General features: G+C 54.3%; 9 protein-coding genes across 11 annotated transcripts in view; 4 read left to right on the top strand and 5 right to left on the bottom strand.

Annotated features, from left to right (window-relative positions):
* The window catches only part of LOC144931246 (pancreatic lipase-related protein 2-like), a 9,519-nt gene extending 6,904 nt beyond the window's left edge, over window positions 1-2,615 (top strand). Inside the window, exons 10-12 of the mRNA XM_078855050.1 lie at window positions 51-162; window positions 1,681-1,854; window positions 2,482-2,615. Of these exons, the coding sequence (XP_078711176.1) occupies window positions 51-162; window positions 1,681-1,854; window positions 2,482-2,551 (356 nt within the window). The 3' untranslated portion in view covers window positions 2,552-2,615. The remainder of the gene's footprint in view (window positions 1-50; window positions 163-1,680; window positions 1,855-2,481) is intronic.
* A 10,998-nt stretch (window positions 2,616-13,613) lies between these two features.
* On the top strand, window positions 13,614-24,289 carry LOC144931372 (pancreatic triacylglycerol lipase-like). Its single transcript, XM_078855176.1, has 13 exons — window positions 13,614-13,635; window positions 15,271-15,324; window positions 15,769-15,920; window positions 16,677-16,802; window positions 17,119-17,253; window positions 18,159-18,267; window positions 18,753-18,872; window positions 20,355-20,474; window positions 21,291-21,409; window positions 22,039-22,168; window positions 22,797-22,908; window positions 23,139-23,312; window positions 24,220-24,289. The coding sequence occupies exons 1-13, from the start codon at window positions 13,614-13,616 to the stop codon at window positions 24,287-24,289; spliced, it is 1,443 nt and encodes a 480-aa protein (XP_078711302.1).
* Window positions 24,290-26,428: 2,139 nt separating this feature from the next.
* Window positions 26,429-35,912, bottom strand: LOC144931459 (uncharacterized). Its single transcript, XM_078855296.1, has 8 exons — window positions 35,865-35,912; window positions 31,903-32,006; window positions 30,946-31,031; window positions 29,656-29,772; window positions 28,664-28,823; window positions 27,393-27,494; window positions 26,908-27,010; window positions 26,429-26,586 (listed from the first exon to the last, which is right to left on the bottom strand). Exons 2-8 carry the CDS (start codon window positions 31,982-31,984, stop codon window positions 26,451-26,453), a joined length of 786 nt encoding a protein of 261 aa, XP_078711422.1. The 5' UTR covers window positions 31,985-32,006; window positions 35,865-35,912; the 3' UTR covers window positions 26,429-26,450.
* Window positions 35,273-37,736, bottom strand: LOC144931458 (nanos homolog 2-like). Its single transcript, XM_078855295.1, has 2 exons — window positions 36,876-37,736; window positions 35,273-36,471 (listed from the first exon to the last, which is right to left on the bottom strand). Exons 1-2 carry the CDS (start codon window positions 37,074-37,076, stop codon window positions 35,953-35,955), a joined length of 720 nt encoding a protein of 239 aa, XP_078711421.1. The 5' UTR covers window positions 37,077-37,736; the 3' UTR covers window positions 35,273-35,952.
* A 34-nt stretch (window positions 37,737-37,770) lies between these two features.
* Window positions 37,771-55,386, bottom strand: HECTD2 (HECT domain E3 ubiquitin protein ligase 2). Of its 2 annotated transcripts, XR_013636570.1 has the most exons (22): window positions 54,016-55,386; window positions 53,352-53,448; window positions 52,770-52,851; window positions 52,121-52,223; window positions 51,783-51,863; window positions 51,464-51,528; window positions 50,864-50,909; window positions 50,231-50,340; window positions 49,401-49,549; window positions 48,930-49,053; window positions 47,603-47,699; window positions 47,189-47,296; window positions 46,476-46,608; window positions 45,626-45,714; window positions 44,853-45,011; window positions 44,446-44,520; window positions 44,243-44,330; window positions 43,514-43,620; window positions 43,004-43,119; window positions 42,550-42,693; window positions 42,031-42,209; window positions 37,771-39,948 (listed from the first exon to the last, which is right to left on the bottom strand). XR_013636570.1 is itself a non-coding variant. In XM_078855294.1 (21 exons), exons 1-21 carry the CDS (start codon window positions 54,394-54,396, stop codon window positions 42,089-42,091), a joined length of 2,475 nt encoding a protein of 824 aa, XP_078711420.1. In that variant the 5' UTR covers window positions 54,397-55,386; the 3' UTR covers window positions 41,177-42,088. The 2 variants fall into 2 exon arrangements, 1 of the variants encoding a protein (XP_078711420.1); XM_078855294.1 differs by lacking the exon at window positions 37,771-39,948 and having other exon boundaries at window positions 41,177-42,209.
* Window positions 55,387-57,099: 1,713 nt separating this feature from the next.
* LOC144931456 (glutamate receptor ionotropic, kainate 2-like) lies at window positions 57,100-70,474 on the bottom strand. The gene is made up of 14 exons (XM_078855293.1): window positions 70,094-70,474; window positions 69,243-69,362; window positions 68,351-68,593; window positions 67,365-67,489; window positions 66,714-66,770; window positions 66,397-66,450; window positions 65,015-65,230; window positions 62,967-63,071; window positions 62,321-62,437; window positions 61,557-61,757; window positions 61,206-61,367; window positions 59,909-60,013; window positions 59,175-59,651; window positions 57,100-58,702 (listed from the first exon to the last, which is right to left on the bottom strand). Exons 1-14 carry the CDS (start codon window positions 70,236-70,238, stop codon window positions 58,355-58,357), a joined length of 2,475 nt encoding a protein of 824 aa, XP_078711419.1. The 5' UTR covers window positions 70,239-70,474; the 3' UTR covers window positions 57,100-58,354.
* Window positions 70,475-75,852: 5,378 nt separating this feature from the next.
* On the top strand, window positions 75,853-88,460 carry LOC144931455 (glycerol-3-phosphate acyltransferase 3-like). The gene is made up of 13 exons (XM_078855292.1): window positions 75,853-75,948; window positions 77,480-77,656; window positions 78,789-78,858; window positions 79,988-80,372; window positions 82,893-82,967; window positions 83,784-83,873; window positions 84,360-84,453; window positions 84,776-84,891; window positions 85,120-85,175; window positions 85,471-85,556; window positions 86,382-86,510; window positions 86,764-86,843; window positions 87,158-88,460. The coding sequence occupies exons 2-13, from the start codon at window positions 77,489-77,491 to the stop codon at window positions 87,363-87,365; spliced, it is 1,557 nt and encodes a 518-aa protein (XP_078711418.1). The 5' UTR covers window positions 75,853-75,948; window positions 77,480-77,488; the 3' UTR covers window positions 87,366-88,460.
* A 1,769-nt stretch (window positions 88,461-90,229) lies between these two features.
* INPP5A (inositol polyphosphate-5-phosphatase A) lies at window positions 90,230-126,895 on the top strand. 2 transcript variants are annotated; one of them, XM_078855290.1, is made up of 16 exons: window positions 90,230-90,534; window positions 95,618-95,659; window positions 101,323-101,423; window positions 101,773-101,860; window positions 113,547-113,610; window positions 114,318-114,421; window positions 114,747-114,799; window positions 116,198-116,317; window positions 116,659-116,743; window positions 119,857-119,952; window positions 121,413-121,487; window positions 122,212-122,285; window positions 123,131-123,242; window positions 123,924-123,992; window positions 124,307-124,343; window positions 126,585-126,895. In XM_078855290.1, the coding sequence occupies exons 1-16, from the start codon at window positions 90,445-90,447 to the stop codon at window positions 126,638-126,640; spliced, it is 1,266 nt and encodes a 421-aa protein (XP_078711416.1). In that variant the 5' UTR covers window positions 90,230-90,444; the 3' UTR covers window positions 126,641-126,895. The 2 variants fall into 2 exon arrangements, with proteins under 2 accessions (XP_078711416.1, XP_078711417.1); XM_078855291.1 differs by having other exon boundaries at window positions 124,307-124,406.
* An 8,927-nt stretch (window positions 126,896-135,822) lies between these two features.
* Window positions 135,823-140,523, bottom strand: part of LOC144931371 (homeobox protein Nkx-6.2-like) — a 10,437-nt gene continuing 5,736 nt past the window's right edge. The window contains exons 2-3 of the mRNA XM_078855175.1: window positions 137,484-137,665; window positions 135,823-135,993 (exon numbers count right to left, since the gene is read on the bottom strand). Coding sequence (XP_078711301.1) covers window positions 135,823-135,993; window positions 137,484-137,665 — 353 coding nt within the window. The remainder of the gene's footprint in view (window positions 135,994-137,483; window positions 137,666-140,523) is intronic.

Below are 140,523 nucleotides of genomic sequence, written 5' to 3'. Positions count from 1 at the left end.
GTTTGACCGCGAGGCGCGAACGTCACTGCGACGTTTTGTGCCGTGTCTAGGCTGGCGCTACGAGGCGACTCTGACGCTGTCTGGCACCAAATCGGTCCGAGGGATCTTTAAGATCGCTCTGTACGGGCCCAACGGGAACACTCACCAGCACCAGCTGACACCGTGAGTAGCCGGCGTCAGTCAAGGCAACAGTGTGGGTTGCCTCTCAAACGCACGCTAACACACGAACAAAACACACTTGATATAATGGCTCTTGGTGCTGGAAAGGTAAAGCAATCATGTGCAACCAAGGTGAATTGCAATAGGGGCCCACCAGGCAAGCGTGTGATGCTGTCCACAAGGCACAAGGCCGCAGTGTTCACCAGTCAGTCAGCAGCAGCACTCTCCGAGGTTTGCCCACAGTTCCAGAGTTGCCACGGATTCTCCAGGCAAGGCCCCTGGGTTCTCCTGGCAGCTCTGAGATTCTAGGTCACTCTTTTTACAGGTGAAGCTGGGGAAGCACACTTGGACCACCCCTCGCGGGCACCCTTGCCGGTCATGGGGATTGTTTGACCATACTTCACCACGATGGTCGGGCAGAGAGGGTGGACCAGGACAAGTTCAGTTATCACTTGTCACTGATGTTAGCCATAGCCAGGAATAGAACACAGGTTGCTGGGAGTCATAGCATAGCGAGCCAATCGTGGTGCACGATCGGAACGTAGCGTGGGATGAAACGATGCGGTTGCAGGTCAAGGCGTGCGAGGGGTCTGTGCAAAGCCGCGTGATAATCTCAAACAATTGCCTACCGTGCAATCGGTAGCATAGCATCGTTGGCATGGGCCTTGACACAAGGAATTAAATGCCCCCTGCCACCACCACCCACCGCTTATCCAACGTCCCCCCCCCCCCCCAATCATCTTCAAGGCCAGCACCGAGGACCCTGTGGCCCATGGGTCTCAGGTTCATCTGCACTGTCTCCACCACTTGATAGCGACGCGACTGCCTACAACGTCGAACCCTCGTGATTCTAAGTCCACACGTGCCGCTACCCACAGGCCAGCGCTGTGTTCAACTCTGCTTCTTAAAATTCCGTTGGCGCCTCCGCACTATGGAGTCAAGATTGACCGGTGATTTTGATGATGATAAAGATAACACGGCTAACTTGCAAACCCTTAACCTCTGACGTGATGGTTAACAGGGCACTTGCACATTGCCGATGCTTCTAGCACGTCATGGGATCTTCTTTGCCAGTACCAAAATGTAACTGTGTTTCTCCCATTTTTTTGGGCAAAAAGGAGATCCCAATGATGAAGATGCTCAGCCCGAGCTCTCATTACTCTGATAGCGCATTGTCTTTGGGCTGTACGCCTTTTGGCGTCCTCTGGTCTAACATCGTTTGAGACGAGGCTCAAAAGAAAGCTGTCTCTGGTGTGGACCAATCAGTTTCAAAGACAATGCATATATTATCAGTGTGTTTTATGTTTTTTTTGTTGCATTCTGACCACAAGCAGTGGTTAATGCAGACATGATTCCTTGTAAAAGGTTTGAGTTTGGTGTTTTAACATCTTAACACCTATTTTGTTGCCAGAAAAAAAGGGGAAAAACCTATTATCAGCTTCTAGCACTATTTTGCACTTCTTAAATGACTATCGCCACGATAGAACCCCAGCCACCAACTCGGTTGCCGATCTCCCACAGCTCGGCGACGTCGCTGGAGCCCGGCAAGACGTACAGGTACCCCCTGGACAGCGAGGCCATGGTGGGCGAGGTCACCAATGTGAAGTTCCTGTGGGATGACAACATCATCGACCTCTTCCGCCCCAAGCTGGGGGTGACACGCCTCGAGCTCAAGTCGCCGTTCGATCGTCAAACGTGAGCAGCACTTTGAACAACCCACCACCAAAGTCAAGTTGCCTCCACATCCTGCGTGTAAAACTTGCAATTCTTAAGCAGGTACAGCCTTTAAAAAGGGGATGACTTTTGTTTTACTCTGCCCTTAAAAGGGACCTGTGCACTTTTACTCTGCCCTTAAAGGGACGTGACCCTTTGTCCATGACATCGCTTTGGGTCCCCGCCACCTTTCTCGCAGAGCGAGGCGGGACACATTTTTCCCTTTACAGCCAAAGTCTCTCAAAAAGACTGGTGCGGCACACGGCAATTAAGTTCCACACGTGCCGGTTCCCAGATCTCGGGCACAAAGAGGCAACTCCTGCAAACCCAAAACACAAGATGCCAATTCAAGGCTGTACCCGGTCACACACAGGCCCAGGTGGTAACCCTACCAGCGGGAGATGGGGGCCTTCTCCATGCCGTGAGGTTGTCTGACCACACGCCACTGCCACCACTTTGGTCTGGCCACAGTGGGGAGAGTAGATGCTGGAGCAGAGAAGTACGGTACAGCAATGGACGTTGCCCCATCGCGTCTGTTGCCAACAGCGCGGTCGTGTGTTGAGTGTCAATGACGGTGATTCGATGTCGCCTTGCCCCCTGTGCGTGTAGATACAATTTCTGTGCGAGCTCAAATGAGATGGTGTACGAGGAGGTGCTGCTGACGATCAACCCCTGCTAGAGACACTCGCCACCACCACCGTCGAGAGTCCCCGACTGTCATTCACCACAGATGGAGAGCGGCCTATTCGCAATGTAAATCTGTAATAAAGTGCTTTAAATGATAATAAAAATCACACGCACGTCGCACCGTCTGTCAAAAATAATTTATCCCGAGGCGAAACCTTCCGACCCATGAACCATGGCAACCGTTGCTGGCAACTCGTATATTGCACCAATCGTGGTGGCCAACACATTGCACCAAACTTTGTTCCATTTTAGTCCATCTCCACAATCCACCAGAAAGCTATAACCACGTTTCCTGGATTTAAGCCTGTAATGTCCAAGCATATACATATTTTTAATGCTACTATAGTTATGTAACTACCCCTCAGGGATCATGCAATATGACTAATACTGGACATTACCCATGAATCCCCACCAATATTAATTGATCGCTTCATTTGTGTGTCGCTGTTAAAACACTTAGCTTTACCCAGCATCACCGTCGCTTACACCGACGGATAAATTTGCATCAGCAATTGCCACGTGAACTTAAGCTATTCGAACATAAAGCAAAACGACGTCAATCACGAGCTTCACCGCAGGTCTCCACCACACGCAGAACTGGACCCCTGCCTCAGGCTCGAACACGTGCGCAGCCGCCTAGGCCCGACTCAACCACGTGGGCGATTATCGTGGGCCGCAAATGTCCATCCACAACAATGATCGTGAACGTTACACGAGCAACGCAGAGTTGGTGCATGCACGCTGTGTACCTATCTATGTCCCTGGAACGCAACTCGGCAAAGGTAATTTTAGAATGTCGATTCAAAGCGGATCCCGGTACATTCTCTGCATGGACTGCGTTGAGCGGGGCAGGGTCGAGAGAGTAGCCTGGAGGCGTCTCGGAGGCAGGGTATCCAGGCAAGGGCGGGCTGAAAACGTGGCGGCCAGGCCACAGCACTGCACAATGATTTCCTGGGACGCTCGCCTAAACCGCCCAGCCTTCTTATGTGAAGATTCCGCTCCCCCGTGATATGTTATTGTTTTATCCAATCCAACCATTCACAGAAGAGTCGTATTTTTAATGTTTGTCTTTCACCAAAATATTTCGAGAGCCGTAATATCACACGCGGAGCTACTTGAAGGCCAACACAACAGCAGTTAAACTGCAGCCAAAACGCCGCTAGGGGGCAGCCAAAGAGCCGCAGGCAGCCGACCCCTGGGACTCTCTGGAGGCATCTGCCACGAGACCCACGAGAGACCACGTGACTCTCCGGGGAGAGCGCTGCTGCCAAAACCCAAGCCCCGCCCCGAGTCTCCCCTCTCCCCCACTTCTCCTTCCCCTCCCCTACTCCTCCTCCCCACTCCCCGACTCTCCACTCCTCCTTCCCCTCCCCTCTCTCCAACTCCCCCCTACTCCCCACTCCCCTACTCTCCACTCCTCCTTCCCCTCCCCTCTCTCCAACTCCCTCCTACTCCCCACTCCGAACGTCATTTATTAAAATTGAACGAGGTAAAACTGGTAAGAAAACAGCAGATACAGCATGTTAATACCCAGAAACACCAATATAATGAATAAACACCACAGCATCATAACATTGTCTTAAGAATGAGACATTTTGTTATTGCAAGTTTGAATCCACTTACTTGATTACAGGTAACAGTCACAACAAGGCAAGCTGCAGGCTTTATTGTCAACTAGGCCCCGCATTCATCGTAACAATTTAACAGCATTATAAAGGTCCTAACATTATAACAGTATAATAAAGGTCCTTCTAACATTATAGCAACATTGCCAATATTATAAGAACACAAACGAACTTACAATGCTTCCCAAAGTCCCACAACGGACAACTGCGGCTGGCTTCACGGGGCCGCAATGTGTGCCGCCATCTTGAATTATGTCTGTAATGGCCGACGCCCGCGTGGTTCAGCGGAAATTGAAAATCGCAACTTCCTGGTCACGTGATCACCCCCTGGTTCAAAAACAGGAAATTCCTTTGTAGACACGCCCCACATTGCGTGAGGCAGAACACACCAGGTACTCATCTGAGGCAGAGTCGACCTAGGGGAGGTCCAGGACGGCTCCAGATAATCGCCACTGGTGTTGGCTGTGAGCGAGAATCGAACTCGGGTCGCCGGGTTCGTAGCGCAGCGTAGCGCTAACAGCTGCCCCCCCCCCATCACGCTCTGCAAGCCGTTCCCCTGCGTGACTGTGGCCCGATTGAGAACTTGGACTGCACCCAATTTAATCGCGGGCAGCTGACACCTGGATTTCATCTCAAGATCTCAACAGGGCTGGCGCTGTGTTTCTGACACGGCCGTTACGAAGACCCACCCACCTCTTCAGCCAACCGGCTACCTAAGACCGAAACAACAATAACACTGGTCAACAAAAAATAATTCTGCAGCTGTTTTAGACTAATTGCAGGGTGCTGATTCCAAATCTGATCTCAGATTTGCTCTATCACATCTCATTTTTATGCTATCGGCATACCCCATTTTTATTGATTTTACCCGAAATGAACTATGTCACTTATGATTGCAAGTTGTTGCGAGTCAGTGACTGCTTTAGTGTTAAAATTTGGTGCTGTATTTTTAGGATAGTGTGTTTATAATATAATTTTATGTAGATATCCACATTTATTTAATATTTTTCTTCTGCAGGGCGTGATCTCACAATGGCTACAACATCCGAAAGAAGGAAATGCAGTAATGACCCAGATATATTCTGCTACATCTGTGGCAGCTTCACTTTGCAGGATCAAAGGCGCAACATCAATACCTTTGTCAAGGTTTATCTTGCCTACTTTAAAGTACGACTTGGAGACCAAGACAAAAATTGGGCTCCTCACAAAGTGTGTAAAACCTGTGTTGAAACTTTGCGATCATGGTCTAAAGGAAAGAATGCTAAGCTGAAGTTTGGTGTGCCAATGGTTTGGAGAGAACCTACAAACCATTTGGATAACTGCTAATTCTGCCTTGTCAATGTAAAATGTTTCAATAAGAAAAGCAAACAACACTTACAAACCCAGTTATCCCATCTGCCAGATGACCAGTTGATCACTGTGAGGAAATACCTGTGCCTGTATTTACTGAGCTACCAGATATTGATGTTGAATCCCTCAGTTTACCTGCTTCTACAGATATGATGATGATGCTCAGATCGAATATACGCCATCTGATGCAGATTGTGATAAAATGTCTCTGTTTAGTCAGCCTGAATTGAATGATCTTGTAAGAGATTTGTATTTGCCAAAGCAGTCTGCTGAATTGTTGGCTTCCAGGCTGCAAAAGAAAGGACTACTCAGACCTGGCACTAGTGTCTCCTTTTATCGTAACAGAGAAGCAGCACTGCGAAAGTACTTCCATTCAGATGGTCAACTTGTTTATTGTAATGATGTTGAAGGGCTTCTTCTCAATATGGGACTGCCTGCATATGATTCAAGTGAATGGAGACTTTTTATTGACAGTAGTAAAAGGAGTTTGAAATGTGTGTTACTTCACAACAGAAATATATATGGTTCAATCCCAATAGGACACTCTGTAAAAATGAATGAAGAGTATGCCAACATCAAGATTGTTCTGGATATATTGGAATACCATGTTCATGGATGGCTAATTTGTGTTGATTTGAAAATGGTTAATTTTCTGCTGGGTCAGCAAGGAGGTCACACCAAATACCCTTATTTCCTGTGCTACTGGGACAGGAGGGCTACATTAGAACACTGGGTTAAAAAGAACTGGCCACCAATAATCAGTTTGACGCCTGGTGACAAGAACATCAAGAATGAGCCTCTGGTTGATAGGAATAAAATTGTATTTCCCCCACTGCACATAAAACTTGGGTAAATGAAGCAATTCGTCAAAGCTCTTGATCACACTGGAGACTGCTTCAGCTATATATGTTCAACCTTTTCAAATCTCAGTGCCGAGAAGAAAAAGGCAGGAATATTTGATGGACCTCAAATAAGAACACTCATCAGGGATCCACACTTTGTTACAACAATTACTGCGGCAGAGGCTAGAGCTTGGAATGCATTATCTGATGTGGTGCAGAATTTCCTTGGGGACAGGAAAGCGGACAACTATCGAGAGATTGTGGAGGAGCTGCTCTTGAGTTTCCAAGTACTTGGATGTAGAATGAGCATCAAGGTTCACTACTTACATAGTCACTTGGCCCAGTTTCCAGAGAACATGGGTCACGTGAGCAAAGAGCAAGGTGAACGCTTTCATCAAGACATTAAAGTTATGGAAGAACGTTACCAAGGCCGATGGGACTCAAACATGATGGCAGATTACTGCTGGTCCTTGATGAGAGACATTCCACAAGCTGTACATCGGAGATCGTCAAATAAGAGGTCGTTTATGCAGATGTAACATCACTTGTGAATGACCTTTTTGTACATATTTTTCTTATCTTCACAATTCAATTCTTACATGGTAATATGCATTCACTCACATTGATATGCTCTCACAACTTTGTGCTACAGCTCATTAAATGTTTGTTTCATTATTATTGTATATTGTATCTTAACTTATTCTTGTATGGATGTCTGTTTAGCTATTCGTATATGAGCATAAATTTGCTGTTTTTATTGAAAATGCAATATTTGATATCTCAAAAACCGAAATTGATTGCCAAAAACTGATGCTAGATTTGGAATCAGCACCCCAAAATTACCTGAAAACCGTTGGAATACCTTATGCCAGAAAAAGTGTGTTGACCAGTGTAACAATACAAATATGTTACATCAACCCAGCCTTGAAAGTACGTTTTTATGCACAACACAAACGCGAGACAATCGGCGTCTGGAACAAGGGTTGCCACCTCTGAGCTACCAAAAATCGGGGACATTTCATGATGGCGAGAAGAAAAATTAAAAACATCATCACGCGAGATCACAGGAGGGCAGAACGACAGGACGCACGGACCGAAGTCGGCGTTCCTCACGACGGTTCAGAGGCATGGTCACTTTCGCCGATAAGACATCGTCGGTGTGTGAGTGCCGCCACACATTTGAAACCATTGGGGGTTTGGCAGCAGCACGATGATGATGGGGAGTGTTTCCACTCTGTGCGTATTGTTGGGGGACCTCACGTCAGGGGCCGCACTAAAGGCCACCAGGAGCCTGCCAGTGGCCCGCTGGCCTAAGTGGGGTATTACGAGTGATATCACGCGACTAACAACAACTGGGACTTTTAATGTCCTGGGAAAACTGCTAGATTTCCCAGGACAAGTGGCAACCCAACCTGGCAATGGTAAGTACCAGGTTGCCCTCTCCAAGGTTGCCTCCACAGCCACTGTTAACAACCCCAGCAACAACACAGAGTGGTAGGGAGAGAGAGGGGGGGAGCTATTTGACATGCCTGCCCCCGCACCATGTAATTCCTTGTGCCAGGACAAATGGCCAATCTCGCTACCCCATTGAGGGAGAGGCATGGGAGAGCGCGAGTGAGTTTTGAGCTTCCAGCTGCCACGACCACCGTAACGTGACTCCAGTGGATGTTTGCCACAACTGCTCGATAAAGAAAACCAATAAAACGCAGGTTTATACATTTCGGCTGGAGCAATTCTACAATCAAATATTGATTCATCCCACAAATAATGGCGTCTCGTATTTTTCATGCAGAATTCTCAGGCCGGGCGGTGGAGGCTCTGGACGCGGCTTGTAATCCAGATATCGCGAAACTCCCTTTCCGCAAGTGTCAAAGTGCCATACCGTGGCTTGCCAGGAGACGGCAGTAGCGCAAGTAGACAAATCGACATCTGTTTTCCATCTGTACGGGGGTAGAGTGTTACCTCCTCGCGCGAGGTGTGGGCTTTCTCCGGGTGCTCCGGTTTCCTCCCACGTGTGGAGCAAACGCGACTCGTCGTTAATTGGCTGAAATAATCTTCAAATAACACCCACAATGCAGGAGCCACCTGAACAAGATTCCTATAACTCAGTGTGCCTCTCCTGGAACATGAGTAAACAAATATAATTGTTTTGAGTGAGATGCACTTATTCCTCTGATTTTTAAGTAAAAATTTGGTGCGTCTTATGATTCGGTACAGACACTGATTTATCCATTGGAGCCTCGTGACAAGCCTGACCCTGCTGATGAGGCCCAGCATGTCAAACCCGATCCAGGTTTGCATTTTTTTGCTTTGAATGGGGCCCCATCGTTCAGATATATTGCTGTTGCCAATAACATCTGTTAATCCGGCAGCAATTGTTCGCAAGCCTGACTATACTGATGAGACCCAGAAGGCCGAAACCAGTCCAGAGTTTTCTTGCTGAGAGACACATTGGTCTAGAAAGTCAATCGGATGGACTAAAACATACTATCCATATGCGGAGCTACAGAACAGAGTTCTGCTTATATTCCATTACAATCCGGTAGCCGTGTGGGCGAGAGACAAGATCCGTTTCATTTTATGAACACTAGGAAAACGCTTGGGGTGTGCCACGCTCCCTGGAGCGTCTTACAATTCGGAGACGGCGGCACCGTTCGGGTTTGCAAGTTGGCTGCTGCGGCCATCCACTAGAGGCCGCTACATGCGCCACTATTTGGTGGTGCTGCGTTGACGGTGGTGCCACAAGCACAATCTACGAAATAACTCGTCACATTCGTCCATAAGACCTCATGCGTGTGCTATGAAGAAAAGGCAATTGTCCTAAATGTCGCATATATGCTTAAGGAAGTGTTATTGACGAATGTGTGCAGTTTTTTGTAACTATATAACCAAAAATATCGACACTTGCATCGCATTTCTGATTCGTGACGATTATAGGAAGAACGAGGGGTGTAGGGAGTTGGGGCGGGGGGCATCAGAATCAGAACCGTTCTTTATCCTGGAGAAATCCAAAGAGCTATGAAGCTCTTTTTCACAGATGTCCAGGATGGGGCGGATGAGAAAGTTACAACAACAAACAGCACGACAACACGATAGGAGTGCAAAGTATCGGGAAGGTAAGCAAGTCACTAAAAGATGGACACGTAAAATAAAGTATATAAGTTCTGATTGCATAAGTGCACCAATTCGCAAGCTTGGGCAAGGCAGCAAAACAACAGCAAGAACAGACCCAGATCACACCTAGAAAACAACAACAACGCAGTCCATTGCACATGCCGGGTCTATAATCGCTGCCGTAAGCATTGGCACCCACGAGCTGTTGGCGAAACCCGATGTGGGCCTTTTTTGATCTACCAATCTAATGTAAACAACCTGTAACGTTTTATTCGATGATTCGTGAGATACAACCAGATTGTGGGATTTTATATCAGTCGCGTAACCTTGACAGGCACATCCGTTCCCACGAGACCATTCCAAATATACGCACTCAGCATGTAGTTACGAAATAAATAGAGTTATAAACTAAATACTGGTTGGTGCGACATCATCATAAAAGATGAAAACTCAACACATTCTGGCAATGTCACTGTGTGGCCTTAAAATAAAAAATTAAGCATCTATAATAAGCATCATTTCGGGAAAGGGCCCTCTTCACAGCACAAAGGGCCACTGCCCGAAACGTCGCCTATTATATTTTGGTCACATCAACGAGCGAGCAAGGGCAGTACTCATCGCTAGAAGCGACCGTGGCCGCCGAACAAGAGTAACGATGGGGGGAGTGGCAGCTAAGGGATGGAAGACGTTCGGGAGGACGTCTTGGAAACGTCGAGGTGACTGCCGATGAAACGACGTGGGCGTCAGGTAGGGCACCGCGTGGCTAGAAGGGGGCGATGGCCGATGGTCGAGCGAAACGAGGGAATGCAACGCGTGGGCTTCACGACCAATGTCACCCACAATGAATGACGGAGTGGCTGCCAAAGGAGGGATTACACCCGAGAGGGCGACCACCGTCCAGGTGGCCCCGACATGCAGAAAACTCCATCCAGCTGTGGATAGACAATGTCCGACGTCCCTCTGCCATCCATCCGCTCATTGTTACGTTTGTAACGTGCGCAAATTTAAACATCAAAAGGACATTCAGACGCACGGGGAGAAGAAACGAAGGAAAGGGGGGAGGAGTATCTCGAGGTTCTGAGAAAAGGCGCACAGCGACGCCGTTTAGGCACAGTGAGAGACTCGGGAGTGCATCCCAGACGACCGGAGCTGCGATGTTCCCCCACGTCTGGGTTCCAGAGACTCGGGCCTTGACGAGAAGGAGGCCACTCGAAACAGATCAGAGGTTGCGCGATGGAGCCTACAATGAGACGACGGAAGATAAACATGTCGGTCGACCCAGGGCTTTATAAATTAAACTATTAACTAAACTATTGTTTTTGCAGGTGTAAGGGCAGTACGGGGTGAGGTAGGGACAGTACGGCTCCCCGTGACCATGGTTACTAATTAACGTAAAGGGAACAGACAGGGTCACGTTGGGGTAATGTGGGACCTAAGTAGTTGCTAATAATGATTGATGGGACAAGCGTTGACAGGGTCGCGTGAGGGGAAGCACGTGACCTAACGGTCGTAAATTGTAATAAGGGCAGAGACAGACAGGGCCAGGTGCGGTGAGAGAGGGTTTGGGAATAGGGGCATGGCCGGGTCGTGAGGGGGATAAAAGCCGGCACGAACCGGGGCTCTGGGCTGCTGTAGTGGGGGCATTGCCGTCGCTATCGTCACCTGGGAGCGGGTCGTCTTCATTGTCCTAGAGTGGGCATGTTGTCGTCTTGGAAGGCTAGAGTTACGTTGTCTCAGAATAGAGTTATCTAAGTTACCCAAGTGAAAATAGTCACTCACGGTTACTCGTTAAGTTATCAGTGAGTCGGCGGACTTTATTCATAATAAATATACATATAACTGAACAAGATGGTGTCTCTGAGAGCTACATTACACAGGTAAGGCCCACTGAGCTATATAGCTCCTTTCCAGATGCGACCTGGCCACAAATAATAGCTCAACCAAGTGGCTTATCATGTGGAAATGTTTCGCAGCCAAACACTCTAAACGCGTGTTGATTTTAAATGTGCAGGGGGGGAAACCGGAGGACCCGGAGAAAGTTTCACGCGAACACAGGGAGACAGACACGCAAACTCCAAATATACAGCAGGCGTCAGGGTCGGGATCGAACCCATGACCTCCTGTATACCAGGCGAGGGAGTTAACATCTCGCCACCGTGGCATCCCTGGGGGAATCCGATGAGCTATGAAGTTCTTTTTCACAGATGTCCAGTCGGAGCGGGTCTTCAACAAACAATACAAAAACACGATATGGGTGCATAAGAGAGAAGGATGAAAGCAAGTTACGATAAACAAAGACAGAGGTTCTCTGCAAGCCATCTGGCTACCATGAGAGATTGGTTCATGAAGCGATCCACATATACAAACACAGAGACAATTTTAACCGAGAAGATGGATTCTGGCTCAGCAATCATTGGAAGGACGTGATAAAGCAGTTCGGGTCTTAACTGATTGTGTTCACGTTTACGGTGACTTTCAGACCGCAGTGCACTCGCTGGCATTGACTATATATCTTTTGTATTCACCTCAGGGAATGGAGTCTTTGCTCCGCTGCAAGTCTCCTATCACCACTCTTCCATTGACATATTTCGTTGCTTCCTCTTAGTACCTTTCACGCGACGGTCAATGGTATAGTGTATAGCATATTGTATAATAATAAATAGTATAAAAGTGTAATGTTTAATATAATGTATAAGGTAACATATAGTATCGTATTTGTATGGTGAATATACAGCAGTGTGGTATACAGTAGGGTGTGCAGAATAATACATAGTGTAATATTACAATGTATAGTCTAAGGTGGTGTATAGTAACGCAGTGTATAATTTAATGTTGGGTTTGTCTATGGCAGTGTATAGTACGGGGTATATCCGTGTAATGTAAGAAAAAAGTTTAGCTGGAGGCATATTATCTTTTTTGCGACATAGAAGTGTAATGTATGACTTACTGTTAATAGCTCAGCTTATTGGAGAGTATATTGAGTATATTCATGATATTGATGCAGTTTATATTTTAGTTTTTAATGTGGTGGTTTGGCTGCTGCAGCTCCTTACTATAAAAAAAATTCCCTCCCTTTATTACTGCTAATCCTACTGCCTACACACGAGCATAATATGACTTTGAGACCCCCCCCACCACCTACACATTCCACAAGTAGTGACTAATCCCATATCTGCATTTTCCATAAATATGCTAAATTCATCTGTTGATATGTACATTTCTTTGTCAAGGCGCTCTCCTCCTCTAACCCAGCTTAAATATACGCTGCCAACCTTGCTGGTGTTCATTCGGACGCTGTCTTTCCGACAGCCCTGTTCTTCACCTGAGGACGGCTGCTTTCGTTGTGGCCGAAACGTCGTGAGAATTGTATTTTATTATGTTTTATTTTTATTATTTTATTATTTCCCTTCTACGTGACTTTACTGAAAGAACCAAGAAGAGAAATGAATAACGGTCTGTATATGAGTACAAATGGCATCAGTACATACATTCCTGCCGAATTTTCAACACTAAATGCAAGCTTGGGCAAGGCAGCAAAACAACAACAACAACTGTCCCAGACCTCACAGAGACAACAACACACATTCCTCAATAAAATTCCACATTAACAATGAACTATCGTGACACGGGTAAGGATCATAGTTTCAATTCACCGTAAAAAATGTGGCTGTAGCCAGCATCAATCCTCCGCTTCGTGGTATTATCTTTTGAAGGAAGAGTCACGATGTGAAGGGGGAGGAAGCAAAACGTTGGTATCGCTGCAGCGGCAAAAGGCTTTGTCCCCCATTCCTATTCCCGTTCTATGAAAGAAATAGTTAAACGTCACTTTGGGTTTCTTGATTAACAAATATGACGAGACCTGGCCAGATGGTGATTTGGATGCGCGGACAATGGATGCAACGTGATAGTCCACCCTCGAGCTCACAGAGTCGGCCGGGCTATCGGGCAATGTCAGGAGGAGAGTACAGCCGGGATAGCCTCTGTCGACCGCCCACGATCGTGGACTCAGGTTTTGATGGATGCAACAATGGACCGTTTGGCCAGAGTCAACAATGGAGAGAGAGAGAGCAGCCAGGAAGATCGTCAAGAGGGGACGGGGAGCTTGTCTGGGTGTGGGGTGTCCATGAACGTCACCAGCATGGCCGGTGCCGTGATTCTCTATGAGGCGACCACTTGGAGAGACGAAAGTGGCGAAGCGGAGGCGACCGAGGACAGATCCCTGTGGAAAGCCACTGGCAGAGAGGAGGTCTCCAAGAGATGCTGGTAAACACGAGGGAAGCTGGGTAGGGGGCTATGGGAGGGAGGAAGCAGTTGTAGGGCTGAACGATTAATCGATTTAAAATCGAAATCGCAATTTTAAACAATGCGATTAGCAAATCGCAAAGGCTGCGATTTTTTGCTATTTGAAAAGTCCTATTACTTTCTTATTGGAATTGTTATATTTTTTATTATTATAACTTTTTTAAATTTAACTTAACAATTGTTATATGTTTGATTGTTCTATTTCAATTAAAACATTTAATAAATACATTTTGGAAGCAATTCATATATTTTAAGTTCTCATCCTTGAATTAGAAAATATAGTGCAGTTCATATTTTGATGGTATCATGTGGTAATGCTCCATCACATGTTTTAAATTTATTACACAGTGAATATTGAACTGAAGCTTACTTTAAAAAATGTAATCGCAAATCAAATCGCAATCTTTCAGAAAAATCGCAATTGTACATTTTCCCCAAATCGTTCAGCCCTACCTGCAGCTGTCGCCGTCCCAGAAGAGCCGCGAGCCCGCCCCCCCCCCACGGAGTGAATAAAAACATCGCCACCCCCCGGTACCAAACCACTCGCTCCAGACAGCATCACGGTAAGTGTCGACCCAGAGCGCAGTGGCACACCACGTGCACACAGCCAGCAATCACACGTGTACACAAATAACTCACTTTTTTTTAACCAAGTAATGCCCACTGAGCTAAGTAGCAATTTCTTTTTCAGAAGCGACCTGGCCACAAATGATAGCCCAAATGAAGTGGCTTCTCACGTGGACATTTATAACAGCCACATACTCAAAACGCGTGATGTTGATTCTACCTGTGCGAGTTTGAGGGCCTCCCCATTTAACCACGCGTCACTACACTGGCCTGCGTAAATGCACTACAACCTATTTGTATTTTACCACTGAGCTATCCAGCTCTCTTTCAGTAGTGACCTGGCTATCACACATTAAACCTCAACGAAGTGGCTTATCATGTGGAAATGTATAGCGCAGCCAAATACTCTAAATGTAGAGGGGGAAAATCCAGAGGATCCGATCAAAAAAATCCACGCGACCACGGAGAGAGACACGCAAACTCCAAATATACAGCAGGCGTCAGGGTCGGGATCGAACCTTCGACCTCCTGTATACCAGGCAAGGTAGTTAACAGTTCGCTACTTGCACACATCCAGCAAGATATACCATTGGTATAGCCATAATCGTCAGATCGTGACATCTAATATCATATCGTGACATCTAATATCGTATCGTGAAATCTGATATCGTATCGGGAACATGCACACTCCAAAGAGAAATGCACCCGAGTAGGAAATTAAACCCAGGAGCCTATTGCTGCGAGGCGCACGCGCGTTACGACTGGGCCACTCTGCCGTACGTAACGCAAAATAAACGTTAAAAGTTATAGGGCGATGAAATCGCGATAATCATCAAATCTTGAAATCCAATATCATATCGTGAAGCGTCGTGCAGCAGCATCCATGTCGAGTTGTGGTTTTCTTCGTGCAGAGATGTGGGCCGCTGTTCTCCTGGGAGGCCTCTGTGTGGCGACTGTCGTCACAGGTGAGTGTGTTGCGTTCACACACAGGTGAGATCGGAGCGATTGGGTGGGGGGCTTTAACCTTGGAGGGGGGTGGTTGTGGCGGTCACAGGATCGTGTCAACGAAGGTGGGGGGGGGCAGCCACGGGTTGAGTGTTGATAACAACGACAACGAAATCGGCAATGTCGACGATGATGATGATGCCGACGATGATGATGCCGACGATGATGATGATGATGGTGCCGACGATGATGATGATGCCGACGATGATGATGATGGTGCCGACGATGATGATGATGGTGCCGACGATGATGATGGTGCCGACGAGAATGACGCAATATTCAAGATTACGATCGTGGCAATAACCACTCTTAATGACGACGGCTATGTTGACTACGACGATCAGGACGACGATGATTATGGCCCAGGACTCTGGTGACGACGACGATGCTTTTGCTGTGCGCAGCGAGTCAGGTGTGCTACGACCTGGGCTGCTTCACGGACGACTTCCCCTACTCGGGCTACAGAGAGAGGCCCATCAAGAAGCTCCCCGATAGCCCCGAAAATATCAACACTCGCTTCCTCCTCTTCACCAGAGCCAACCTCGACACCTGGCAGGTGAGAACATCACCCGTCACGGTGTCCCATCACCCGTCACGTGTCTCATCACCCGTCACGTGTCCCATCACCCGTCACGATGCGTCCCATCATCGTCCCATAACCCATCATCGTATCCTCCCAATTACTTCACTTTTCCATCACCCATCGTACCCATGCCCCATAATTTTTCCATCATCATTGTGTCCCATCGGCCCCAACTGGTAGACTGGTGCCCGCTGGCAGGTTGGTGCAATGTTCACCTTGCGCCAGCACAGGGGCAGCTGCCACTGGGGAGTCCCCTAGGCTAAATTGCAGTAGGGCAACTGGAATGGTTGAGAGACGACATGTCAGGCACTTGGAAACTGCCGAGGCCAGTAAGCAAGGGCTCTCTACACGCACACCAGGAGATTGAATCCGGCCAGGTGGCTCAGCACCGATTGCGAGGGGGCTCGCAATCGGGAGTCGACTCAACCAATCATTCCTCAGCGGTCGATAAAATTGCACCACTTAGTGAGAAAGTCGCAATTGGTTGTCGCGTGCGCACCCTCTCCCCCCGTCACATCGACGATGAACGTTCACCGTTGGCGAGTTGTGGCGGCACCAACAGCTTCGTCCACGATAACTTCTTGACCTCCATGTACACGCACCGTCCGCTTGTGCTCGTCCAACGGGAACGTTATTTCCACAACTGCTTCTGCGGGGCGCCGATGCCTCGCACGCTTCGCTTGTGCAGAAACTCACCCCCACGTGACCCCATTGGCGCTGCGCCCGCAGGAACTGAAATCCCGCGTTCCGTCCACCATCGGCGCCTCCAACTTCGTCAGCGGCAAGAAGACGGCGTTCGTGGTGCACGGGTTCATCGACCATGGCGAGGAGGATTGGGTGCAGAACATGTGCAAGGTGCGTCAGGCAGTCAGCCACACGCCCACCCTTCTTGTGTGTCCACATCCATCCGAGTGTCCGCTTATCGTTTACGCGCGCGTGGTGGTCCCGTGACGTGCGCGCGAGGCATTGCGGGTGGGAGCCGCGCCTTCCCGCCCATTCGTGAGTTGGTGGTTTAGACAAGGCTGACATCATTGTACATGCTGTAGTGGTCACGTGACGTGCATGCGAGGCATACGGATGGGAGCCGCGCCTTCACGCGTCCTCGTTGCGATCCGTGACGACGAAGATTTCTCGATTGTTCCAGCATGGCTTTGTAATTGTCGCATCGCAGGCCATCCTAGGGGCGGAGGACGTGAACTGCGTGGCCGTGGACTGGAAGGGCGGCTCGCGCACCCTCTACACCAAGGCGGCCAACAACATCCGCGTGGTTGGAGCCGAGATAGCCAAGCTCGTCAAAACCATGGAGGTGAGCGCGTCACGTGGGTCGTCGCGGCCACGCGGGACGTCGGCACGGCGGCTGCTTCAAGTGGCCGGGGGTCAGAGCGCTGAACCGGCTCCGCCGAGACCCTCGATTCAAATCTGGGGTTCAGGTGCCCAACCAAAGCGACTCAGTTGGGTGCTCAACTGTGGCGAGTTGATGTCCGCAGCATGGTTAACAATGACTACGCACAAAACAACCCATCACATTACATGATTCTGCACTTGATTTGGATGAATTCCCACTGAGAATCACGTGATCTGTCGGGTTAGGAACAGTGCTATTGCTAGGCCTCCCATGTTTTATGTTCCGTGTGTGCCGTTTCTGCTTTTTGTTTACTCCTTTAGCCCAAATGCAACAAGAGCGTCCAATTTGCATAAATACAAAATGTGTTTTCTTGCAGTCACGCAGTTTGATTGGGTTGCCATCTGGCCTGCTTTTCCCGATAGTCCCTGAGGCCGCTGCGTGTCCTGCGAATCTGTCAGTCTTGCCGGGACTTCAAAAGTCCCAATTTTTTCCAGTTGTGTAACAATAAAATTGCACCACTCCATAGACAATGCATTCAGGTGTCGTTTTCCCTTGATCTTTGGGAGTTTACACATCGCAATCATCGCCCCCTGCTGGAAAAATAATGCACGTTTGCAGGCCAGGCCTTGAGTCGTGTTGTGCCACACACGGGGCAGCAGCCACTGGGGGTGCCCTTTCAAATGTTTGAGACCACTCCCAGCGTACAGGAGGGTGCTCCACCAATAATAAATTGTCATTCTTCTAGCTGTGGTAAGTCAAGTCTTTATTTTTTGTACCGCAAGAGATATCAACGCTCAGGGATTCTGTGCGTGTCGCGAGCCGCGAGAGTCCCGGTGTTGATGGAGTGATCGTGGTGGTGGCGGCAGGCACAGTACGGGGCACGCCGGGAGGATGTGCACATCATCGGACACAGCCTGGGGGCGCACGCGGCCGCCGAGGCTGGCCAGCGCCTGCCTCGGCTCGGGAGAATCACCGGTACCTGGCACAGAACCTGCATGCCTACCCACCTTGCTACCTACCTAACTAACCTATCTACTAATCTACCTACTTATCTACTTAACTACTCACCGACATGCCAGCCTGCTTACCTGATAAGCTGCCTACCTACCTGCCCGCGTACCGACCTTCTTACCTACTTACGTATTTACCTGCCTTCCTATCCCTCCATGTACCTATCCACCTAACCACCTACTCCCTAACAGCTCACCCACCTGGCTCGTAGTAAGCAGGTGAGTCGAACCTACTTTCCTTCCTGCCTACCTACCGGCTTACCTGCTTGTTCACCTACTTACCTACCCACCCAATCCACCACGTGTGCGTAAACATCAGCGCTGGGGAGGCAAAGGCAGGCGGAGGTCTGGTGCTGCCCATTACCGGCCTTTCGTAGGCGCTCCCCTTGGCAGCACTTGCCCCGACCGTCCGCATGAGCTACACGGGTGATCTTTGTCTTCGTGTCCTAGGCCTGGACCCGGCCGAGTCGTACTTCCAGAACTGTGACCCCGCCATCCGCCTCGACCCCTCCGACGCCATCTTCGTGGACGCCATCCACACGGACGCCGCTCCCATGATCCCCAACTTGGGTGAAGCTCGAACCCCCCCCCCGCCTCTTGCCGATGTGGGGTTTTGCCGGGTTGCCACCTGTACACGTTCTCCCAGTAATCGCCCTCATTATTGTTATTTTCTCCCTTCTTCCATGAGCACACATTCCGTCATCCGTTTCTTTACAGCCTTTCAGGTGCACTTTAGGAACGGTTTCGTTTGCAGCTTCAAAAGCTAATTTTTGCATTAAATTGTTTCAATTTTATCTGCACATCTTGTTATTTTGAAGAACACAACATTTATATTTTTACAGCTTCACTACACTTTTACCGATTGTCTCCTTCGTTGTTTTTCCATGTAAGTGAACCTGAACTTTTGGGCCCCCTTCTGATTCAGTTAACGTCACTAATGTCGCTCGCATCTCCACACAACGCGAGTGTGGTCACTGCCACCGTCCGCTCTAAGGCGTCACTGAAGAATTACGTTCGGAAGCCATCTGTTGTGGGATGGCTATGACTGTAGTCAGAACCACGATCGTCCCATCTCTCAGTACGCTCATGAGGTCGCAACCCCAGGTTACAGCCCTCCGTTGTGTTTTCTGCTGGGACCACGGATATTCCGGCACGATGTCCAACGTTTCACTGGTCGGGCCTTCTTCGGAGAGCTGTACAGCACGGAGAGCATTTGAGGGGTTTTTGTTGGTGACCTTGGCGTGAATGCAGTGGTGGTGGTATTGGCGTTAATGCCGATGTGGTAGTAATATGTTACGGTGATGTTGATGTCAGTACCATTATGATGATGGTGATGTGTGTATGGTGAACTTCTTACGCACCGTACATAGCCGAACGTGCTAATCGGAGGTGCAGGCGAAGGACAACAAACTACATTTTGTTCTATGGTTCTTTTGGTAAAGTCACATATATATAAAATAATAATAAAATAATAATAAAACCGAAAATAAAGTGAATAAAAAAATTACGACGTTTCGAACGCAACACAAGCAATCGACGATTGTTTGTGTTGCGATCGAAACGTCGTGATATTTACATTTTTTATTTTATTCATTTTCTTTTCATCATTTTATTGTTATTATCTTTTTATATCTATGTGACTTTACCGAAAGAACCATAGGACAACGAACTAAACCCAAGAATCCGTTCTAAAGAAATTACTTTCCAATCTAGATGATTTGAAAGTACATAGCTCCGGTGGCTTCCTAATATCGGAAGGAAGAACGTTCCAGACGGCCACAAAAGCGCATCTGAAAGCGCGCGATGCGGTGACTGCCTTTGTTCGATGGTTAGCCAATGCCGCTGCAAGGATGACCGGAGTTTGCGTGATGAATGTCAGTGCTGATCTGATCATCACGAGGGTCACGGTGGTGATGGCTTATGTGATCATGATGATGGAGATGATCTTCATGGTGGTGATGATGATGATGACTCTTGTGATGATGCTGATGGTGTTGATGATGATGATGATGGTGGTGATGATGATGATGGTTATGATGATGGTTGTCTCAGGGATGGGCATGAAGCAGCCTGTTGGGCATCTGGATTTTTATCCCAACGGAGGTGAGGAAATGCCCGGCTGTGACAAGAACATCATCTCCACCATCATCGACATCAACGGCATCTGGGAAGGCAAGTTGAAAACTGTGCGCCAGCGGTAATGGTTACCTTACCCCAGGTAATGGTTACCTTACCATAGGTAATGGTTACCTTACCATGGGTAATGGTTACTTTACCCTGGGTAATCAGCTGCCGGGATACCACCCAAGACCAGATTTTCGCTCCCTGATTATTGTATACAGTCGAGATTTTGGTAACATTTGAAAGATTTTCAGATATTACTTTTATTTTAATTGGTGGTTAGCAGTAAAGCGAGTGGCTCACAATCAGAAGTTTACAAGTTCAAATCCTGGTTGCGGGTTGACTCAGCCCATCATCCCTCCCTCCGGGGTTGCATAAAATTGGTACTACTATCTGAGGAAAGTCAACAGTGGTTTTCCTATGGAGACACTCGCCCACACCATAGGAACGTGGAATTTCCACGACTGGTTCACGACTATAAACGAGCACCAACCTCGATGCTCATTTGAGCAGAAAACGACTTTTGACTTTTTTTTGCAATTCAACTTCATTGCTTTTTATCCCGTTCTTACAAACGAAACTATCCTGGCCACTTTGAGTTCTCACCTGGTTAGACTCGGACTTTATCATTTCAGCTGCTGCTCAGCTACTCTGAGCTAAGCATCTCGACTGCGAGGACAAACCACAGCCCAAGACCCTTGGCAGTGGCAGCAGTTGCGTGACATTGTAGAGGCGGAGGGGGGGATGTGCAAACTAACCAAAGTAAAAACAACCACCACAATATAACTTGTGCCAGCCTAACCCGCACAGAGCGCGTGGCCCGGTTCCCCCGTGACGCCGTTGCTCGCGACGCGTTGCCATCGCCAGGAACCCGAGAATTTGTTGCGTGCAACCACCTCCGCGCGAACAAGTACTTCATGGAGTCGCTGACGAACGAAGACGGCTTCGTCGGATTCCCCTGCGCCGACTACGACGCCTTCGACAAGGTCTCGTGCTAGGGAGGTTTACTTGATGTGGTGTGCTGGGAGAAGGGAATTGTCTTCCAGAGCACCGGCGTCGGTGTGTCCCCTGGTGGCGCACATGCACAGGTGTCGCCAGGGCGAAGTTCCCATTGAATATTGTCCGGGCCATTGGTCGACTGAAGTGGAATGTAACTCCTGTAACAAACACGGCCATGGTGAGGGGTATAGTCCATGTCGCGTGCTGTGTGCAGAAATATTTTTCTCTTTAATAATCCCCATATACTGTTGGATTTAAATAGAATTATATTCATATGCTTGTCCTCTCACACTAACGCTAACCTCATCACCATTTCCATATAATTCTAGATTTGAAGCTTTCGTGACTGCAAGGATTCATACTATTTGGGTTTTTCGGTAAAGTCACGTAGGTAAATCAATAAAATAATTTAGTTGTTTTCATTTATTTTATTTTTTACCTACGTGACTTTACCGGAAAAAAACAAAGAGTATACATTTCCATATACACGACCATCTTTGCTGCCCTCCTACCCGGCTACCTCCTGCCTCCCTGCCCCCCTTCTCCACTGCCACACGGCCCTGCTGCCCTGACGCATCACTGCCCTGCCTGCTCACCATCACCGTCGACACCACAGGGACAGTGCTCCACGTGCCCAAGCGGAGGATGCCCCCGCATGGGTTACTTCGCATCCAAAAGTTCCGTGGCCGCCGGGACCATAAACAACATCTACTACCTCAACACCGGAGCGGAGCAGGGCTTCTCCCGTGAGCCCCGCGCATCACCGCTGCTTGCCACACGTGTACCAAGTCAGAATGATATCACTCGCCGGTGATGATAGCCGTGGCCGTAAACTCATCTCTGGTCACCAGGTTCACAGCGCAGGAGGCTCAGCTGTTGAGCACGTGGCGCATAATCGGAGCGTTGCGAGTCACAATCCTAGTTGGGGATTGACACAGCCTATCAACTCTCCGTGATCGATAAAAGAAGGGACCACTTTGTGGGAAAGACAGCATTGGTTTTCCTATGCAAATAAATACCCCGGCCATATGAATGTGGAATTTCCTACACTGGTTCAGGGATGTAAACATGAGTCGTGTGTGCACCGCCTTGATGTATGTTGAACTTCTTTCGGACAGTACGTAGTCAACCGTGCACACGATACTAAATTTCATAAAACCGTGTAAGAGTGAACGTTGCATACTTTGAATGTTAACACGTTCACGTAAACCCTGCAGCCACTGGTGACCGCTGCTTTCACCAATGTTCACACACATAACCGATCATTGAATGGAATGGCAACCCTGAATGACGGCGAGCGACTCGCCAGTGGGCAGGGTTCAATCGTTTGACCGCGAGACGCGAACGTCGCTGCGACGTTTGTGCCGTGTCTAGGCTGGCGCTACGAGGCGACTCTGACGCTGTCTGGCACCAAATCGGTCCGAGGCATCTTTAAGATCGCTCTGTACGGACCCAACGGGAACACTCACCAGCACCAGCTGACACCGTGAGTAGCCGGCGTGCGTTAGCTCACAAATGCACGCCAACACACGAACAAAACTCACTCACTAGTTAGTTGTCCTTCCCCCCCGCCTGCACGTAGGGTGCAAACGAAGTTCAACATTCATACATATATACGTCACGTGCTTCCGTAGCGCGCCTGCGCGTTTCTCAATTGACCGGGGGTTTACACGAACGAACGAACGAATGAACGACTCGGGTCCCTTTCCCCCACAGCTCGGCGACGTGGCTGGAGCCCGGCAAGACGTACACGTACCCCCTGGACAGCGAGGCCATGGTGGGCGGGGTCACCAAGGTGAAGTTCCTGTGGGATGACAATGTCATCCACCTCGTCCGCCCCAAGCTGGGGGTGACCCGCCTCGAACTCAAGTCGCCGTTCAATCAACAAACGTGAGCAGCACTGACAACAGTCGGTTACCTCCACATTGCGCTCATAAAACGACGCTGAAAGAAAACACGAAGGGATCTCTATTTTTGTTTTCACTCTGCCTTCAATCGACCCATGCACTTTCACTCTGCCTTAAAGGGACCCATGCACTTTCACTCTGCCTTAAAGGGACCTGACCTGCACGGCCCTTTGACCCATTCATTGCTTAGGGTCCCCACGTTTTGCACGGACGTAGTTCTCTATCGGCCACGGTCTCTCGAAACTGTGCAGTATATCCCGCAATAAAGGTCTACACGATGCCAGCACCGAATTGTGGTACAGATCGACACCTGGACTGCATCAGGTGAAACACGGGACAGGTGGCAACCCGAGCAGTGCGAGATGAAGGCGTCCCCAAGTCGTCGGGGGTTAGGTCACCACGCGTCACTCTGCTGGCCAGCGCGTGCTGGCAAAAGCGGGCAGAGTGGATGCAGCAGCAGCAGCAGCAACGGAATACTACAGAACAATGGATGTTGCTGAATCATATCTATGTTGCCCTGCATAAATAAACTACGTATAAATGTTTTTTGTTTGAATGGGTAAAGCCCACAGAGCCATATAGCTGCTTTTTTTACAGAAGCGACCTGGCCACAAATGATAGCTCAACGAAGTGGCTTATCACGTGGAAAGTTAAAGCAGTCAAAATAATCTAAACGCGTGTTTTTTTTAAATGCGGAGGGAAAAATCGGAAGCCCCGGAGAAAAATCCACGCGACCACAGGGAGAGAGACACCGCAAACTCTAAATATACAGCAGCACGCGTCAGGGTCGGGATCAAGCCCACGGCCACCTGTATACCAAGCGAGGTAGTTATCATCTCGCCACCGTGTGATTGTTTATGAAATGCGTTGCCTTGCCCGTGTGTGTGTAGATACAATTTCTGCGGAGGCTCAAACGACTTGGTGTTGAAGGAAGAGCTCCTGACGATCAGACCCTGCTAACCCACCCACGGTTCAGCAACGCAGCACTGAAAGCAGCTCGTTTGCGATGCAGATCTGTAACAAAGCTCTACAATGATAATAAATCGAATGCATGTCACACCGTCTTTGTCGACGAACTTCCTCCATTGTATCTTCGTACCATGAACTAAGAATGGCAACTGTTGCTTGCAATCGACAGCAACTGGTTTGCTGAGAGCCACAATGGGAACTCGGTACGGCAACGTTGTAGTGACCAAGTTCTGTTTGGTCGATGAAAACAGAGGGTTTGTTGGCAAACGAGTCAATGAAAAACGATCGGCCTACACAACACTGCCCGCCCAGCAACGACGGCGCTGACTGACGAGATAGCCGGCTGTCTAGCAGTGGCGACGTCGAGCGATGACAAAGACGGCAGCGACGAGACGACCGCAATTTCCACGGACAGCCCCGAGCCCCTCTCGCCTACTTTTATCTTGCCAACTTTAATCTTAAATTTCGATTTAAAGCTTTCGTGACTGCAGGGATTCATCTTCTTGGTTCTTTCGGTAAAGTCACGTAAAAGGGAAGTAATAAAATAATAAAAATAAAACATAATAAAATGAAATAATTCTCACGAAGTTTCGGCTACAACGCAAGCAGCCGTCTTCAGGTGAAGACGGTTGCTTGCGTTGTAGCCGAAACGTCGTGAGAACTTTAATCTTGCCAGCAGGGCCTGGCCATGCCCCTCTTCTGGAACTATCCAGCTGGTTCGGGGAGTCACGCGTAGTAGCGAGCTCAGCAGAAGAACTCCACGCTTCCCACTGAATCTTCTTTCTAAATTAGATGAATTCCCCTTGTCGCCCCATCCCCCAACATTGTCCCCTCGGCTTGAGCAGCTCGGTTCGAAACCGAGCGCCACGCGCACTGTTCACAATCCAATGACCAAATCGGGAAAGGTCGCCGAGCTAATCAGGTTCACTCAAATGCCACACGGCTGCTGCGCTCGTCCAATCAAGAGCTGGTCCGGCTCGTGGCTGGGCCAATGGGAGGGCTCCCCGCGCCGAATTCAAATCGCCGGCTGAGCCGCTGCACTCGTCCGTCGAGCGTCCGCGTGAATTCATAAACCAAGGATCGCCCTTCGGCAGCCTTTGCACATTTAACCACACGTCACCACACCAGGGCCGGCTCCAGATTCTTTCGGATGGGATGGGGATGGTGGGGGGGGGGCAGTAGAGCTGTGGCACGGGGCCACCAGAACGGTAATTCACTGCTGTGGATAGTGCACCTGGGTGGGGGACAGAGGGTGCAGGGCCCAGCTCCCCCTTGTGAAGGCCCTGCCACCACTTTCTCTACTTCGATTGTCGTTTGTCCTGCTGTAGTGATGACCAGACGTGATCGTGGTTTATAATATAATCAAACATTTAATGGAGACCCACACGCGTGAACGTCACTGCTTGTGTAACACGCTCATTTAGTTAAACGCGTAGGATTTCGCGACCAATATCATCATTTAACACACACAAACGTTGACAGTTCAATAGTGCTGCAACTTAACAATGAGTTAACATTTTAGTAAACCAACATAAATCATGAAACGGTGCTGTGCTGTCGAATGAGCGTTAGACACCTCGCACTGCACACCTGAATGGAGTCGCTCCTTCTCCTCTGCTGCACCCCCAGTCTCGAATTCCCTTTGCCCTGCCGCCCGTGCTAGTAGCTGCCTGCCCCTGTTCATGTCCAGGCTCAAGACCTTCCTTACGTTTCCCCTCTGCCTATGACCGACTGCCTGTCTGAAATATATAAGCCTGCTGTTATTGCGCATCTCGAGTTAATGGTCGCATTCAGGCACGAGATGACAATTTGCAGCAATTCATCAGCATTTATAGAACTATATATATATTTGAAGGATTGAGCCTGGATAGTACTTGGTTGACCGCCAATGTATACCAGGTGTTATAGGTATGGGGCTAAGAGGCAGCCAGGATGTAGTAGTACAGCAATGGCCTCAGTCTACATAAAGACTGCTTATGTGGTCTGTATGGTGGACCTATGTATAGAACTTTGTGATATGGTCGGCTTACTCCGGGTACCCCAGCTTCCTCCCAATGCAGCAGGACTCGACTGAAAATGAGTCTTGAGACCCGGCAAGGCTTTCCTGGGTAAATAATGGGAATTGTCATTATATTAATTATTGCAGCATGGATTAAGTGAACAAGACAACACAAATAAATGCAGCTGCATCGTCAGCAGCGCGGCAGAAGAACTTGAGCAGCCCGAGGAGGCAGGCGATGGAATTACAAGACCCGTGCAGATTCATCCTTGTAGGCCTGCAGCTGCTGCTGTAGCCTGAGTGGAGGGGTCATGGAAACGAGGGACAGACAGCAGCGGTGAGACTCGAGAGGAGGTTTTTACAGTTGGGCATGTAAGACACGAGAGGATTCGGAGACACTACCCCGGTTAAGTTTCCTCCCAAGAACAATCAGGCATCCCGCCTCGTGCTGCTGTGAAGCGGCTCTCGTACCGCGGACCACCTCACGCACGTGGGGAAACATGTCGACGCCTGTACCACGCTCACAGAATTCTCAGCCACCCAACGAGAGACGAGCACACGGACGCCGCCGCCGCCTCCCCCTCCTCCTCGTCGGTCTCCACCTCCTCACCGCACAAACTCGGGGTCGCTCCTGAGTTTCTCTCCGAGCTTCTCCTTCTTCCTGTGCAGGCTCTCCGTCGCCTCACAAGCCTCGCGCCGCTCCGCCTCCAGCTCTGCGCGTGCACAGCGGACGTGAACAATTGCTTCTTCTACAGCCGCAAAGATCGGCTCGTGAAATTATCGATGAATAGATCACTGTTGTCATCGTTATCAACACTCGTCCATACGGTTTAGCCACAGCGTGCAGAAAGGCCACCGCACATGGTTTAGCCACACCACACCCACCGTTTAACCACACCACATAGAATCACACCAAATGGTTTAGCCACACCACACAAAACAGCCACACCATATAGTTTAGCAATCCCACGTGGTTTCTCCACACTCCACAGTTTGGCCACACCACACGGTTTAGCTGCGCTACATAGAACAGACACACCACGTGGTCGAGCCACACCACACAGTGCAGACAGACCCACGTCCTATCAGACGTACTACTTAGGTGCGCGCGTTGGGAAGCGATCTCCTCCCTCAGCGTCTGAATCTGCTGCTGCAGTGGGACCATCTTCACAAGCTCAGCCTCGATATTCTCCAGCTCTATGCCAAGCACACACAAAACATCATCACCAGCAATGGCCACTGCTGGATCAAGGCCTCCCCAGGCTCTCGCCATCTCCCACATTCCCACGACGCAAAAATCCATGTAGCTCCTCTCGTGAGCTGATTTTAGTCTGACCACCGACCATCAACCCTACAACTTTTTATACATCTGCCCGACTTAAAAAGTAAAAGCTTTTTTTTACCCATTCTGCTGATGAGACACTACGTTGAGATCGGTCCAGAGTTTTATTTTATTGAATGAATGTTGCTGAAAGTATGCACTTCCAGAAGGCCATGAGGCCGATGGGATGTGCAAAATTTGCATTATTTTCACACGGAGGAGCAGACATCAAAAGCAGGCATATTATGTGCTTATTTAATTTGTAATGAAATTCTCCACAACACGAATTATGATGTCGTGGTGTATTATTCTTAAAGGTCAATATGATGTCTCTAACGTGCACACGTTCCCTGAAAAATGTGTTCCTCCTTCCCGTTTCTCAGCATAATTGCAAATGCCGTGATCTTAAAAATCAATACTCATCAAAGAATCAATGCATCGTCGGTGCCCCCAATTACTTGACCCTATCGTTACAAGGGCCTGATTAAGTTTAAGGGGTGCCCCGGGGCTGAGATAGTTTTGGGGTCCAATATTTGGATATTCAATCCCTCCCATTACTGTTCTACCACCACCCATGCCTGATGCCAAACACATTTTCCTTTTCACCTTGGAATTTACAGTTTAAGATTTTAAATACAATATATGAATTGTAGAAATAAAATTAAAACAAATCAAAATTATTAAACTTAGGCACATAACTTGTAGTAATACATTGTGGTACTATAGCTTTAATTACCAAAAAGCCTACAGGATGTATCATTGTGCTTCAGACCAGCACATCAGCCATTATAAATCAGTACCATATTCTCCGAATTATAAGATGCACTTTCTCCCCGAATTTTTAAGAAAAAGGTTGGGGACGCGTATTATAATCCAGCATGTTTGTGTGTGACCAGATTTATATAATTTTATAGGGCTAAAGTTTCGGATATTACTTTCCAAAGTGTCTTATAATCCGAAAAATATGCGACATTTTTTGGAGCCCCTCAAAATACAAGGGCCTAGGCTGAAGCCCCAAAAGCCCCAGCGTTAACCCAGCTGTTACCCCCAGTCAGCTGAGAGATGCTCTCCTCCACCGCAGCAAGACGCTCCCTCTCAATGCAGCGTCGCCCCTCACGGCCCCACATGCAGTGGTGCGTCGTGAAGGCGCTCAGCTCCGCCAAGAATCGCTTGTTCTCCTCGCTCGCCCTCTGCTTATGCTCGGCCTGGAGGCCATGCGAGGGAGCAGCACACGCGGCACCATGTGGGGAATTCTGGCCCACGTGGCTCTATCACACACACCGGAGTGCAGTGCTTTTATCGAGTTTGTTTACAGCTAGCGGTGAGGAACCTTTTCGGGAACCGATGGCCAAATATGACTTTCAGATACCTTTGACGGACAACCGCACTTCAACACTCACCTTCTTAGCGTTATCAAATTACAACACGAAAAATTATGATTTACATTTACTGAATGTGTGAAAAGTGTTGTTTCCACATTGAAAAAAAGCCCCTTTAGTACCAGATTAGTGCTGCTAAGATGCTTGTACTGACGGAAAAATATTGTTTCCTGGTCGTTTGGAAGTGGGAGGCCTCGTGTGATTGAGGGCCATGTGAAATGAAGTCACGGGCCATATGAAAACTAAGTTGTGAGTCGTAGGTTCCCCACGCCTGGTTTATAGCGTTTAGAGCGCTATGTTGTAAATAAAAACACCGTCAGTTCGTGTTAATGGGCCACGAACCACCCACAAATAAGCTTGTTAGGGATATCCGTGGACAGCCTTAGTGCGCTGGTCGTCATTTGCTGCGGTGGCATAGCTATTAATTGTGCAGGCGGTGCAATTGCACAGGAACCAATAGGTCAGAGGGCTCTAGGTGCCAGGCTAAAGTAAATTACTTGACATCTGTGAAAAAGAGCTTTATAGCTCATCGGATTCCTCAAGTATAAATAAAGAGAATTCCGAGATAGGGGGCCTCATTCCACTGCTAGCACCAGGGCACATGCCAACCGTGCTATGGGTCAGCTTGCTCACAAGTGGTCTGCGGTTTTGTTCTCACCGTCAGCTGGTTGAGGGTTTTGATCTCCGTCAGGAGGTCTTGCTCAAACGCAGCCAACACCTCCTCTCGCACTCGAATGAACTCTCTTTCCAGGTCCTCCTCCTCAAGTTGCTGGTTCTTTAACACAATAACGACAATGCTGTGTACAGAGGCTGTAATTATATATTAACTAAATAGATTGTACATCATGGGACCTCCTTTGCCAGTACCAAAATATGAGAATAGGTCTTTCCCCTTTTTTCTGGTCTAACACCGTTTGAGACGAGGCTCAAAAGAAAGCTGTCTCTGGTGTGGACCAATCAGTTTGAAAGACAATGCATATATTATCAGAGTATGTTTTTTTGTTTGCATTCTGACCACAGGTATTGTGGTTAATGCAGACATGACTCCTTGTAAAAGGTTTTTTTTTTGTTGCCAGAAAAAAGGGGGAAAAAACTATTCTCATAAATAGATTGTGTACGGAATGAAAATTCAGATCGTAAAAAACACTATGTACATTACATACACATGGACAGAAACATGAACATTGACACAGAAAAGGTAAACAACTTGAAGAAAAAAATGCGTGGACCGCATGATTTTAATTACACCAACAAGGAACATTCACGAAGTGTGTCGCTGCAATTTGAATCTAGTTTTCTACATGAAATGTCACTGATCCTGTTCTATCACCGTGTACTGTCAATGTACACATTTTGGTTGAAATCGGAGCATCACACTCCGCGAGCATTTGCTTTGAGACAGGAAAAACACATTGATTAGAGACCACACGGGAGTTTAAGAAATCGAAATGACTCACGGTTAAATATATTTTGAACCTCTTTCGCATCATACATAGCCAACCGTGCTAATCGGGGGTGCGGGGGAAGGTCAACAAACTAAACACAAAAAGCAGTTCTAAAAAATGAGTGGGCTTGGGCAAGACACATTAATACAATCAATAATGACCGGTGGTCGAGACGAACGCAGAGTGGCAGCCACTGGAGCGAACACTCTCAAGAGAACCACTGTGGACCGTCAAGCATGGCACGATAAAAAGTTGGCACACGTGTAGGTGCTAAATGGATTCTTGCATCGTTAGACCATGAGAGATGGATGGCTTTCACCCAGCTGTAGATATGAGATGGATTGTTGTATCACAAGTGGGGTAAACCGCTTTATGCGGCCTTCATCCAGAAGTATGCAATTCATGCCTGACGATGGCGATTGCCACGTAAAGGCTGCCACGGCTTAGGCCATCACTCTGGCCTCGTGCGGCCACGATGAAATCTGTGGGTGGGGAGATGTCACCTTCTCGAGCAGCTCCTGCTGGACGACCTGGACCTCCTGTCTCACGGAGGCCAGCCTCTCCGTGGTGTTCATTATCTCGGCCTTGACTGCACTCACGCAGACGGGGAAATGGTGGTTGACTGTGTAGTTTGCCCGACACTGCTCATCTACCCACGTCTGTCGGCTAAATCCTAACTTGAAGAGTAGGGAGCCTGGAGAGGGATCTGGATGAGAGACCTGTGGGATTGAGGACCCTGTGGGATTGAGGGCCCTGTGGGATTGAGGGACCTGTGGGATTGAGGGACCTGTGGGATTGAGGGCCCTGTGCGATTGAGGGACCTGTGGGATTGATGGCCCTGTGGGTTTGACATTGAGGGACCTGTGGGATTGAGACCTGTGGGATTGAGGACTATGTGGGATTGAGGGCCCTGTGAGATTGAGAAACCTGTGGGATTGAGAGACCTGTGGGATCGAGATATCTGTGGGATCGAGGACCCTGTAGGATTGAGGGCCCTGTGGGATTGAGACCTGTGGGATTGAGGGCCCTGTGGGATTGAGACCTGTGGGATTGAGGGCCCTGTGGGATTGAGGACCCTGTGGGATTGAGGGGCCTGTGGGATTGAGGGCCCTGTGGGATCGAGATATCTGTGGGATTTATGGCTCTGTGGGATTGAAGGCCCTGTGGGATTGAGAGACCTGTGGGATTTAGAGACCTGTCGGATTGAGGGACCTGTGGGATGTATGGCCCTGTGGGATCGAGATATGTGGGATTGAGGGGCCTGTTGGATTGAGGGCCCTGTGGGATTGAGGGCTCTGTGGGATCGAGATATCTGTGGGATTGAGGGCTCTGTGTGATTGAGGGCCCTGTGGGATTGAGGGCTCTGTGGGATCGAGATATCTGTGGGATTGAGGGCTCTGTGGGATAGAGATATCTGTGTGATTGAGGGCCCTGTGTGATTGAGGGGCCTGCGTGGTCACCTTCTTGCCGCTCCTGTGAGAATTCGAGGCGCTCCGGCTCGAAGGCGACGCTGCTGTCACCCAAAATGGCGGCCACGCTCATGGCCGCTCACTGCCTCGGGCAACTAACACGGGCGGTTAACGATACAACTTGGCAATCGTTGTTAACAACAAACTGCTACTCCTGTGCTAGCAACAAGGCAATGAGTTAACTATTGTTAACAATCAACAACACAAACAACAACAACCACCACCACCTCAGGCCGCGAACCCAGCACCCGGCCTACCTGAATAAACCCGGGAAAAAATCCCTCAAATGTTTTATTTAAAAGCTCGTTATTATATATAATTCCAAGTCAATAACTCTTCATATTATTCGCATTAATTATAATATACTGCAGTTGCGCGTAGTTTTTATTAAAACAATGTTCGTATAATTGTGTACTGTACTCCCTATACTGCCGAACGGATATTAGCCGTTTTTATTCACACATTTTAACATCACGTGGATAAACTGTAAATTATTATTAAACGCTTTGATTCGTTACGATGTATTAAACCAAACAAAGCTGGCTAACGTTGCAATAAAATAAGCGTTTACAGTGTCACCTGTTTTCTCGAACGTTACTATCCGTAGTAGAAAATGTAGCAGGGTGCGCGCAACGCAGCGCATGTCAGTGGTAGCAATTGTAATGCCGTTGCATTTCCGTTAAAGCAAAATTGTGAAATATAGTCTATTTATTTCTATTATTTTTATTATTTATTTTTACCTACGTGACTTTACCGAAAACACCTAAGAGTATGAATCCTTGCAGTCACGAAAACTTCAAGTCTAGAATTATAAAGTCGCCAATCTTAACACCCCGACACAATCGTGAACTCTTAACCCCAGCACTGCGCCGCAGTGTTTGTTATACGACTTGTACTGTGGTACACTTTGGAAGATTTCTCCACAATTCCAGATTTTCGCCCGATTGGTGCCAGTTAATTACTGGCGGGACACGGATTGTGAATGTTGTTGAGTTTCTCTCCAACACAACACCTCTGCCGTGGTTGTTGTGGCTTCGATCGATGGTGCGGCCACGTGGACAAGGAGAAGCCCTCGGCCCTCCTCCACGTGGCGCTGGGACGCCAACTCGACCGCGACACGAATGGCGTTTCACGTCGTCGCCGTTTCAAATGTTTCATGTCTTGGATGTTTCATATCGCACCCGTTTCAGATGTTTCATATCGTAGCCGTTGTTTCAGATGTTTAATATCGCACCCGTTTCAGATGTTTCATATCGTAGCCGTTGTTTCAGATGTTTAATATCGCACCCATTGTTTCAGATGTTTCATATCGCACCCGTTGTTGTAGATGTTTAATATCGTAGCTGTTTCAGATGTTTAATATCGTAGCCGTTTTAGATGTTTAATATCGTAGCCGTTTTAGATGTTTAATATCGTAGCCGTTGTAGATGTTTAATATCGTAACCGTATATGTTTAATATCGTAGCCGTTTTAGATGTTTAATATCGCAGCCGTTTTAGATGTTTAATATCGCAGCCGTTGTTGTAGATGTTTAATATCGTAACTGTTGTAGATGTCTAATATCGTAGCCGTTGTTGTAGATGTTTAATATCGTAACCGTATCAGATGTTTAATATCGTAGCCGTTGTTGTAGATGTTTAATATCGTAACTGTTGTTGTAGATGTTTAATATCGTAACCGTATCAGATGTTTAATATCGTAGCCGTTGTAATGTTTAATATCGTAATCGTATCAGATGTTTAATATCGTAGCCGTTGTTGTAGATGTTTCATATCGTAGCTGTTGTCTTAGATGTTTCATATCGTAGCTGATGTAGATGTTTCATATCGTAACTGTTGTAGATGTTTAATATCGTAACTGTTGTAATGTTTAATATCGTAGCCGTTGTAGATGTTTCATATCGTAGCTGTTGTAGATGTTTCATATCGTAACCGTATCAGATGTTTTATATCGTAGCTGTTGTCGATGTTTCATATCGTAGCTGTTGTAGATGTTTAATATCGTAACTGTTGTAGATGTTTAATATCGTAACTGTTGTAATGTTTAATATCGTAACCGTATCAGATGTTTTATATCGTAGCTGTTGTAGATGTTTCATATCGTAACTGTTGTAGATGTTTAATATCGTAACTGTTGTAATGTTTAATATCGTAGCCGTTGTAGATGTTTCATATCGTAACTGTTATAGATGTTTAATATCGTAACCGTATCAGATGTTTTATATCGTAGCTGTTGTCGATGTTTCATATCGTAGCTGTTGTAGATGTTTAATATCGTAACTGTTGTAGATGTTTAATATCGTAACTGTTGTAGATGTTTAATATCGTAACCGTATCAGATGTTTTATATCGTAGCTGTTGTCGATGTTTCATATCGTAGCTGTTGTAGATGTTTAATATCGTAGCTGTTGTAGATGTTTAATATCGTAACTGTTTCAGATGTTTAATATCGTAGCTGTTGTAGATGTTTCATATCGTAGTCGTTTTAGATGTTTCAGATCGTAGCCGTTATATATGTTTAATATCGTAGCCGTTGTTTCAGACGTTTAATGACTCGTATCTAAATGTAACTGCTTAGAGAGATGACCGTTTCAGCTGCCCTAACATCATCTAAATCCCCCCCTCCCCTCCTAAACCGAATAGCTGCGTTTAAAAAAAAACACGTCTTGATATTCCGGTAAATCACCGAGTAGTGCCTGGTATTTAGAGAGATTCTTGAATGCGTTCAGGAACCAAGGCACTGGAGATGGAGTCAGATGGCGTGCAGCAGGCAATGTGCTCGGTGGTGGGTCGTTCACAACCCTCAGGGAAGAGACGACGGCTCGGACGAGGCCTTCATCCAGCAGTGGATTGACCATGGCTGATGACGCTTTATGCAAAAGTGCAGTCATCGATGTCGTGTTTATATCTATCACCGTGCCCATCACTTTATTAATCAAACCGAGCGGACACGCTGCACGAGTCATCTCCCGGGTCGGTATTTTCACGAACAGGCGGCATTGGTCATTGTGTGGTGAAGTATGGTCAAGAACATGCTGCACCCTGGGGTAGAGTCGGGGTCTAGGGGGGTGGAAACGATGAAGGTTTAAGTTCAAAGTTTAGGGTTTAGGCAAAAGTGAGCCAGGCTTCATGGGGTCAAGAGTTCAATACAGGGGTGAGAACATCTTTTCTGAGATTCGTATCGGATTTGAAGCTTTCGTGACTGCAGGAATCCATACTCTGGTTATTTCGGTAAAGTCACGTATTTAGAAATTAAACAAATCACGACGTTTTGATCGCAACACAAGCGGTCGTCATCAGGCCAAATGACGCTGCTAAAATCTTAACGCAAACTCCCCGTGAGTTAACATGAACATTTTATTACCTTGTCCCAAATCACAATAACGATTCATGCAACGTGTTCTGCTGTGGTGTGTGCTGTCTGCGGTGCCGTCTGCTTTATCCCCACGTGGTATTCGCGAGTCATTTGGCAAAAAGGGAGAAAAACCATGCACACGCATGTGCTTTGTCATCGCATACGAGTGACCGACACTGCGTTTGTCTTCCCAAGCACTGTGCAGCAGCACTCAACACCGCAATGACGAGTGGCTGTCGCAACACAAACGCCTTTAGGAAAAATGCAATTGCAGTACAACGTTTTTTTTACGTTTTCATTTTATATTGTAATTGATTTATTTTAATTTCGATCGGTTGAAATTTGTTATTGCAGTACAAAGTATTTTTTTTCAGTTTTTATTTAAATTGTAATTACATTTCTTAATTTTAATTGGTTGATTTTTTTTTATTGCAGTACAACGTGTTTTGGCTCCCGATTTGGGTCCCCACGTTGAGAGCAGATTAGGTCCCTACGAGCAACATTCGACTTCATAATAATATAACCAAACAAATCGTTAACATTGGATCATGTTTAAACTCGAGTAAAAGTGCCACCACCCTCCCCCACCACCAACCCACCTGACAAACGTAACATGCATGGGACGCGTTCCAACCGTGAAATGTGTCGGGCCCGCGTTGAGTAACCCATAGGACATCACCCCGACCATCACAGGCCCGCTTTTCCCTGGCGAGGCCCGGGGTGCCCCCCAAGGCCCGAGGCGTGACAAGAAGGCCCTCTGCGTGACCCCGGGGGCAGCCGCCGCCTGGGGCCGCACGCGTTGCGCGCCGTGTGCAGCGGGAGGACCTTGCCCTGGGACAGGGGGCAGTACTTGAGGGTGTGGGCCACGTCGCCGCTCTGGCCGCACTGGGGACACGTGTAGGCGCGCAGCACGGGGCACGACACGCGGCCCGCGGTGTCGCGGAGGTCGTGCGAGCCGTACACCCGCTCGGTCGCGCCGTTCGTCAGGCAGAAGGAGCAGAGGGGAGGGGACCCCCCCACGGCTCGCTTGTCGTCGGCCTCTCCCGGCCCCTGACGTCGCAGCTGCGCGGCGGCGGCCGACTCCGAGAAGTGGTCGCGGGGTCCCGCGGGGGTCCGTGGAGTTGTTGGGAGTGCGGCTCCCGCCCCCAGGGCTCCGATGCCCGTGTGTGCATCCTCCTCGTGCCTCTCCTCCTCCACTTGGCCCACCTGCGTGGCGATGGAACGACGCTTCGATGAATGGTCGATCAATATCGACTAAATTAAGCTAACTGATCGAGTGTTTTCCCATGACCGAAATCCTCCCGACTCCCGTTTAGACCTCCGACTCTGCTGCTGTGTTCACCACCGAGCTGGGCAACCACGTGCAGCGCCATTGTTGTTCACGCGCACATCAAACCGCACCGACCAGCAAAGGCGAAGTATGGTCAAATTATCACGGCCCCACCAAACGGACCGATGCACGTACACTATCCTGTTACATGTAAAACGTTCTATGTAAAGTATTCGCTTATCAAAATAAATTCACCTGCAATATTGAACAAAAAAACAATCGGTGGGGAGGGAGGGAAATTTTTGTTTGACAAGATGGCAGCAAATGCCCTGCGTGTTACCTGGACGGAGGAGAGGAGACCACCCAGGCCCAGGTAGTCTCTCCACGAGTCGAAGAGTCGCTCCGTTAAGCAGCTCCGCTCCGACGTGGCCAGAGGCGGGGGGCCCACGTGGGAGCCCCCCACTCCAACATCAAGAGGCGGAACGTCCGGACCCCCACGGAGTGACTGGAATGTGTCCGCACGCGGTCCCTGTCCTGCCATTGTGTATGTATGCCGCAGAGTATCAGGAGTGGACTGTAAGAGTTCTACACAGTATACTTTGCAGCACTTGAGAGTGATCTGTACTTAAAGGAACGATGTACTGAATTTTAGAGTACATTAGACTGTAGAGTGCTATATTGTGTATTTGAACATCATCTGGCACTGGAAATCACTACAGTAGTAGCCTGTCCACTCAGTGGTACTCTATCCTCTGGAGTCCTCTAACACACCGCAGTGCGCTCCCACGCTGATCTCTCCTTGGTTGACCCTCCCACGTGGCGAGCCTCCGGCACGGAACTCTCCTCCACGCGGCAAACCTCCCGGGGGGGGGGGGGGGTCCTGAACGTCACCGAACGCCAGACAACAAACGGAAGCGTCGCTTCCGTTGTCTGATTTGCAGTGAAGTCATCCCAGCGGAAGTGTGGCCGCTGGGTCGCGTGGCAACAACAAAACGGCTGTCGCACCGGATTAGCGAACACCTGTTGTAGACAAGGCGGCAATTTGCCGGATTGTCCTCGTAGCGACATGTGTAGTACTTTCAAGGGCCACGCGCTAAATTATTTCAAGCTATCAATTCCATCTTCTTGGTTCTTTCGGTAAAGTCACGTAGAAGGGAAGTAATAAAATAATTCTCACGACGTTTCGGCCACAACGCAAGCAGCCGTCTGAATGGCACGCTCCAGGCTTGGAGCGACTATTTATGCTGGGATGGAGGGGCGAAGAGCGTCTTGACAAAATAATTTGCATATCAAGAGGAATTTAGCATATTTATGGCAAATGCAGATATGCGATATATCTGCAGCATAAATAGTCGCTCCAAGCCTGGATCGTGCCATTCAGACTCTGTCTACTTGACATACCTGTTATCCACCTGAAGACGGCTGCTTGCGTTGTGGCCGAAACGTCGTGAGAATTATGTTTTATTTTTATTATTTTATTACTTCCCTTCTACGTGACTTTACCGAAAGAACCAAGAAGATGAATCCCTGCAGTCACGAAAGCTTTAAATCGAAATCTATCAATTCCAGTTCAGTGATTCTGCACTTTAGTACTATATACTACCTTCAACTTTTATGAACGACTGGATGTTTAAGGTTAGCGAGTTGTATTGTCTGGCTGTATAGCTAATGAAAATATACAATTACTTTACTGTGCAAGTAAAAAATGTTTTAATGTGTTTTTAGGGCTCCTTTATAACATATGCTACAGGCCCCGCACTCGCGTAATCCGCCACTGTAAGAAGGGAATGCGAATTTGCCTGAACGTGTTGCAAGCCGAGTATTGCTTTCTGCAGCAGGGCGCTGTAGTTTTGTTAACGATTGTTCTGCGTTGCGTTCTGTATAGTTTCACGTCCAACGAGGAGGAACCCCGTTATGTATCGGAGAGGGAAGGGGATCCTGGCCTCTACGACGCTGGTAGTCTCCCACCAGCATTGGTTTACGCCCGACTCGACTGAGACGAGAAACGTGGAATTCGGTAGGGTAGAGAATTTACGCGTAATAAAAACAAAATGTTGGATCAGATCGCGTAAAAATGTCGTTAAACCCACCAACTACCCGACACAGCTAATTAGTAAGGATTGTCCCGTAAACAAAACGCATAAATGAGTTACTGGTAATCGCTGGCCCACAGGAGGCAGGGGGTTGGCGGAGACACGAGAGGGGTGGTGGGGGTTTAGAGCAACTTCTAGAAGGTTCCAGCGTTCGGGAAGGGATGTGGGGGAGCGGCAGTGCAGTGATTAACGCGCAGAGCTACGGACCCGACAACTCCAGCTCATGGCCAACAGCAGTGACGATTATCTGAACCGGTCCTGGTCCTCCCCGAGGTCGACTCGGCCTCAAATGAGAACCTGGTGCGGTGCGGAACCATCGCCACTAGGGAGACAAAGGCGGCCAGGCGTGACACTGGGAACCCACCCCGTCGTAGGCCCTGTCGGCCTTATTAGGTGTTCGCTAACATCACTTACTTAAAGCCTGTAAAGGCCACATGGGATATTTGTCTTTGGTGTTGAATAAAATCCCGACCGAGATGTCCTCACCTTGAACATCGTACACACAGCCATTTTTAGATGAAATAATCGACGCATTCGCTTGCAATGATCGATATAATTGGGTTCCATGCCCGGTGTTGTACACAGTCGTGGTGTGTGGTCTAATTAGCATTAAATGAGCACCCGGTGCCGTGTGTAAACATCAGCCAGCACTGGGGAGACAAAGGCGGCCGGGCGTGGTGCTTGCCACACCACCCATGTGTGCACCGTTTCCGACGTTTAATAGGCGCTCACAAGCAGCACTTTACCCCCCCACGTGTGCACGGCTGTAGCAGTGAGGTATGTGCACGTGTACAGCTCCTGCTTGCCGGGCTTCGGTGCGGGGCCGCGTGTGCGTGAGTTGTGACTCCGTGCGAGACTGCCTGTGTGTGTGACCGTGTGTGACTGCCACTGTGTGTGTGTGGCCGTGCGTCTTCCCCCGTGTTCGTGACTCCTCGTGTGTCGTGACTGTTGGTGACTCGGCGCTGCCCGTGTGTGACTGTGCACGACTGTGTGCGTCTGGTTGTGTCACTCGACATGCTGCTGCTGCTACAAAGTACTTCAACCCTCCCGCCCAGACGCCCATCCATAGAGTCCGCACACCGCAAGGCCAGCCTGGGGACAGACGGCCCCCTGGTGGGCGAGATGGGCTTGAGGGGGGGAGGGAGGGGGGGGGTGCTCGGGCTGCCCTGCCACGGTCACTTGAGGGTCAAGCGCAGCAGCTTCTTGACCATGGAGCCGATGCCGTGGAAGATGAAGTGCGGCTCCGTCTCGCACGTGAAGTCACCAGACGGTTCTAGTCGTCCACATTGAAGTCGTGCGCGTCGAGTCTCACACACACACCTAGCGCAAGACGCACCGGATGCAAAACACAAAGACAAAGATCACCCTGATAGCCTTAACAGACTGTTGGGATAAGTGCTGTTAGCGAGCACATAAATCTCCCCAGTGGCGATATTTACACACTGTACCAGATACTCTTTTGAAGCTGAGTCGATGGGGGGAGGGGGGTGCCCAAGACCGGTTGAGATAATCGTCACTGGTGTTGACCGTGAGCGTGCTAACCGCTGCGCCACCGCTCCCCACACTCACACAGACACCTGGCTCACACAGACACCTGGCTCACACAGACACCCCCGCGGGGTGCCTCGGTCTGGCTCCCAACTTCACGAACCCCACGACGCCGAGCGGCAGACATGAGGCGGGGGTCATGGTGTGGGGTTCGTGCCACGGAGCTCGACCCAGATTCCACGAAGCCTGCACTGGCGGAGTCAGCGGTGGACGTGGGATGGGGTCACTTTGAATTCTCACCGGGGACGCGCACGCGGCTCACGCGTGTGGCCAGCGGTTACCGATAAGCTCCCGAAATGTTGGGGAGTCCCCACGGGGGTCTGCATCTTTGCACGTTCACGGCTTAATTTGCAGGCTCAGCGAGTTTAATGCAACGGATATTTTTTGTAATCTAGCGTGGTTTTTTTCTTGTCATTGCATCAAAGTCGTCAAGGCGAGAACCACCAGTGACTGCCACTCTTCCGTCGGCAATAGGCAGACTTCTCAAAAAGAATTTCGCAGCGTGCCCTGGAAATGACCCGAAAACTCTTGAAATAATCTTTTGACAATTACAGCTGGACATCTAAACCATCCCTATTTGTAACACTCTTTCAGTCTGGCGGAAGCGTCCGCACGATCCGTACAACGTTGCCGTGGCCCGGCGACCCGTACGCGAGGCGCCACAGCTCCCCGGCAGCAGAAGGGCTCCCGTCGCCGTGCCCCGTCGCTAATCTGCATGAGGCCTCGTCTGGCGTGACGAGTTCACACGCGGCGTCCCCACTCGTCGCCACCTAAGCTGCCTCTTCCACTCGAGATCATCCGATCAGTCGCATCCGATAGCAGCATCCAAAGCCTGCGTCAGCCAAAGGCGGCAAGCATCTCGAGGTTGTGTTACCTGTGCCTCGCAGCAGCAGCAGCTGGGGTAATCATCAAGGCAGCAGGTGTGGGTGAACCTTCCCCTTACTCGTGGCCAAGTAGGACTTGTAATGTAAAAAAAAAAGGGTCTACGTGGACACCGACATGACAACCACAAGTTTATTAGAGGTGGCAACAAAGTTCACTTGGCATGCCTCCTGTACTCACGCTTTGCCAGATTACAAGTGAAAAGCACAATGTAACATTCCCAGTGTGAAGAAGAGACGAGCGTGTTTCATCACTGACCTCTGTATCTTCAAAGCGGCAACTATTTATCTTTTATATATATAATTATACGTTAATATATTTGCAAACTGTGTTTCGGAAAATACATTATTTACAGGGCTTTGTCACTCTACGCCTTAGTGTAGCATTTGTGGTTTGATAGCCACACGAATAACCCACGTACTGTCCTTACTGCTGGCTAAAAGGCCTCCCCATGCCACGTCATTCATGGGGATCGTTTGACCATACTTCACCACGCTGGTCAGTGCGGGTTGGCGAAGTGGGGGCCAAGCACCGGTTCGGACATCGCTCGCAACGGACGTTGGTCATGGCCGGGAATTGAACTCTGGTCGCTGGGTAACTAGAGCGGTGCACGAACCACCGCAGCACCGCTCTACCCGAGTAAAACACGGGGGGTAGTGAGGGAGTTTATACAAAATAGCTACGGGACCACTGGGACGGGCAGCGGGGTTTTACTGCAACACAACCAGACACTACTGAACTTCAACACACCATCGCGATGGTGGTCCGCAGCGGCATGAACTGTCGAGTGCTCAGGCCGTGCAACTGTACTGGGGGCCCACGGGCCTTTGCCCACAATGCTGCCCAGTGCGGGCCGGTGGAGGCAGACGGCGTAGACGAGGGAGCGTAAGAAACACGATTCGGCAAAACCGGCGAATGTTTCTGCGCTGCCCATCGCTGCCCATCGCCGCACACAACGTGGCGCCGTAATACCGTCCAGGCGTGGAGGCCGCCCATCCAGGCACTAGCTTCCGAGACGCCTCTTGGTCGGTCACTCGAGGCCGAAGCCCTCCGAGTTGGAGATGGCGATGCACAGCTTGGTCCGCAGGGAGCGGCGAGAGCGGTAGGGGGGCAGGCACAGCTGATTAAAGCACGTGTGCGCCACGGGCAGCCTGCGCTCACACAAAACAAACGCACAGATCCCCCGTGTAGCCCTTCGTTAGGCAACAGCGGCACGTGCTTTCTAGGGAGCATCTATGGAGGGCAGCACGGTGCGTGGAGGAGGTGGTGTGGCCAGCACTATGCCCGTCCGTCTTTTTCTCCACCAAACAGACGTTTACATAAGGCACCGGGGACTAATTTAGGGCCGAGTCAACCTATAGGAGGCCCTGATCCAGTTTTAGATAATCACTAGCCACTGATGTTAGCAGTGGCCCAGAATCAAATTTAGGTTGACGGGTTCATAGCACAGTCAGTGGACACGTGGATGCACTGTGGGGGGGGGGTACCTACCAGTCGGTGGGCACGTGGATGCGCGAAATCTTGAAGTGCAGCTCCTGCACACCACCCACTGGCACCCGGTCGCTTCCCGTCGCAAAGTGCAGGAGGCGTTTCTGCAGGTCGAGGGCGAATTCGTGCACCACCTCCCAGAAATACCTAGATGGCAGGCACAGCCGTAGAGCATCATCACCTTCAGGATCCTCCACGGACTCACCTCTGCCCACCTCTCCCCTCTCACATCGCTCTACTCCACTCACGCTCTCCTACCTTGCCCCTCTCAAGTCAGTGTGTGGGGGCGAGTGCAGGCTGCGACAGTCTGTGGGTGAGTCAATGCGTTTGTGGCTGATGGTGAATCGGTGTGCGGATGAGTCAATGCGATGGCGAGTGATGGTGAGTCGGTGTGTGAGTGAGTGTTCATAATGTGCGGCGAGTCGGTGAGTGTGACGAGTTGGTGAGTGTGACGCACCGCACGGTGGGGTCGCTGGCGGTGTAGCCCTCATATTCGGTGGCCGACTGCAGGGCCCGGAGGTCCAGGGTCGCGGAGCCGCACACGAGCGTCTCCACCTCCTCCGCACGCAACATCTGCAAGCCGACGCACGGGTGTGCACAGCCCCGTGTGTACGTAAAGTGTATGCGGCCCATGTATGTGGATATCCGCGACAGGGCCTCTCTAAAGGAGTACACGGGGCTTCTACAAAGGTCCACAGAAGTCTCCTTCCTCCGATTACTGACCACACAGAGAGGTATGTGCACGCTATGGCGGTTCATACAACACGGAGGTGTGCATGCATGGATGAAAGGTGAGCGTGCGGGTGTGTGAGGGTGAATAATGAACAAGTGAGTTTTAAAGTACGTGGAAACAGGTGGCTGTGCGTGTATACACAGGCGTACGTGCGTGCACACTCGGCATGTACGTATGTGTACACACAGCTTGTGTGTGTGTGTGTGGGTGCGCGCACGCTCGCTGTGTACGCACTGCGAGTGCCGGAGAGGTGCACACGCTGTGGAAGCCGTGGTAGAAGGCAGCGAACCGCTGGCACACCGACGTGTTGAGAAGGTAATCCACGTACATGGCCACAAACTCTGGGGGTTCACACACATTCACAGCACTATTGGGGACACGCGAGCACTGATGGTCCAGAGGCAAATGAAGCATCGTCATGAGTCTCGGGTATTCTGGTAAAGTGTCCAGAAACAATGCTAAGCTGCATTGCCACCGAGGACTTCACACAACTAATACAACTAATTTCCAGCCAACCCGGATTTTATATCGGTGCACGTAACTCTAACCACGAAGCAAATGCTAACAACCCAAGCTAAAGGGTCACCACTGATGAAAAGTTTCTTCCCTTGTCTTGAACTGGTATTCAACGAAATATGAATGTGAGATTCACCGGCACTCAGCATAATCCGCTAATTTATTCATGTAATACCTAATGCAGTCTTAAGAAAATGTCTATGATTGTGCGTACAAGCCCAAGCAGCAACTTTTGAAATCCATTGCCTAGAAAGTCAACTCCACGATTGTCAGCTGACATTGCGTGCCTACAACGACTGCACATAACCACTACTACTTAGCACACGAACAGCTCAACTGCGTATCACGTGGCCCATGACAGACACATATCAACATGTCTATTCCACCACATCAACCCTTCCTAACCTTCAAAGTTACACCACCCAGCCCTGGAACGACTCCACTCACCGTCTCGGTTCAGATTGGTGACAGGGATGGAGGCACCTCCTGGACACAGCTCGTGACTTCTCACAGAACCAAACTCATCGCTTGAAACCTGGCAGTAAGGGTGAGTGCAAGGCAGGTAAGCGGGGTGAGTTGGTGTGGGTGGTGAATTGGTGAATGAGGGTGATTACAGGGTGAGGTGCGGGGAGGAAGGGGAGAAAGATCACCTGGAAGGTAGCACACATGTCTGTTTCCACGTCGCCTTCGTACAGAAGCAGCTCCTGCAGCCCGCGTGCCAGCTCCTGGGAGGCGATGGTACAGGGCAACAGACTTCATCATGGAGGGCGGTGATAGCCAATATAACACCATCACACTCCACACCAACAGGACCATCACCACAATGACACGAGGTACAGCGTCACAAGCCACACCGACATCAGAGTGGATTGAGGCCCAGCACACCATCACATATCACTCCAACATCACACCAAATGCATTCATGTGTTTTAACTTAAGCAACGTGCCAATGCGAGAGACGGGGCACCCATGGTGGAATGTTGCCACACAGCCCCGCAGCGCGAGCGGTTTAACGACGCGCTAGGGACGTGCCGTTTGCGCGTGGGGCGCGCGGTACCGGCATGACGCAGCCCAGGTCGCCGAGCGTGAGCGCGCAGAGCCCCACGGGCACGCCGGGCTCGCTGGGCGCCAGCGGCGGGCTCAGTAGCTTGCGGTAGCAGCACAGCGGGAAGTGAAGGTCCAGGGGTATGCTGTTGTACACAGCGAGCCCCATCAGCTGAGGTAGGAACTTTCGGTTAACGAGGAATAATCAAAGCTGGAACTCTGGCCTTCCACGATAGCTGCGGCTAACAAATTCCTGGGAGGCTCCACCAGGACACGTTGTGAGCTGGCAGCCCCGACGTAAGCCCCGCCGACTTCTACATAGCCACGCCCACTCGATCGCTAGTCCTGCCCACAGTACGTGGCCTTGCTGTTTCTGCCACTGGCCGTGCTTGCTGTTCACAGGCCCCACCTTTTCTGCAGATAACTCCGCCCACTGCTTAGGTAGCCCCACCCCTTTGCAGTGCCATTGTTGGAGCATGAGGCCAGAATATTATAAATCGGTGACAAAATCCCGAACTTTTCAAACGCTTCTGGACAATGGGACAGCCTATTACAAAACCAGCAATGCCCATGCCAAGCCAGGACATTTTTAAGCTTGACCTTTAGCCCCCCAATGCCAAAGGTTTACTCACCCGTGTGTAGAATGAAACACGGTGAACACGGCTACCTAACTCTACGTGCATGCAAGAATGCGCCACAGTTTTGTGAGCTCTCGTATATATATATCATTATATGTTTACAAAATGTAAAAGTGTTTATGTGATCCCTCCCTTTCCGCAAAGATACGGTCCCAATGAGAGAGAACTCCGAGTAGTTGTCGCAGTTGAAGCTGCGGAACCAGTAGCAGCGTGCCTCCCTGTGGTACACGAACATTCCTGCATGCAACCGTCAGGGACACAAAGACAAAGATCCCCCGATGATAGCATTCAGAATCAGAATATTTATTGACACGCGAGGAATCCGATGAGCTATAAAGCTTTAAAAAATATACAAATTTAACTAAATTATTTTTATCTTACCAGTTAAAGCCCACTGAGCTATTAACATCTTTTTCAGAAGTGACCTGGCCACAAATTATAGCTCAACAAAGTGGATCATGATAATTGGTTTGTTACCCTTCTATCTGGCAACAAAACTGACACCTTTTTTTTACGAGGAGTCATGTTTGCATTGATCACAATACCTGTAGTCATAATGCAAACAAAAAACACAACTCTGATAATGTATGCACTGTCCTTGAAGTTGATTGGTCCACACCCGAGACAGCTTTCCTTAGAGCCTAGTCTCACATGGGTTGGACCAGATGACGCCAAAAGGTGCACAACTCAAAGACAATGCACCATCAGAGTATGAGAGCTCGGGGTAAGCATTTACACCATTGGTACCTCATTTGCCAATAAAAAATATGATATTTGGTTTTTAATAATATTTTTTACTGGCAAATGAGGTACCAATGGTGTAAAGTGGATCATCGTTTGAAAATCTATAGCAGCAAATTGATCGAGCCGTTGGGGCCAGTGCCGTTAACGAACACCGACGAGGCGAACACGGCGAACGAGGAGGGGGCGGTGCGGCTGGCAGCACACGCAGCCGCATTCGAGTTGTCAACTTCAGCTGGAGGTCGGCAATCACCCACCGTAGTCAGGGCGCAGGACCTGTCGGATGAGCAGCAGGAACCACTCCTTGGTGAGGCCGCCCATGTCCAGCCCCACCTCGCCCACAAACTCCACGCGCAGCTTCTTCTTCAGCTCGGCACGCTTGCGCGCCAGCTGCAGCAAGGGCGGGCCAGGAGTGTGTTTAGTTTGTTCTCCTTCTCCCCCGCACCTCCTAATTAGCATGGTTGGCTACGTACGGTGCGAAAGAAGTTCAACATACATACGTATACACCCACTAGCTTTGTGACGAATCACCGACCACCCCGACGAAGTACACCCTCTCTCACGTCACAGTGCACGTGCCAGAGTGCCGCAGTCGTGTTGTGCTGGTGCATGCTGGAGGGGATGGTGTGGTAGTGGTGGTGTACTGCTGGCGGTGTGGTGGTAGTGGTGGTGTATTCGTGGGCGTGTGCTAATGTAATTGCTGGCAGTGTTCTGGTGGTGTGCTGGTGTTGTTATACGGTCATATTATGGTGTACGGATGGTATCATGCTGGTGTATTGGTGTCCGTGTGCTGTCGTGTTTGTAGCGGTGTGCGGGTGGTGATGGTATGATTGTGGTGGTGTGCTGCTGGTGGTTCATTGGTGGTTGCGTTGCTGGTGTTGGTATGTCACTAGTGGCAGTGTGCTGCCGTGGTAGTTGGTGTGCTGCCGTGGTAGTTGGTGTGCTGCCGTGGTAGTTGGTGTGCCGGAACCTCGCTGAGTGAGTCGACCACGAGGTGTGCACGTCGCACTCTCAGGGTGAGGAACAGCGAGTCGACGTCGGGCCGCTCCCGGCGAGACACGCGCTCCACCACGCTGCGCTGGTTGCACGACCCCGGCAAATCACCAGCAGCACCAGCGACACACAAGCACAGCGCCGTGATACATTTACAGTTCCGCTACATTTTTAAACGAAGTACTCTAACACGCAGGACAAACGTGATGGACACATTCAAAATGATGACAAGGCCAAAATGGTCGCAACCTTTGCCACTACCACAGAGCATAACAGACTTCTACCGTCATGCAGTGTTGTACACTGCAGTGGAAATGCTCAACATGAAATGCAACTAAGTGATTTTAGGTAAATTAACACGTGAGAGACATGGAAGTGTGTGCCACCACACCCTGGCCATGGTGACCATCTGCTGCTCCGAGTCCTGCTGGATGATGGCCTTCTTGGCGTGGATGGACAGCATCCATGGAAACTGGCAAAATGAGAACCTGCCGGAGCACAGCACCACATTACCCTCACTAAACTGCCCTTAACTTGCACATCATTTCACCAGTCCTCACTAGACTCACTCTACACCACCTGAGCACTCTCATCGATTAGCACCGCACCACTTTCATCATTGCACGACTCTTGCCACCTACACTACCGGTCTCCACCACACCACTCACCATCCTTGCACCACTGTCACAGCACCACAGCACCACTCGCACGACCGTAACGAACACCTTACATGCCGACACCGATCTCATTATCCTCACCCACCACACCACTATCACACCTCACGACTCCACTCTCATTACCCTCACCCACGACACCACTCAACAATTAACGCATCGCATCACATATCTTTGCTTCTTACATCATTATCAACTACCGTGTGTGTGTGTAGTGTGGCGATGCCTGTTCGGCCGGATCGAGGGGGCTAAACGGGTGTGGCACGGGCTAGAGAAGAGATGGAGTGATGTGGTACAGGAGGACGTGGATCTGAGTGGACTTGCCGATGACTGGTACCAGCGGCTTCAAGATCGGCCTCTGTGGAGGAGGCTCGTGAAGGACGCTACTGGGCAGTTGGAGGCAGTCGCCCTCCAACAACAACGGAGGGCGGAGGAGCGACGCTCACAACAACGAGCGGAGCGCCGGGTAGCTAAAGCACAGCAAGTTGGCACAGTAGGGGGCACAGGTGGTGCATCAGCCAGTCATCTCAGTTATCTCAGTCAGTCGACCTGTGGCACCTGGGTCTGCCCCGTGACCTCCTGCCAGCGGGCGTTCGACATTTCACGTGGCCTCAAGGTGCACATGGCCTGGCACAAGCGTCGTGGTGATGTCACCGCTACTTAGTGGCGAATGGCGGTTGTTGTTGTTGATGCCTGTGGGGAGCGGTAGTGCAGCGGTTAGCGCTCCGCTCCGCTATGAACCCGGGAACCCAAGTTCGATTCCCGCTCACGGCCAACACCAGTGACGATTATCTGAACCGGTCCTGGGCCTCCCCTAGGTCAACTCAGCCTCAAATGAGAACCTAGTGCAGTGTGTAAACATTGCCACTAGGGACACAAAGGTGGCTGGGCATGGTGCTGTCCACCCACCCCCTAGTGCTCCGAGCTGGCCTTCATAGGTGCTCGCTAACAGCACTTGCCCCAACAGTCTGTTCAGGCCATATGAGGGATCTTTGTCTTTGATGCCTGTGTGGTGGGCCATGCGGGGGGGGGGGGTAGTGGCACCTTTTGGCACGTGGGTTGCACTGCCAAGCAAGGTACTCCTGGGTCAGGTCCACGTGGTCGAGAGAAGAATTGTAGAACTCGGAGTAGGGCAGCCGAGGGGATGCACCCAGCACATTGGCTGCATCTGACACACACACAATACAAAAACAAAGATCCCCTATATAGCCTTAACAGACTGTTGGGGTAAGTGCCATTAACGAAGACCTATGAAGGTCGGCACGGTAGTGTGGTTGTGCATTGTGGCTGGGTGAAGAGTTGGTCGGTGCAGTGTGGGTCGGGGTAGTGTGGGTCGGGGCAGTTTGGGTCAGGGCAGTGTGGGTCGGGGCAGTGTGGGTCGGGGCAGTGTGGGACAATACAGTGTGGGTATATTCCGGATGGTGCGAGCATGTCCAGTGCTGTGCACTGCGACGGACTGCACGCTGGTGTGTGTGTGGCAGGCTCTAGCTGAGCACGGCGCGTGGAGGAACTGACAGAGCAGGGCCGTGACGCGCACGGCAGCCGGGATCCACCAGCTGCTCTTGGCCGGCGGCGGGAGCTGAGCACCTTCGTCCTGGCTCATGCGCAGCGTCACCAGCGCGTGCAGCTGCCCGAGCAACGCCCGGAACCGCGAGATGTGCAACCTGCCATCGCACGCAACACCGGCACTCGAGGTTGAGACGTCACCGTGGCCAAAGCCGTTGGACCTCACCACACCTCCCTATCAAGGCTTTCTACCCTCTTTTCCAGATCCCGTAGCTGCTGCAACAGCGGTAGGGCTGTTAATGTCACGTTTTTTAGCGTTATCAAAACATTACATGCAGAAATATGAGAATATTCGTTTTTGATTCATCAGCCTTCACCAACCACATACTGACCAGCTTGATGAACTTTAGTCAAACGAGTCCCACAACTGACATGTTGGAGTGAGACCTTAATCCAGCAGCGGAATGACAAAAGGGCTGTATGGGTTTTTTCTACGTGATGGGCAGTCACGTGACCGATCAAATTGGCAACGTTGCACGGATTGAATGTTCTCATGTGCCAATTGGGTCAATTATCACGGAGATTGAACTGGATTCGATTATAGATTTTCGATCGATTTTAAATTTAAAAGATTAATTCTTGCAACTGTGGATAGACTCACAGCTACCAGGGGAATAAGACATTTACACCACTGGCTCCAGGCTGCAAACTGATGAAAAAAAGCTTCACATTGTTAATTTGAGCAAGAAATTAGTTAGCAAGAAAACTATTATTTTCGAGTGGCTGCGCGCGTGTCATGTGGGTTGTGTGGCCTCTGGTTTTGAGATGGGAAAACTCACCGGTGCAGCCACTGCACGAGTGTGCGCTGCTCAGGGAGCAGCAGTGCCGACACCTGGCGCAGCACGTGCGCAAAAATGACACACGTGCTACTCTGTCCAAACTGTGGGTTCTGGGCGCCGTGGGGGGCAAGGCAGAAGCAGAGATAGAGGAGGTGCCGTTAAACATTCAACATGTACCGCATAGGTTTTCGTAGGTGTGGCGGTGCTGTATAGAGGTTGTGCTTTATAGCGGTTGTGCTGTATAGTGGTTGCGCTGAGTAGCTCCCCAATGTGGTACATGCAGCAAAACGTTGGACAACATGCCGAGCGACCCGAAAGCACATCGGAGAGCTGCAATGGCACACGTGCTACCCGTGTCGAAACTGGATTCTGGGCGTTTGGCGGGTGCGGCAGTGAAAGGGAGAGGCAGGTCCCGCATACATCGGTGGATTGGAAAAAGGTGGCCGTATATGGACATGTACAGTTTATTCAAATGAAATTTTGTTTGGAAACTGTACAGAATGGATAGAAATGTATAAACCTTTCCAAAAAACATATCCTACTAGTGAACAGGATGTAAATGTATGGCACTCATAATTTGACCAGATCGACTGAGCCAAGTACCCACAACACAGACAGGGAGGTTGGTCGCACCTGCAACAGGATGAAGTACGCTCGTAAATCATCTTTAGTCCTCGGTCTGAAACGGTGGGTAAAAACAGGTGACAGTGCCATTTCCGTCGTCTTTAAAGCATTGGGATTATAAACGTTGCAGTATATATCATGATTGCCCAAAGCTAACAGGATTGCGTGCAAATGCAGTAACACACAATCCTCCGCAGCAAATCGTGAATCACTGCAGCACACACTGCGCTTGTAAATTCACGATCGTTCAGCGTGCACCTTTTGAAGGGGCCTGCACATCCCCATACCTGTCAACCCCTTATCAATGCCTACCTTATTAGAGACTAATTCAGACCTTATTGGTCACCTTGTGCCCTTATAAATCTCAACGTTCATCCTACAAAGTCCCATCACAAGGGAGAAACACAAATAGACGAAACAAATGTTGCCTGTATTGAAACAGCTGTACGCCGAATAGACCTGAAAACGAAGTTTCCCTGTACATGAATACGGGTAAACTGTATGGGTTGACAGGGGTGCATTCCACAAATTAGCAGCGTAAAAGGTCTCCACTCGCGCACACGCGCAACGTCACGTGCTCAACCCACTCCTATCACACCCCCAACTCACCCCCTCCACTCGCGCAGCAGGCTGTTGATGATTCCCTTCAGCGCGGCCTTCTGCACCTCTGCGGGCTGCGGTGCAGAACAACGCGCGCGGTCAGCTTCACAGCGCAACGTGCACAGCGCGTTATACAGCGTGCGCCCACGCCACGCGCCAACGCTCACAGCCAGTGTCCACAAGGCCAATGATGCAGTCAAACACTGCTCTCATATTGTTCATATCCTGCTGCTGATAAACTTATTAATATGTAAAGGGGCGGTCGTGGGTCGCAGTGTTAGTACAAACTTATGAATGGGTAAAGGTGCGGCACAGTGTCGGTGCTGACCGTGTACAGGATGACATCGTAGACCGCATCGAGTAAAGCAATGTGGACTCCTGCTCCATCCAGTCCCATGTGTAGCTCCTTCTACACACACACACACAAATACAAATATCTCCCATATAGCCTTTAACAAACTGTTTGGGCAAGTGCTCTTAGCAAGCACCTATGAGGGCCGGAACGGCACACGAGAGGGTGGGTGGCCAGAACCCCACCTGACCGATTTTTACACATCGCACCAGCTATTCACTTGAGGCCGAGTTGACGAATACACACATACGATGACCCACGTGGCCACCCCCTGTACAGACACTGCCCGTGTGACGGAGGCATTGTGGTCGTACCTTAAAAGCCGAGTTCACCTCCTGGAAGGAGTCGAAGGTGCGGGCGTAGAACTCCCGCACGAGACTCCAGTCGCCGCTTCCCTGGGCACTCTCCACATCCTCGCTATTGCTCGCACGGACAGCAACACGCATCAGCATCAAAATACATCCCTTAGCTGTGGCAGGGGGCATCAGTGATGCTTTAGAAATCAACTCTCTTCACCTCTTGCAGTCTTTTCAATCTGCAGAACGTCTGCCATCCTAACCCTCCTTGTCCAAAACATCGTGTTTCCCCAAGTGTGCCCTTAAAGTTGTGCGTGTAGATTGTGTTCAACTGCCGTGTACGAACATGCAAGCTGTAACGATCTATACTGCTGCTCCGTGGAAACATGCTGAAGCCGAGGGAAACGTTATAAAAAAAAAATCCTAAGGCTGGGATGCGATCCCACATCACGTGAGGTAAAACTAAACAGCCTCGGGTTCTATCCCCTCAGCTACACCCCAGGATACCAACTCTCTTGCCCCCCACAAACACGTATGTATGCTGAACGTTATTTTGCACCGTACATAGCCAACCGTGCTAATTGGAGGTAACAGACTTAGTGATGCGCCTGTTTGTAAAGCTGCGGGGCGCCACGCTGTGAATTGCGAGGCGCGGGTGCTCACTCACACGAACTGGCGTGCGGTCCTGTACCGCGGGACGTGAGGAGACGCCCTGCTCTTCTGTGCTCGGATGTCAGGCAGCTCCTGCCCTGTGCGTACACGCACAGCACACGGACCATCACAAGCAGAACTTCACTGCTGGGAGGTGGACGGTGAGCAACAGGAGCAAGCGGCGGCATAGCTATCGAATGTGCAGACGTTCGACTGCATCAGGTCCTACGGGCCCGAGCCACCAAGCTACGAAGAGGGAGGGGGTGGGTGGCCAGCACCCACCGGGGTACGTGCCAACCACGCTACTGCCTCTGGCCATGCAAGGCTGTGACCATGAAGCTTCAGCCAAGAGCAGAAAGACGCGTGGACTCCTTCACAAATGTGCACCTCCACAGGTGAGAGACAAGAGCGGCAATGGGACCCTGTCTGTGGGGGTAAATGGGGTCTGTGAGCGAGCGGTGCGCTTGTTCAAGGCCACTTAAGTGTTTTTGAATGCCCGGGGGAAAATGTCAGACAAGACCGACTCGGCTGAGAAGAATGGAGCAAACTGCCCCACCTACCCCTCACCCTACAGCCCTGGACCCTGTCCACCACCCACCTGGAGCCGCCTGGAAGAGGCAGGGGGGAGCCGGGAGCGATAGACGTCCCAGGCTCCTTGTGCGATCCTCGTCTGTCTCGCCGTTGCTCAGCTCCGGCTGAACAAACGAAATGGGAAAACCTCCCGATTCAAGCCGCCCTCGAATTCGTCGAAAAACGAGGCTCACCACGAGACACCCTTGGGGATTCGTTGGTGAATGGGCCCTGGTCTGCCATGGATGCCCTGGGACGTGATGGTGAATGAGCCCCCCGATGATTGCTCTGGGAATTGTTGGTGATGCCCTGGTTGAGGAAAGCTGTCCCTGGGAATCGTGGTTTCTTGTTGGTGGTGCTGGGCCCTGGTTGCGTCAACTCGGGCTGCGTTGCTCTCCTCTCTCCCGCGTTTGCCTTCTGCTCCGACGTATCTTTTTGTTAAAGCGTCTTGAGATGCGATTGCATTTAGACGCCACGTAAACTGACATCATTCTATGTATCGACACGACCCACACGGTCCTCTCATCAGAAACAATCCCTGATGACAGAATGGCAGCGGAGTCCACGGGATACCGGTGCCAGTTGTGAGCACACACAGCACGGAACCTGGTCCTAAGGGGAGCACACGCGGTACCAGGGCGAGTACACAAGTGAGATAAGAGATACCAGCGTGAGTGAATACAGTTCGGTACCAGGTAGGGAGAGGTGAGCATTCCCCGTGTGCCCGGCCCCAGTGGGGGCAGCCTCCCGGACTCCTCCCGCTGTCGCCTCCGGCGCCGCCGCTCCCCCCCTCTGCTGCTTCCAGGGCCCGAGCCTCGCGGGGTCCGTGGCTCCTCCTCGCCGCCGCGACCCCCGAGGGGCGAGGGGAGACGCGGGGCCCGCGGGGGCGAGGAGAGAGAAGGGTCAGGCCTCGGGCGCCGGTTCCCCTTGGGGTCCCGGTGCGAGCCTTCCCCCTGCCCCTCCCTGGTCCCCGTGTCCCCTCCACCGGGTCGTGCTCCTCCTCGCACCTCCACGGGCCCCGTGTCCCGTCCTCTTCGTCCCCCCACGGGGCCCACGTCTCCTCGTGCCTCCATGGGCCCCGCATGTCCCGGGGACCGCGTCGTGGCGAGGGAGGGGAGTGAGGGGTGGCCCCCTGCGGTGTCTCGGGTCTGCTCTAAGATGTGCGCACGCACGTTGGACTTCGTTCGCACCGTACGTAGCCAACCGTGCTAATCGGAGGTGCTTAAGCCGCTGTACGTGTGCGACGATTTAAGTGCCGCGTGATTGTGCGATCAATGCAAAATCAGTGATTTCGCGCGATTCTATCGATTGCACAAACTCTTCATTAAATGTCACGATTATCCAGTGGCCGTGACGCGAGTGAAGATGAAAGTCGCGCACTGCACCCTACGTTCGTGATGGGTAACATACGGTGCGCGCATATCGACTGATAATCGATCTGCGGTGAACTTCGTGCGCCGATATCAGCGGTTCCGCGGCGCTGTGGGTGTTGAAATGTCGCCGTGACGATGATGCTGCGCCATGTGCACACGTGCGCGGGTCGGCGTTGACGATCGCGTGCCAACAACGCTCACGACGTCGTGGTGGTGGTGGTGGTGGTAGTGGTGTTGTTGTTGTTGTCGGCACCACAAACACACCGTGAAGCGACGAACGCGAGTGGCGACGGTGCGCGCTGCGACACTCCACGTTCAACTTGCGGCTCGCGCAATCAGTCGACAGGGCGATGACAACCACCACCACCACAACAACAACCACCACCACAACCACCACCACAACCCCTGGAGGTCGACGCTGCACGCGCGACTAAAGCGACGCGACAGCGGCGATCAATGAATTCCACCTTCGTCGAATTAAACTCCCTCCCTGCCTGCCTGCCTCAGTCTCTCTCTCGTCTCCGTGACCCCAACAGTACAGGGACCCCCTCGACAAGACGGGGACCCCCCCCCCCCCAACAGTACAGGGACCCCCTCGACAAGACGGGGACCCCCTAACAGTACAGGGACCCCCTCGACAAGACGGGGACCCCCCCAACAGTACAGGGACCCCCTCGACAAGACGGGGACCCCCCCAACAGTACAGGGACCCCCCGACAGAACGGGGTCCCCCCCCCCCGATGTCGCCAAGCGCCGCCGCCCGGCAAGTTCCTCAACGCGCGCGTGTCTCGAGGGTCAAGGGCGCCGTGCCGACATTACTCGTAGCGATGTTCCTGTGAGCGCGCCGCTGCTGCCGCCGCTGCCGCCGCCGCCGTCTTCACGCCTCCCGCACTGGACGAGCGCCTCGGAGCCGAGCGCGGGCGCCATGACGGCGTCGCCCGGGGCAACGGCGGCCTCGAGTCACGCGCGGGGGGGGGCGGCGTGACGTCACGCGCGGCCGCTCACGTGACCCCCGTCACCTTGACCCCCCCCCCAACGGCGTTCGTTGCGTGCGGGGAGTAAATCCGATGAGCTGTGAAGCTCTTTGTGTCCAGTAAGGGGGGGGGGGGGCTCAGAATGTTACAACAACCACCACCACAATACAAAAACAACGACATGAGTGCACGGTGTAGGAAAGGTAAACAAATCGCCGTGGCGCTGAATATGACCCCTGTAATCAAAGACTGAAAGCTGCTGGATGATGGCACGAATCGCACTGACCACGACGCGCAACGCCCCAGCACCCGCCTCGATCACTCTGCAGTCAAGAGTGTGACGTCACGCTCCCGATGCGTATTGAGGCACTGGTGCTCATGACCTCCTGTCGTGGAAATTCCACATTACTGTGGTGGGGAACGGAAGGGGAGAGAGACCCAAACAAAAGAAAGGACAGCCACTGTTATTGACTTCATATCCTCGTCACGGCCCGAAAGCCCAGTGGCGTAAATTCCACATTCCTATGGCGGGAGCGAATCTCTCCATAGTACAACCATTGTTGACTTACCCACAACGTGGTAATACATTTATCGGCCCAAGAGGGATGATGGGCTGAGTTAATTCACAACCGGGATATGAACTTTACCGCTGAGCCACCAGGCCACATTACTCTCAGCCACAGACAATTTTATGGAAATACGATGTGGGCAGCAGACCAGTGTGGTGAAGTATGGCCAATTAACCCCCATAACCCTCGTGGCGCGAATGCATAAAGGATGGTGCATGCATATTGCACGTAGGTTTTGCACTACCCAAAATAATCATTCGGTTCATTGTGGAGAGTGTAATAAATAAAACACATTCCTGCGGAGGGAGCTGGTAGGAACGTTGGGTTGCTCGGTCAATGGCCAGGGTCAACGGCGGCGTGGTGTATTCCGCAAATATGGCCGACTGTGAGGGTGGGCACAAGCCGGCGTGAGTAGGTTAAACGTTGAGTTTTATAAGGGCACCACGGGTGACCAGCCCCTCCCCACCCAGCCCCACCCCTCCCAACCTCCACCGCAGCCCCACCCTCCCCACCCAGCCCCTCCCAACCTTCCCCACCCAGCCCCTCCCTGCGCGATGGACGGACGGACACAATAATCCCTTGTGGGGTGGTGGAACCAGTGGGTTCCTACCAGTATAAGCAGACAATATACATCTGCCCATCATCTATCATAAATTCAAGCAAGGCTGAATCTGCTGATGAGACACTAATTGTCGAAACCGGTCCAGAGATTTGCTTGTACCCAACACAATGCTGCTGACATGATCTGACTCCCAGAGGGCCGTGTGCGCGGCTGATGGGATGAGTAGAAACATTGTCTTTGTGCACGTGGAGAGACGGGTGGTCATGAAGGAGGCGTATTCGCTGCTTCGTGATTCAGTTTCATTTATTTCAGTTTAATTTATTTGGTATAGCCCTGTGAGCCATTCGGCTCTTGAATCGGGTGCAACCGCAACAAACAAAAAACAAAAACATGAACAAGAAAACATCTTAAAGCGACTGCGCACAAACAGAAAAATCCATGAAAAAACTGCAAAGTCTTCCAGAAAAAAGCACCGTACACCAACGCTGTGCAAAAATCCCAGTGGGATGCAAGTCAAACAACAACAACCACAAGGCAACTTAGATTAAAGCCATCATTCTAACTCCGTACTACAACAAACAAACATAGCCAAACCAAAAAACTCTTTCGAAATCAGTATTGGTAGGTTGTAATGGAATTATATGATTATTACACGCAATAACTTTTACCGTGCGCTTAATAATACATTTATTTTCACGAATCGATGCATCGCTACACACTCATCATATCTGCATGGAGCTACACTAATTGGATGTTCCACTGCGTGTATTACGTAGCACGGATTACATTAGCCAGATATGGAAACCTTCATTAGAAGCCAAGTAAAATAAGAACACCGAATGTGAGATTAAATACACATATACATCCAGCAGCGGATTGACCATGGCTGGTGAAGATGACGATACTGATGCTAATACCACATAGACGCACATCCATCAGTGGTGGGAGCAGTGGTCCTGCAAGCGGTTTGTTCACACACTGCACTCTGGACTTCCTGGCAACGGCTGACATCAGTGGCGAGCGATACCTGATCCAGTCGTGGTTCGGGTTTGATGTGTAGTCTCTGACTACGAGGTTGACTTCTGAACTGCAGAGAGCTTGTTCACGACACGACTTACTACTACTGCTACTACATGAAAGCCTCGCTAGAAGGCTCATCGATCGGCTCACTGCACAGGGAACGTACAACCCAGACTCACCACCACAAAAGGCTGACACAAACGCCAAAGCCAACCACCACCCTCACCCCAAGGCTCACTCCAATCAGGCCCACCACCACCCTCACCCCAAGGCTCACTCCAATCAGGCCCACCACCACAAGGACCACCACCACCACCACCATTGACCTCACCACCGCGAGGCTACATTCTCCGGGTCCTCCGGTTTTTCCCTCCACTCTTAGAATGAACGCGCGTTTAGAGTGTTTTGCCTCTCTACATTTCCATGCGATAAGCCACTTCGTCGAGCTATCGTTTGCGATGGCCAGGTCGCTTCTGAATAAAGAGGCACACAGCTCAGTAGGAGCCTTACCTGGTAAAATAAAATAATAGTCTTTACATGGAGGGCTGCTTGCCGGCGTGCATAGAGTGATTGCGCTTCTTCTTGTCGCGCAGGGCGCGGTGGCAGGCCACCTCCAGCGTGCTCACCATGAAGCCCAGCGACAGGCCAATGCACAGCAGGTAGAAGATGCCCTCTGTGTCGTTGACGTCCACCGTCTTCTCCGAGCCGGAATCCTTTCCCTCGCAGTGGGGGCCCTTGGCCTCGAGCCACTCCTCCTCCAGCTCTTCGAGGCGGCCCTCTCGCTGCAGCGCGATGAGGGCGCGCGACACGGGCTCACGGAGCACCGAGCCGCGCGGGAACATCAGCGCCGTCTTGGACTTGAAGAATAACTCGCCAGCCACCTGCAAACAAAGGGGGGGGGGAGATGGAGAGGGGGGGGGCGTTACATTCGGAACGAACGAGTTGGTTATCAAAGGTGCACGTCTAAAGAAGAGTGGCCGTGTTTTCGTTGAATTGTCAATTTTAATAAGTGGTCATCATCGCCATCATCAGCTTCTTAATGGCGATAGACTCCCCAGGCTGTTTCCATCCATTGCGGTCACAAGGCCAGTGATGGACGGAAACGATTCATCCAGCTCCTGAACACGGACAGATTTCATTGCTCCATCTCGTCGGTGTGCCACCTGTCAGGCTACCACCAGCTCTACACCTCTACACCGCCACCTCCACACCTCCACACCACCGCGACGGGCGATCTGGCTCCGCAGCGACCTCGCGACCACCTTGCCTGACGCAGCACCACGCAAACACACGTCACACAACCACCCGCGCGGGCCTCGCTCGCGATCTCCACGCGAACCGTCGCCACCGCACCTGCAGCGTGCAGTTGGTGGTGGTGGCGCGGTAGACCGCGGCGCTGGAGCCCAGGAACACGAAGCTGCTGTTGCCCACCATCTGCAGGCCCTCCTCCTCGGAGCTGAGCAGGTGCGGCTTGGGGTCGTTCTTGCTGTTCTGCTCGATGTGCTCCCAGATGGCCTGGAAGGGCTGCGACCGTGCGCCGCGCAGGAATTCCACCAGCGGGTAGCCGTGGTAGGTGTTATACTTGAAGTCGTTCTGGTCGACGAGGTCGGCGAGCGACTCGAGCTTGGGCGAGTTCTGCGACTGGAAGATCGCGGCGAGGTTGGCGGTGTACGTGGAGATGGTGACGAGGACGAAGAACCACCAGGAGAAGGCGACGATCTTGCCGGCGTAGGAGCGCGGCACGACGCTCACGCTCTGCTGCACCATGCTGACCAACGTGAAGCCCAGGCAGTTGAGGAGGTCCATGCCGCGTCCCTCCTCGCGGGACACCTGCGGCCGGGGGTGGGGAGGGGGGCGAATCAAGGCCACTTTCACCATGGCCTCGCACAGCAGAGGGCCCCACCACAAAGAGACCCGTTGCTTAGTTGCTGGTGAGTAACGGAGGAGAACGTGGGTGAAGGCCCTCATCCAGCGGTGGATTTGAGTGAAGGGCAAAGGGGTTGATGATGAGGATGCTAACGACGCAAGTCAGTGCGTGTAGAGATGATGGAGATGATGATGATGCATGCTGGCACGTGCGGAGACACCTTGCCACGCTTGGCCAAGTTGCGCCACTCGTAGGGGTCGAAGCGGTTGATGGCGGCGAGGACGAAGGCGACCACGATGCAGGCGAGGAGGATGGACAACCAGACCTACACAGCGGGCAGCGGTGACGTGAGCACGGAACCCTACCCCCCTACCTTGACATATCACCACCACCTTCAGATATCACCACTGTCACCACCTTCAGATATCACCATCATTACTTTGAGGTATCACCATCATCACTTTGGAATATCACCATCACCACCGCTTTGAGGATATCACCACCACCTTGAGACATTACTATTTGGCAAAAAGGTCCCATAGATATAACTGCTCAACCCGAGCTATTAATACGTTGATACTTGCATTGTCTTTGTACTATTCTATGGTTCTTTCGGTAAAGTCACGTAGATAGAAAAAAATATGTAATAATAAAGCGAATAAAAATATCACGACGTTTCGATCGCAACACAAGCGGTCGTCATCAGGCAAAGGAGTCAGCCTCTAAAGGCAAGCTGTTTATAAGAGTTTGGGGATGAGCGTAGCCCAAGTGTTTCAACAGCACCAGGAGTATGGGGGATGAACGAGTGCCAATGCAACAACAATGCCAGTGCAGCAGAATGCCAATGCAGCAGCAAAAATCCCTGCACCCAGCTCCACACACCACACTGCTGACGGTGGAGGTTGATCGACAAGAACACACAAGTCAAGTCATGACCCAAAGTGGTTGATGACATCTTTCCAATGATTGCTGAGTCTATAACCTTCCTCTCGGTTGAAATGTTTTGTACTGTTCGACTTTTGGCGTTCTCTGGTCTAACAATGGTGAGATGAGGCCATAAAGAAGGCTGTCTCTGGTGGACTTTCAAAGGCAATCCATTTATTATCATAGCATGTTAGTTTGCATGTTTTGCAACAAGTAAGTGTGGCTAATCCAGATTTGATGCCTTGTCATTGGTATCTATTTGGCGTTTGAACATCGTACCAGAAGGGATTAAGTCGATTCTTATTTTTTTCATCATTTTGATATTGGCAAAATAGGTCCCACAGAAACCATCTTGAGATATCGCCACGTTGGGATAACAGCGTCACCATATCCACCACCAACTCGCGACGTCAACACTACGAGACTCATATCCATCTCAAAGCGACCATACACATCTCGTCTCGACCATTCCGTTGCCCTACGGCAGTCCAGCTTAGGGGAGCCCCCAGCGGCGGGTGTCTCTACGTGGCACCGGCTTGCGCCATCACACTGAGACTCCACCCGCCTCCCTCCGCCGCGGCCCCACGCCCCACCAAAACGTGGAAGGGGTTGAGGAACTCAAAGGCCCCGGACAGCTCCCTCTCGGGCTTGCGAATGAGCATCTGGTAGCCGCGGTCCATGAGTGGGAAGGAGAACTCCAGTTCACGGTTCTCCTGGTTGCCCCGCACGGGGCACAGGCACAGCGTGAAGTCAGCCTTGGGGGGGGGGGGGGGGGGGGGTGAGGACAGGTGAGAGGAAGACGAAGTGGTGAGCACTATGCAGAGGTGAGAACCAATCACAGGAGTTCACAATCCACAGTTGCTCATCCATCCAAAGACGCTCACCCTGTACAGGTGAGCGCATATTCTCACCACTCATTTGCGAGTGAGGTGAGCAGAGCTCACCTCGTTCTTTGTGAGCTTCTTCTGGATGTCTTGCATCACGTCTTTATCTTGGATGCCCGAAGTCACATTGGAGATGACGTATCTGAAATTGAGCTTCAAGGACAGATCCTTCAGCAGCTCGTAGAGGAAGCCCTGGAAACGGCCACACGCGGGGGAGCAGGGCCTCGCACAGCCAGGGACGCAGCCGAACAGAGGGGGCTCCTGCAGCACGCGGGGAGGAGAGGATGGCAACCGCGTGGCAAACTCACCATCAGCCACGTGTCTATACCACTGTCAACCACGTGTCAACCGCGCGGCAAACTCACCATCATCTCACCATTAACCGCGCGAGCAACCTCGCCGTGTGTTGATGTGAGTGGTGATGATTATTGGGATGATGTTGAATGTGACGATGGTGGTGGTGATTACAAGGGCAGCGGTAGTGCTACGGTTAGGGCGCTGCGCTACGAACCCGGTGAACTGGGTTCGATTCCCACTCACGGACAACGCCAGTGACGATTATCTGAACTGGTTCTGGGCGTCCCCTTGGTCGATTCAGCCTCAAACAAGTACCTGGTGCGATGTGTAAACATCGTCACTGGGGAGACAAAGGCGGCCGGGCGTGGTGCCGGCCACCCACCCTCTCGTGTGCCGTGCTGGCCTTCACAGGCGTTGCTCACAAACAGCATTTGCCCAAACAGTCTGTTAAGGCTACACGGGGGATCTTTGGCGGTGGTGATGATGATAAACGGTGAGTGTGGTGATGACGACGATGGTGGCGTCACCTCCACGGCGATGACCCGCACGATTCTCCCCTTGAACACGGAGGGCGAGGGGAGAGTCTGCAGCTCGGCAGTGAAGGACGTGCGGCCCGCACGGTGGTCACCCACCCTGACCTCGCGCTGTGGCGGGGTCACAAGGGGGGTCACACGGGGTCACACGGGGTCACACGGGGTCATAAGGGGGGTCACACGGGGTTATAAGGGGGGTCACACGGGGTCACAAGGGGGGGTCACACGGGGTAATGGGTCACAAGGGGGGTCACACGGGGTCACGGGTCACAAGGGGGGTCACACAGGGTCACGGCGTCAAAAGGGGCCACCGGGGTCGAGGTGAGAAATCCGCACCCCCTCTTCTCTTCCTCCTCCTCGGCGAGAGACGGCGACCCCTGTGACCCCGCCAGGTAGAGGGGGAGGGGGGCGATGCTGGAATGGGGAGGGAGGAGGGGGGTTGCTAGAGTTGGGGGGGGGCAGGATGAAGGAAGAGTTTCTGGAGGAGTCGGGGCTGCTGGTTGGGGGAGGAGATGTCTTGATCAGTGGGGGCTGGATGGAGGTGGGGGGTGGGCTTGGAGGGGGGCTGGAGCCAGTGTCGGGGGGAGGGGGGGCAGCTATATCAGGAGGCAAGGGGTGGGGGGATGCTAGAGCAACTCACGGAGTCGTTCCGCCCCAGCTCGAGGCTGTAGAGAGAGAAGTGGACGTCCTTGCGGAACCCGTCCGGTGCAAACTGCACGGGTCCCGTGAGGCCCTGCACCACTCGCTGTGGGGGTCACACGGGGCGGGCGGGGGGGGGGGCAGCACCACGTGACGCGGACCCCCTCCCACCCCTACAATGAACGCGACTCGTCAATGATATCGGTGGCAATCATCCGGCACGTGTGGTCATCGCGGAGTTACGATGGGTGCGTTAATTACAGGTAGGTTAATGATTCGCGTACCTAATTAGGAAAATACTATACGGGCAATACACATTCATATTGTGTAACTTAATATCTTATACCTACGTGACTTTACCGAGTATAACGTAATGTTCTCCACAACGACGCGAATGCATTTCCTGTCAACCCCTGATCCAGTGCCCTACCTTATTAGAGACCAATTCAGACCTTATTGGTCACCCCGTGCCTCTTATCAATGTCAACGTTCATCTTACAAAGTCCCATCACGTGGAGGGCAACGCAAAGAAATAGACACAAACATGTTGTTGTTGTTGTTCCCCGGATTGAAACGGCTGTACGCCGTATGGACCCGAGCACCCGATTTCCCTGCACAAGGACACGGGGGGTTCACCGTGCGGGTTGACAGCGATGTGAATGATTGTGCTGCTGCGTATGACTGTGCCGGGGCGTGCCGACAACCCCTGCAGGCGATTGGCGACGATCGATGGCTCGGAGCCACCGCACCACACCCCCACTGAAGGAGTGGTGGTGTGGTGTGGGGAGCGGTGGCGCAGTGGTTAGCGCGCCGCGCTCCGAACCCGGCGAACCCGAGTTTGTTTCCCGCTCACGGCCACCAACAACAGTGACGATGATCTCAACCCGTGCGCGGTGTGTAAGTAAACATCGCCACTGGGGAGACAAAGGCGGTCGGGCGTGGTGCTCGCCACCCACCCCCTCGTGTGCCGTGTCGGCCTTCTTCGGCGCTACTCGCTAACAGCGCAAAAGTACCTTGCCCGTAAAGTGTGTTAAGGCGATACGGGGGATCGGTGCGGTGTGGGGAACCCCACCCCTCCCTTGGCTATAAAGGTGGCGCACGAACCCTGAGAGGCCGGAGGTTCTCAGCTGGCCCTTGTTTGGCCGTGTTCACCATTGCAAGGTGAGAGCTGCATGATTTTGTGCTTAAAATTGCGATGATTCTAGAGTCCCTCAAAGTACTGGACTCGCATTGCACTTTGCACGACGGATGAGTCTCCCTCCCTCTCTGTGTCTGTGGGCCACGTGCTGCTCTATGGGTCACGTGGTGCTCTGTGGGTCACGTGCTGCTCTGTGAGTCACGTGCTGCTCTGTGAGTCACGTGATGCTCTGTGGGTCACGTGCTGCTCTGTGGGCCACGTGCTGCTCTGTGGGTCACGTGCTGCTCTGTGGGTCACGTGTTCCCTCAGAGCCAGCAGCGATCATGGTGGCATTCCATCCATTGAGCCCTGTCCATGAAATTTACCCAACAACTTTGCAATCGAATTCTCCTCCCGGTTGCATACAATCTTTCTTATTGCCCACGGTGAAACTCAAGTCGCTGTCTTCCGCCGATTTCTTGCAGTACCTCTAATGTTCCCCATTAGTCAAAACAACACTTATTTTCAGTCTCTTATTTTAAACGAAACTATTTTTTATTTTACCAAGTGAGACTCACTGAGCTATATAGCTCTTTTTCACAAGATACCTCGCCACAAATGATAGCTCAACGAAGTGGCCTATCACGTGGAAATGTATTCCAGCCAGATACTCTAACCATATCCCAAGGAATAATTCTAACTTCTGCCTTTCTCCAATCATTCTCATTCGCAGTCTTGTTGTGTAGCCTTGCTCTGCTCTCCCTAACACGTTCAATGCCGCACCTGGCTACGTCCAACACACATGCATGCCACCCAATCTTGTCCGAGCCCACTCAGCGTTTGTCTGTACGGCTGCCTGCCAAACGATATCGAAATCCTCCCCCACTCCGCCCCATCCCTCCCTCCCTTGGTGGATGGAGGGAGACGCGCACCCCCTCGAGCGCCTCCGCGGAGCACCCCCCGCGTCCCTTTGGCGCGGCGAGGAAGACGGCGGCGTCGTGCAGGAGGAGGCACGTGGTGGCGCACGCCTCGGCGGCGCCCGGCGTGCTGCACGGCTGCCCGCCCGCCGTGCCCAGCACCCGCATCACCGTCGCGCGCGCCCAGCCCCAGCTCAGCGGCAGCTGCAGCAGCCAGCGCGGGTTCGACTCCTGGTGCGGGTCACGAGGGTCAGGGATGATCGGAGGGTTACGGGGGGGAGCGGGGGGGCTGGAGACGACGGCGCGGTGGGTCGGGGCCCGACTCGGCACATGTCCAGCAGCTGCCTTGAGCCGCTGTCTGCGGTCAGCTGCTGGGCTCGAGGGGGACTCGCCGAGGTGAAATAATCCGGCCTGAGCTCGACTCCGGGTCAGGGAGAGGACACGCGGTGGGGTCACAGGGCCGGCCGGAGAGGGTGGAGCGGGCGAGTTGAACGGAGGGATCAAGGAGTCTCAGGAGGGTGTGGACCCAAGTGGGCGCAGTAGGGAGGGGCAGAAGAGGTGAGGGGGAGTGAGGCGAGGGGTAGAGATGGAGAACATGGGAGGCAAGGGGGGTTCGGAGAGGGGGGGGGGGTGTTAGGGTTAGGAGAAGTAAAGTGCGGGGAGTTAGGGCGTTTACATATTATTGGTGGGGGGGGGGGTAGATGATAGACTGGGGGCTGGGGAGAGGGTGGGAGATTGCGTGCTGGGGGGGCAGTCGGGTGGCGGCAGGTGGCTACGTAGGGTGCAAAAGAAGTCAGGCGCACGAAGAGATCTCCTCTCCGAAGAAACGGCTCGAACCCAGAGAGACTCGCCGCCCACACGAGCACTGAGGCATTGGATACTCATCGCCTGTGCATAGCCCTGAGCCAGTGGTGGAAATTCCACGTTACTATGGCGGCGGCCGAGGGTTAAGAGGGGTTTAAGGTGGCAGGGGGAAACAAGAGACAGAGAGGAGGGGCACATGCGTGGAGGGTGGCGGAGGGGAGGGGGGGAGCGGGTGGGGGACGGCAAGGGGGCAGGGGGACTCAGGGGGGGAGGAAACAGAGGAGGGGGGCCGCGGTGGTATTAGTCACGTGGTGAGTTAGTGACGTCACAATGACTCGAGTAGAACAGGCCGCTAGAAATGGCAATCACCAGCGGACGAGACGAGCGAGTGGTAGTCAAAGGAGTGAGCTCGTGGTGGTTGTCACGTGGTGAGCGAGGAGGGTGTCACGTGATGGGCGAGGAGGTGGTTGCCAGGTTGTCACGTGTTAAGTGAGGATGTGTTTTGTCGCATGGTGAGCGAGGAGGTGCTGGTTGTTGTCAAGGTTGTCACGTGGTGACGAGGCAGTTGTGACGTTGCGAGCCGTGAGCGGTACCAGCATGGGCAGCACCCAGTGGTAGACGGGGGAGGTCAGTCCGAACTCGTCCGCCTGCAACACACGGGGTGGACACCACCGTGACACACACCGACTCACAGCCTCTCCCCGACTCCTTGACCCCTCCATCCTCAAATCCCCTCCAACTTCGTGATTCTTCCAACCCCGTGACAATTATGACCCCATGACCTCACCGAACCCCCCCTTCCCTCCCCCACTACTTTGTGACTTCTCTTCCCCTTCTGTTCCCGTGACCCCCTCTCTCCCATGAACCCCGATGTCACCCCGTGACCCCTCCGTTTCCCACGGGGTCTCACCTCAATGAAGATGTCGCGGAGCCACGAGCGGCGACACTTGATGATGATGTTTCTCACCTACAAGGAAGGCCGGGGGAGGAGGGAAGGGCACACACAGCTTGCAACATTACACCCCCCCCCGGCATTGTGTGGGCGGAGCTAGTGACCTGATGGGCGTGGCTATTGAAAGTGGGCGGGGTTGGCCGCGGGTTGAGCCGCACAGAAATGTGGCAGCCTCATCCCATCTGAAGGCATTCGGCATCTTATTTCGTACGGCTGCTCATGCAGACGCAGGTGGCCAAGCCACGTAACGGCGTCAGGAGTAGCGGAGTGGCTGCGTGATGAATGGCTTCAGATTATGTCGCACCCCCCCCCCCCTCTAGCCCCCAGTCCCCCCTACGCCCTGCCCCCCTCCACCACCCATGTAGAGGCGAAGCTCCATACGCCGCGGGTGGCGTGTTTACCAATCATGGGGCGCGTGCAGCGTGTGCCACAACGCTGTTGTCATTGGCGAAATTGCAAATGGTAAAGAGGGCAACGTGAACGTTGGCGGGTGGTTAACGAGGACTTTGAAGTTTTGTAAACTTCAGCTTTACAAGGAGAAATTCCTCCCATCGTGTGACCCCCCCCCCCCAGGAGAAACAAGTGTCCCCCCCCCCCACGCGCACGTACCCGCTCCTGCCTCACGCGCTCCAGGAGGGTGCGGAGCTCGGGGGAGCCCGGCGGGGAGAGCCTCATGGTCACCACCCTCGTGGAGAGCTGCAGCTTCTCCACGAAGCCCACGTCCACGTGCTTGCCTGGAGGAGGAGCGACCACGACAGCCACAACAACCACAACAACAACAACAATCACAACAACAACCACAGTGCACAGGAGGGGTCTCCACGGTTCCGTCAGCCCAGACAACGAAGGGTTCGGGGAGAGACTTCAAGGCAGAGATAGGGGGGTAGGACCCGGTCGAGTTGCCTGGGGGAGGGAGTTCTAACGGGTGGAGGGGGGGGTTAGAAGGGGATGGAGGTGGAGAGGGGGAGGCGTGTGCCTGGTCTGCTCAAATTCGGCGACCCCTCAAAGAATCCGCCGCACCTCGGCGTGCCTACGGCGACCACGAATCACGTGCCGCCTTCTATCTGCTCCAGTCTACGAGCGGTGCAGAAAGTGTCTCGTGAGAAATTGCTCGGCGAGAATTATCACGAATGTCTGGAAGGCCAGCAGGCGGTCAAACATCGCCCCCGACTGGCACATGGTGGCAATCATCGGTGGCCGACCATGGGAGCGGTCGCGTCTCCAGCCGTCGACAACACCGCGGCCCTGAAGTTGCAAGCGTATTCAGTATATGGTAGTGTCTACCGACAGGCAACGTTTCGGGAAATGGCCCTTCATAGCAATGGCCCTGAGCTGGGACAGAGACAGTCGGAAGATGACCCCTGACCCTGCTCGTAGAGGAGTCCCGTGACCCCCCATGACCCTGGTCGTAGAGGAGGATGACCCGTGACCCGATGACCCTGGTCGTAGAATAGGATGACCCATGACCCTCTGACCCTGGTCGTACAGGAGGATGACCCGTGACCCTCTGACCCTGGTCGTATAGGATGACCCGCTGACCCTCTGACCCTGGTCGTACAGGATAATGACTCGTGACCCCCCCCCCCCCACCTGACCATGATCATAGAGGAGGATGACTCCGTCCCAGCGCAGATGAATGGCAATCTCGGCGGCGGTTCCGAGCAGCGCGGAGGCGCGCGGCGCGAGCTGCAGCCCGGACTCGGAGGCGTCGCGCACGGAGCGCGCGTTCACGCGCAGCAGCGGGGGGCCGTGCGAGTAGATGGGGGGGTCATCCCCATCCGCCTCCTCGTCCTCCTCCCCGGACACCACGATCACGGGCCGATCCTTGGGCCAGGCGTCTGAGAGCAGCGGGGATAGGGACGCGGGAAAGCGCCACAGTGGTGAGATGTTAACTACCTCGCCTGGCATACAGGAGGCCGTGGGTTCGATCCCGACCCTGCTCTGTATTTGGAGTTGGCGTGTTGTCTCTCTCTCCGTGGTCGCGTGGATTTTTCTCCGGGTCCTTCGGTTTTTTCCCCGTTAAATGTATACACATGCATTTAGAGTATTTGGCTGCTATAAATTTCCACGTCATAAGCCACTTGGTTGAGCTATCATTTGTGGCCAGGTCGCTCGTGAAACAGAGCAACATACAGCTCAGGGGGCCTTGCCTGGTCAAATAAAACAAATTGATGCGAATCGACGTGCGTCACTGTCCCCTGTGTCCCTCTATTTGTGTATCCCTGCCCACCCCCACCGCCGTGTCCCTCTCTGTGTGTATGCCTGTCCCTGCCCCCCCCCCCACCGCCGTGTCCCCGTGTCTCCGTGTCTGTGACCCTGTACCTGTGTCTCCATAACCTTCTCTCTGTGTCCCCGGTGTCCCTAGCCCCGTGTCCCTTTCGCCGTGTCCGAGTACCCTGTGTACCCTCCTCCTCCCCACCCCAGCCCCATATGTCCCTGACCCCATGTCCCTGACCCCGTGTCCCTGACCCCGTGTCGCCGCATTACCAGGGACCGCGATCTCGCCGTGGCTGTAGTTCAGCTGAATGTGCTTCAAGGACACGTCTTCCCAGGGCAGCGAATTCAGCAGCGCAAGCTCACAGCGAGACGCACCCAGGAACGAGATCCCTGGAGAGACACGGAGACACGGGGACACGGGGACAACACTCACAGCGAGACGCACCCAGGAACGAGATCCCTGCAGACAGAGACACGGGGACACACTCACAGCGAGACGCGCCCAGGAACGAGATCCCTGGAGAGACACGGAGACACGGGGACACGGGGACACACTCACAGCGAGACGCGCCCAGGAACGAGATCCCTGCAGACAGAGACACAGAGACACGGGGACACGGGGACACACAGCGAGACGCGTCCAGGAACGAGATCCCTGCAGACAGAGACACGGGGATAGAGGAGAAACGAGAACCCAGACACGCTATAAGGGAGATGTCCCCAGTAACAGCGACACGGGGACGTTAAGCCACTTCGAAGTGAGACACTGAGACAGAGGGACACGCTCGCAACGAGACGGGTCCAGGAACGTGATACCGGGATAATAGATACAAATATCCCCCGTGTAGCCTTTAACAGACTGTTGGGGCAAGTGCTATTCGCGAGCACCTATGAAGGCCGGCACGGTACACGAGGGGGTGGGTGGCCAGCACCACGCCCGGCCGCTTCTCTCTCCAAATGTGGAGATGTTTACAAACCGCAACAGGTACTCATTTGATGCTGAGTCGACCTATCTAACACACGCAACCTACCCTAACACACGCCACAAAGTGTTAGTGACGTCACTACGGCGCTTGTACCAAGCTAGGTGCACTCACACACGCACAACCATCCACACGCACCCACGGTACCGCACGGAGTGGCTGGGCGCAGCGCGGCCGCAAGGAGCAGCGGGAGGAAGAGGCCGAGGGACGCAGAGCCCACAGCAGGGGCCCTCCCCGGGGCCCCCACAGGGACCTGCACAGGGGCCTCCAGCAGGGTCCGCATGGCGCAGCAGTGCAGGGCGGAGGGGTTCCAGGTGAGAGCGACGGGGTCCGGTCCACAGGTGAAGGCGAATGAGTCCCTGGCAGAGTTTATGGGGTCCCGGGAATAATTCAAGACGGGGTCCTCGGTATAGAGTGGCTGGGACCCTGCAGGGTCTAAGCGGGTCCCTGCAATGCGGCTCTGGGAGGGAGCGGTGGACGGGACGTGGCGCTCGCTCCGTCTCCCCGCGCCGATCTCTGACTCCGCGCCCCCCCTGAACATCGCTTTCATGTCCATTAATACGCCCCCCCCCTTCCCCTCCCCCCTCGCGACTTTCACTCCTCCACTCTCATCTCTGCTCAGTCTCCATACCCCCCCCTCCTCCTCTAATGCGGATGCATTATCTCGTCCCGCAGGGGAGCAGGAGCACGATTAAGGATCTAAATGTTTAATGGTGACGGCAATTAGCGTCGCGCCGCCCGGCTCCCTCTGTGAGGGGCCTCATGGATGGGGGGGGGGGTTTGGAAGAAGGGGGGGGGGGGCAAGGATCTTCCGTGAATACGTGGAGAGCGGAGGTGGTGGGCATGGAAACCGTGCAGGAGGAATTTTTGTTTAAAAAAGTCTGTGCATCAGAATCTTGTTGTAGACTGGGGGAATCCGATGCCCTGTGAAGTTCTCTTTCACAGATGCGCAGGAGGTTTTGAATTTTCGGGGGGGGGGGGGGGGGAAGAGCGCTCCGTTGCGTCGACAAGACACACGGATACACGCAACAACAATGGGTCGGTGTGAGTCCTTCATCCAGCAGTGGGTAGACCAAGGAGCTGTATGGAGGCTCCGCACGTCGCCTGTCATCCAGCACTGGAGGCGAGGGTTGGTGGATCACCGCACAGCTGTCGTGAAACTCTATTCCCGTCGACGGCGAGGTTTCTGTACCGTGGCTCGCCAGGAGGCGGCAATAGAGCAAGTGGACTAATCGCCATCTGTTTTCCATCTGTACGGGGATAGAGTGTTACCCCCTCGCGCGAGACGTGGGCTATCTCCGGGTGTTAATTCTAGATTTGAAGCTTTCGTGACTGCAAGGATTCATACTCTTAGGTTCTTTCGGTAAAGTCACGTAGGTAAAAATAATAATAATACAATAAAATAAGAATAAATGAAAATAACTACGCTACAGTAGTTTTACTGGAGGAGTTACACCTGATGACGGAGGCTTGTGTTGCTTCCGAAACGTCGTAATTTAATTTAGTTATTTTCATTTATTATTATTTTATTTTATTATGATTTTTTACCTACGTGACTTTACCGAAAGAACCTAAAAGTATATCTCCGGGTGCTCCGGTTTCCTCCCACGTGTGGAACAAACACGACTCGTCGTTAATTGGTTGAAATAATCTTTAAAATTAAACCCCAAATGCAGGCGCCAACTGAAAACGATTCCTATGACTCAGGCGTGGCTCTCCCGGACACATCCATTATATATTATTCTTTTTTTTAAGTGTTGCATTATATTCAACGCGGACGTCCAGAACTCGTCATTCGAGACCCAAACATCTCGCACCTCCTGCAGACTTTGTGGTGGTGGTGGTGGGAACCATCAACCGCATCATCAGAACATCAACAGCAGGCCGAGGCGCGCGTCTCCTTCATTGCCGTCAGCATTAAAGACACAGGCCACGGTCGTGGGGTTGTGACCATGCAGCCCAAACTATGGGCCCAATTGTAAAACCCATAAGAGACCAAAATAGATCCCTAGAGATACATAGAGACCCGTAGAGATACATAGACATCCATAGAGACACGTCGAGACCCATGCAGACACATTGAGACCCGCTCGCGGATCACGGAAGCTGTCTCGCCATACTTCACCACACTGGTTGGCTGGCGCAGGTTGTCGCTGGGCTCGGGGGAGGTGTGGGGCGAGGCGCGGCTGAAGGATATCTCCTCGTCAGTCACGTTGGCCCTGGCCGGGACTCAAATTCGGGTCGCCGGGTTCATAGACGTGGAGCGCGCGACGTCGCTTTGCATTCGCTGTTTACGATGTGCGCTGCTCCGCGTTCTGTTAATGTCTTGCACTTTAATCTGTTTGCCGCTGAGATATTTAACGCCGATGTGGCGGGTTGGCTCAGAGGTCGGAGACGCTGAGCTGGCAACCTCTTGAAGAGCGTGGGCTCCAATGCCGACTTCCAGCCACTGCCTGTGATGACACCGGCGTTCTCTCACGAGTCGCGAGCGACTCGGTGGGCTCAGGACGGTCACCAATGACTCGCACACAGACCCATCGACTCACATAGAGACCCACCGACTCACACAGAGACCCACAGACTCAAACACGGACCCACAGACTCACACACGGACCCACAGACTCACACAGAGACACATAGACTCACCCAGAGACCCACAGACTCACACAGAGACCCACAGACTCACACACAGACCCACAGATTCACACACAGACCAACAGACTCACACATAGACCCATAGACTCACACAGAGACCCACAGACTCACACACAGACCCATAGACTCACACTTAGGCCCACAGAGACCCACAGACTCACACAGAGACCCACAGACTCACACAGAGACCCACAGACTCACACATAGACCCATAGACTCACACAGAAACCCACAGACTCACACAGACCCACAGACTCACACACAGACCCACAGATTCACACACAGACCAACAGACTCACACATAGACCCATAGACTCACACAGAGACCCACAGACTCACACACAGACCCATAGACTCACACAGAGGCCCACAGAGACCCACAGACTCACACAGAGACCCACAGACTCACACAGAGACCCACAGACTTACACATAGACCCATAGACTCACACAGAAACCCACAGACTCACACAGACCCACAGACTCACACAGAGATCCACAGACTCACAATGCTCATCACGTACAATATCGTTCTCTACTTGATTTGCTTGGACTTTCAGCTCTGAGAATTAAAACGGGGGGGGGGGGGGTGACCGTCACGTGACGCACGTCACTCCGGCAGAGCGGGTGGGGCAGTGCTGCCTCCTCCTGTGGGTGGACCAGAAGTCACTCCCAGAGGTAGCTCTGCGTAATCCACTTCAGTGGGCCGTACAACAAACAACAACAACAACAACGCAAATACACCGACAAAACAAACACAACAATGTAACAACAAAACAAACACCAACACAATAACATAAAAACAACACAGCAAAAAGATAACATAACAGCCCAGCAAACAACACATCAACAAACAACACAACAACAACGCAACAAAGAACACGGGAAACAACACAACAACAAAATAACTCAATGACAACACAACAGTAAGGGAGGGAATCCCCACGCAGTGACGTGGACCCAGGACGTGGGGCGCCCCCCTCCACATCACAAACCCCGACCTTTGACCCGTTGTCCCCGTGGTAGCAGGAGAGGGCGGGGAGGCGATTGCGTAACCTTTACTGCAGCTGCAGACGTCGCGAGCTGCCTCGAGTGAGAAGGCCACGAACGAGTGGAGACCCACCCAGACCCACCCAGATCCGGCCGCCTTATCAGACCGACCCAGACCCAAAAAAGCCACCCAGATCCAAAAAAGCCACCCAGACCCATATAAACCCACCCAGACCCATATAAACCCACCCAGACCCATATAACCCCACCCAGACCCATATGAACCCACCCAGACCCATATGAACCCACCCAGACCCTCATGAACCCACCCAGACCCATATAAACCCACCCAGATCCACATTAACCCACCCAGACCCATGTAGACCCATGGAAATCCATCCAGACCCAATCAGACTTATCCAAACACACTCAGACCTTGCCAGACGAAAATCAGACCCACACATGTTTAATCGGACATACTGAGGCCCACCCAGTCCATGTCAAACCTTTGTAGACCCATTCAAACCCAACGAGACCCATGCAGACGCAATGAACCGAGTCGTGAAACGTGACACGTGTCTGTCCTATCCGACTACCCAGGGTCGCTATAAATGGGATGGGGCGATAGGGGCGGGGGGCCAGGGTAGGAGGGGGAGGGGACCCGTGCCACATCAGCTCCCATGGCGTGCACACTGCACCCTGCACCCTACACACACCCCTTCAAAGACAAAGATCCCCCGTGTAGCCTTAACAGACTGTTGGGGCAAGTGCAGTGAGCGAGTACCACCTTGGGACGGTACACGAGGGGGTGGGTGGCCAGCACCACGCTCGACCGCCTTTGTCTCCCCAGTGGCGATATTTACGCATCGTGCCAGGTACACGTTTAAGTCGACCTAGGGGAGGCCCAGGACAGGTTCAAATACTCGCAACTGGTGTTGGCCTTGAGCGGGAATCGAACTCGCAACGCCGGGATCGTAGCGTAGCATGCTAACCGCTCCACCACCGCTCCCTACACACCCCGTCAACGCACGCGCTACCAACCCCGCCGCCTGGCACACGCATTGACCACTCCAGGCTAGGTGCTACTTTGAGGTGTCACGTGAAGTACCGACAGCTCGCTGACGGGAGCAGGTCACGGGGCAGGCCCAGTGGGCATTGACTCGCTATGTTGAAAAGGGCCATGGTCATGAAACGTCGCCGATTACATTGATGTTTACGTTAAAGGTCACAGCGTTGTTATTGGCGAACGTGTTGAGTCGTTATCTGTGCTTGCACACCACTGCCAACGCAGCAGCACCAGACGTATTGTCCCCTGTTCCGGGATGACCGACTGAGATGACTGACAGTCACCACCTGTGCGCTCCACGCTGCGAACAACAACAAAGACAAAGATCCCCCGTATAGCCTTAACAGACTGTTGGGACAAGTGCTGTTAGCGAGCACCTATGAAGGCCGGCACGGCACACGAGGGGGTGGGTGGGCCAACACCACGCCCGGCCGCCTTTGTCTCCCCAGTGGCGTTTTTTTACGCACCGCACCAGGTACTCAGTTGAGGCTGAGTCGACCTAGGGGACACACAGAACCGGTTGAGATAATCGTCACCGATGTTAGCCGTGAGCGGGAATCGAACTTGCGTCACCAGGTCAGGAGCGAAGCGCGTTAACCACTCCACTACCGCTCCCACTGTGATACACAAAGACAAAGATCCCCCGTATAGCCTTTAACAGACTCTTGGGGCAAGGGTTATTAGCTCGCACCTATGAAGCCCGGCCCGGCATACACACACTAACACACACACTCACACACACTCACACACTGACACACACACACTGACACACACACACTGACACACACACACTGACACACACACACTGACACACTCACACACTGACACACACACACTGACACACACACACACTGATACACACACACTAACCCACACACACTCACACACTGACACACACACACTGACACACACACACTGACACACACACACTGACACACACTACGCACCCAGCAAGCACCCCCGATTCCCACCCCCATCCACGTGCCCTCACCCACCACCCACTCACCAGCCCGGGAACCCGTCACCCCGCGCTCACCCCTAACCCACTCCCTCATCCCCCACCCCTCGTCACCCCCCAACCCTCGTCACCCCCCACCCCTCGTCACCCCCCCACCCCTCGTCACCCCCCCACCCCTCGTCACCCCCCACCCCTCTTCACCCCCCACCCCTCTTCACCCCCCACCCCTCTTCACCCCCCACCCCGCAAGCCGCGACAGACGCCCGACGGAGCGGCCCGGCGCGGAACTCGGCGAGTGGCCAACTGGAGCCGTGTGCACACGCGCGTGAGTGCGTGTGCATGTGTGTGTATACGTGTGTGTACTGTGTGTGTGTGTACTGTGTGTGTGTGTACTGTGTGTGTACGTGTGTGTGTGAGTGTGCTAGTGTGTGTACTGTGTGTGTGTGTACCAAATGTGTGTGTACTGTGTATGTGTGAGTGTGTACGTGTGTGTGTGTACTGTGTGCGTGTGTACTGTGTGTGTGTGTACGTGTGTGTGTGTACGTGTGTGTGTGTAGTGTGTGTGTACTGAGTGTGTACTGTGTGCACGTGTGTGTGTACGTGTGTGTGTGTACTGTGTGTACTGTGTGTGTACTGTGTGTGTGTACGTGTGTGTGTGTACTGCGTGTGTGTGTACGTGTGTGTGTGTACGTGTGTATACGTGTGTGTGTGTGTACTGTGTGTGTGTGAGTGTGTGTGTGTACGTGTGTGTTTACGTGTGTGTGTGCGTGTGTGTGTGTGCACTGTGTGTAGTGTACGTGCGTGTGTGTACTGTGTGTGTGTACTGTGTATGTACTGTGTGTACTGTGTGTGTGTACTGTGTGTGTACTGTGTGTGTGTACGTGTGTGTGTACTGTGTGCACGTGTGTGTGTACGTGTGTGTGTGTGAGTGTGTGTGTCTACTGTGTGCACGTGTGTGTGTACGTGTGTGTGTGTACTCTGTGTGTGTGAGTGTGTGTGTGTACTGTGTGCACGTGTGTGTGTACGTGTGTGTGTGTGTACTGTGTGTGTACTGTGTGTGTGTACGTGTGTATGTGTGTACGTGTGTGTGTGTACGTGTGTATACGTGTGTGTGTGTACTGTGTGTGTGAGAGTGTGTGTGTGTACGTGTGTGTTTACGTGTGTGTGTGTGCGTGTGTGTGTGTGTACTGTGTGTAGTGTACGTGCGTGTGTGTACTGTGTGTGTACTGTGTGTGTGTGTGTACTGTGTGTACTGTGTATGTACTGTGTGTGTGTACTGTGTGTGTGTACGGTGTGTGTGTGTGTGTACTGTGTGTGTGTGTCTACTGTGTGTGTGTACTGTGTGTACTGTGTGTGTGTGTACTGTGTGTGTACTGTGTGTGTGTACTGTGTGAGTGTTTCAGGAGGGGAGCTCTGTTGGAGCACTGCCCGGGGTCTGGTGGTGACTTTTGTCCTCTCCGCTTCTCTCCCCGCTCGCCCCGCCCTCCTCTCGAACTCTCTCTCTGTGTGTGTGGACTGTGTACTGTGTGTGAGGGCTGTGTGTGTGGGCTGTGTGTGCTGTGTGTGTGTGCTGTGTGTGTGGGCTGTGTGTGTGGGGGCTGTGTGTGTGTGTGCGTGTCTTTCTGTCCCTCCCCTTCTCTCTCTCCCTGTCTCTCTCCCTGTCTCTCTCTCTGTCTCTCTCTCTGTCTCTCTCTCTGTCTCTCTTGCACCCCCTCTCTTCTATCTTCCCTCTGCTTGTCTCTACCCCCCCCCCCCCATATTTATCTGCATCTCTCTCGCTCTCTGTCTCTCCCTGTCAGTCTCGCCCTCGGCATCCCTCTCCCCGCGTCTCCCTCGCCCTCCGCTTTCTCTCCCAGGGGTTCGCGATGCCCGGAGGTCTATTGGCCCTGGTTGGGGGGGCCCTGTCCCTGGGTGGGGGGGTCCTCTCTGCCGGCATGGCGTGGCTGCTGGGACTGGTGGTTGTTCCCTCGACGCTGGGATTTTCTCTGGGCCTCAGGAAGGTGTACATGAAAAACCTGCTGCGACTCTTCCAGGTGATGTCTGCCCCCCACTGCCCCCCCCCACCTTGCCTCCCACTCCCTGCACTACCGCTCCACCTGTATACACACTATTACTACACACACACAGACGGACATCACGTAAACACTCACTCCGCACATACATTAACAAGATAGTGACACCGCACGCGTGTGTGTGTTGCACTTCTTTCGCGCCGTACGTAGCCAACCGCGCTAATCGGAGGTAGCGGGGAAAGGGCAACAAACGAAACGCAAGAAGCAGTTCGAGAGAAATTAGTTTTCAATTTAGATGTAAAAGTGCACACAGCTTCCTCGTATCGGAAGGCAGAGCGTTCCAGACGGCCGCAGAGGCGCATTCTGCAAGCGCCGCTGCGAGGATGAGCGGCGGGGAGTGTCGCGTGCTGCTGGACGAGATCGGCAAAGGTGTCGGTGGTTCGTGTGTGGCGAGCGAAGCTTCGTGTAGGTGGGTGATGAGTGCGGCTGGGCGATGTGTTTGCGAGGCATGGTGGGACCTTGCGGGTGCCCGTCACGACACGCTCCAAGGAACTTTGTACACCCTGCAGATTGCTAATCTGTTTTTTAAACTAATTTTCCCATACACACACTACGTACTCACAACATGATTATATCACACGCACACACTGCATCGCGAATAAACACAATGCTGTACATACACATAAGACACACAAAGACACAAAGACGCGCCACACCAACACGGAAACTTTATGCACTCCACACAAACTGCACACCACATCCACACACACACCACACACACCACACACGTACAACGACACACTTGCCATGCAAGTGTAATCCCAGGTGTAATCGCTTACAGGTGTTATCTCAGATGTAATCGCTTGAAGGTCGAATCAATTCCAGGTATACTCTCTTGCATGTGTAATCTCAGGTGTCATCCCATGCAGGTGTCATCTCAGGTGCAATATCTTGCTAATATAATAGCAGGTGTAATCTCTTGTGTCATCCCATGCAGGTGTCATCTCAGGTGTAATATTTTAGAGGTATTTTAGGTGTAATCTCTTGTAGGTGTACTCTCTTGCAGGTGTAACCTCAGGTGTATTCCTTGGAGCTGTATTTGTGGTATGCTCTCTGTCAGCACTGTGTGACACGTGCTGCGTGTGTCGTGCAGTGGGCCACGTGTCGCATGGAGCGGGGCCGCCGTGAGCGACTCCAGTCGTTCTACAAGACGAGTCCCAGCGGTGCGTCACGTGACTGCTCCCCACCTTACCCCCAACCACCCTCCTTTCACCCCCCCTGCCCCCTCTTCGCTTCTACCCCCAACTCCCCCAGTGGCCGCCACCGCCCCTCCGGGCATTGGAGGGGGAGAATCTTTGTGAAGGAGGCAAATTGTCTCTCTGATCGTTGACTTCGTTATTTATATTCTGCACAGCGACGTTGATGATCATGCCGCATCGTTCATTATATTTATACATTTACGTCAAGCCCGGGCCACGAATATTAATGAGAAAGGGTCCTTGCCCCTGAACATCTGGCAGTTCACCAGCATTCAGAGTATTTGGCCGCAGTAAATGTCCACGTGATATCAGCCACTTCGTTGAGTGGTCGTTAGTGATGGCCAGGTCGCTTCTGAATAAGAAGCCGAAAGCTTTGTCTGGCCTTAACTGGTAGAATAAAAATGTATAGTTGAGCTTTGGTATGGATCTCTGTGGGTTTGTGTGCGTCTCTGTGAGTATGGGTCTCTGTGGGGTTGTATGGGTCTCTGTGGGTCTCTGTGAGTATGGGTCTCTGTGGGTTTGTATGGGTCTCTGTGGGTCTGTATGGGTCTTTGTGGGTCTGTATGGGTCTCTGTGGGTCTGTGTGGGTCTCTGTGAGTATGGGTCTCTGTGGGTCTGTATGGGTCTCTATGAGTCTGTATGGGTCTTTGTGGGTCTGTATGGGTCTCTATGAGTATGTATGGGTCTTTGTGGGTCTGTATGGGTCTCTATGAGTCTGTATGGGTCTCTGTGGGTCTGTATGGGTTTCTATGAGTCTGTATGGGTCTTTGTGGGTCTGTATGGGTCTCTATGAGTCTGTATGGGTCTTTGTGGGTCTGTATGGGTTTCTATGAGTCTGTATGGGTTTCTGTGAGTTTATTGAATCGCGTGTTGAGAGTAATTGACTGCCGCGATGAATTCCCACGGAATGATGAAAGCAGTCACTTCGTTGAGCGACCGTTTGTGATAGCCAGGTCGCTTTTGATTAAAAAAACAACGAGCAATATAGCTCAGTGGGGCCTTACCTATTACAATAAAATAACACTTTGGAAGTTGTTCCATTGGTTCAAGCAGAGGCTGAATCCCACAGCTGCAATCCCTCTCGGCCGCGCAGGGCTCATCAAGCGGGAGTCGTCCTCCAACCTCGAGGAGGAGGTGAGCCGCTTGCGGGACGACTACGACGAGGAGCCGGTGTGCCGGGGGGGGGCTCCCGCGGGGGACGAGGAGGGGGGGGCCGCGACCCACTCCCCCCCGCCGACCATGAACGCCCCCGCCACGGCGGCGGGCGAGTTCACGATGTCCGACGCGATGTGGTTCGCTCGCCGCGGCCTGGAGGCCATCGTGGAGGACGACGTGACGCAGCGCTTCTCGGCCGAGGAGCTGGAGTCGTGGAACCTGCTGACGCGCACCAACTGCGACTTCTCCCACGTGAGCGCCAAGCTCACGGCCGTGTGGGGGCTCGGCGTGCTGGTGCGCTACTTTATCCTCCTGCCTGTCAGGTGAGTGGGGGGGGGCGAGCAGGGGGACGGAGGGCGAGGCGTGCCGGTGCGCTACTACAGGAGAAGGGGGTGTAATGTGGGGGGGAGGGTGGGGGAGGAGGGGGTGGGTGTAGATTATATTATTATGATGCTTGATTACCCGACAATTATCACAGTTGGCTATGTACGGCGCGAATGAAGTATCAACGTACATACAGGAAAGCCTCGCTGAGTCTCATGACTCTATCGTCAGGAGGGTCCTGCCAGGTTTCCACAGTAGTGGGGGGAGGGGGGCGATGCTCGCTCTGTGTAATCCAGCGGAGTCATTTTTCACATTTGGCAAAATCCGGACGTGACGCTGGCGGACAATGGGTCTCCGCTGGCCAACACCGTCACGGGATCTTTCATGGGAGACGAGGAAGGGGCGGGGGGGGACGATAATGGAGGCTCGGAGTGCATCCTCATTGCGCGTGTGGTGAGTGGCGGGTAGCGGGGAGAGGGGGTGGAGGGATTGGGGAGCAGCGATTGGGGTAGCAGGGATTGGGGTAGGAGGGAGAGGGCTGGAGGGATGGGGGAGCAGGGATTGGGGTAGCAGGGAGAGGAGGTGGAGGGATTGGGGGAGCAGGGATTGGGACACGGAGTGCTGGCTCGTTACTTGATCCCCATGCGCGTGAATTGCGGCCGCGGTGGGGGAGGGGGCGTGAGGAGGGTAGGGGTCAGGGTACGTGGGGTGCAGAGGTAGCGAATGCGAGAGGGGACTGGAAAGGCGATAGGGCAATAGGGATTGGAGGGGGAGCAGGGTGGCGACACGCGGTGCTGGAGGAATAGGTCATCCCATAGGTGAGCGCAGAGGGGGGTGGGGAGAGGAGCAGGGGGGGGGGGCAGGTGTGGATAGAGATAAGTAGAGAGGATACATGAATGGGTGGGGGGGGGTCAGAGATTGGGGATCTGAGATGGAGGGAGTAGAGAGGAGGGGGGGCTACAGGGACAGGTATAGCCACCCCCCCGCGCCTCCCACAAACCACCATGATCCCCCATGGCCCCCGTCCCGAACCACGTGGAGAAAGAACGTGGGTCCCCGTGACACGAGTAATGCCAGGTGTGACGCACGTGTGTGCGTGCGCGTGTGTCTGCATGTTTGGGGGGGGGGGAGCGGTGGAGCAGCGGTTAGCGCGCCGTGCTACGGACCTGGCGACTCGAGTGACGCATATCTGATAAACCGATCCTGGGCCCTTCGCACTGAGTATTCCACGCGTAAACATCAGCTTGGGGGAAACAAAGGCGGTACGCCAACCGCCACTCCCTCGTGCGCTGTGCCAGCCTCAATAGGTGCCCTCGAAGCCGACGTTCTGTTAATGGCGTTGTGTGTTCGTGCGGTGTGTGCACCCAGCCTGGCACAAGGGCCGTGGTAACGTCAACCCCCACTTAAGTGGCGAATGGCGGTTGTTGCTGTTGTTGTTGGTGTGTGTGTGTGGTGTTTATATTCAGCGCACATAAACACCACACACACACACCACACACACCACACGCCCACTCCACTCATGCGCGTGGTACGAGAGCCCCCCTCTGTTTCCACCTCCCCCTTTCCACCCCTCCATCTAAATCCGTCACCAGATTTTTCCCCTCAATGCTGCCAGGGATTGCGACATCACCACGAGGACAGAGTTACTCCCCCTCCCTTCTCCCTGCCCCTCCCCTCCCTCTCCCAGCCCCCTCAACCCTCTCCTTTTGCCCCCAATCTCCCCTCTCTCTAACTCGTCTTCTCCCCTCTCTGCTCTCAATATCCCTCCCACCCACCCATCTCTCCAACCTCATGGTTGTCAACATGTTTGGTATGGCCCCCCAACACACCATCATCAGCCCCCCCCACTCCCCCCAGGTCACAGAGGCCACGATGCAGAAGAGAGGCCGTGTGCCCCACCACGCGTCCAGGCCGTGTGGTGACCACGTGACGCTGGGTGCTGTCACGCTGTTGTATTGCTGCGGGGCTTGTCGTCAGAATACACAGCATTCATCCTGGAGGAATCCGATGAGCTACAAAGCTCTTTTTCTTACAGGCGTTATAGCAACAAACAGTACAAAGACAACGATCTCCAGTGTAGCCTTTATAGACTGTTTGGGGCAGGTGCTGAGGGAGCGTGGTCAACACCACGCCCGGCCGCCTTTGTCTTTACACATCGCACCAGGTCCTCATTTGAGGCTGATTCGACCGAGGGGAGGCCCAGGACCGGATCAGCTCATCGTCACTGGTTTTGGCCGTGAGCAGGAATCGAACTCGGGTCGCCGGGTTCGATACCGCTACACTACACGCACACACACGTACACACACAGGCACACGTACACACACACAGGCACACACAGGCACACCTCCACACGCAGACCGCAGCAGCGTCACCTGCAGCGGAGGGACGGCACGCGAACTCGGACCGGTCACATTCGGGGGCGCGAGGGCGCTGAGGGCAGTGACGTCCATGTGAATGATCATGATGACGTCGATGTCGCTGGTGATGATGTTGATGGTATTGATGGTGTGTGTTGCAGGGTGAGCCTGGCTTCACTGGGTATCGGGTGGCTTGTCGTGGGAGCCTCAGCTGTTGGTTTCCTTCCCCAGAACAGGTACACACCACCACCATCACCACCACCATCACCATCACCACCACCATCACCACCACCATCACCCCCACCATCACCACCACCATCACCACCACCATCACCACCACCACCACCACCATCACCACCATCATCACCCCTACCATCACCCCTACCATCACCACCACCATCACCACCACCATCATCACCCCTACCATCACCCCCACCATCACCACCACTATCACCACCACCATCACCTCCACCATCACCACCACCATCACCACCACCATCACCCCCACCATCACCCCCACCATCACCCCCACCATCACCACCACCATCACCACCACCATCACCACCACCATCACCACCATCACCACCATCATCACCCCTACCATCATCACCCCTACCATCACCACCACCATCACCACCACCATCATCACCCCTACCATCACCCCCACCATCACCACCACTATCACCACCACCATCACCCCCACCATCACCACCACCATCACCACCACCATCACCACCACCATCACCACCATCACCACCATCATCACCCCCACCATCACCCCCACCATCACCCCCACCATCACCACCACCATCACCCCCACTATCACCACCATCACCCCCACCACCATTTTCAGTACCATCACCATGAAAACCATCACCACCATCTTCAGTACCATCACCATCATAAGCACCATCACCACCATCATCATCACCACTATCACTATCATCACAACCATCACCACCACCCCCTCGTGTGCCGTGCCGGCCTTCATAGGTGATCCCACAATCTGTCAAGGCTACCCGGGGGATCTTTGTCTGTGTGTGTGCGTGCAGGGTGAAGGAGTGGCTGAGTGAGAGTATCCACCTCACTGCCTACCGCATCTGCCTGCGTGGCCTGAGCGGCGTGGTGCACTACCACAACACGTGAGGGCCACTCCTCACCCATCACCAGCACTCACCACTACAAAGACAACGATCCCCCGTATAGCCTGAACAGACTGTTGGGGCAAGTGTCGTTAGCGAGCACCTATGAAGGCCGACACGGCACACGAGGGGTTGGGTGGCCAGCACCACCACCGGCCGCTTTTGTCTCCCTAGTGGCGATGTTTACACACCGCACCAGGCACTCATTTGAGGCTGAGTCGACCTAGGGGACGTCCAGGACCGTTTCACATAACCGTCACCGGTGTGTTTGCCGTGAGCGGGACTCGAACGCGGGATGTCGAATTCGTAGCGCAGCGCGCTTACCGCTACACTACCGCTCCCCACAACTCACCAGCACTCACCAGCACTCACCAACACTCACCAACTCACTTCACCTTTACAGTCACTTGAACGCTCAAGATCACACTCACCTGTGCGCTTGTCTGCTCACCTGTACCCTCACCCCCCTCTTCCCCCGCCCCCCAGGGAGAATCGACCCCGGAAGGGGGGCATCTGCGTGGCGAATCATACTTCCCCAATCGACGTCGTGGTGCTCGCTGCTGACGGGTGCTACGCCATGGTGACTACCACCCTGATCCCTCCCTGCTCCCTCCCAGCTCCCTCACTGATCCCACCCTGCTCCCTCCCTGCTCCCTCCCTCCTCCCTCCCAGCTCTCTCCCTACTCCCTCCCTGATCCCACCCTGCTCCCTCCCTGATCCCTCCCAGCTCCCTTCCAGCTCCCTCCCTACTCCCTCCCTGATCCCTCCCAGCTCCCTCCCTGCTCCCTCCCTCCTCCCTCCCTACTCCCTCCCTGATCCCTCCCAGCTCCCTCCCTGCTCCCTCTCTGCTCCCTCACTGATCCCACCCCTACTTATTGACCTGCTCCCCCTGCCCCGTGCAGGTTGGCCAGGTGCACGGGGGCCTGCTGGGGGTGATGCAGAGAGCTATGCAGCGCGCCTGCTTCCACGTCTGGTTCGAGAGGTCCGAGATGAAGGACCGCCACATCGTCACCCAGAGGTGAGCGCAGACCCCGTCGCCGTGGCAACACGCACTTCGTCACTATGGTAATGCGCACTCACGGCTGCCCCACCACACTGCCTCCTTTACTGCAACCCCCTCGCCTTACTGACACCCCCCACCCTCACTGCCCCCCATCCCACCCTCACCGCCCCCCCTCCCTCACTGACCTCCCCCCCCCCTCCGCTTCACTGCCCCCCCCCCCTCTGTCCACCCTCCCACCCCCAGGCTCATGGAACACGTGGCAGCCAAAGTGAAACTTCCGATTCTCATCTTCCCTGAGGGTGAGGTGCACCCCCACCCCTCACCCCCACCCCCCCTCACCCCCACCCCCTCTCACCCCACCCCCCCACCCCCTCTCACCCCCCCTCACCCCACCCCCTCTCACCCCCCCTCATCCCGTCCCTCACAAACCCCTCACCTGACCCCCCCTTCACCACCCCGCACCTCTCCCTAAGCCCGTCCCTTACACAACCATCACCTCTTTACATATACGGTGTGTGTACTGTGTGTGTACCGTGTGTGTACTGTGTGTGCCGTGTGTGCATACTGTGTGTACTCTGTATGCTGCTGCTGCAGGAACCTGCATTAACAACACGTCAGTGATGATGTTCAAGAAGGGCAGCTTTGAGATTGGGGGGATCATATACCCCGTCGCGATCAAGGTGGGGCTCACATGTCTCCTCACTTCAGTCAGGAGCATCCCCCGGAACCCAACCCTACCCCTAACCACTTTACGTAGCGCTCAGACTACTGGTAACCGCAGCCCCTCGCACTCGGCCACAGACCCTAACCGTCACCCTCGCACGAGTCCATAGACCCTTACCCATAGCCTCCAATTTATAGACCCATAGACACTTTGCCCTAACCCCTAGACCCGAACATGAAACCGCTATCCCCTAGTCCCTAAACCCTAACTTCTTACCATTATCCTCTATCCCATATAACATAACCCAAAATCTTCACCTCAAACCCTGAACCATTAACCCTGAGCAGACGCGCTATTCTGAACCGAACACCTAGGTCCAAACTACTAAACGCTATCCCCTAATCCCGAGCCCTAACCATTAACCCCTCGCCCCTAGACCATAAACCCTCATCTTTAACCTTTGATCCTCAACCCTAACCTTGACTCCTAACTCCCAAGACCCTAACATCTAACCTCTATACCTAATCCTCCACCATAAACCTGACCCCTGAACTCCACTCTGGACACTATCCCCAAACCTCCTCCACCTCCAGGTATAAAACCCAATCCTTTAACCTCTAACCCCTGAGCCCTTAACCCTGAACCCTTGAAACACCTACCTCTACCCACAGACCCCAGACCGAAGCTAACTTCAGTTTCGCCCTCTGTACTCCCCCCTCCCTCCCTCCCTCCCTCCCTCCCTCCCTCCCTCCCTCCCTCCCTCCCTCCCTCCCTCCCTCCCTCCCTCCCTCCCTCCCTCCCTCCCTTCCTTCTTGCCCCCCCCCCCCGCCGGTCTCCCCAGTATGACCCCCAGTTTGGGGACGCGTTCTGGAACAGCAGCAAGTACGGGATGGTGAGCTACCTGCTGCGCATGATGACGAGCTGGGCCATCGTGTGCAACGTGTGGTACCTGCCGCCCATGACGCGCCAGGTGAGTCGCCCCCGCGGGGGGCCGAGAGGGGTGGACGCCTCCAGCTGACTGTGCGTTGTCAGCGGTGGACGCACACGCCGGTGGTGGACACGTACACAGTCGTAAGCGAACAAAAAAAGAGTGCACACCAGGTTGTGTGTGCGTGGGGCTGTGTGTGTGTGTGTGGTTGCCTTTATAGGTGCGCTAACAGCGCTTGCCCCAACAGTCTGTAAAGGCCATACGGGGGATCGTTTTTCTCTGTGCGGTTGTGCAGGAGGGAGAGGAGGCGGTCGTGTTTGCGAATCGCGTGAAGGCGGAGATCGCGCGGCAGGGAGGCCTCGTCGACCTCATCTGGTGAGGGCAGCCCGAGCCCAGGGTTCACCATCATGGCTCACCTGACCTATCGCCCGACCTGTCGTCTAACCCGTCACCTGACTCGTAGTCGATCTATAACCTCACCTCTAGTCTGACCAATAATGTGACCTCTGGCCTGACTTAGCATTTTACCTCTAGCCTGAACTATAATGTGACCAAGTGACCTCATGGCTACCGATAATGGGAAAAGCCCAAGTTTAACAACCATCGTGGCAGGAGGCCCAGTGCGGTAAGCATGACACCCGGGCAGCATTGTCATTGTTGTCGTTGTTGTCATTGTCTCGGGTGCACAGGGACGGACAGCTGAAACGTGGACGCGTGAAAGACAGCTACCGGGAGCGGCAGCAGGAGAGATACAGTCTCCTCATCACGGGCGGGGGGGCCAACCAGAACAATCCGAGTCTTCTCACTAACGGCCCCGCGCCCTGGGACCCCTCGTCTTTCCCCCTGGGTGACCTCACGGGAAAGTCTACCCCCGAAGACCCCGCCCTCAGCCCTTGACCCTGACCGGCATCTCGCAGTCCCAGTCAGCCCCCCGGAGGGTCACGAGGTGGATTTTTGGGGTCAGCGGATGAGCCCTCGGGTTGCGTGGCCCCTCTATGGGAGGCTGGGTGTGCTCCCGCGATCCCTCCGTGGGCCCTGTAGGAGCCTAGAGGGCCCACGGAGGGTCGATGGGCCTCTCTGGGGGTTCCGAGAGGGCACTCAGAGGAGTTTCCAAGCCTTTAGGACCTCGGTAGGCCCAAGGGGCCCCCAGGTAGACAGTGCCTCCAGGTCCCCCTCCCCCCACGCCCCCACCAAGCCTATAGGGTGACCTTGTTTAGAGGGGGGGCATACAACTATTTGGGGGTCGGGGGGGCATAACACACTCATAGTTAAACTTTAAACAAATGTTAAACGTGGAACGGAACGGGTGACTACTCAACCTGCTTCTATCTTTCGCACTTTCGGCTCTGAGAGATGACTTTCGGATTTGCCGCATTGCACAATTTTTAACGACAATTTCTGATTTTTTTCGCTTCATGACGGAGCTCGTCGTGTGACGTGTGTGCTCATTGGTGCTACCGCCACCGGCGCCGTGGTTTCTAGATCAGTCCGATAAAAGATTCCTTCTTTCGCGGCCGTCCGGAATTTCCCCAAAGTCTGCTGGGATTTTTACCGGATTCTATTTTGGCATTCAGCTTAAAAATCGTGGACTCATCTATAGCCCATCCCCGGTTTGCGCACCGCCGATTAATTCCACTCACGTCCAGCATCCCCCTACAGCCCCCCGATGCTACGCGACTGCTGCCCCCCTTTCACCCACCCCCTCCCACCTTCCCCCGTGAAGACCTTGGGTCACCACAGTATAAATGGGACGTTCCATTATGAGTAGTCGTTTGGGGGGGATATATTGTTCCGCTTATCCTAGCACTTTTTCTGACCCTGTTCAACTCCGCCATCCTAAACCCATGGATGAGATCGCGGGGGGGGGGGGGGGGCTCAGGCCTGGTGATGACCCCGCGACCTCATCCTAACCTGGCTGATGAATGAATGAAACGCTCGCCGAGATTCTGCTCAATGTGCCAAGAGAGGTGATGCCAATAAAAGAAAAGGAACACAACACACAAATGGTGCCGAGAGTATCCGCCGCACCTCACGCCGCCACCTGTGTGTGTGTGTGCCTCGTGCCGGGTGGCCTGCGAGTCAGGAGGTCACAGTGCCAAGCTGACGCCCGCGGAGGTTCTGGTGGTTGCTGATCCAGGGCTCCAGTCGTGAGAGACGGAAACCGGGCAGTGCCGTAGCAAGGGTGCGGTGGGTGCCACCCCATCGTGGAGCCGAATTGGTGGGATTGAAGCAAGCAGTGGTGGCAGCTCGAAGTTTAAACTATAAAATAAACTATGAACTATTTTTATTTTGCCAGGTAAGGCCCCACTGAGCATTGTAGCTTTTATTTTAGAATCGACTTGGCCACACATGTTAGCTAAACGAAGTGGCGTATCACGTGGAATATAGCAGACAAATACTCTAAATGTATAGAGAAAAATCGGGAGGACCCTGAAAAAAATCCACGCGACCACAGGGAGAGACACGCAAACCCCAAATATACAGCAGCAAGCGTCAGGGTTGGGATAAAACCCACGACCTTCTGTATACCAGGCGAGGCGGTTAACATCTCACGCTACCAAGCCGGCGGTGCGAGCTTAGGCTCTGACACTGGGTGGTCAAGTGCTGCAGCGAGTTGATGGTTACATTTTGGCTCTTCTCTTGGGTGTGCCAACAATTCCAGAGAGTCACAAATATCGATTGGATTGTCGTCATTTGAGGAACATTTCTCTGCGTAGCATGGGGGAGTGGGACAGTGTGTAAATGAGGCCACCTGTATGTAGTTCTGCGGTATCTACTTTCGTGCGCCGTTCTCTAACAGCAAGGATCGCACTGCACTCTGAGAGATTCCAAGCGATCGCCCGGTTCACCGTAAGGTGTTGACGGTCTCAACACGTCCCGTATGTGGTGGCAGCAGTGGGCAGTGCAAACAAATAGAGTGTTGTACTTCACTTCTATGCCCCCGCGTTCGTGCTCCCCCGCTTCCACAAACTCGCACTGACCAGCGAAATGCGTGGTCAAATAATCGACGCGACCTCCACTCATCATTCATTCATGGGTCCAGAAATTATCTTCATAATTCTCGCAGAAATGTGAACCAAAGACGATTTTCCCACGGAATATTCGTCGGGGAGAGGGCCCTACGATTCACCAATCCAACTTTCCAGAGCTCAGCCCCGCACAGCTCCAGATGAATATATAAGTCTGCAGATAACACGTTTTATTTATACACGTGCCCGTTTCGCCGGGGACTCATTTTCACGAGGGTCCCACCAAGTTTTGGCGGTAGGGGGCGATGATTGCTGCTGTGTGGATTCCAATCGAGGAAGCAAACAGCGCAAACGGTGCAACAGATCACAGGACTGTACTCAAAAGCCTCGTTGAGTGCCAACAACCGGGCTTTTGTGCCAGGCTAGGTGCACTTTGAGGCCACGTGGAGTGAGATCTGTGGGTAGCAAAGCGTGTGGATTGGACGGTGACGTCATTACACACAGCCCTGCTCACCCCCAGTCCGCGCTTTTCGTGACGTCATTCTATTCCCCTCGGGTCCGTGACGTCACCGCAACTCAGGCCACGCCTTTCGGACCACTGCCCCGCGTCCACACGACGTCACGCCACTGGCGCCCCCCCCCACCCCCTACATTTCCATGACGTCATCGGCGTTGACTTCACGACGCACGTTCGCCAACCCGCGTCGCCGCTCCTCGGTGACGTCTCCCGTCGTGCGTGACCCCCCCCCCCACGTGCGGCCCAACGCGATGACGTCACCCGCTTCTGACGTCATCGCGCTCGGCGCAAGACCCGAAGGAGGAGGAGGCGGCACGGGGTCGCTGCCGCGATGCGCGGGACCCCGGGCGACGTGGGGCCGCTGTGACCCCCCCCTCCTCCATACTCTAGCGCAGACGAGGACGACGAGGACGACGACGACGAGGTGGAGCACGAGGAAGACGACGAGGACGACGCGGGGCGATCGAGCGAGGACGAGCGGCCGGGTGGAATGGCGGCGGCCGAGCGATCCGGGAGGCCGCGGTCCGGCGGACCCCGACTGCTCCTCGTCACGGCCAACGTCGGCTCCATGTTCGAGGATGTGAGGCTCCTCTCGCACGGGGCACTCGGTCGATAGGTCACGGGGGTCAGGAGGTCACGGGGGTCGGGGATGCGCGAGGCAAATAATATGGTCGAGTGTCGAGTCGGTGGCGCCAGCGGCCCCGCGTCAACACGGCGGGGGGGGGGGGCGCGTAGCCACGACCTGACGCAGCAGCAGCAGCTGGCACCGTGGCTGACATAGCAAGCTGATACTTGGCATAGTAGCTGGCACCGTGGCTGACATAGCAAGCTGACACTTGGCATAGTAGCTGCACCGTAGCTGACACAGCAAGCTGACACTTGGCATAGTAGCTGGCACCGTAGCTGACACAGCAACCTGGCAACTGGCATAGTAGCTGACGGCAGACGCGACACCAGACACAGGACCTGACACATTGCTTGACAACAGCTGACATCTGGCAGAGTAGCTGACACCTCATCTCACGTAGTGACACCGGATAGGCAAACACGGTATACCTGACCGCGTGCCTGACACCGATACCTGACATACTTGCCCCGCGTATCTATAAATCTACGGCGCATGTTTGACATCGCACCTGGCTGACCCCACATACCTGGCACGGTACGTGACACGGTGCCTGCACCCATGAGGGAAGAGGACGGTAGGTATCCCACTCGCCCTGATCCCCATCTCACCTGCCTCGCCTCGCCTGCCTCGCCTGCCCCGCCTCACCTGCACTGTAACGCCACGGGGGCTCTGTGTACAGGTGGTGTCCGTGTTATTGTCATTGCTATTTGAGCGGTGGTAGTCAGTGGTAGTTGTTATATTTCAGTGGTGGTTGTTGTGGTTCCTGAACCGTGCGTTGCGCCTTTGCATGGAGTCACGAACCCCATTGTTTTGGAACCCCGAGGCCTATATGTCTCTATGCTCACGGCGTCGCAAGTACCCTGCATAGGTACACGTGGGTACGTGCAGGTGCGTGGCTGATCGTGGCTGGCTTGCTCGGGTGGTGACGATTAGAAAACGCTCGACATATGGGTGCTTGGTTACTCACGGGTACGTTCGCAAGAGGTACACACCGAGGTACTTGGGAAACTAACAGGTACATAGGCAGGTACATTGGTACTTGCACTTACATTAAAACGTAAATGAAAACTGCACGGATACACACGGGTGCTCTGGAATCACATAGGCACATACCGAGGTGCACAGGTATTTATAGATACATATGCACAGAGGTACACACAGGTATTATACATACGTAGGTGCACAGGTGCATGGACTCATACGGGTATGCACGAGTATATTAAACATTAAACGCACGGGTGTAAAGGTACATGGGTGTACGCAGGTTCTCACACACCGGTACTCACGGATAGACACCGGTATCGATACACACAGGCAGACACGGGAACTCACAGGCAGACACCCACGCAGGTACAGGGCCCACAACAATAACAACAAAAAACGCCTAAGATGTCGTTTCCTTCATGTTGCACGTTGCGGTTGGCCGTGTGGAAAATGGAAAATATTTTCCCTCGGGCTGGGTAAATGTTACACGTGTACGCGTGCGTACGTGCGTGTGGTGTGTGTGTGTAGGGAGTGGTTGTGGGTAGTGGGCGACGCACTGCTGCGCTGCGAACGTGACGACCCGAGTTCGATTCCCGCTCACGGCCAACACCAGTGACTATTATCCGAACGCCTCCTGGGCCACCTCTTGTTCGACTCAGCCTCAAATGAGTACCTGGAGCGATGTGTGAACATCGCCACTCGGGAGACAAAGGCGGCCGTGCGTGGTGGTGGCCACCCACTGCCTCGTGTGCCATGCCAGCCTTCATAGGTGCTCGCTAACAGCACTTGCCTTTACAGTCTGTGAAGGCTGTACGAGTGATCTTTGTGTGTAAACATCACCGCCGGGTAAACAAAGGTGGCCGAGGATGGTGCTGGTCACCCACCCCCTTTTGTGCCATTCCGGCCTTAATAGGTGCTCGCTAACATGAATATCCCCGACAGTCTTGTTACAGTTCATACGGGGATGTTTGTTTTTGTGTACGTGTGTGCATGTAAACGCGTGTGTACTTGCTTGTGTGCTTGTGTGCACGTGTTCATGTGTATGTACCCGTGCAGTCTTAGGTCCATGTATTCGTGCAACGTGTACACGTGCGTCTGTCTGTACGGCACCTGCGGGTGTGCCGCTCTGTTTGTGTGACATTAACAAAGGGGCTGAAGGAATGGAAAACTGGAATGGCACGGGTGGGTTTATTTGTAAAGTTCAGCCACTTCCGTGTGCTCACACACACAAGAGGCACAGTGCAGCGTCTCGGCCAAAAAGCAGCCACACTTCAGTGCAACTATCGACATCAGTGGCCCAGAGTCGGTGGCCTACGTGGGGCCATCAGTGTCACGGGCGGCACCCAGTCGAGAAAGTCATCGTCGTCGTTGCCGTGGGCTCACGACAATGAAATGGAGCTCGGTGTTGTTAGAGGGGGGAATACCATTGGACCAATCTCCGTGCCCGACATCAGTTATTGTTGTAGGACTGTGTGAGCACTGCTCTCTCAAGTGAATTACTCTTGAGCTTTGAGCGCAGATTTTTAAGAGGGGTGGGAGGTTGGGATCAGCTCGCTCGCCGGTGCTGAACGAGGCATCGCAGGCTTGCGAGAGGTGGCGACCGGCGGCTTTGGAGAGGCCTTCATTCAGCAGTGGATTGATCATGGCTTACAACAATAAAATGGAGCTCGGTGTTCGAGAAGCAAAATCTGTGACCAACATCACCTACCGGTGTCTCTGACCCACATCTGCGGCTGCTGCGCGGTGTGATGGCATGGCAGTGATTGCCTGTCTCTGTCTGCTTATATGGCTGCCTTGCTGCTTGCCTCACTGTGCCTGGGTAGTAGCCAAGGTCCATTGGGAGGTCCCTCCTGCTCGTGCAGATATGAGACTCACTGACCAATGTCCAATGTCATCGACCAGAATTAGTGGCCTGCTGCTATCTAAAATGATATGGCCACGAGTTTGACTTTTGAGTCGGCGGTCTAAAACAAGGCGGGGTGCGTGATACACCCACGGTGTGCTGATGTGTCAACTGACATGCAAAGTGCGATGGCAGGACCGATCCAATGGCCTGTCCCCATGCCATGCCTGTCTCGGTGTCTCCCCGTGTGAAATCTTCTCATTTCTCGAACTGCCTCTGTGTCCACTTGCCAGCGCTCTCTATTCTCCCTGCTTCTCGCACCTTCCCTAATTATCTCCGTGTCTCCCTGCCTGTCTCCTAGACTGCATCCCTGTCTCCCTGGGTTGCCAAGGTCCCATCAGAGTTCCCATCTGCCCGTGCAGCTGCGGCTCTGGAGGGTGGGGCCCACCACTGGCCGCATGGTTCATTGTGCATTTTGTTGGTGGCCTGTAAGGTCATTTGTCAGGCTCCATGCATCATGATCAGCAGCCGTGATCGATCCACTGCTGAATGAAGGCCTCCCTAAGCCGTCGCTATTTTTCACGGTCCTGCACCGTAACGATCCGTCTAGCACCTGCGCACGAGCTGATGTCATTGCTCCCATCCCGGCGATCGATTTTCCTTTCACGAGCATTTCCTCCTTTGCGCTCCCACTCCATCGTTAGTCTCGACCACCGACCGTCGTCTCTCTTGTCGACGTGTCTGGCCCAAGCCCGCTTACATTTCTCAACTAATCAAAATATGACATCTCTAATTTGCGTATGCCATCTAATCTGCAATTTCCTCTTCCTGTATCTCAGTGCAATTCCAGGCACGCATCTCAGCATTCTACTTTGCGCACCTATTCAGTTTTGGTCGCATTTGTTTTGGCAGTGTCCAAATTCCTGAAAAGCTTGTGTCACAGCAGCTGATCTCAAACTGACTGAAAAAACTATTTTAATATTGAAATATCCCCTTGCACCGCCAGGACTCCTGGAGAGCCGTAATGTTGTTTCATGAGGCGGGGAAGTCGATCGACGCTGTTCGTCCTCACGTCGAGGCTGGTTCATGGAGCGAGCGAGTCACAGCTTAAGGTGTAGCCTGGTGATGAATACCCAAATCGCTCCCGGGGGGAATGATCGAAGCGCGGGGTAGCGTTACCGTGTCGTCTGTGGACTTTGAGACCGGTGAGCGCAGTAGCGGGCTGGTGAGCGAGCGTGGTGAGTGGCTCACACGGGGTGGTGAGCGAGCGAGCTGGGGTAACTTGAGCGCAGAGCCTCTGGCGTCAGCAGCGCTTAACAGGAGAGGCCATTCACTTTCGCCGCAAACGTCACCACCATGTCGCTGTTTCTACCCTGCTTAGGCCTTAATTGGTGTTGGGGGACCAAGAGGGGAGTCATTAGAGCACGGACGTCTTGCTAATTAGACGAGGCATGCGCATTAAGTAGAGCTGGGATTCGGCGTGAACAATTAAGATCCAGGCAACGGCAGTCGATAGTGAGGGGTGAGAGACCTTGTGTGTGATAGCCGCGTGGTGCCACGGCCGCGTGGTGCCACGGCTTTGTGGTGCCACGGCTGTGTGGTGCAACATCCGCCCGGTGTGATGACTGTGTGGTGACTGTTGTATTGTGTGACAGCCGTGTGTTGTGATGCCTCCGAGTGAGGGCAGCGTAGTGTGAAAGCTGTGTGTTCTGACGACTCTTGGTGCGGCTTTTCTTCCTGTTGTGCCGGTTGTGTTGTGTCGCAGTGGTGTGACATTACGGCAGCACAGTGTGACGGCTGTGTTGTGTCATGGCGGCGGTGTGACGGATGTTTCCCGTTGGGGTGTGACAGCTTTGCGGTGTGACAACTACCTGATATAACTGCTGCTCAGCGAGAACGGATGTGGCGTCACCGCTATGGTAACGAGAGCTTGGTGGTATGACGGCTGTGCGGTGCGGCGACTGTGTGTGTGATGCCGACCGCTCGCGCGCCGCTGGCGATGACATTCGCGGTAAAATCGAAGCTGTGGCGCCATTCCTGTCGATCGATCTCGCTGGCGCCATTCGGCGAGGTGTTGTCATCGAACCGGTACAGCCCCGGTTAGTGCCACCGCTCGCAACGACACAAACGTCCCGGGGCAATCATTCCCTGCACTGCTGTGGCTGCCATGCTGGTCTCAGCCTGAGCATTGTTTTGTTTTTTTTGCAGACCGAACATTTGCAGAAAAACTGGCTCCAGGAGTTTTACAAGGTGGGTGACATGGAAGTGTGTGCGTGTTGGTGTCATTTGTGTTTTTGCTCGGTGCTTCCGCGTCGCTGCTGCTGTTGTTGACATTGGTGGCCAGCGTGCTTCTCGTCGTCCACCCCGTCCTTCACCACAACTCGACTGCTGCAACTCTCTCCTCTACGGTCTCCCCTCCAATCCCTCACCTCCACACACTCCTCACCTCCGCACGTCGCTGGTCTCCCCGCGTCTCCAAACTCCGCAGACTCCACACCTGCGAACGGGCCCATGTGACCCCACGACTCCAACCCCTGCCCTGGCTCACGATCCAATCCCGGATCAATTCCGACATCGCACTCACTGTCTACATGATCCCCCATGGACTCCCCCTGGCTAGCCGATCTCCCCTTTTGTCTCACTTTACTCCCCTCCACCGCCCTCTCCTACCTCTCTCCTCTCATTTCACTCTCATATCTCTCTCCTGTCATCTCACTCTGCTTCCCGCCACACACCCTGCTACCTCTCCCCTCTCGTCTCACTTTCTGTGGAAGCCCCCATTCAACCTTCATTCGGTGGGAAGTCGCTCATTCTCCTCTGCTGCCCCCATGGTCTGTCACTCCCTTCCCCCAGCTGTCCGAGCTGTCGACTCCATGCCCCTCTACAAGTCTAGGCTCAAAGCTTTTGACCATCTTATTATACAAAACAAAAAAATATATATCGCGCACATTAGGGGTGTAATACGTACCAATTCACTCCGATGATGACTTAATGAATTCCTGCTCGTGATTCAAATGAAGAATCGATCGTTTATTTTCCTATTATCAACTCAGACAATTGACCAACGGATGTCAGACTATGCTCGGACGACCCCCCGCAACGACCCACACGGCACGTCGAGGCCACCGCGCCTCAGCAGCCAGACAAGACACACAAATGGCTGCGAGTTAACATTGAACGCACGCAATTGGCTCCCCCGTAAGCCAATTCGATGTCACCCGCGGTGCCGGAGTCTCTAAGCGGCAATTGGCATCGACGTAAAATCAATGCCCGAGAGCGGGATCAGATCACCGCACCCTTTCGAACAAAACTCCCCGCGGAAGCGCCCTGCGCCACGCCGCGTTTAGATTACAGTCGCCCATGGTCGTGTCGCCTGCGGCTGGCTCCCCACCCCCTCGCACCCCCTGCGTGTGTGATCTTGGGTAAAACGCGGGCACGTGCCTCGTCGTGTCGCCCGTTTCAATTTTGACGGATTCCACGCGGCGCACCGCCGCTGACCCGTCGTGCGCTGTCCGTCACAGGTCGCCCGAGATACCAGCCCCCGGGCTCGGGAGCTTGGCTACGAATGGTCGGCCGCTTCGTGCTCAAGGCTTCCCCGTTCCTTCGTCCCGCAGGCCTGGCTGAGCCCGTGTGATCACCCCCGTGATTTATAAAAGCAGCGTCTGCCCTGGCTGAGTATTGTGATGTAATTTTCACCCCAATAATAAGAATAACAGCAATGGCATTCGGGATGAGGGATGGCGCAGTGGTTCGTGCGCACTGCACTATGAACCTCATGACGAGTTTTGAGTTCCAGCCAAGGCAAACATCAGTATGTATGTATGTAGGATGGTGAACTTATTTCGCACCAGAGCCAACCGTGCTAACCGTGACGAGAGATGACGGAACCGGTTGTGTGCGCCCCGCCCTTCGCCAGCCAGCGTGGAGAAGTATAGCCGGCCAATCCCCGTTACTGTCAGGGCACGTGGAGGCCTTCATCCAGCATTGTACAAATGGGTGTAAGTGGATTGACACCATTCATTGTATTTATGCAGGAGAGTCTCACTGAGTCTCGAAGGATCCTTTTTTTAGACGGGCCCTGCTATATTGGGATGTTTGGCCAATTCCTTTTTAAATAAGGAGCGCTCTGCTTCTTCCTCGTGGCATTATTCCCAGTCGTGTGGGCTCAGCTGCCTTCCTGCTCCTCCTACAAAACCGCCATGGGCCATTGCCCCCCACATCCACTCCACAGTCCTGCACGTCCTCGTCTCACCACGTGGAACCACCTCTGTCTATGGGCCTCACTCTCGGCCTCCGCCCACGCCCTGGTGCTTCCGTGGTCGGCACGGGCTGCAATGCGACGGCTGGGGGGTCATCAGAGCGTGACGCTAGATCAAACGGGCCAATGAATAATATTGGTCTGTTAAACTGTTGCTAGTTTAATCTTGCCATATGAGAGAAGAAGAACTAGTAAGAAACTGAATTACACGCCAGTGATAGGGCCGCACAGATGGGTTCACGACGCCGATTTATTATCATGCCTTCTCATAGCTACTTGGTAGCCCAGAGCATTGGTGAGTTTAGCAAATCTCCCTTGTGATCCGCCAACCCTTGCCTCCGCAGCGCTCGATCACAGGTGCACGCTCGAGCTGTTCAAACGTAGGTCCCGAGTGCGTGCATGCGCGTGTGTGCGTGGGTTGTGGTGTCGCAGTGTAAGAATTATTTTTTTATATGTTGCATTTGTTTACCCCGGAAAGCATCACTGAGTCTCACGAGGGTTCTGCCAAGTTATCCCCTCTCTTTGTGCACTTTCGAGTTCCACTCCCGACCACAGCCAGCCATCCAAACTGCTGCTGTTCCTCCTTTTAAACCAGGGGTCGGCAACCAAAATAACAAGAAGAGCCATTTCTTTCCAATTCGGTACAAAATTCAGTATTTCAAGAGCCGCAATGCATCTGAGTACATACTGTACATACTGTACATATCGTCAAGAAGCAGCCCGTAAAGAGCCGCATGCGGCTCCGGAGCCGTAGGTTGCCGACCCCTGTTTTAGACCAACTCGGCGTTAAATTAGGAGCTGATTCCATACGTGAATGTTAGCACAAGGGGGGACAGAGGTGGCTCTGCTGACATCCTATACAGGCTTCACGGGGGATCTTTGTCTTTCTGTGCATGTGTGTTTGTGGCGGCATTATTGCATTGGTGAGCATGCTGCACTATGAAACTGGTGACCCGAGTTCAATTCCCGCTCATGACCGTGACGATTATCTGAACGAGTCTAGGGTCTCTTCGAGGTCGACTTAGTCTCAGTTGAGTACTGCACCTGGTGCGATTGGTAAACATTGCCACTGGGGAGACAAAGACGGCCCGCCATGGGAATGGTCACCCGCCCCCTCGTGTGCCATAAGCAATCGCTAACAGCTCTTGCCCCAACAGCTTGTTAAGGCTATATGGGGGATATGTATGTGTGTGTGTGTGCGCACACGCATGTAAGCGCGTGTGCAAATGTACTCGTATGTGAATGCTCGTCGGGGAGGGGCAGGACACGGAGCGCCGCTTCCTGGCGCCGTGCTCGTGGGAAGGATGCTCACGCGGGAAAACAATTGCGCTGCGCTATTTATAGACTCGTCTCTCGTTAGCGAGGCCCCCCGCCGTGCTTCGTTGCGCCTCCGTGCCCCGCTCATAGCCCTCCGCTCCCCCCCCCCCCGTTAACGGAAGACGTTACTCAGAAGGAGAAAAAAAACGACGTCAAACGTTGCTTTTGTCTCGAAGCTGCGCACCTGGGCCGCCCCACTGCATTTACGGCTTTGTAAAATGAGAGAAAACAGCAATAAAGTTAAGGCCGATCGCGTCATTATGGCGCGTAAATATTAACAAAGCTCAACTGTGGTGGCATCGCTCGAGTACTGCGGTGGAGAACAGAGATGCTTGGACACCGTAGAGACGCTGGGAGTCACTGGGAGACGTTGGGAGACACTGGGAGCCACGGGAGACACTGGGAGCCATGGTAGATGTGGGAGACGTTGGGAGACACTCCGTTTCTCGCTCTGTCCCACGCACTGCCTCAACTCGGACCCACAGGAACCGCCTTCGCCCATGGCTGGGCTTGGGGGGGGGGGTGGAGTTTGGGGGGGTGGAGGCGGTGGAGAGGGATGGAGGGGGAGGGAGGCTAGGGGGGGCCCTCTCTCCGGAGTGAGCGCCGCCCTGCTGCGCCACGCGCCATGCGGGACGTTGCGGTGCTTCACCTTATTTATTGTAACGCGTCGGGTTTTGTAAACGGGCGCTCCGCGGTGTTTGTGTCGTCTCAATGGACGCTCATCCGCAGGTGCTGACCTCTCCCGCCCGTTGTTTGAGGTTCGCGCCTTTGGGTCGGTCCGGGGGCCGCGGAGAGAAGAAGCCGCTCGCTTGCCCGGTCCCCGTGCGTACGAGCTTGCTCCTGAGCACGGCCCAGCTATTAATAGCATTAATTGCCTGCGCTCTGTAGGAATGCGCCCAGTGTGAACTAGTCTGGCCTCTGGCCCCTATAAGGAGAGTCCTGCCCACTCGCTCCCCTGCGGAAAGTCAAATATTTGTCCTGGAGCAGACCCTGCCATTGCCAGGGCTGGGAGCCCCATCTTATCAGCGATTGGCGTTCACGGTGAATGGCTTGAATTGTGGACCCGCCGTGCGTGCCTGCGTGCATCAGGTGGCCTTTTAGAGTCTCGCGGTTTCGTCGTGTCCGCATCCCCTTACACAGGACACGTCTGTCTTGTGTCTCCCGCGGACACTTGCCCAACCCATCTGCACAACCACCCCGTGTCTTCTGGACGTCTCCGTCCTTTGCCTCCTTCTGACTCCGCAAACGTTCACCTGTGTCTCGCAGACACCACAGCCATCCACCCCGTGTCTTCTGGAGACACATCCACGCTTTGTCTTACTCAGACAGTCTCCCACCCGAGCCATACATTTACCCCGTCCTCCCGAAGACACCAGACATCTCCATCCTGCGTGTACTGGACCCTTGTCCCCACGCTGTGTGCCCACCCCGTGTCTCCCCAGCCACCGCACACATTAACCCTGTTGCTTCTGCACACTTGTACACCCGGTGTGTCCTTGCTGCATCTCCCCACACACCAGACACGCCCACCCTTTGTCCTGACACACGCCCCAACCCAGTGTGTCCACCCTGTCCCTAGCCAGACACCTTACGCACGTCAACCGCCTATGTCCTCTGGACGTACCACGCACCATGTTGTTCCTCCACACCGTGCCTTCTGGACGCTTGCGTCCAGCCTGCGCCTCCCCTTAGGCCAGCAACGTCCGCCCCTCCTGTGTACACGCCGACCCAATGCGTTGTGCGCGCTGTCTCCTGGACACGAGCCAAGGTGGCTTTACCGCTCACCTGTGATACGACAGCCCCGTGTCGCTCACGAGCAAACACAGCATCGCTCGGTGATAAAATGTGTTTTTCTGCTGAGAGATCCTGCCGGGAACTAAATCTCTCGCCCGCACCAATGTCCTCTTTTGGACATCGCCCGCAAGCCTCCTTTCACTTTCTCGTCGTGTCTCAATTACTCATCGGTGCCTTTCCAAAACATTCCCGCTGCAATCCAAACCTAAACCCCGCTAATTGCATCGCTGCATTAAATCAGTCGCTTTCTCTTATAGGTGTGCGTGCATGTGCACGCACGTGTATGCGTTTAACGAGCGCCGTTGAAAGATGATTACACAAAACAACGGCGCGTTGCCTTGTGAAGCTTATTCTGTGCATGGTGCCAAGGGCCTCTTGCCACAGGGGGGCGAGAGGGATTAACCAACAACCCTGCTGCATCTGCATATGTTCCTCACACGTCCCTGCTGTGCCTGCACACATCCCCCATAGCCCTGCTGCATCTTCATACGTCTCATATCCCTGCTGCGTGTACACTCTGCTCACGACCTTGCCGCGTTCACAGACGGTGCACAGCCAGGGGCCCCAGCTGGTGGCCGTGCACTGCCAGGAGGTCGGGGGGAAGAACTACGAGGAGTCGATGGCGAACGTCGAGATGTTCGTCAAGTGAGTGAGCGCGTTGCTCGCAAGGCCGTGACGCGTGGGGCGCACTGCTACGACCCACACGGTCCACACGGTCCACACGGCCCACACGGCCCACACGGTCCACTTGGTCCACACTGCCTCTAACCACGCAGTCCACACGACCCACACGGTCCATTTGGGTCAGCAAGCATCAGGACTAGGGGAGACAAAGTTGGGGGGGCGGCTGGCCGGGCAGTTGTTGCTGGCCACACCGCCCTCTCGTGTGCCATATTGTGCCGGCCTTCGTAGGTTTTCAATAACTGCACTTGCCCCAACAGTCTGTTTGGTTACACAAGGGGAGCTGGGGTGCCTTTGCCTTTGTGCGTCCCAGGGAGCTGCTGTCCAGCGAGGAGATGCGGGAGTTCAACCGCGCGCGGGTCTACCTCGATGAGAACTACAAGTCCAAGGAACACTTCACGGTGAGCCAGACCCACTTGAGCCGTGAACCACATCTGCGTAGCCATGAGCCGTACCTTCCTAGCGAGCCGTGAGCCATAGCGAGCCTGTGAACCACACCTACCGAGCCTTGAACCACACCTATTGAGCAATGAGCCGCACCCACCAGCGACACCCACCAGCTCCCACAGTTATTCCCGAGGTGACAGTTGGTGGTGGTGGTGGTTGTGGGTTGTGTACGTGCACCCTTACCTTCTCCCACACGAAGCCAGACAATTTACATAAGCGAACGACAATTCTTGTTACAGCTGATGGCAAATAAAAATCCTCGACCTAAGAATTCATATGAATGAAAAAAAGTACTAACGTCTACCAATAGATGGCGTTGGTACGTTACGTCTAAAGGATATTAAAGGGTGTTAACTCTTTCTCGGTGACTGTTGGCCATGGCTCTCTGGTTGTGGATCGTGGAGCCCATTGAGATCCACCAGGATGATGGACCACAGCGCCTGCTGGATAAGGCGCCACTGATCTGCACGGTCGCAACATAATATGGGCAATGTTTGTCGCCGTGCACGCTTAGCGCATACCTAGTCAAACGCCTCATGAAAGGCGCTATATAGGCTATGGATATTATCATTATACACGCCCACCCCAGCCCAATTGGAAACATTGCGGCGATTTGTTTCAAGAATATGATGTTTAATCTTGGTGGCGGTGGACACGCTGCCGCCGCACGTGCTTTCTGCCAGTGATCCGGCACTGTGGAGGCAGCAGCGAGGGTTGGTGGGTCACCGCACGGATGTTGTGAAACTGCCAGTGGGCGTCGAGGAGGAGCCCTGGCTCGCCAGGAGAAGGCAGTACAACAAAGTGTAGACTAATCTCCATCTGTTCCATCTCTATGGGATAGTGTTGCTGCCCCCCTCTCCCCCTCTCGCATGTGTGATGCTCAGCTTTCCTGCCACACTTTAATTGGCTGAAAACATCTTCGCTATGTAGAGGACCGCAGAGCTTGGGCAGCGATTGGCACCGGCTCGCCGCTGCCTTCCTACTCGTCTGTGGTTCCTGAGCGATTGCGAGATATGCAATATTTGTCTTCTCGTTTTGTCTTGTCTCGGTAGCTCGATTAGCCTGAACGTAGCTTGGAGCACACCGGTAACGTCCAGCGCATAGCCTCCGTGAACCCCACGTGAGTCGGGAACATTCCGAGATGGAATCACGAACTGTTGTTAGACGCCTGCGACGCGATTTGATGCGTGGTCGTGGGGGCGTAAAAATCGGTGTTAGCTTCGGTGAATCGCTGCACGCAACGACCCACACGGTCGCCCTCAATGCGCAATTCACCTCGCGGCCGCTAGGGAGCAGACTTTCCTTGCTTCACAAACTCTCCATCCTGTTAGCAGCAGGAACAGCAGTAACGGCAACAGCTGTATCAACAGCTTCTGCATCATCATCAGCAGTAGCAGTGACAGCGGCAACTTTGAGATCATCATTCTTATCATCAACGCCAATATTGTCATCAGCGGCATCAATATCCGCAGCGTCATCATCGCCACCATCATCCCATTTATCCTCTCCATCGTAATCAGCAACGATGGCAGCATGTTTCGTTCATTGTCATTGTCACCATCAGCCCCAGGAGCCCATTCAGCTACATAATTAGCAGATCATCAATCGCATCAGCATATTCAGCATCTTTTTCAGCATGATCGTCATCACTCTCTTCAATATATCTTTATCAGGCGCAGCATGTTGAGCATTATATTTTTCATCTTCATAATTTGTATCATAATCTTCCAACAGAAACAGCATGTTTAGCAGCAGTATCATCATCATTTTCTTCAACGTCATCAGTGGTAGCATGGGATGAGAGGCAAGGTGTAGGAGGATTAGACGGGAAAGTTTAGTTAGGGTTAGGGCCAGAGCTTAGGGCGAGTGCAGGATCCGAGTTGATGAGTGAGGGTGACAGGGGTGTGGTGGCGGTGGTGGTGATGGCGGTGGTGGTGGCGGTGGTGGTGGCGGCAGCGAGAGAACACCTGTGTGCCGGGGCGGCAGAGCCAGGGAGATTTCCCCGAGAGATTCCCTCTCCCCCCACCGCCCCCCCCCCCCCCAGATGGTTTTCCCCGATAGCGGCGCTCCGTGTCCACGGGGCAGGAAATGAGCGCCGTTGTTTCGCGATGGGTGGCTGACTGGTGATGGCCGCACGCGCGCCCTCAATCACCCGCCGGCCCTTTATTCTGCAGCTGCCCGTGACGCCGCGCTGCTTTAATAAAGTTAATGTTATTTTTGCAATATGTGGGGCACGTAAATTACCTGCGACAGCTTGGCACGCGAGAGGGAGGCGAGCAGTGGAAATTCTATAAAGCGGGGGCCAGGCAGCGGCCGTGCTGGGTTGGCACGGCGTGTGTGCTGTGCCCGTGTTTGTGTGTGTGAGGAATGGTGCGTGTTTGTGTGCTGGGTTGGCACGGCGTGTGTGTTGTGCCCGTGTTTGTGTGTGTGAGGGATGGTGCGTGTTTGTGTGCTGGGTTGGCACGGCGTGTGTGCTGTGCCCGTGTTTGTGTATGTGAGGGATGGTGCATGTTTGTGTGCTGGGTTGGCACGGCGTGTGTGCTGTGCCCGTGTTTGTGTATGTGAGGGATGGTGCGTGTTTGTGTGCTGGGTTGGCACGGCGTGTGTGCTGTGCCCGTGTTTGTGTGTGTGAGGGATGGTGCGTGTTTGTGTGCTGGGTTGGCACGGCGTGTGTGCTGTGCCCGTGTTTGTGTGTGTGAGGGATGGTGTGTGTTTGTGTGCTGGGTGGCGCAGCGTGTGTGTGGTTGGGTGTGCGTGCCGTGTGTTCTGTGCCCGTATTGTATGTGTGTGTCGAAGGGAGGGATGGTGCGTGTTTTTGTGGTGGTTGACGCAGCGCGTGTGTGTGTGCTGGGTTTGTGTTTTGGGTGGCATATGTGCTGTGCCTTTATTGTGTGCTCTGTGTGTGTGTGGGAGGGAGGGAGAGAGGGATGGTGCTTGTGTGTGTGTGTGCTGGGTGGCGTGGCGTGTGTGCTGTGCCCGTATTGTGCTCTATGTGTGGGAGGGACTTGTGTGTGGAGCGGGAGCGTATTGGTTCGCGCACTGCCCTACGGACCTAGTGACATTTGCTCGGTAAGAGCACTTTCCTCGAGAGTCTGTTAAAGGCTATTTGGTGGATCTTTGTCTTTGTGTTCTATGTATCCTGTCAGTATTGTCCTGGATGTGTGTGGCAGGGGTCTGCGTGTTGGGGGTAGTGGGGAGCGATAGTGTAGCGGTCAGTGCCCTGCGATACGAACCAGGCGACCGGAGTTCGATTTCCGTTGAGCACCAGTGCTGAATATTTGAACTGGTCCTGGGCCTCCCCTAGGTCGACTCAGCCTCACATGAGTAGCTGGTGTGGTGTGTAAACATTGCCACGCAACAGTACACGGTGATGGAACAGGATTGGTTACGTTTCATGTTTCCTTTATGGCATCATGGGCTGATTTATTCAAATATTAAACGTTTGATGGAACAAGAGTGGACATAAATAAAACGGTGAGAGAAACGCAGGTACAGCTTACGATGGGCAGCGCCAACACATCTGATGAATGTGAACCCATCACATCCACACCGTCCTCCACTACTTCCTGACAGTTTCGTTTCATGATGTCACCCATTTCAAGACAACATTGAACTGGCGTGAGGTGTGACTCGGGCTCGTGATTGATGTAGCGATGAAATCAGCCCGTGTGTCGGCACTCGATGGATTGCTAACCTCGTGAGAACGTGAGATGTGGCAATGACTGGGGCCTTCATCCAGCAGCGGATGGATCATGGCTGCTGACGATGATGGTAGTGTTGATCAGCCCCCCTGGTATCAGTGTCTTTTAGGGTAATTTTATAATCCGTGTCGTCTGTGATTGGCTGGATTTCATCTACTGTTACGATGTAATATATATAAAAAAAACACTTTCACGGAGTGTACTTGTTTATCCTGTTCTCGTAAAGGACGTGCACTTTTCTATTTGCCGTGTCAATTTTCTTCACGAAATTTATCAAACAAAGAAAAAAAATCACTTATTCAAACAAAACGGTGAATTGTAAACCCGGCATGAGCATACATCCAGGTACACTACAGACGACACCCCCTGTCACAACAGATCCCACGTCTCCATTGTGCAGGAGGTAGCTGTGTGCCGGGGCTCCCGACTGCTGTGATGACCACTGCTGCTGTGGCTTCTGCAAATGCTTCTGCCGTTGCTGCTCCTGGTGCTGCTACAGCTTCTACAACTACTGCTGCTATGTCTGCTACTACTTGCTGCTGCTAGTGCTGTAAATGCTAAGGCCGCTATTGCTGCTGTTCCTGCGACCGTTGGTAACTACTGCCATGACTTGTGCTGCTACTGCTGTGACTGCTGCTGCTGTAGCTGATCTGGCAGCCGTCGCCGCTGATGATATCACCAGCAGTGGCGGCGTTGGCTGTCACCGGGCCAGGCGTCGTGAACTCTCGTGGGCGAGGGCGTCCAGGCGTCCGTGTTTGCGATTGAGGCATCACTCTCGCTTTTTTTGGAGGGTGGGGTGGGGGGGGGGTCCCGTGTGACTCACGCCACTTAGCATCACCCCGCGACCACCACCCACCCCCCACGATCACAAATCAGAGGCCAGCAGCAGCAGCAGCCGGCGCCGCTTCTGCACGGCTGCCGCGTCCGTGTTTCGCCGTCGAGGTCCGGAGCCGGAGATTAAATGGGACCCGGGGCGAGGGGACCGCAGCGCAGCTCCCGCCGCGTTCCGCGCAGAGGTGACAAAATATCGATCCGCGCGTCACGGAATAAGCGCGTTTGGGATTCAATTTAATCTGCGGGATGGATGAGGGCGTCCGTGTTAATCAAAATTAAAACTATTGATCGCTGATCGCCGAGAGTGCCGGCCCGACAGATTGATACACGGCGTAATAAAGTTAGGGGTGAGCGGCGCGCGCACGTGCGCGCCCGCTGAGTAATGGAGTGTCGCCTCTAAGTTATCCTTCACCCGCAGCCCCCATTGATTTGCTATTACTTAGCACGGGCGCGACGCCTCGAGCCGGTGCCTTGCTTGCCGGCGGGCGGGCCCCGCCGTGCCTCGTTAGTGGCCGTGATGATGGCGGCGGCGAGGATTTAATCCCGCCGCCGTTTACAGCTCGGGGCGCGTGGGGCCCTCCTGCCCGCCTTAAGCGTCGGGCGCGGTCTCTAGGCGCACCACGCAAGATGCTCACTCTCGGTCGCGGCGATGGTGCTGTTGGGAGGGGGGGCGACGGCTGAGCGTGCGGTGGTGTGTCCGTGCATGGCCGTCACATCGCTGTTCTCGTCGTTACAGTTGCCGCAAGCCGGGCAGAGCTTCTCCCAACCCCCCCCCCCAAACATCCTAGGCCCCGCCCCTCAGCGGGAAGGACGATGCCTTCCAAGGGTCGCGTACATTTGTCCTGGACTCGGGAGAGAGGGAGGGAGGCGCATCCCAGCGCGCTGCGCCGCACGGTGACCTTCACAAGACGAATGGTGGCAGCGCGTTGTCTCTTCGCGGGCTCCCTCGCTGTCCGCAGGGTTATTGCCGTGGCGGTGGTGTTGAACGGGGTCCAGTGGTGGAGACCGGTGGAAGGGCCCGGCGTCGATTTCAGCCGGTCTGCCAAGGGGCGCGCGTGAACGCGCTCTCACTCGCATGCTCTTCCCCCCCGAAAAGAGAGCGAGCGAGATCGAGCGAGAGCGAGGGAGAGAGAGGAGGGGCGCTTCATCAGGTTGCAATTTTTGCCCGGCGGGTTTGGCGTCGGCGGCACCGGCTTGCGGCAGCTTGGCCAGAGCCTCGACATTATCCATCCAATCCCCGCACATAATAGTGACGGAAAATTGAAATCGGCACGAGCGATGTGACCTGATTGCTCCCACCGTCGTTTTTATACAGTTTAACCCCATGGCGCATCATCCCCCACGTTTCGTCCGCCGCAACGTCGGTCCGCTCTTCCGCTCGGTTCCCAACGTCTAGGAAAAACAAGTGCACGGCCCCCGCCCCCTCCGTGTCGCAGTTTTGCGGTGGGCCCTGACTCTTCGAACCAGAGAGAAGTCGTGGGCCCCCTTTGCCGGGCGGACGGCACGACGCGAGCCCAGCGCCCCTTTCTCACGGCGTGGGTCACCGCGCACCGCCCGTTCCTACTCCCCGTGAATCGCCGCCGGCGCAGCCGCCGGTGTCCACGGTGGCCCCGGTCGGGCATTCGCTGGCCAAGCGTAACGGGGAAGCGTGACGGGGAAGCGTGACGCTCCTGCTCTTTGCGCCAGACCAGCGCCGGCCTCGCCAAGCCTGGAAGCCGCTGAGTTGCCGCGGGGCTGCTCCCGTGGAGGCGAACCAGATTTGTCGTGATGCCGCGCGGACCCAGAGGGTTAATAATGTAAGAGGATATTCGGGCTGGCGAGCCCTGACCCCCCCCCCCGCCCCTGTTGGGAGCCCTGCACAATCAACCTGTACCTGAAATTATTATTGCAAAAAGCCCCCCGAGGATCGCTAGTGGAATTTTAATTCAGTACTGATTGATTTTTCTATTAACTTTTTAATGTAACCTCCCTCTCGGCGGACGTCGCATGCACGGACGTGGCGGGGAAGGGGCGAGGACCCCGCTGGGTCAAGCGCGGTGCCGATCGGGTCCGGCTCACTCGCCCGGCTCACTCGCCCCCGGAGAGCGGAGGAGTCGAAAGAGTGGATGCTGGAATTGAGACTCCTGGATAGGTTGGGGACTGTAGGATGGAATCCCCTGGAGTGAAGGCCCCTGGGGCATGGAGGTTCCCGGGAGTCGAGGCCCCTGGAGAGTTTTGGCTTCTGGACGATGGAAGCCCCTGGGGTGTTTAGGCTCTTGAAGTGTGGAGGGCCCTGGGGAGCGTGGTGGCCCTGGGGAGCGTGGTGGCCTCTTGCAGCGTGGAGGCGCCCGGAGGGGCGTCCCTAGCCAACACTTGGGCGTCACGGTGAGGCTTGGGGAAACGGGGAACGAGATGAGATCTAAAATAAGAGAGAGATCAGAAAAAGAAGGGAAACGACTCGAAAATGAAAGCGGGGCAGAGCTTCATTTTCCGTTCCATCAGCCGGCGCCCGTCTCCTCGTGTGCCGTGACGGGGAAAGCCCCGCAAATTGAATTTTGAGCAAAGTCCAATCGAAGGAATTATTTTCTGTTTCACGAGCCGCCCGCTGCCTGTCCATGTGTGGCTTAGTGCGGATTCCCAGGAGGTGTCCCCCGGGTGCCCAGCCAGCGTGGCCAGCGACCCCCGCCCCCCCGCCTGCCGCCACCGCCATGCCCGGCGTAACCCCAACCGGTGCCGTTTGCAGAACGGCCGCACGCCAACATGGTGGGACGGTGAGCGCCGACGTTAATTTTGGGTGATCGCTCGTTAACTTCCCTGGTGGGGTGGGGAGGGGGGGACATTGAGGGGCTGTAGGGGGGGGGGCAGTGGGGGCACTTGTCATTCTTTGGCAGGCGGTATTCCGCAACCTGTCTGTGGTCCAGCGCTCTGGATCCAAGGGTTGGTGGATCACATCGTGAATCGCGGATATTCCAAACTTTGCTTGGGCTGCAATATGTTCACCGAGATGTGGCGGAACAACAAGCGGGATTGTGAACCCATCAGTGTGGGGCGTTGTCCCCTCGTAGGTGTGGTGCTATTTGTTGAGGTACTCCGGCGGTCCTTCCTTATGTAAACCGCTCGTCACGTGGGAATCAACAAACATTCCTCAGCGAGGATTTCAGTGAGGGGTCGGATAATCTTACGCCTCTTGGTCGTCATCGCGAGGCGTGATCTATCTACGGCTGGATGAAGGTCGCTTTCTGGTGGACGTTCCCTCCTTTGAGGGACCGTCAACCACCCGAACGTTGTCCCTCTGAGCTTCGTGTCTCGTCCAAGCCCACTTACATGTCTTCAAAATCAAGATGACGTGTTCTTCTTGCGTGTGTTCTACCATCCATTTCCCTCTTTCAACCTCTCAAGGTAATTCCCAGCAAGCCCCTCTCCATGCCTCTTTGCGTACTTTATCAGCTTCTTATTTTTCCCAAGCCCTTTGTTGTTAGGGCCCACGTTTCCGATCCGTGTATCACAACCGGGATATGTGTATACTCAGAGAGGAAACTCCCACTCACGCAATTAAAGATCTCGGACTCCTCCACTGAAGCCCACCGCGTGACCCCCCCCCCACCACCTCCTGTCAGTCACCTGTTAAAAACACGGAATACCGTTGCCAAACCGCGGCAAAACCGGGGCGGGGGGAGGGAACGCATGGCACTCGGTACTCGGGGCTTGCCGCTGGCATGTAAACTAACCGGGCGCTAATTTGTGCCAAAACACAGCGGAGCATTGATCCGCGTCGCGGCTTTGCGTGTAATGAAGGCGGTGGGGGGAACGTGTAGCGCGCACCCACGGTGGATGGCGAGGGTGGAGGGGGGCGGGCGAGAGGGAGGGAGGGCGAGGGGGGCGAGTGAGGGGAGGGGGTGAGAGAAATGAAATGCGCGGGACGGTCGCGCTCGCGAGGGGGGCGATTACGCGCGGATTGACCGTCGCTCCGCGGGTGTCTCTCATCTCGCCGTGAGCCCAGCGTGGTGAACCCCGGCTCGCGCGGGGTCAAGTTTCCGTTCTGGTATTTTATGACCATTTCTCCCTTATCAAGAAAGGTGGACAAATTATTTCTCTATGATTCGCAGCTCCTTGTCTATTGACACACTGCACTCAAGTGAAAGTCCACTGCATGTATTTTTTTTATATCCTTTAAAAATTCCCTGTTCATCAAATTTTCCCAATGCGCCCGTGCCCCTAGCAGGCCTGTGTCCTGAGTCGCAATCGTCATGTCAGCTTCGTTTTTTGCCTGTTCACACCGGGTCGAAGAAAGGTCCTAACCTCGAACACACTAAACAGCTCTTCTCTTGTAGCTACCCACCTAGGGGTTGTGTGTCCGTGGGGCTCTCCCGCCAGTGTGAAGCTTCGTTTACGGAAGAGGAAATTAAAACTTTTTTTTATAACATGACGGTCAAGCTTGCTGCCATAGCACCCCGGTGATGTCACCGTGTTGCGCGTCGCGGGTCCAGCGCATACGGGAGAGGACGGCAGTCGGTCGCGGTGCACTACGCATCAATGCGTTGACTTGGACGGTTAAAAATCGGTTATTACACTCGTACCAAGAGGTACGCTCACCGAATAAAGTCACAAGCTGATTCCACGCTCACCGTAACACAGAACTCTGTCCTCGCGCAGGACATCCCACCGCACCTGCGTAGGTCTGTTACCTGAGGCGGCTGGGGGGACGAGGGGGCGGCCGCGTGAATGGGAGCTGCAGCGTCGCTAAACACGCGTGGGGGGTGCACCTATCAGGACACGAGGGGGGCTAGGGTCGCCTGGCGCTGTAGCAAGAGACCTGACACCTGCTGCTCACGCCGCGGTCAAGCCCGGCTTGCGGCACGCGTCGTAAAACCCCGGGGGGCCCGTTGCTGCTGCTGCTACTTCTGTGCTGGTGCTGCTACTGATGATGATGCTGCTACTGCTGCCGCCGCCGCCGTGATATTAATTGTTCATGGTGATGGGTGCCACGGGAGGGAGAGGGAGGGACGTGGGGATAGAGAGAGCAAGAGGGACGCTGGGCTGTGAGCGAGGGGCGTGCGGAGGAAGCCACGCGTGTAATGCCCGTCCCGCGATGCCCGGCCGTTTTCAATTTTCCGAGTATTTCTCTAGAGAGAGGGAATCCAATCTGATGGCAGGGCCCTCCTCTCCCTCCCTCTCTCCTCCCCATCTCCTCCCCCTCCCACCCCTCATCTGTGCTGCACGCGCGTTCCGCACCTGCTCACCAGCGTGCCACGCGGAGCCACCCACTTAGCTCCGCGCCCACGTCCCCCAGAGAGCGGCCACACGCGCCCTGCAGCGGCGACACGCGCCCTGCAGCGGCCACACGCGCCCTGCAGCGGCCACAGACTTTGGTAGTGACACACACCCAGCACGAGTGTGCGGTTGATTGACAGCTCGAGGCCGCGATGGCTGTAGCCTCGGTGTGCTGTGTTGTTCTACCCGGGGTTAGAGGTCACGATGAGGTGGTAACGTTGATTCCATAACATTCTGTTCTGTTGCATCCACCGACACAACTTAGGACGGATGAGGAACCCGTTTGTGACTGAGCCCTGAATATGACGACCTTTGGCGGGCAACTCCGCACGACCACGCACACCCTTGCAGTGACAGCAGTGGCCCGGCGCAGTGCAAAAATTCTAAACAAAGCGTCGTTTGCTTTGTCAAAATCAGGCCCTCTTGAGTGCGCGATTAGTGCGGCTAAGATCCTCGCAGTGACGGATGAATATCGTTTGCGGGCCTTTTAGTAGAAGTGGTGGACCTCATGTGGCCGTCGGCCGCATGAAACAAAGTCGCGGGCCATGTCCAGCCCATGGTCCCTCAACCCCAGCCTTGGGGCCCGTTGTCACCCTTTGAGTTTGTCTCATGCTGCAAAGTGGGTGGTGGTGTTGAGCAACGCCCTGAGGTCGTGGGCTTCTGCCGAGTGGGGGAGGGGAGTTGCGGGGGCAGGGGGCAGGGGGGCAACCACGGTTATCGTGGCCTTGGGGCAGGGGTGGGGGGGGAATTGGGGGGGTACATCTGTAGAGGAGTGAGGCCTCATCGGTTTCACAGATCAACCGAGCCCACAGAGGAGAAGGGGGGGGGACGATCCCAAGCCAAGCGCAGTCCCTGCGGAGCCGCGCCCGGCGCCGTGGCACCGGCGTCGGCTTCCACGCGGCGCGCACGGGACACCTGCGGCGGGGACGCGCGCGTGCACACCCGCTCGGACGTACCGCCGCGCTGACGCCACCCCGTCCCTGCTCCTGCAGCGCGTAATTAGGCCCCGAGGAGCTGACGGGCGCCGCCGTTATTTAGTGTGGATTTATGCAGTGCGATACGCGGGTTATTAATCACGCGCTAAGTGTAGTTACGCGGTAATTAAAGCCCATTGGACGGTGGACGCACGCTCACCGAGCCGGCATTAGCCCAGATTTACGTGGCGAGGGAGCGGCGGGGATCGCGGCCCGGAGAGTGACCGGCGGTGGGGACGCCGTGAAAAGTCGCTCACCTGCCCGCACCTCCGCCCGCCCACTCGCCCGCTCACCTGTGCGCTGTTTCGCACCCACACCCGTTTCACCCGCACATCCACTCGCCCAAACGGCCAGGTTTAGACCTGCACGCTGTGTGAACCTGCACCCCCGCTCACCTGCACACCTCTCCTGCACTCTCTCACGCCCACACCCGCGTGCCTACTCGCCTGTCTGCCTCTCTCCCCTGCTCGCTGTCTTGCCACCCCACGTGCCAGTGAGTGTGGTAGGTGGACTGTGTGTGATGCGTGGGGTGTGTGTGTGTATTTGATACGTGTTATGTGTGTATGGCAAGTGGGCTGTGTATGGTACGTGATTTAATGAAATTGTAAAAGTAGTGGGTTTACTCTCCAACACGCCGGTGGGCTGAAGTAGTAACTAGTTGACGTTTTGTTTACGTGACAAATCCCTTACTAATTGGCTGTGTCGGGTTGTGGAGGGTTACGACACATTTATACTTACACGATCTAACCCAAAAACCTTCATTATGAATAATATTGGTCACGAAATCCTACGTGTTAAACTACGTGATTTAAGTATGGTAACTGTAGTGGTAGATTGCAAATGTGTAATGTGGTTGTGGTCTATGTAATCTGTCACTGCAGGCTCTAGGAAACCTCTACTTCCTTCACGAGTCCCTTAGGAACACTTACCAGTTTGACTTCAAAGGTGAGACACGGCTGACACACCACTCAAAACACTTGCACACCACACACGCCACTCTACTAACACACCACTCACACACCACTCAACACTAACACCACACACACCACTCACAACACTTACACACCACTCACGCACACCACTCTACTAACACACCACTCACACACCACTCACACAACACACACCACGACCGCACCACACACGTCAATCACCCCACTAACACACCACTCACAACACTGACACACCCCACACACTATACTCACGCCATTCTTACACCACTCACACACCACACTCGGCTCTTCACACACAAGTCACTCACGCACCACACACCGCTCTTCACACACAAGTCACTCACCACTCACGCACCACACACCGCTGGCACACAAGTCACTCACCACTCACACCACACACCGCTCTTCACACACAAGTCACTCACCATTCACACACCACACACCGCTCTTCACACACAAGTGTACTCCCCACTCACGCGCCACACACCGCTCGAACACAAATCACTCACCACTCAATGGAGGGCCCATTCTACTGTACCGTCTGTTTCATTCATTATTATTATTATATTCATCGCTGTTGCTGCGGCCGCCGTGAGTGAAGGCGAGGAGGGAGGCGGCATGAGAAGGCAGGTTGGGGCGGGGGGGGGATTGGTGGCGGAGACCGCGTGTCCACCGCGTGACGCTGGTTCCGCGTGCGTGCAGCTCGCAAGTTCAAGAAGGTGACGGGCAAGGAGATCTACTCGGACACGCTGGACAGCACCACCATGCTGGAGAAGGAGAAGTTCCCCCAGGAGTTCTTCCCGGAGGTGAGCACGGTTCCTGGCTTGCACGCTGCGTGCAATGCACGGCACGTGCGTGCGTGTGTGTGTGTGTGTTGGGCTTTCTTTACTCCGGTTGTGTAAGAGTTAAATCTCCGCCACCGCCACCACGGGACCGGAGGGCACGCGTCTCCATCCGTGGAGCGCACGACGGGGCCCAACTCCACCGGGCCCGGAACCAGAGGCGCACCTGCGGCGTAGAGCGGGCCTGCTGGCCACCCACCCCCTCGTGTGTTCTGCGTCGCTGTGCACGACCGTGAGTGAGAGTCATCGCTGATGCCTGCCGCCCATATCGCTATCCCCACCCCCGCAGTGCAAGTGGTCGCGGAAGGGCTACATCAGGACGAGGTGGAGCATTAGTGACAGGTAAGCCGCTCGCTCTCACACCGCGCCCAGCCTCCCTGCACCGCGCCCAGCCTCTCTGCACCGCACCCAGCCTCCCTGCACCTCACCCAGCCTCCCTGCACCGCGCCCAGCCTCCCTGCACCCCGCCCAGCCTCCCTGCACTGCACCCAGCCTCCCTGCACCGCGCCCAGCCTCCCTGCACCGCACCCAGCCTCCCTGCACCTCACCCAGCCTCCCTGCACCGCGCCCAGCCTCCCTGCACCCCACCCAGCCTCCCTGCACCGCACCCAGCCTCCCTGCACCGCGCCCAGCCTCCCTGCACCGCACCCAGCCTCCCTGCACCTCACCCAGCCTCCCTGCACCGCGCCCAGCCTCCCTGCACCCCGCCCAGCTTCCCTGCACTGCACACAGCCTCCCTGCACCCCGCCCAGCCTCCCTGCACCGCACCCAGCCTCCCTGCACCGCGCCCAGCCTCCCTGCACCGCACCCAGCCTCCCTGCACCTCACCCAGCCTCCCTGCACCGCGCCCAGCCTCCCTGCACCCCGCCCAGCTTCCCTGCACTGCACACAGCCTCCCTGCACCCCGCCCAGCCTCCCTGCACCGCACCCAGCCTCCCTGCACCCCGCCCAGCCTCCCTGCACCGCGCCCAGCCTCCCTGCACCGCGCCCAGCCTCCCTGCACCGCGCCCAGCCTCCCTGCACCCCATCCAGCCTCCCTGCACCGCACCCAGCCTCCCTGCACCGCGCCCAGCCTCCCTGCACCGCACCCAGCCTCCCTGCACCTCATCCAGCCTCCCTGCACCGCGCCCAGCCTCCCTGCACCCCGCCCAGCTTCCCTGCACTGCACACAGCCTCCCTGCACCCCGCCCAGCCTCCCTGCACCGCACCCAGCCTCCCTGCACCCCGCCCAGCCTCCCTGCACCGCGCCCAGCCTCCCTGCACCCCGCCCAGCCTCCCTGCACCGCGCCCAGCCTCCCTGCACCCCGCCCAGCCTCCCTGCACTGCACCCAGCCTCCCTGCACCCCGCCCAGCCTCCCTGCACTGCACCCAGCCTCCCTGCACCGCGCCCAGCCTCCCTGCACCGTGCGCAGCCTTTTCCTTTTAAGACGAATGTGTAGAGTTATTTTGGTAATGATTTGTGTCTGTGCACCACTGCCAACACAGCAGCGGCAGTGGCGTCACCGACACAATGTATGTTGGTGATGCCCAGGGTTTCGTGCAAACTCGTTCAAATTGTCATTGGTCTGTGTCAAGGAAGAGGACGAAGAGGCTCACTGGCCGACATTGTTGCAGCTGTCACCAAACAACCCAAACTGGCCAGGGAGCAGTGGGACGGAGGGGTGGGGGGTGAAATGGAACTGCGGTCGTATTCTGACCCCAGGGCTACCCTTCTGTGCTCATGCCCGCCCTTGTGCGCAGCGTCTTTGACCTGATCAACATCCACCTGTTCCACGACGCCTCCAACATCACGGCATGGGAGGAGAGCCCCTCGGTCTACTCGAGCAACCGGCAGCGCGCGCTCTCGCACGTGCTCGACAGGTGGGCCCGCTGTCTCCTGCCGCTCCTCTCTCATCTCACCCTACTCCCCTCCACGCACCCGTGTGTTGTGTAACGTGTAATATTATGTGGTGCGATGTGTTGTATCATGAGTACTTTGTATGTGCAGCGCTTTGTTGCACTGTTTAATGCCTTCTCATGTCATGATGTGTACTATGTCTAGTGTGTAATATTGATTTGTGTCACAGGTTGCTTTATTCTGTATAATGCTGAGTACTGTTAAGTTCTACATGATTGTTTCTCTGCTATTGGCTCGTGTACTGCAAGTTTACATCGTGTAACGTGTTGTTGTTGTTGTGTTTGTTGTGTCCCTGGTGGTGCAGGATCTCTGACCGGCGATACCAGACCGTGCCGTTCTTTATTTTCGGAGACTTCAACTTCCGGCTCGACGCCAGGCAGGTGGTGGAGGTGAGAGCACACAGACGTGGAACACAATGACGAAGAGCCCCCGTGTAGCCTTAAAAGACTGTTGGGGCAAGTGCTGTTAGCGAGCACCTACGCTGGCGGACACGGCACACGAGGGGGCGGTTGGCCAGCACCACGCCCGGTCGCCGTTGTGTCCCTGGTGGCGATGTTTTACACATCACACTGCACCAGGTACTCATTTGAAGCTGAGTCGACCTAGGGGAGGCCCCAGGGCAGGTTCAGATATTCCTCGCTGGTGTTGGTGGCCACGAGCAGGAGTCGAACTCGGGTGCCGGGCTCGTAGCGTCGTGCGCTAACCACTATACTACCGCATCCCAAACACAACAACGACAACCGCCATTTGCCACTAAGTTGCGGTGATTTCACCACAGAACTTGCGCGATGCTATATGCACTTTAAAGCCACGTGAAGTGTCGAACACCCACTGACGGGAGGTCACGGGACAGACCCAAGTGCCATGGGTTGACGGACTGAGATGACTGGCCTGATGCACCATCTGTGTCCCCTACTATCCCACACACACACACACAGACACACATGCAAAGGCAGACACATACACAGACACATACCCCCCGTCCAACCCGGGGGCACTTCGTGGGGCGTGCACCGGCGGCTGCCGCTGAGTCGCGAGAGCTTGGGGGTGCAGCTGGGGGTGGGGGTCGCGTGAGGGGGGGGGGGCGTCCGCCTGACCCGGCCCGGCCTTGCCGCTGCCTACCGGCCCGGCTGTAGGGTGCTGCGTCTCGAGCGGTGTGGTGGTAACGCTTGGGCCTCGCAGCAAAGAAGCGCCCGGGTTCGATTCCCGACTTGGGCACCTTTCTGCGTGGAGTTTGTACATTTACCCCCCATGGCTTTTCTCCAGTTTCGTGCCAAAAGTAAAACAATTACACAGCAAATTACTCAATTGGGATCACACAGAGCAACCGCTCTCTCTAGTACCCTGTAGGCAGGATCCTATTAAAAAAAGAGTCCCAAGACTCGGTGAGGCTTTCCTGGGTAAACAAGCACAATGAAAACAATGATCTGGCTAGATGTATGGCTGTATGTTTAGTGTATCTGGCTGTCAGGTCAAAGTGAGAGCGGTTTTCTGGCTCAAATGAGCATCGAGACGGTGCTCATCTCCTGTTTACAGCCCTGCGGAGCCAGTGCTGGAAATTCCACATTCATATGGCGGGGGCGAGTCTATCCCTAGGACCTTCGCTGTTGACTTCCCCACCAAGTGGTACTCTGTTTTACTGACCCCGAAGGGAGGGATGATGATGGGTGGACGAGTCAACCCCCAGCCAGGATTTGAACTCGCAACCTTTCCGATTTGCCATCCTGCTCACTCTTCCTGCTCGTTCTGTGCCGTCCATCCGGGCTATTCAGCAATTAATCCCCAACTCTGACATCGGCGTTTGAGGCTGCTTCATCTCTCTCCGGTCCAGGGCGTCCGCAAAACCTCCGCAGATTTCCACGTCCGTTCCGTCAAACGGGGGTTGGGGCTGGGGGGGGGGGGGCGCACCCCCTCTTTTCTGCAGTAGGAGAATGCTTTTGTAAAATGTAAATAACGAGGGAGCGGGGTAGGAGGGCCCCTCATTATAACTTGATCTGCTCCGGCTGTGCGAGCTTTGGGGGGGGGGGGGGTGGTGAGGGCTGATTGAAGGGGGGGGGGGCGGTGGGAGGGGCACTGCCGTTTTGTCGCCCAAACAGAAACAGTGACAGCTGAGAGGGACTGTTGGGTGGCGGGCGGCATCCGTAATCTGTTAAACAGCTTTCGCGGGCGTTGGGGTTTAACCAGGCAGAACGGAGACGCCTTTGTCGGCGCGCTGCAGCCATCTGCTGGAGGCCTGCCTGGCCGCCGCCCCCCTTTTGTGCCGCCCTCTCCGCATGTGAAACGCACGCGGGGGGAACCCTTTGTGCCGCTCTACAGGGGCCCTTTATGGGCCTTGTGCGGCCCCATTGTGGTGCCGGGGCGGCCCGAGCGGAGGCTTTGTCGCGCCGTACGTGGCGGTTTGTCAGACTACAGATGTTTGTGTACGGGGGTCGGGGGTCAGGTTTGATTTCACGGGGTCGGTTCGGCCGAACACTGGCGAGAGACGGCCAACTTAGCGATTCATGGGCCCCTCGCGCATTTAGTTTCAATTGCAGAGCGATTACCATTCAGGGCCTGGGAGTGGGCGAGTGCGCGCGCGTGTGTGCGTGCATGCGTGCGTGTGTGCGGGGCTGTTTGTATTGTCCACCCTCTCATCGCGGACTCCCCACTAAGTGGCTTCCTCCTTTCACTTTTTCACTTCCACTGGAGTGCCCCCACACTGGCCTACCTACCCCTGCTGTCCGCGAGACCCCTGCCATCGGCCACCAGCCTCCTACGGTCACGCTACTCCCAGTAGGGGGCGGGGGGGGGCTATTGCGGAAAGTAGTAAAGTTGCCCCCCCCCCCCTTACATTGTCACCAGCGGGCAGTGCGGCAAAATCAATTCTTTGCGCTTTACTATGCGCCGGCATTTACTGCCCCCCCCCCCCCCCCCCGCGTTAACCAATCCACATACTGACAAGCATGGTGAAGTATGGTCAAATGGCCCCCGTGACCTGCACACCTTTGGGAAAGGCCCTCGTCCACCAGTGGATTGACTAAAGGGCCGAGTCGGTGTGTGAATATTCCGGTAGCAGTTGGCGCAGTGAGGAGCACCGTTTTCCAGTCGTCTTGGTCAGCCAGTCGATACCACCTGGGTCTCTCCCGTGACCTGCCAGCTGTCAGCATTCTACACTTCACGTGACGGCCTCAGTATGCACCTAGCCTGCCACAATCAGTCAACCCATACAACTCGGGTCTGCCCCGTGACTTCCTACCAGCAGCGAGAGCCTTCCACAAGCCAGGCTCGGTACACTGGCTTGTGCCAGGCTAGATAGCACAGTTAGCTACGTACAGTGCAAAGGAAGTTCAACATACATACAAGCGCTGTGGTGATGTCACCGCCACTGAGTGGTGAATGGCGCCGTTATTGTGTGTACATTAACCCTGTGTGTGTGCGTACACATGTTTAGTGTGTGTAACATGAACCCTGGGTGTGCGTGTGTACACCTTTAACCTTGCGTGTGTGTGTGTGCCGTACCCAGTCGCTGTGTGGAGAGGCGACACTGGAGACGGTGAAGACGCCGAACACGGACGAGGTGGATCGCGTCGTCTACACCGAGTCCAACAACGACCGCAAGGTGCGTGGCGCCGCAGTGGCGGCAACACCCAGACGCATGGGATTACACACGCATGCACGCGCACACGCGCACACCAAACACAGAGATTCCCGTACAGACACAGGGGATGGGTGGCTAGCAACACGCCTTTGTCTCCCTATTGGCGATATTTACACTTCGCACCAGCTACTCATTTAAGGCGGAGTCTAAACTGGGTATTAGAGGAAATTCGAACTTAGGTCATCGGGTTCGTAGCGCAGTGCGCTAACCACCGTGCCACCGTCCCACAGATGCAGTCAGAGAGACACACACGCACATTCACCCGCACAAAGGACAAATATCCCCCACATGACATGGGTGGACAGCCTACTGCCCATGGCCCGGATACGGCCCCTGACTTCATGTCACACGACGGCCCGCAGCCCCACGTCAGTCAGGGCTGCCACTTCGAAACAGCCCGCAAACAATATTTATCCAACGCTGCTAGCATCTTAGCCGCACTAAACGGGTACTAGAGAGGTAAATCCTTTAACCCGGTAACAACGCTGTGTTTCTAATTGTAGTGCAAGGTGTGTGTGGCTGCCCACCAAAGGTCCATTCCAGCACTCAGTAAGGAAAGCGGCACACACATCGGTTCCCCGGCCTGTGTCCTATAACAGCCCGTGTGCATCTCCCGTAGTCCGTGTGCGTCTCCCGTAGTCCGTGTGCGTCTCCCGTAGTCCGTGTGCGTCTCCCGTAGTCCGTGTGTGTTTCCCGTAGTCCGTGTGCATCTCCCGTAGTCCGTGTGTGTTTCCCGTAGTCCGTGTGCATCTCCCGTAGTCCGTGTGTGTTTCCCGTAGTCCGTGTGCATCTCCCGTAGTCCGTGTGTGTTTCCCGTAGTCCGTGTGCGTCTCCCGTAGTCCGTGTGCGTCTCCCGTAGTCCGTGTGCGTCTCCCGTAGTCCGTGTGTGTTTCCCGTAGTCCGTGTGCATCTCCCGTAGTCCGTGTGTGTTTCCCGTAGTCCGTGTGCGTCTCCCGTAGTCCGTGTGCGTCTCCCGTAGTCCGTGTGCGTCTCCCGTAGTCCGTGTGCGTCTCCCGTAGTCCGTGTGTGTTTCCCGTAGTCCGTGTGTCTCGTAGTTATGCCCAGCTTCACCGCACATACATGTGCTGTGTATTTGTGTTGTGGGGGAACAGTGACGTCATGGTTAGCGCACTGCACAAGGAACCCGGAGTTCCAGGTTCGATTCCCGCTCACGACCAATAAAAGTGGCAAATATTGAACTGGTCCTAGACCTCCCCTAGGTCTACTCAGCCTTAAATGAGTACCTGCTGCTGTGTGGAAGCATCAGCATTGGGAAACAAAGGTAGCCGGGCGTGGTGATGACCACCACCCCCCCTCGTGTGCTGTGTCGGCCTTCATAGGTGCTACTCGTTAACCACACTTGCCCCAACATTATATTAAAGTGGGGGATCTCTGTGTGTATGTGTGTGTGTGTGGTGTAGGTGGTGCTGCGCATGGAGAAGAAGCTCTTTGAGTACATTCACCAGGGCATATTCCGCGAGGACAACGGCAGTGATGTGCGTGCCCCTCCCCCTCCCCCCGCCACTCCTGCCCATGGAACTTGTTTGCGTAGACTCAGTGCCCGATTTTAAAACTTTACTTGCAGATTCCCTGTTTTGGGATACACGTAGCGGTTGTTTCCTCCGACTGCAAAACGATTGGCAGGACCCTCTTGAAAAATCGTCTTGGAATTCATTGAGGCTTGCTTGGGTGAACAAGATTAAGAGGTGAAATAATCCCCGAACAGGTTGCAGACAGTGTCTATCCTACAGGCTGCAGACACAGTAATATAGGTGATTTGGGTTAGATCTCGTAAATATAAATGCGTCGTTAAACCCACCACCACTCGACACAGCCAATTAGTAAGGTTTGTCATGTTAACTGAACGTGCCAATTCGTCATTAGTACAGCACACCAGTTGTGTTGAAGAGCAAATCCATAACATTTACAATCTGAGTACGACGCTACGCCAGTAATTACAACTAGCATCATCAGGCGGACAGCCAGATTCATATTATTGATGATATTGGTTGCGAAAGCCTACGTGTTAAACTGCAGACAGTGTATCTATCCCACTGTCACCAGGCCTAGCTCCTGCCTGCGCTCCTGCCAGGATCTGTAGTTTCCCGTGCACAACACAGGACCCGAGTTTAAACGTCGACTGCTCTGTGCCTCCTCTCCCGCCTTGGCGCCCCCCGTCCCTCACCCCACACTCCACACCTCTTCATTTGACATTCGCAGCTGCACAGATTTGACCGGGAGTTCTTGGCCTTCAAGGACCGTCTCTGGGAGCAGGACATCGGCTTTCCTCCCAGGTGAGACGGAGGCCTGCGGCCCCGCTGCAAGCAAGGAAACTACGGGCAAAGCAATATTCGCAGAAGAACCATATTGAACGTGATGGTGTTTATTTTTGCACGGTCAAATTGGTGACCATCGGCTCCGTTACACCCGAGAAGTGGGTTTAATAACAACTCAGTCTATGAGAGTTGATGGGTCTCTCTGTGTGAGTCCGTGGGTCTCTAAGTGACTCTATGAGTGTCTACGGGCTAAGACCATCGACTCTCTATACTTGAGGGACCCGGTTTAATCGGCGGCCAGTTGCTGAAACCGGGATTCGAACCCAGCATCTCAGGGGTTGCCGGCTCTGCGCCCCTGCCCTCTGAGTTACGCAGCCACCGCAGGTGTGGTCGTTGTTAATTGATGCGCTCGCGCGGGGTCAGAGAGGGGGACGGCGCGACGGTCAGCGCTGCCTGCCCCTGGCTGCGGTGAACAATCAGCGTGATGCATTCCACTGGCTGACCCCAGCGATCGCTCCCCGCGTCTGCGTGATTGGGAGGGTGTGTGCGTGTACGCGTCTGTGCGTTCCTGTGTGTGTGTGTGGGTGTCTGTATGTGTTTGTGTGTTTCTGCGTGTGTGTCCGTGCATTTGTGCGTTTTCTGTTATGTGCCAGTTTGTGTGCGAGTGGAGCGCGGCGGCGCAGCGGTATGCGCGCTGCGCTCCGAACGCGGCGAGGTGAGTTCCATTCCCGCCCACGGCCCGGTCCTGGGCCTCTCCTCGGTCGACTCGACCATAACCGAGTACGCGGTGCGGTGCGAATACATGGGGCACCGACGATGCTCAATGTGGGCTACGCGTGGGCTCTGTGACTCGGTGTGCGCAGCTACCCGTACAGCGAGGACAGCAGCCAGGGCAGGAGCTACATGAACACGCGCTGCCCGGCCTGGTGCGACCGCGTGCTCATGTCCCACTCGGCACGCGAGCTCTTCCACAAGGTGACACGCTCACACACGCTCGCACAAAACAAACACAAAGATCCCCCGTGTAGCCGTCACAGACTGTTGGGGCAAGTGCTGTGAGCGCACACACTCACACGTGCGTGCGCTCACAGAAATAATCGCACCACAAATACACGCACGCTCACAAAAAAGACGCGCGCGCGTACACGCACATGCATGTACATACAAATACAAAATCTCCCGTGTCCATCACAAACACGCACACATGCACTCGCACGTCCACACACATGCAAAGATACGCACCGCACATACAAGCATGCTCACACAAAGAGAAAGATCCCCTATGTAGCCTTAATATATATGGCATTATGCGTCCATGCACACGCATGCACCGACACACACATACGCCTGTACACACACGGGTGGGCAATCAAAACCGTGCCTGCGTTATTCTTTCGATGGGCATCTCGTCCCGCCGCCGCGTGAAGCGGCACGAAAGGTCGCCCGCGCTTGTTTGACTCTCCAGGGCGACGATTTACTCGGAGTCTACAGACGACGTTGACATTCGGTGTCTATCTCCGGCGGTTCGTCCACTGGTGGCGCCGGTTCTAACGGCCGGGCGACTCTTGTCGTGCGTGCGCGTACGCGTGTGTGCGTGCGCGTACGCGTGTGTGCGTGTGCGCGCGTGTGTGCGTGTGTGCGTGTGCGCGTGTTCAGGGAGAGGGGGAGGACACGGTCCCCGTCTACAACAACATCGGCGCCAATGTGTGCATGGGCGACCACAAGGTAGCTCGCTCGCGTACGGCGCACGGCGCGGCGGAGCACCGGCACGCACACACGCTCACGCCCGCACGCACGCACACACACACACGCACACACATGGTTTAACAGCGCGTGTGTGTCTGTGTGTGCGCATTTGTGTGTGTTTGCGTGTGTGTGTATGTGTTTGTGTGCACGTGTGTGCTTATTTCTGCGCGTGCATGCACGAATTTGTGTGTGTGAATCTGGATGTGTGCACATGTGCCCGTGTGTGTGTGTGTGTATATATCTGCATACGTGTCCTTGTTCGTCTGCGTGCGTGCGTGTGTGTGCATCCCCAGCCGGTGTTCCTGTGCTTCAGGCTGGTGGTGGGAGCAGGTAAACGCAGCGCTGCCGATCCCCAGTGTTGTGCTGTGCAGTGACCCGTGTGCCTTGCTCGTGGTAATGCATCGTTTTTTCCTTTTAATTCAATCACTCCTCACACAATTCTCGCTTGCATTGTTTTATACACTCGCGCTCACGCACGCACGCGCTCACGCACGCACACGCACAGTATGAGACACTCCTGGCCCCTCAGCCGCCAGCGTGGCCGTGTGCCGAGTTGAGCTTTTCTGGGTCAGTGGGTCAAGACTCGTCTCCCGTTGCCCATTGGCTCTGTGGAACATGTCTCTGCTTCACCTGCAAAGCCTCGTTGAGTCTCAAGACTCTTTCAGAAGAGCCCCTTTGCTCTCCCCCCCCCCCTTGCACGAAGCAGAGAGACACTGAGCGTTGTCAGCCCTCTCCGCGCCCTACAGCGCCTGCGGGCAGGCCCTATAGGTCCCCGATTCGAGTACCGGCCAGGCTTACCACCTGCTTAGCTTCCGAGTGATATATTACGTTGATCGGGCGCGTTCAAGATGATTTAGTCGCGGAACAAGAGCCTTGCTTTAATTGCTTCGAGCCGTTTGTCAAAGGGATGAATAATGTCGGCTGACGTGACAGTAACGCTAAACTAATTAACTCGGTGGATAGACGAATTCGCTGATGGGCTCCGTCAGAGTTCACAAGGTTTGGTGAGCAGTGACTCACAACCAGCTGCCCCCAGATGCAGATTCTGACGGAGAGCACGGGGCAGTCCGGGTTTTGCCCAGTTCCGTTCCTTTCAGGGTTCCCAGGAGTGTATCTGTGTCCTGTTGACGTCACGCTTGATGTATATGGTATCCGTGTGTGTGTATATAACAAAGACAAAGAGTTGTATGTGGTGGAATCATTAGCGCATTGCTCTACGAACTCGAAGACCAAAATTCGATTCCCACTCGCATCTCACAACGTCGGTGACGGAATATCTGAACCGGTCCTGTGCCTGCCCAAGTTCGACTCAGCCTGAAATTAGTACCTAGTGTGGTGTGTGTAAACATCAACACTGGGAAGACTAAGGCGGCCGGGCGGTAGTGGTGCTAGCAATCCACACCCTCGTGTGCCGTGACGGCCTTCATATGTGTTCACTAATAGCACTTTTCCCAACAGCCTGTTAAAGGCTACACGGGGCATCTTTGTCTTTGTATGTATAACACCCACACACGCCTTGCATACACTGACATGTATATATATGTGATGCTTGAATAAAACACACACTGCACACATTACTGCACATACTCTACATATATTGCACAGGCTGCAATTTAACCGTTTGTGGTAGTTCGTCATCCAGATGAACAATTGAGCCCTCGATATACAGTGAGTGTACTGTGTATACAGTGAGTGCACTCTATATTTGTGCGGAGCTGTGGCACATTAGGTTAGCGCACTGTGTTCCAAACTCCGGGGACCCGAGGTCGTTCGACTCCCCGCCACGGCTGGCATCGGCGGCGAGTGAGATCTGAACCGGGCTCGCACGCCCACTTCACTAACACCGCCCATGCCGGCTCGGCCCGGCACGGTGAAGTATGGCCAAACGCACCCTCCCGACCGGCGACACGGCAACGGGGAAGCCGCTCATCCAGCAGTGGATTGACAAAGAGGCTGTACAATTGTGTACACGCTCCAGCCTATGTAGTACGTGTGTATGTGCAGTATATATATAACCGTACAATATTTCGGTTTTACTCCGGACTCTTTGATAGTGCACGTTGTGGTTGTGGTGGTGCACGGTGTTGTTGTTGTAGTTGCTTCGTTACCCGACGACGTGGTTTCCCCCGGTGCTGGTGATGATTTTAATCGTAGCGGCCGCGCCAAAAACTATTTAATTGTGAACCGCCGGCTCCGATTGCAACTCCGTAATCATCCCCAATGCCGAGAGGAAACCAGGCCGGGAAGGCGGCACCCCCGGTGTGAATCCCTCCAGTGTCAACCCTGGTCCCTGCTGCTCTTTGTCCTTGACCCGTGCTGCCCTCTGTCCTTGTGTCCTGTTGCCCTTGACCCGGGCTGCCCTTTGTTCTTGGTCCCTGCTGTCCTTGACCCGTGCTGCCCTCTGTTCTTGACCCGTGCTACCCTCTGTCCTTGACCCGTTCTGCCCTCTGACCTTGCGACTTTGCTGTACTCTGAATTTGGGATTGCCTAGCACTCCGGCACTGACCCTTCCAAAGGCAGCGTACTGACCGCCCGCCCCGTGTCCGCACGTGAACGTCTGACCTCCGCCAGACAAGAAGAGCCATCGGCAGAACGGGGGGCGGTTCCTGCGCGAGACGGCCGTGTGAACGGGCTCCGGGGGGCTCCACCAGAGCGCCCCCTCCCCCCTACCGTCAACGCCCCCCTCCCTCACTCCCCCCCCCCCCGAGTGGAGCAATACCCAGCTCCTCCACACCATTCTCCCCCACCGCCCCCCGTCCTTCCCCTCCACCGCTCGCTCACTCTTAGCACTCACTCGCCAACTCGCTCACTCACCTCTGTGAGCGGTTCGCTTGGCCCCGAGCGGTGGTCACCAAAGCCGCCCCCCCCACTCACCCCCCCCCACTCACCCCCCCCACTCACCCCCCCCACTCACCCCCCTCCCACTCACCCCCCCCCCCACTCACCCCCCCCCCCACTCACCCCCTCCCACTCACCCCCCCCCACTCACCCCCCCCCCACTCACCCCCTCCCACTCACCCCCCCACTTGCCCGCGCCACCGCGCTCTACTCACGAAGAGCCCCCCCCCTCACCTCTACTGCACCAGTCCCTGCGGGCCCCACCCCTGGCCTGTGACACCGCTGTGAATGTGCCATAGCCCCCCACCAGCGCGGGGGCGAGTGGGCGAGCGGGGTTTGTGCCGTCTGCGTCCACCTCGCCGGCCTCTGAAGAGCGATGGAGGCTCCAGGTGGAGGCTTCCCCCGCCGTGATCACCCCCTGACCCCTGACCCCCCACTCCCCTCTCCAGGGGATGCCGGTGGCGAGGTCTGCGAGCCCCGGGGGGGGGGGGGGGCCCTCGTGGGCCATGCCACGCCACGGCTTTACGGTTGTGGGGGGCAGGGGGGTGGAAGGGGGAGGCTCCACACTTCTTACCGTTTTAACGTCTCACAGTTTACGTTTTATATTTTAACTCGGTCGGGTTCGACGTCCCGCACGTTTTAGCATTCATGTTCCGTGCAGAGCACGAGAGCTTTAATGACTTTCGTCGTCGGCAGGAGAGGAGAGAGAGAGTTGTTCTCTTTGGGTTCTAATGGTTCGTGGTTATTATATTTTTTATCGTTAAGAGAGCTGCCTCGGTGGCCACCTGTAACCATTGCGTTAGCCAAACTAATGTAACTACTATTACCGTCGTTATTATTATGCATATGCGACTTCGGGGGATCTGGTGGTGATGATGGTGATGATGATGATGATGAATTTGGGCGTCTGATTTTTTTCAGGTGTATTTTTTTTCGTTTGAGGTTTGGTCGAACAGTGGGGGGGAGGGGGGGGGGGCGGTCTTTGCGCTCCGTGGCGAGTGGGGGGGGGCGGTGAGGGTTAGGGGATGGTGTGGTCCCACCCTAGCATCTAAGAAGTGGCATTCGTGTACATACGGTCTGTGAGTGTGAGTGAGTGTGTGAGTGTTTGGCCTGTGCAGAGGTATATGTATCACGCTCTCGTGACCCCGGTGGCACGGATTGGAAGCTCCCGGAGCTCGTCCGGAACCGGGGTCTCTCCACCCCGGTGACGCCGGGAGCCACGTGGCGCCGCCGCCGCGGTGGTTGAGGCGGTGCGCGTGGACGTGTGATGCGCGAGGTAGACAAACCGCGTGTGCACGTGTCGCAGTTAACACTATCGTGCCGCTACCCCCCCCGCCCCGCAGCCTCCCTCCCTCTATCCCTCTCCCTCCAACCCCCTCCCTACCTCCCTCCCTCCATCCTTCTCTCACTCCAGGGTTGGACGCGGGGGGAGGGGGCAGGGTGCCATGGGGGTGTCCCCCCACCCCCACTTACATAACCCAGGGGTCTCAATTCCCAGGGCCCCCTTGAATCCCCCACTCCCCTCTAATCCAGGAGTCCCTTCAGGGTCCCCTCAATGCCCTGGTTCTCCTCAAAACCCAGGAGTCTTTTCTCAGGCTTGATCTCATCCCAAGGTCTCCCAGAACGCCCCTGTACCTGGCGCACTACAAACCTCCCGTGCCCTCGCCGTGGGCCGTGGCGATGGCGGTGACGCCGCGACCCACAAGATACTCCCTCGTAGAACTTCGCCCCTGGTTCTCTCACATCCGCAAGTTCTCATCACACTCCCCGTGGCTTCCCTTCGATCCCCCGGGTCACCTTGTATCGCCCGGGTCCCCCCCCCCCCCCCCGCGTTTCCCTGGGTCCCCCCCCTCGTGCCGTGGAGCTCGTGTGACGTAGCCTCGTTGTGCCGTAGTCGTGGTGCCGCATGCTGTGTTTTGTGCCCCCATTCGCCCCGACCTCCCTTCGCCCCCACCACCCCCCCAAATCCCAGCGTCACCGATGACGTTCGGATCAGGCATGGCCGAATCTATGTCCCCTGCATGACATCGGTTGCTGGGTGGGGGTCCCAAGGGTCGAGGGATGGTCCAGGACCCCCCTCCCCAAGGCTGTGACGATTCTCTAAGAGGGCCCAGGCAGCCCCGTGGCCTCTTAACGCGCAGCGGTGCCTCCCAGCCAACTCGCTCCACGTGGCCCCCGCTATTGAGACGCAGCACGTCAGAGTAGCCGGGAAGGCACTGACGAGGGGAGGGTTGGGGGTGGGGGATCAGATTTGAAAAAATTTTAAAGATAATTTACGACGGGAAATCAGGCGGCCGAGTGACGCAGAGGTTGGGAGCGCCGCTGTGGTCCAATCTGAGCCTCCTCCGCCCACGATTCAGCCGCGTCGCTAGTTGATCGTCTTCGCCTCGTTATAAACGACAACGCCAAAAACACTTTTATTCTAAGTTTTTTGTTCCGCGTAATTTGGCCCAAATTCCAGCTCTGGTCATTAAATCTCGGGTTGTGGCCGTCGTGAGACGACTCCGTGGCAGGGCGGGCGGGCGGGCCGCACCTCGGTGCAGGTGGCGGCGTGGCTGGGTCCTTCAGAAGTCCTTCTGTGAGATCCGCGTTTTGCGCGGGCGGTTCTGCACTGCTCGAAGCGTTACGAATTGGTTCTTCGTCTTATCACGTAACGCCGCCAATCGCACAGATCGAGGGTGTAATCGGGGATTTTAAAATATATATACACAAATATATATATAAAATATATATTATGCGGCAATTATTGTTGTTTTTTTTCTCCTCCCGGTGACAGTTTCCCCTAAATCGTCCCTTTGATGTTTATGATGGCATCGACGTTCACTTGCGGAGCGGCACGGCGACTGCGCGGCGGGGAGTGGGGGGGGGGTGCCCCCCTTCCCTGCCGCGCAGTCGTTGGCCGCGTGGCGCCCTTCTAGAGAATCCACACGGCGGAGGGGGTGAGAGGGTGGGGGGGCAGAGCGGTGGGGAGAGGGGGGGGGCTCGCGGTGGTGTGGGCGGCCGTGGCGATTCTCGCCCGCCGCTGGTTTTGTATATCGCGTGCCCACCCCCACCCCTCCCGCGCCCCCCCCCCCAACCTCCTCCACCTCTTTTCTCTCCGCGTGCGACGACGATGATGTGATGATGATGATGGTGACGTGGTTTGCTCGTTTCGCTCCGTGAAGTCGACACTACACTGGGCCCAGCGCCGTCGCCGCCGCTTTCACTGGACGCCGACCGCGTGGCCGCGCGTCGCCGCCTGTTGTGCTGCACCCCACTTCGTGTATTTTATTAAAACTTCACACAGGCTGCTGGCCGCCTCTCGCGTCCACTCGCTTACACCCCCCTCCCCCAGCCCCAGAGTTGCCAACGATCCGAGTGGGTCCCGAGCGTTGGCACCGCTGTGACTCGCCGACCCGCTCCACCCGTGCCCACACCTGGCGGGGCGGGGGGGTGTTGGACTTCATTGCACGTCTCGTGCGCAACAGACGTGGGCCACGGCAGCAGGGGGTGGGGGCGGAGGGGTGACACCTCCTCTCAGGGAGCGCCACGCCGCAGCCCCTTGAGTCCCGCACGTTTAGTTCGCGTGGCGCATGCGCTCGCAGCAACGAAGGCGGTGATGTGAAGGGGGGTGGGGGGGGTTATCGTGGCAGGCCACGTGTGAGGGAAGGCGTGTGCGCAATTAGGATTGGGCTCGAGTGAAGGTGAGCTTGAGGATCGGTGTTAAAAGTTAGACTATGGGTTAGGATGAAGATATAACTAGGATTAGAATTTCTCGGCGATATCTAGAGCTGAAGTTAACGGTGGCACCGGTGAAACGGGGTTAGTATCAGGACTCGGAGCTTCATATCTGAACAAACATTCTACTCGTACGTTTCCACGATAGCTTTAGATGTAAACATGCTTCAGGGCGAGAAGAATTCCACTGTCGGAGGAGAGTTTGGCGGCTGGGTAGAGCCGCCAGCATTGGTGCCGGACCCAGGCCCCTCGGTGTTGGTCCCACATGGGGGTGTGTGGAGGGAGACTTTGATTTCGCGGCTGCGCCCGCCTCTACTCCAGCTCTCAAGTGGAAGTTGCGCGAGGCGCTGCCGCAGATTTCTAGGGGTTCTGGGGTTCTCCCCCGACCCCACCCACCCCCTCCTCTCCTGGGATGAATGCCCCCCCCACCCCCACCCCCTCGCCGGTCATTACATATTCATGGTCGTGTCGAACCCCACGCCGCATTGTGTCCCTGGGACCTGCATTATTCATGGCGACGGCGTGAAAGGGGGGAAAGGGGCTGGTGACAGGGTCGGGTCTGGACTTGGAGGGGGGGGGTGAAGGGGGTCCTTCACGGACCCCCTTGTCCCCTGGGAGCCCGGGCCTCTCCACCCCCCCCCTCCCTGGCCCCCCACGAGAGTGTGACGGGGAGTGATGGGAGAGTGACGGGCGGACAATGGCAGCGGAGAGAGGCGAGGGGGCCCACCCAGAGCGTGCGGGGCTCACAGGGTCAACCTGCGCCCCCCTCCCTGGCCGTGACGTGCCTCTCATTGTGCCCGCTGATGGACCCTCCACGCGTTTTGTGTGGAGTTTTATTGCCCCTCGAGTTGAGCCACGAGGCGTCGATTAGTGGGGGCTGTGGTGTGCGGTGGCGGTGATAGTGGTAGTGTGTGGTGGTGGTGGTGGTAGTGGTGGCGAGGCTTTGTACTGGCTGTCGTGGGGTGTGCGGTGAGTCGTGTTCGCCGGGTTACGTTGTGTGAATGTTGTGCTGGGCATGGTGTTGGTGTGTGTATGTGTGTGTCCCGGAGTTCAACGCATCCAAAATAACGTTGAGCGGTACATTTGAGTGCGCGTGATTGTGGGGAGCGGTGGCGCAGTGGTTAGCGCACTCCGGTACAAACCCGGCTCCCCGAGTCTCCGAGTTCGATTCCCGCTCACAGACAACACCAGTGACGATTAACTGAACCGGTCCTAGATATCCCCTAGATCGACTTGGCCTCAAATGAGTACCTCTTGCGATGTGTAAATATCGCCACTCGGAAGATACAAAGGCGGCCGGGCGCGGTGATGACCACCAGCACCACAGCCATGCGGGGGATCTCTGTTTTGGTTGTCCGGTTAAGATTGTGACGGTGTGAAGTGTGAGAGTACGGGTGGTGTAAATGCACGAGTGTGAGCGAGTTCGTGAGTACGGACGAGTGTAAGTTGAGTGTTTTGATCTCAACACGTTGGAGGCTTTCGCGACCAATATAATCCATAACACATGTTTTTTTTGGGTTAGATCGCGTACATATATAAAAGTGGTGGGTGGTGGCGGGTTTAACGACACGCGATCTAAAAAAAACAACCCTGTACTATGGATGAGTGTTTTGAGCGAGTGTTTAAGAGGCCCCGAGTTGTCTCCGAGTGTTTTCAGAGCGAGCGAGCGAGCGTGCATTGGGGGTGGGTTTTTTTTGAGCTCGCGCATGAGTATGCGCGAGTATGCGCGAGTGTGCGCGAGTGTTGCACAGGGATGGCGTCCCGTGGGGTCTCGATTGCTGCGCTAATTGTGCGCGAGTTTCGTTACAGCGAGCGGCATCTGCTGGAAACGTCCCGCCCCCCGTTAACAAAGTGCCGCTTTCATTTGTACCAAGCCTGAAGGGGGGGGGGGGGGCGGGTGGGCACAGAGGAAAGTGAGAGGAGGGGGTAGGAGGGAGGGGGGCAGTTAACCCCGACACAGCCCGAACCCCCCAATCCGACTGCTCACCCCCAACAACCATCACGAACAATCATCTCGAATAACCATCACGAACAATCATCTCTAATAACAATCACTAACAACCATCAGTACCAACGATCTCTAACAATCTCTCAAGCCTATAACCCCTGTCACTGACCCCTAAGCCGACCCGTTACCGCTATCACCACTCCTAACCGCTGTCCCTTGACGACTGGACCGTGCATCTAAGCCGGCGTCTCGAACTCTACCCCGAACCCCACCGAACCGCTCACCCTCCCACTCATCCGTTCTATAACTCAACCCCTACCTCTCGCCTTAATCCCGCTGCTGTCTCTAACCTTAACCCGACTCTTACCGAACGTAACACCATCTCTTACCCCATCTCTAACCCTGAGCCCATTTCTAATCGTCTCTAACCCGAACACTACCCCTATATCGTTAACTTTCACACTATCTCTTATCTCTAACTTTATTCATAACTCTTATCCTCTGTTAATCCTAACCCCATCGCTAACCCTATCTATAGCACTACCCCTTATCAATAACTACATCTCTAATCCTATCCATAACACTACCTATATATCTAACCCTATCGATAACCCTATATATAGCACTACCCCTTATCAATAACGATATCTCTAATCCTATCTATAACAACACTACCGATATATCTAACCCCATCGATAACCCTATCTATAGCACTACCCCTTATCAATAACGATATCTCTAATCCTATCTATAACAACACTACCGATATATCTAACCCCATCGATAACCCTATCTATAGCACTACCCCTTATCAATAACGATATCTCTAATCCTATCTATAACAACACTACCGATATATCTAACCCCATCGATAACCTCACCCGTACCCCCGACTCGAACCCTACCCGTGGGGGGTCGCGGGTGGCACGTGCGCGCCCAAGGGGCGGGGCCGTTTCCTCTCGGGCTCAAGTGGCGGAGCGGAGAGAGTGGGGAGAATAGAGAGATGGGAGAGAGAGAGAGATGGGAGGGAGAGATGGGAGGGAGGGGGAGTGGGGAGACGAGAATAGAGAGAGATGGGAGAGAGATTTTGAGAGATGGGTGAGAGTGGGGTGGAGAGAGTGGGTTGGAGAGAGGAGAATAGAGGGAGAGAGATGGCACACAAAGCGTGGAGAGGAGAGTTGAGGGCACACAGGAGAGGGGGGTCGAGGGAGGCGTGAGAGTGCGGAGACGATAATGGAGAGAAAGGAGAAAGGGTGGAGAGAGGGGCGAGGAGATTGTCACCCAACCCCCCAATTTCCGTAACGGCACTTGCCCCAACAGCCTACGTGAGCTTTACGGGGCAAGTTTGTCTCTATCTGTGTTTGCATCTCATTCATTTAACCCACGGCACCTGGGTCAACCTACCAGCAGCGAGCCAGCCTTCCCCGCACTGTCACGTGACATCGAGGTGCACCTAGCCTGGCACAAGCTCTGCAGGGACGTGTGGGTTTGCCCGTGTATTGAACGGTTGTCTGTGTACAGCGGGGAGTGGCGGCGCAGTGGTTAGCGCACTGCGTTATGAGACGGGTTCAGTCCGACTCCCGGCCACGGGCTCACGTCCGTGGCGAAGTGATATCAATCGGCACGGACGACGTGAAGTGAAGTGTGGCCCAACAACCTCGACGACCATCGCGGCGTGGCGAGGCCCTCAATCCAGCAGTGGATTGACAGCGGCGCACATCGCGATGATTGTGCGTGTGCGCCCAAGCAGTGTGAATGACTGGTGACGTCACGCATCCCTGGGGGGGGGCACGAGGGGGCGGGGCTATTGTCAATTTGTTAAAGGATGACCCCCCTCCAGCCAACCCACGCCCCCCCTCCAGCCCCCCCCCCCCCACCACTCCCTCCAGCCCCCCCCCCACGCCCTCCATCCAGCCACCCCCCTCCAGCCCCCCCCCCCCCTCCAGCCCCCCCCACGCCCCCCCTTCCAGCCCCCGAGTTCGATTCCCGCTCACGGTCAACACCGGTATTGTTTAGGCGAACCAATCCTGGGCCTCCCCTAGGTACTCAAATGCGTACCTGGTGCGATGTGTAAACGTTGCCACGAGGGATACAAAGGCGGCCGGGCGTGGTTCTCGCCAGCCAACCCCTCGTGTACCGGATTGGCGCTGTGTAGGCTGATACGGGAGAGTGGTGGTTGTGTGTACTGAAGTGAGGGTTAGGGGTTTGAGTTAGAAGGTTAAGGTTAGGGGTTAAGGTCAGGGTTCGACAGGGATATCAAGACATTGGGGGTATAGAGACAAGGAGACAGACACGGAGACGTGGGGACAATTAGACAAGGGGGGGTGGTTACCCCCCCCCCTCAGCCCCTCCCCCGTGTACTCCATTCCCAGGGTTTGCGCGAGACCACACAGAGGCAGCACTCAGCCCGCACACACACAGACAAAGATCCACCGTGTCGCCTACGCAGACCGCTGGGGCAAGTTCTGTTAGCGAGCATCTGTCAAGGCCGGAACGTCGCACGAGGGAGATGATGCGGTCAGCACCTCACCCGTCCGTCTTTGTCTCCCCACTGCTCATGTTTTACCGCACTCACTGCACACACACAAATCACCACCACTCTATAAGCGTCGCTGACCATCACCATTCACATCATTAACATCACTCGCCACCACTTCCACCACTCACCTATCACCCCCCCCCCTGATCTCACGTCATGGGCAGCGCCCAGGATCCCATTCAGGGGTCATGGGCAGCGCCCAGGATCCCATTCAGGGGTCCTGGGCGCTGTGGGGGCTTGGGGGTCACCCCCGCCCCCACCCCCCGCGTCACTCCCCGCGGACCCAAGTGCACAGGGGAGCCACCGCAATTTATAACAAAAGTAGAGCAACTTTATACCAACAACCACATCAACAATAAAACAACAACAACAACAAACACCCAAAGCAAAACAAGTCACAGCGGCGCAGCCCGGCGGCAACACCACGGGGGCAGAACCACAGCGCGGGCCCGGACTGGCGATGACTGGGGGGGGGGGGGGTACGACCCCCGCGCAGTCCCTGCACAGGACCCCTGTTCTGCTCCAGGGTGCCCTTTTTGTGTCCCAGGGTCCCCTCTCCGCGTCATTGTTCTGTCCCAGCACCATCATTGTTCCACGGTCCCTTTTCTTTGTTCTGTTCTGTTCTGTTTCCAGGAATCCCTTTTATTGTTCGAGCAGGGTCCCCTTTTGCCTGTTCCGGGACCTTTGTTCTGCTCTCTTCCAAGCTCCCCCCCCCAACCCCTCCCCCCCTCGAGCCCCCCCCCCCCCCTCTCCATCTCCCCTCGTCCTCAGTCGCTGTCAGAGCCACTGCACGGGTCTCTGGGCGCCTCCTCCTGGGCCCCCTCCGCGGAGGGCCCCGACTGCAGCCGCTCGGCCTCCGAGTCGCGGCGGCGCTTGGCGCTCGCGAGCTCCGCCGCGTGCTTCTTGCGCCACTTGGTCCGACGGTTCTGGAACCACACCTGCCGGGGGATACACAGGGAGTGGGAGGGGTTCCCTGTCAGCGGGGTCCCAGGAGGAGGAGGGGGTAGAGGGGAGTCCTCCAGGGTACAGAGGGGGGCGGCAGGGACGAGGAGGAGCGGTGGCGAGGGATCCGAGGGGGCCTGGAACCCACCGAGGTTCACTGAAGAGAGGCGAGGTTTGGTGGCAGGTGGGGGGGTTGGGCCGTCCTTGATTCTCAGATGATAACGCAGCACGTCAATGATTGGGTACACGTATGTTGAACTTCTTTTGCACCGTACGTAGCCAATCGTGCCAATCGAAGGCGCGAGGGGATATTTAACAAACGAAACACAAAGCAGTTCGAAAGAAAGGAGATTTCAATCGCGACTTAAAAGCACAAAACCAAACATCGCAGTGTAACGGGGGTGCAAAACCACCAGCGTGGTGAAGTATGGTCAAACAAGCCCCATGTTCGACATGGCCTTTAGGTAGTGGATTGACAGAGGCCCAAACAACAACAAATTCCACAATGTGGAAGAGAACACACATTGAGACAGCACAATAACACAATCCAGCACAACACAATGCAATACAATTACACAATGTAGCAGACCAAACAATGCTGCACAACACAATTTAACACGACAAACACAACGCAACACAACAAACACAACGCAACACAACAAACACAACGCAACACAACAAACACAACGCAACAGCGAGTGATAGTGGGCTTCATCCGCTTTTTATCGGCTTTAGCGTCACACTCCCAGGAGGCAAATTACTCGGTTCACCGATAAATCTGGGGCCCGTGTGCGTGCGTGAATGTTTATCGCGGTAGTTAGATTCCCAATCACGGCCACAGCCGACACCAGTGGCGATCATCTGAGCCAGCGCTGGGCCTCCCCTAGATCGACTCAGCCTCACATAAATACCTGCTGCGATATGTACACATCGCCACTAGGGAGACAAAGGGCGGTCGGGCGGTGGTTTTCTTCACCACATCAGCACCATCGTGAGCCGTACCGGCATTCATAGGACTTGTCACTCGCTAACAGAACTTAGCCTCAAAAGTTTGTTAGAGCCATAAGAGTTTTTTGGGGGGATTAGATCGCGTAATTTATAAGTGTGTCGTTAAACCAGCCACCACCCGACACAGCCAACTCGTAAGGGTTGTCACGTGAACAGGACGTGCCGATTCGTCACGAGTACAGCACACCGGTGTGTTGGAGAGAAAAGTCTATTTTGGATAATATTGGTCGCGAAAGGCTTCGTGCGCTCGTCTGTTACTGGCTATGCGGGTGAATCTTTATCTTTGTGTATAGGCGCGTGTTCGTGTGTGAACGTGTGTCCATTGCTCTTGTGCCTTGGGCGTGTGCGTGCATATCGCGTGTGCCGTGTGCCGGTCGTCATCGGTGCGAGGGGAACTCGCTCAGAGCCCTCTCGCCCCAGCAGTCTGTGGCAGGCCGACACGACGGTGACCACCTCTGTCCGTGCGGGCTCGACTCACCTTCACCTGGCTCTCGCTCATGCCCAGGGAGAAGGCGAGCCGCGCTCGCTCGGGCCCGGCCAGGTACTTGGTCTGCTCGAAGGTTTTCTCGAGCGCGAAGATCTGCTGGCCCGAGAAGGTGGGACGGGTCTGCTTGCGCCGGGGGTCCCGCTCCAACCCAGAGGACCCAGCGCACGGGGAGCCTACCGCCACGAGACAAAGACAAAGATCCCCCACCCCCCGAATAGCCTTTAGCAGACTGTTGGGGCAAGTGCTGTGCGCCATCCCCCGCCCCGTCCCAAACCACCATAAACACAGACGACGACAAACCGGCCGCGTGCAAAGCATCTCATCCGCCTGCTGTGGTGTGCGCGACATCGTCGGCTGCGTTGGGAACACGGAGAACAAAGTTACGGCGGTCGCCAATTGGGCTGTGAAGAAGGGGCATTGCTCGAAACGTCGCCGATTGCACTTTTTTGATTTCCGAGTAGTGTGTGTTCGTGTGTGCATTGTGCGTGGACTGCGCACATACACACATGCTGGATATACACAATACACACTATGCACACACATACACAATACACACATATACATACATAATGCACACATATACATAGTACACACTACTCAATGCCACAATATATACACACTAAATTTCTACATAGATACACAATATACACATACATACGCACTACACCATACACACTCACAACACAAGCTACAAATACAATTTATATCCAGTACAGCAGATGCTTTTTTGTATATTTTGAGTACCGTTAACGGTGTGAAAACCGGTTTTTAAAATAGCGGTTACCGGTGTGACGCACATCCAGACAGCGCCTCGCTATGGAGATAAACAAATGAGCCCAGCCCCGTTGGCCTCGCGATCCAGAAGGCGCCACTTCGACTCCAGCTCCCGGCGCGGCAGGCGAAGCAGTGGGGGCCATTTCTCTTAAATACCCCCCCCCCCGCCTCACCCCCCCCGCCTCACCTCCCCCGCCTCACCCCCCCCCGCCTCACCCCCCCCCCGCCTCACCCCCAACGCCTCACCCCGCCCCCCTTCCTCCTCACCCCCCCTCCGCCTCACCCCCCCCGCCTCACACCCCCCCCCCCGCCTCACCCCCAACGCCTCACCCCGCCCCCCTTCCGCCTCACCCCCCCTCCGCCTCACCCCCCCGCCCAGAGGCCCCTCCCACCAGCAGGGGGTGGCGTGGGCGAGTATCTGCAGGGCTGCGCCTTGACCCTCTAACGGAGTCACGAGGGCAAATTGTAACCACGCGGAGACTACAACAACACCAACAACAACGTCAATGTCCACTGCGAGACCGATGGCTCTAGCGACTTGCAGAGCCGGTAATTGATCCCTGAAACCGGTTAACGGATTATTTATGTATTTTACGGTTATCAATCGTCAACTCGAGTACACATACCACGTGTAGAGGCATACGCTGCATGCGCGTCGTGTGCTTACATTTACACCACGCAGTTTGCACGCGCTCGCATCCTACCGGCCACGCGGCTCTATATACACAAAGACAAAGATCCCCCGTATAGACTTTAGCAGGTTGTTGGGGCAAGAGCTGTTAACGACTACCACCTATGAAAGCCGGCACGGCACACGAGGGGGTGGGGTGGCCAGCACCACGCCCGTCCGCCTTCGTCTCCCCAGTGGCGATGTTTACTAAACACCGTATCAGGTACTCATTTGAGTCTGAGTCGACCTAGGAGAGGCCCACGACCGGTTGTTATTGGTCGTGAGCGGGACTCGAACTCGGGTGGCCGGGTTTGTTGTGCAGCGCATAACCGTTGCACGACACACACAGACAGCATGTGTCACACACACACAGACAGCATGTGTCACACACACACAGACAGCATGTGCCACATACACACAGACAGCATGTGCCACACACACACTCATGCTGTATGTGTGTGTTCTCGTCATATTTGTTTTTCTACGTGACTTTACCGAAAGAACCAAAGAATATATCGTCATATTGTTCTAAAAGGGCTAGAACAATAAGATAACTTTTCTTCGATTTCGTTGAGAAAAAAATTAATAATCGATACTTCAACGCACATGGTGGGCTGGTACGTCGAGACGGCGGTGGTGGAGGCGGTGGTGGTGGAGGCGGAGGAGGCGGTGGTGGTGGAGGAGGTTGCGGAGGAGGCGGTGGTGGAGGCGGGGGAGGTGGTGGTGGTTAGAGGTGGTAGAGGTGGTGGCGGTGGTGGTGGAGGCGGTGGAGGGGGCGGTGGAGGTGGTGGTGGAGGGGGTGGTGGAGGTGGTGGTGGTGGTGGTGGAGGCGGTGGTGGCGGTGGAGGTGGCGGAGGAGGAGGCGGTGTAGGTGGTGGAGGCGGGGGAGGTGGTGGTGGTAGTGGAGGTGGTGGAGGTAGTGGTGGTTAGAGGTGGTGGTGGAGGTTGTGGAGGCGGTGGAGGGGGTGGTGGAGGTGGTGGTGGAGGTGTTGTTGTTGGTGGTGGAGGTGGTGGAGGTGTTGTTGGTGGAGATAGTGGTGGAGGCGGTGGTGGTGGCGTACTTAATTTAAAGACGGCCACGAGGCAGCGGAGCTTTAAGAGCTTTAAGGAGCCACCGCACGCGGCTCTGGAGCCGCAGACTGGCGACCCCCCCCGGGCTGGGAGGGGATACCCACCAGGGGGTGGTTGTTTGGTGGGGGGGGGGGGCTGCATTTAATTGATGTTCTAGAAGCGATGGAGGCAGAACATTTGACACCAATGTATGGTGGAGCCTCTGACTGTAAAATAACTTCTGAACCAAGTCTCCACGTGCTCCCAATTCTTGCCTCGCAAGCTCTGAGTGCGCAGACGCCGAGTGGCGTTCTTATCGCCCAGGGGGGGGGGCAGCCTCAGCCCCCCGGGGTTCCACATCGCTCGACGGACACAACGAGAGGGCATTTCTCTACAAACTGCTCGTGGTACTTTGTCGCTGTAGTGTTTAGTTTGGGGTCCTTCCCCCGTACCTACGATCAGCACGGCTGGCTACGTGCGGTGCGCGAAAGAAGTTGAACCGTGCACACACTCGCACGCACACAGGCCCCGCAATAT

The sequence above is a fragment of the Lampetra fluviatilis genome, chromosome 4 (assembly GCF_964198595.1).
Source record: "Lampetra fluviatilis chromosome 4, kcLamFluv1.1, whole genome shotgun sequence".
In the NCBI taxonomy this organism is placed as follows: Eukaryota; Metazoa; Chordata; class Hyperoartia; order Petromyzontiformes; family Petromyzontidae; genus Lampetra; species Lampetra fluviatilis.
The sequence above is the reverse complement of the archived record's forward strand: the minus strand, read 5'-3'. Positions and strand labels throughout refer to the sequence as shown.

What these genes read in the sequence shown, in the direction of transcription:
- LOC144931372 (XM_078855176.1), top strand. Translation starts at nt 13,614, where the DNA reads ATGAACGTCACCAGCATGGCCG. An exon ending in AGCTCGTCAAAACCATGGAG is followed by an intron (nt 17,254 to 18,158) that starts GTGAGCGCGTCA and finishes TGGTGGCGGCAG; the next exon opens with GCACAGTACGGGGCACGCCG. An exon ending in CACCAGCACCAGCTGACACC is followed by an intron (nt 22,909 to 23,138) that starts GTGAGTAGCCGG and finishes TTTCCCCCACAG; the next exon opens with CTCGGCGACGTGGCTGGAGC.
- LOC144931459 (XM_078855296.1), bottom strand. Translation starts at nt 31,984, where the DNA reads ATGAGCGTGGCCGCCATTTTGGGTGACAGCAGCGTCGCCTTCGAGCCG. An exon ending in CTCACAGGAGCGGCAAGAAG is followed by an intron (nt 31,032 to 31,902) that starts GTGACCACGCAG and finishes GCGTGAGTGCAG; the next exon opens with TCAAGGCCGAGATAATGAAC. An exon ending in CATCTCTCAGCTGACTGGGG is followed by an intron (nt 27,495 to 28,663) that starts GTAACAGCTGGG and finishes TGCTTGGCATAG; the next exon opens with AGCTGGAGAATATCGAGGCT.
- LOC144931458 (XM_078855295.1), bottom strand. Translation starts at nt 37,076, where the DNA reads ATGGCAGGACAGGGACCGCGTGCGGACACATTCCAGTCACTCCGTGGG. An exon ending in GTCTCCTCTCCTCCGTCCAG is followed by an intron (nt 36,472 to 36,875) that starts GTAACACGCAGG and finishes ATCGCCACGCAG; the next exon opens with GTGGGCCAAGTGGAGGAGGA.
- HECTD2 (XM_078855294.1), bottom strand. Translation starts at nt 54,396, where the DNA reads ATGGAGGCACGAGGAGACGTGGGCCCCGTGGGGGGACGAAGAGGACGG. An exon ending in CTGCTGCGCGAGTGGAGGGG is followed by an intron (nt 50,910 to 51,463) that starts GTGAGTTGGGGG and finishes CCACCGTTTCAG; the next exon opens with ACCGAGGACTAAAGATGATT. An exon ending in CACCAATCTGAACCGAGACG is followed by an intron (nt 43,621 to 44,242) that starts GTGAGTGGAGTC and finishes GTGAACCCCCAG; the next exon opens with AGTTTGTGGCCATGTACGTG.
- LOC144931456 (XM_078855293.1), bottom strand. Translation starts at nt 70,238, where the DNA reads ATGCGGACCCTGCTGGAGGCCCCTGTGCAGGTCCCTGTGGGGGCCCCG. An exon ending in CACTCCGTGCGGTACCGTGG is followed by an intron (nt 69,363 to 70,093) that starts GTGCGTGTGGAT and finishes GTGTCTCTCCAG; the next exon opens with GGATCTCGTTCCTGGGTGCG. An exon ending in CCGCGGAGGCGCTCGAGGGG is followed by an intron (nt 63,072 to 65,014) that starts GTGCGCGTCTCC and finishes TGACCCCCACAG; the next exon opens with CGAGTGGTGCAGGGCCTCAC.
- LOC144931455 (XM_078855292.1), top strand. Translation starts at nt 77,489, where the DNA reads ATGCCCGGAGGTCTATTGGCCCTGGTTGGGGGGGCCCTGTCCCTGGGT. An exon ending in ACCTGCTGCGACTCTTCCAG is followed by an intron (nt 77,657 to 78,788) that starts GTGATGTCTGCC and finishes TGTGTCGTGCAG; the next exon opens with TGGGCCACGTGTCGCATGGA. An exon ending in CTACAAGACGAGTCCCAGCG is followed by an intron (nt 78,859 to 79,987) that starts GTGCGTCACGTG and finishes TCGGCCGCGCAG; the next exon opens with GGCTCATCAAGCGGGAGTCG.
- INPP5A (XM_078855290.1), top strand. Translation starts at nt 90,445, where the DNA reads ATGGCGGCGGCCGAGCGATCCGGGAGGCCGCGGTCCGGCGGACCCCGA. An exon ending in TCGGCTCCATGTTCGAGGAT is followed by an intron (nt 90,535 to 95,617) that starts GTGAGGCTCCTC and finishes TTTTTTTTGCAG; the next exon opens with ACCGAACATTTGCAGAAAAA. An exon ending in AACGTCGAGATGTTCGTCAA is followed by an intron (nt 101,424 to 101,772) that starts GTGAGTGAGCGC and finishes TGTGCGTCCCAG; the next exon opens with GGAGCTGCTGTCCAGCGAGG.